The 118539-nt window shown below is 34.2% G+C and overlaps 8 protein-coding genes and 1 non-coding gene across 13 annotated transcripts; 3 read left to right on the top strand and 6 right to left on the bottom strand.

The window, feature by feature from the left end:
• The first annotated feature begins 2554 nt into the window (after positions 1-2554).
• Positions 2555-8313, top strand: LOC131164951 (eukaryotic initiation factor 4A-8). The gene is made up of 5 exons (XM_058122516.1): positions 2555-2837; positions 5309-5378; positions 5487-5593; positions 5967-6397; positions 7396-8313. The coding sequence occupies exons 2-5, from the start codon at positions 5311-5313 to the stop codon at positions 8029-8031; spliced, it is 1242 nt and encodes a 413-aa protein (XP_057978499.1). The 5' UTR covers positions 2555-2837; positions 5309-5310; the 3' UTR covers positions 8032-8313.
• A 6273-nt stretch (positions 8314-14586) lies between these two features.
• On the top strand, positions 14587-15409 carry LOC131164950 (uncharacterized). The gene has a single exon (XM_058122515.1). The coding sequence runs from the start codon at positions 14836-14838 to the stop codon at positions 15214-15216; it is 381 nt and encodes a 126-aa protein (XP_057978498.1). The 5' UTR covers positions 14587-14835; the 3' UTR covers positions 15217-15409.
• Positions 15410-22456: 7047 nt separating this feature from the next.
• Positions 22457-37003, bottom strand: LOC131164949 (casein kinase 1-like protein 2). The gene is made up of 14 exons (XM_058122514.1): positions 36548-37003; positions 36403-36443; positions 31853-31922; positions 31613-31761; positions 31425-31520; positions 31259-31329; positions 29078-29139; positions 28875-28938; positions 28709-28793; positions 28499-28625; positions 28245-28324; positions 28107-28164; positions 25587-25729; positions 22457-23330 (listed from the first exon to the last, which is right to left on the bottom strand). Exons 1-14 carry the CDS (start codon positions 36621-36623, stop codon positions 23037-23039), a joined length of 1416 nt encoding a protein of 471 aa, XP_057978497.1. The 5' UTR covers positions 36624-37003; the 3' UTR covers positions 22457-23036.
• LOC131165169 (small nucleolar RNA snoR135) lies at positions 29797-29943 on the bottom strand. Its single transcript, XR_009139489.1, has one exon. It is a non-coding gene; the product is annotated as a small nucleolar RNA snoR135 (small nucleolar RNA).
• Positions 37004-40313: 3310 nt separating the features above from the next.
• LOC131164948 (probable phospholipid-transporting ATPase 4) lies at positions 40314-48286 on the bottom strand. Of its 4 annotated transcripts, none has more exons than XM_058122510.1 (11): positions 47925-48286; positions 45215-47146; positions 44999-45109; positions 44429-44705; positions 44258-44346; positions 44044-44116; positions 43195-43431; positions 42906-43031; positions 41630-41728; positions 41301-41492; positions 40314-41212 (listed from the first exon to the last, which is right to left on the bottom strand). In XM_058122510.1, the coding sequence occupies exons 2-11, from the start codon at positions 47023-47025 to the stop codon at positions 40544-40546; spliced, it is 3684 nt and encodes a 1227-aa protein (XP_057978493.1). In that variant the 5' UTR covers positions 47026-47146; positions 47925-48286; the 3' UTR covers positions 40314-40543. The 4 variants fall into 4 exon arrangements, with proteins under 4 accessions (XP_057978493.1, XP_057978496.1, XP_057978494.1 ...); XM_058122513.1 differs by having other exon boundaries at positions 43195-43404; XM_058122511.1 differs by having other exon boundaries at positions 45215-47092; positions 47925-48232.
• Positions 48287-57441: 9155 nt separating this feature from the next.
• LOC131164947 (coatomer subunit zeta-2-like) lies at positions 57442-75439 on the bottom strand. The gene is made up of 6 exons (XM_058122509.1): positions 75299-75439; positions 74325-74484; positions 73219-73366; positions 73050-73127; positions 58274-58358; positions 57442-57697 (listed from the first exon to the last, which is right to left on the bottom strand). The coding sequence occupies exons 1-6, from the start codon at positions 75320-75322 to the stop codon at positions 57638-57640; spliced, it is 555 nt and encodes a 184-aa protein (XP_057978492.1). The 5' UTR covers positions 75323-75439; the 3' UTR covers positions 57442-57637.
• A 1541-nt stretch (positions 75440-76980) lies between these two features.
• LOC131164945 (mitochondrial carrier protein CoAc1-like) lies at positions 76981-85447 on the top strand. The gene is made up of 7 exons (XM_058122506.1): positions 76981-77813; positions 78412-78497; positions 78612-78819; positions 82090-82222; positions 82606-82790; positions 83710-83832; positions 84748-85447. The coding sequence occupies exons 1-7, from the start codon at positions 77622-77624 to the stop codon at positions 84829-84831; spliced, it is 1011 nt and encodes a 336-aa protein (XP_057978489.1). The 5' UTR covers positions 76981-77621; the 3' UTR covers positions 84832-85447.
• Positions 85448-86066: 619 nt separating this feature from the next.
• On the bottom strand, positions 86067-87694 carry LOC131164946 (EPIDERMAL PATTERNING FACTOR-like protein 5). The gene is made up of 4 exons (XM_058122507.1): positions 87107-87694; positions 86900-87021; positions 86562-86611; positions 86067-86444 (listed from the first exon to the last, which is right to left on the bottom strand). Exons 2-4 carry the CDS (start codon positions 87006-87008, stop codon positions 86190-86192), a joined length of 414 nt encoding a protein of 137 aa, XP_057978490.1. The 5' UTR covers positions 87009-87021; positions 87107-87694; the 3' UTR covers positions 86067-86189.
• A 12239-nt stretch (positions 87695-99933) lies between these two features.
• Positions 99934-101702, bottom strand: LOC131164942 (uncharacterized). Of its 2 annotated transcripts, none has more exons than XM_058122504.1 (2): positions 101352-101702; positions 99934-100363 (listed from the first exon to the last, which is right to left on the bottom strand). In XM_058122504.1, exons 1-2 carry the CDS (start codon positions 101386-101388, stop codon positions 100125-100127), a joined length of 276 nt encoding a protein of 91 aa, XP_057978487.1. In that variant the 5' UTR covers positions 101389-101702; the 3' UTR covers positions 99934-100124. The 2 variants fall into 2 exon arrangements, with proteins under 2 accessions (XP_057978487.1, XP_057978488.1); XM_058122505.1 differs by having other exon boundaries at positions 99934-100357; positions 101352-101677.
• Positions 101703-118539: the final 16837 nt, after the last annotated feature.

Genomic DNA, 118539 nt, shown 5'->3' with positions numbered 1-118539 from the left:
GCTAAAAAATTGTTTCGACTTCATCTTATAAATCCTTGGACCGACATTAGCTTGCAAACCTAACGGGTATAGAAGTCATGCTGATTAACTCTATCATTTTATCGTACCAAGACATATAATTATCAACCCTTCAATCATATCGAGCATGTGAACTCAAACATTGGGCAAAAAGAGTCCATTATCACTCACCTAATAGCGTTTAAATTAGGCTGCTTATGGATTTATATTGCAATAGTTATTAGATCATATTCAAGTTCAAATGTCATGTGAGAGTTCATTTATTTAGTTGTAAGTTTGAATTCAAGTAAAGAATCAAATTGTAATTGATTAAATAAATTAGAGAAATTCAAAATGGGTTGAAGATTTGATTGTAGGTGATTGAGGAAATACAAACTCCTTTAAAATAGGATCAAAAATCAAATAGGTCATGTCTATCATTAACCATTAATACTAAAAAACTATGTCTTTCCAATGCATGAATTAAATATGTTACAAGGACAATGTACAATCATTCTTTTGTTATCACTCCCCTCTCTCTCTCTCTCTCTCTCTCTCTCTCTCTCTCTCTCTCTCTCTCCTTCTAAGTCCTATCACCTTCTTATTATTCTCTCTTCTCATAGTCTTTCCACAATTTTACTCTTCCCATTTTATACTTGGTTTCTTACTCTCCTAAGGGTATTGATAGGATACTCAAAAACCTTTATTCCTTTTTTCTTAAAGAAAACAACCTTACTTTTTTTAAAAAAATTATAGAGGAATTATTTCCTTTTTGAAATCGAACAATTTATCATTTAAGTATTGGCTTATGATTTTATAGTGTTTGATTTTTGGGACCATTAACTTCAAATGACGCTTGACAAAATGTTTAAGTTAAATATTAACATCTCTCATGCAGATTTTATTATATTTCAAAATACACATAAGATGTCTACAAAACAATTCACTTAGTTGTTTTGTATTCAAAACTATAGTCATGCTTGCCATTCGTAAATAGTATTTTCAGAAATAAAATAATAAAACAAAAAAAATTGTAAACATCTTTCATAATTTCTAGTCTCTAAATTTTAATCTCTCTTCAATCTCTAATATTGTAAAGAGAAATTCATTGGTATCTTTTTTTTCACAATTATAAAAATTACCCTTATATAAACACAATTCTTTAATGGTCCATTTGGATCAAAGATTTTGATGGGCGAAAGAAAAGGAAAAGAAGTCAAATAATCTTATTTTCTATTATATTTTATCTTTAAACTAAATAATATTAAAATTGAAAATTTGTTCTAATATAATTAAAATCAAGAAAAATAAAATGTTGCATATGCATAAAATTAAAATTTTATTGAATGATTTGGTTTTTTTTGTTTTGTTTTCTTAATTTTCTTTCTCACTTTCCTTGATGATTAAACATGAAAAGTGGATTCCTTATTTTTCTTTCTTTTCCTCTATTCTTCAAGTTCCAAATGGGGCATAAAAATAGGAAATTTCAAATTCTAAATATCCACTTAACATTTGAGAAATTACACAGGAAATCTATCTCTCCACATGTTCGCATGTCTGTGATTTATACGTAAAACATGTAACAACAAGTCTCATATTTATTAATATTGGACATATACAAAGTGGGACCTATCAACCACGTGTTTTACATTTAAAAAAATATATACACAACAACATGGAGGGACGATCCCTTATATATTTTTCCTAAAATATTTTTAGCTACCTGTAATTAAAGTTATTTTAATTCATTATAACTATTTTTTAAAACAAATTTAAATATCTTTAAACTCTTACTTATTTTTTTCAAACACACACATAATGCATGTCCATGACTAATATATAACATAAATACAAATATTTTAAATAGACGGAGTTCAATAATTAATACTACATAATTCAAACAATTTTACAATTTTTTGTAGAAAAAATTTCTCTTTTTTTATTTTAATTTTTTTAGAAAATTACAAAAAATAGTCAAATTTTCATTTTTGCGACATTTGTATAAAATAAGTGAATAATAATAAAATTTTTGACACAATTTTATTTTTCATTTTCAAAATTTTTAAATAATTATAAAAATACTATGTTATTTTTAAAATAAATATAAAAATGTTAAAAAATATACTTCCATTATTTTTTTTATAAAAAATTTGAACTCTTTCTAACTGCATGGGGTATATAGAACTTGGTTATTAGATTGTAATATGTGTGATTATGTATAAAATTTCTTTTTAATTCACACAAATCTAACTTAAACCCCAAAATCATTAATTCTAATTAGTATCATATGTAAATTTTTAAAAATTTTAAAACAAGTTATTGATTATTTAAAAGTATATAAAAAAACTATTTTACACATTTAAACCACTCTTCATTTCGTACTTTTTTTTAAATGCAAATCTTAAAAAAATAAAAAATAAACTAAAAATTTTATAATGTTTTAAAATTGTTTTTTGCAAGTAAATGGCCTTATAATTTTTAAATAAATAATTTTTATTTTTTATTAATTTTTAAATTTAATCATTATAAACTGATAAAAAGAGAGAGAGGAAATCCCGGAGCTAGGTCTCGAATTTTTCGCAGCCAAACAAACTCAATGTGAAAAAGAAGAAAAATCAAGGGCAAATTGGGAAGAGAGGGCAGAAAAGCACGACACGACGCGAGAAAGGCTTTGATATAGAAACACCCCCACACGCCTCCACTCCTCTTCTTCCCAATCACCTCTCAGTAACTCCGCGGCGCAGATCCGAGGAGTTTGGGAAACCCTAGCTTCAAAGGCAGCGACGCTCAAATCCCTCTCGTTACTCATCTCCGATCATCACAGCTCTAGTCATTCGCAGGTTCTTCTTCTATTCACTCAATCTTCGTTCTCTGTAAATCATTTCATGTCTTATTGGTGTTTTTTTTCGCCGTCTCTCTGTGTCTGTATTGTTGTACTGTTCTCTGTTATCGCTAGGTTTGTATTGATCAAGGTTTGGAGTCAGTTTTACGTGTTTTTGGATTGGATCTGACGTTGATCTATTTGTCCGTGCATAAATTCGTGTTTTTATTATATATTGTCAGATAATTCTGTTTGAACTGCCTTTTGTTCGCTTAGACCAGGAAGGCTTGGATAATGAAAATAAAATAAAAAGCAATAATATTAATAATAATAATAATTATTCTTATTATGTTGGTTCGGTTTGCGCGCGCGCACACAGAGAAACGCTTACTTTGTTTCGGATTTGAGAAACAAAATTTAAGATCTAAAAGTTTGTTTCTTTTGTTTTCATTTTTTCTTACTTTCAGTAGCCTGAAGATGTGTGAAGGGACTTTCCCGTGGTATTTGTTTGGAAGCTGTTACCGTATTTGTTAAAAAATTTGTTTTGGAGGTTGATGCTCTCGGTTAATACTCAACTACATAAAATTTTAAAAATATGTTTTTTTGCAACCGAGACTGAAAATTTTAATTCTACTACAAAATGAGGCTGTTCTCCACTGAATCTTGATATGAAAGGCTGATTTTTGCCGGCACTGGCAGCTTTAATGGTGGGAGATGGAGTGGAAGAAATTGAAGTCATAATTTAGCCTTTATTTTTCTTTTTTTAATGCACAGTGACTCTTCAAGAACAATAGCTGCAGATATTTAAATCTTATTTATTTGGTGTGTCAGGACACCTAATCAGTTTGCTAGGCTGGTGCATTAAGACTCTTGTTGTCACGCTAACTGTGCTCCTTCAGATTGTTTCCTGATTCGCTGATACTGCTTTTTCCTACTTTCACAGAGATTTGCTTTATTTATTTTGTGTTTCTGCAGAAAAAAACTGCATAATAGCTTTGTTTTTTTTTTTTTTTTTTCTGGCCTGAGAGTTGGGGCGGGGTAGAATTAGAGAAAGTGCTTTCTCATTATGACTTTATTTTCTTGGCATGAATGAGCATGCTCAAATTAGTAATTCACCAATGCAAACTTGTATTGGCATGTATGCAAACTTGTATTGGCATGTTTTTACAGCACCATGTGGCTGTGCTGGAATGTGACATGGCACTGGATGCATTTTACGGTTATGAAAAATGGTTGGTAAGCGGTATTCTGGTCTTGTTTCAAGGTGTTACATTTCTGGTAAACTTTATAGAAAAAAAATATTTCTTTAATGCCTTATTATTATTGTTATTGTTATATTCATGTTTCTCCTGTCTAGCATTTAATTGGAGGGGAGGGTATAGTGAGGATTAAGTCCAAAATATATAATGGGCTCCTGTCTCTTAGCAGTTCTCCTCCAAATATTGAAACAGAAATCTAATGCTTGTTCTTCCTCCTTGCATGGTTTGCAAGCTTGGCTCTTCTGTGACATTTTTCATTGATAAGATGCATTTGGACCTCGTCTAAGCAGTGGTTTAGTTTGATCATTCTCAATGACATATACAAGTGTGAACTGTGTTCTTTATGCGTTCTTGCTTCTCCCATGCTGGTTTCTCTTTTTTTCTGTACTTCCACATTAATGGTTATGTTCAGTTTAGTAATTCACTGATGCAAACTTGTATTGTACCATTTTCACATCCCTTGTCTAGCTTCTTTTGAATTTCTTTTTTCATCAACATGTGGCTGCATAGAAATGTCACACATTACAGGATACACCTTATTAGTATTAATTATTTCTAAAAAAATGTTCAGTAAATGGTAATTTGGTCTTGTTTTAAGATGTTTTATTTCTGGTAATCTTTAGAGAAAGATAGTATTTACTCCATACCTTGTTTATTCATTTATTTTTCATATTTCTCCTATTTGTTTTGTATGTCATTGTGAACTTTGGAGGAGAGGGTATAGCGACTCATGGTGCTGGATTAAGTCCAACATTTCAGATGGGACGCTTACCTCTTAGCAATCCTCCAAATATTGAAACAGAAATCTAATGCTTGTTCATCCTCTTTGCATGGTTCCCAAGCTTGGCTCTTCTGTTATATCTTCATTAATAGAAATGCATTTGAGCCTTTGTTAAGCAGTTGATTTTTTTGATAATTCTAAATGGCAGTTTTATGAAAACCTTTCTGTGGTTGTTGCATTGTGAAGCATATCAGTGGTTGGGGAAATATAAAGTTTCACTGTCTTCATTTTTGGCACCTCTTTCCCATAGATAACATATTTGCCTTCTCTCTGTGTGCTGTGTGTGGAAGCTCAGGACTAATTTTGTTTGTAAATGTCCCCTAGCTAGTGTATTGCTTTGCACTTAAGATCAACATTTTTTTTTTCTCCCATTTTTCCTCCATCAACATATGAGTTTCCTGAAATTTTCTCTTCTTAGAGGATAATTATGGCTTTTTTTTTTTTTTACAGTTATGGCAGGTTTGGCACCAGAAGGATCACAATTTGATGCTCGCCAATATGATTCTAAAATGAATGAGTTGTAAGTCAATGGTTACATGCTATGCTTTTAACTAATGCTGGATTTTGTGGATGCCTTCTAAAGCTGATGTTATTCTTTTTGTTTCCTGGATTGATTTTATGACTGCAGACTGTCATCTGATGGACAGGATTTCTTCACATCATATGATGAAGTATATGACAGTTTTGACGCTATGGGTCTGCAAGAAAATCTTCTGAGGGGCATTTATGCATATGGTTAGTTTGAGTGTTACATAATGAAATGCCGAAAAATTGTGATGTTATTATCTTCAATTGGTGTGAAATATAATATGCTTAAGCCTTCAAAGGTTACATTATTTCCCTGATGGGGCATTTCTTTTTAAATTAACCGATTGTACAAGTTCCTTTCTAAATTGAGTGCAAACTTTGCTGATTTTTTAATCTTCGTATTATATCTAAATGTAACTGATGTGGTAGCAGTGATTTGATGGACAAACATTCATATAAAAATTGCATATTTTTGCAAAATCTGTAGCACGAATATGCTGTATACTTTCATTTGTGATCCCTTTTCCTATACATCTGGCTGAGGTATGCTAAATATTGTGTTGCAAATTTCTTTCAAAAGGTTTTGAGAAGCCTTCTGCAATTCAGCAAAGGGGTATTGTTCCATTCTGCAAGGGCCTTGATGTTATTCAGCAGGCTCAGTCTGGTACAGGGAAAACTGCGACTTTCTGTTCTGGAATATTGCAGCAGCTTGATTATGGATTGGTACAATGTCAAGCATTGGTTTTGGCTCCCACTAGAGAACTTGCACAACAGATTGAGAAGGTTATGCGAGCACTTGGTGACTACCTTGGTGTCAGGGTCCATGCCTGTGTGGGTGGGACCAGTGTTCGTGAGGATCAACGCATTCTTTCAAGTGGTGTCCATGTTGTTGTTGGCACTCCTGGTCGCGTTTTTGACATGTTGCGAAGGCAGTCTCTGCGGCCTGATTATATTAAGATGTTTGTGTTGGATGAGGCTGATGAAATGCTTTCACGAGGTTTCAAGGATCAGGTCCTCCACTTCCTTTGATCTCTATTCTTTTATTGTTTTATATAACGTTCTTCTGCTTACTGACCAAGCTTTTGGATGGTTTACGTGTTGCATGCATTTTTGTATATAATTTGCAATCTGCTATATATTTCTTTGACATGCAAGCTGTGGGAATGGATATAACTATATTTATTATAATTTGTAAATTAGTTTAATTTTAATGAGATTCTATGGATTCCTCATTTTTCAAATGAGCTGATGGGACTGCTGGTCACCCTGCAGGTTCATTTTTTTTTTTTTTTTTAAATCTTATCTTTTGATTGCATTCGACTTTGGAGCAGTTACTGAATGCCAATTGGGTTAAATGTGATTGAAAAAGGAAAAAAATTATGTTGAAGTAAACTTACAGTTACTGGACTGTTCCCAAGGATTTATTATTTTGTTCTTATCTGTTGGAGAATATGCTGTGGACATGAATTTTGGTATCCTATTTCATGGCTGGTTTGTGGATGGTTGTTTTAGGTCACATTTGTGTATTTTTTAAGTTACTTGACCAGTCTTAATAGATGCTGACTGCAATTTCCTATTGAAGTGTGGACAAGGTTTCACATTAATAATGATCGCGAGTGGAACAGGGATAGCAGATTAAGGGGACATATTATTGAACCATATGTGCATTTGATTGCTCTCTCCAAGATGTTTTGGCATAATCAGTTAAGGTGTAGATATTGATTTATAGATGGACAACTTGAGAGTGTCTGTTCTTTGCTAACATATGCTGATAAGCCTGTTGCATTATTATTTTAATTGTAGTGGATACTTAAACTGAAAAAAGACATCTTGCTTTGATTATCAAATATGCTGTGTTTCAGATTACCTTTTATCATTGTATTTTCTTCCTCTTGATTTATCACGCTCTAGTGCAGTTTTTGCAGTTTCTCTTGATCTGCGTTGATATTGAAGAGATTTGGGTGTTTTTCTATCGAGGGCTTTCTAATTTTGAAATTTTGTGGTGCCAGATCTATGACATTTTCCAGTTGCTGCCATCTAAAGTTCAGGTTGGGGTGTTCTCTGCAACTATGCCACCTGAAGCACTTGAGATTACAAGAAAGTTCATGAATAAGCCTGTGAGAATTTTGGTGAAGCGTGATGAGCTCACCCTTGAGGGTATCAAGCAATTTTATGTGAATGTTGAGAAGGAAGAATGGAAGCTTGAAACCCTGTGTGATCTTTACGAGACGTTGGCCATTACCCAGAGTGTTATTTTTGTCAACACAAGGCGGAAGGTTGACTGGCTCACAGACAAGATGCGAAGTCGTGATCACACGGTCTCAGCTACCCATGGAGACATGGATCAAAACACACGAGATATAATTATGCGTGAATTTCGCTCTGGTTCATCCCGAGTTCTCATCACCACTGACCTTTTGGCTCGTGGAATCGATGTCCAGCAGGTCTCCCTTGTGATTAACTATGATCTGCCCACACAACCAGAGAATTACCTACATCGTATAGGTCGTAGTGGGCGTTTCGGAAGAAAAGGTGTTGCCATTAACTTTGTGACCAGGGACGATGAGAGGATGCTCTTTGACATCCAGAAGTTCTACAATGTGGTTATTGAGGAGCTGCCATCAAATGTTGCTGATCTCCTCTGATGAGTTTTGGGTATGTTGAGGTGAAGGGTCTCTTTGTTTCGAAGACTGTTCGACGTGTTTTTTATTTTTTATTTTCTTCTTAAATATCTAGGTTTTTAATTTAATGTTGCCAAAGATGTCTGACCATTTTAATGATTTGGTCCTGCACCTTGCAGCAGGGTAATTATTAAGTTGCCCCGTTCAGCATGGTGGGCATATATTGTTGCCAATTCTCTTGCAGGTGGGATTTTGTATCGTATGTTTTCTGTTCTCTTCCCCTTTATTAGAATTTCTCAAAAACAATTGATATTGTCCTCTTTTTTTTTTTCCCCTTTAATTTTCCTCCAAAGCTTTAGAGAGACTGCTTATAAATACTTCGTCTTCTAAAGTTCCAATTATGAGGTATAATTTATAGAAAGATTGTATGGGATCTGGTGACTATGTCCAATTTTTGCCTCGGGTTTGTTCTGCTATAAAAATCCAGAAATAATTTGTTAGTGTTGCTGATTAGATCCACCCCGCCCTGTCTCCTTTTTATTGATGCTCTGCCCTTTCCCTGTTACTCGGACGTGCCAGTCGGCTCTTTGCAATGGGCATTGTCTTTTTGGCTTTTTCCTTTAATATTTTGAGTATTCTCTTTTATTGCAACTTGCAAGGCAAATGATTATAAGCTTTGGCTGTTACCCGATGCCCCGAGGGTATGCTATTATATCGTGGGCTCTAGTTTTTGTTTTTCACCTGAAGTCTTTCTGTAGTTGCATATTGCCTCACTCACACGGTGGAGTGCAAATAGGGTTTGCCTATTCGTCAAAATGGCAGTTGTATTTTTTTATGTTTAAACTTTTGAAATTTAAATATAATATTTAAACCATCTTTGTTTGACAATCATTATACCCTAAAACGAGGGAATTAAAGTTTTAGTGAAAAAAATACATGTCAAAGCCATTTTACGTTGTGCATCCAACAGTTGGTGCATGCTATACTTTGCATTTTTCCTGTTAAATCAATTTCTAGTTAAAATCAATCTGTCTTCAGTGGTTAATGGTTAGTTTGGTGGGTTAATAACTATTTGATTATGAAATTATTGTATATTATAAGTGTTTTAAAAAATAAAGTATATTTAACTTATATTTGGGAGCATGAAATTTTAATAAAATATATCTTGTTTTTTTAATTCACATAATTTTATATTCAAGTTTTGAGATGCATGCTTTTGTACGGTGTCTTAAATTGGGACCTTGAATTTTAGTCAGTTGAATCTGAACAGAAGTTTTTATAACATTACATTTAGCGCTCCCCAGATGTGTGTAAATTGAAATGAAAATTTCAAAGCTTACGTTGTTGGAATATAACCATAAAGAATAGAAATCATGTGTGGTAAAATCAATTTAAAACCAAAACAACATTCGTAGCTTGGAAGTTTAGAATGTAATGTTGGTACAATATAACGTTTAGAAAATTATAACATAGAGGGCCTTCAGTGACCTCCAACTTTACAACAGTACTTTAGGGTGCAACCTTTAGGTCCTCAACGACTCTAGGCATTTGCTATTTCACTGATGTTCACATTCTTCAATGTCCGCTCACACAGATAGGCTTGCTTTCGGCACACAACCTTCTTGGCTTCACAGTGCTTTGGGGAAGTGGAAATGTGGCTTGCCTTGCCCTCTGCTACACAAGATGAAAAGTTTATTTATTTATTTATTTATTTATTTTGAAGTAAATTATGTAAAACAGTAAAAGACTAAATGGAGATTTAAAAGGTCAAAAAGGCCCAACTCCAAAACTATGGTTACGGGGTCCAACTAAATTCAAGTTCTTAAATCATTTGCATATTTGGTTTAACAAGGAGCCTAACCTGGCTTTTGATTTGGGTCTTTAATAAGACAGTTGGGTTTAACACTGATTGAATGGCGCATATGTGAAAATGTATATATATATATATATAGCCAATATGATGTCTTCCAACTTACTATTTAAGGAGTAAAATCTTTTATCAATGAAAATGTCTTGTTAGGGTTGGCTAATGAACCAAATTCAAGTTTTATTGTATTTACATACTAAGAAAGGCTGATGTTATTTTTGAAACTTAAAGAAAATAAGTGTATTTTAATAAAATTTTATGGAAGAGTAGTATGTTTTGCACTTTTTTGAAGTTTAACTTATTTTTTTAATTGACAGAAAAATTGGGCAATCTTCAAAGTCCCAAATCGATTGGTGAAATAGTTTCTCTCTCCAAAAAAGCATGTTTTTTTTTTTACCGACATAGAAAGAAAATATTTTTTTGTGAATGAACAATATATTGAGAAATTGTCCATACGTAAAATCATAATTATTGTTACGGACCTTTTCCACATAAAAAGGGTATCTTTTGTTACAATAGAAGTAAAAGTGATGTGGATTATAAAAAGAAGATATTAATGAACTTCTATGAAATGGTTTCACCAGTACTTTGTTTGTTTTGTTTTGCTTTTATGACGTGGGAACTCCAGTCATTGACGAATCCTTCGGACCCCCCCAGTGCGGCACCAAACTCCCAGAGCAGCGTCCACCTCTCCCAAGTCTTGTTGCTCGGGTAAATTCTGGATGCGGTCACGATTTCGTCTGGTAATTGGACAGACGGTAAAGTGTGTTAGAACGAGATGGAAAGTGGGGTTGTTTCCTTAACCAAAAGGAAGACCCCACCAATCCCAAATGGTTGATGAGACAACACTGTTAGTTAAAAGAGGATTTGATAAAATTTTAAAAATAAACATGAAAATGGAAGTTTGCAATGACCCAAACATTATTCAAAAAATAAATAACCATGACAAGACAACATTACATTTCATGAAATCTTAAGTATGAAGAAAACCAACCTTGAGGAAAAAAGCAAACTTTTGTTTACAAAACTTTCAAGTAAATTTTACTTTTTGGGTATCAATTTCTAACATTTTAAAAAAATAAGTGTTTAAAATTTTTATTTTTACACAGTTGAATCAATAAATAGTGCTTGATTTATATTTAAATAAGAACTTATATTTTTTTATATAGTTTTTTTAAAAAAATAATAAATAATTTATATATTTTTAAAAATTATTTTTGTATAAGTAGTTTCACACTATCCTAAATAGAATTTTCATAACCCTCTATTTAGTATATGAATGATTGAATCAAGCTCATATCACATAAATCACATCCTTCACTGTTTAGAGAGAGAGAGAGAGAGAGAGAGAGGGGGGGGGGGGCTAAAAGATATTGTGTGGATCAGGAATTTTGGGAGAAAAATAATATATATATATAAATAAAAAATAAAAAATAAGTTCTCTATTATATGTTCTTTCTACCTTTAATATTATTAAAAATGAAAAAATAAAAATTAATTTCTATAATAATGCAAATTAAGAAAATTAAAGTTTAATATCATACTCAATTAAAAAGTTTATCATTTGATTTATTATATATATATACATACATATAATACTTTCTTTCTTATTTTTCTCCATAATTAAATACAAAAAATAATTAATTTTTCATATTTTTATCTTTTTCTCTTCATATTTTTAAGGTTTCTAACAAAATTTTAAGATAACGGAAATTATTGTTCATGTTTCTATAATCAAATAACGTATAATGAGATTCGAATCCATATGCATAAATTTTCTTACCATTCTACAAACCGTGATTAGGGTTGAAAATAAAAACTCAATAAAAACATATAAATGTCAAACATTCGGATGATTCTCTGTCAACTAATTCAAATTATTCGATATTTTAAATCTCTCTCATACTAATAAAATAAAACACTTGGAATACAATATATGGGGCATCCCATGATTCCCATGTTAACTCTAGTCTTTTTCAAATTGGGTGTATCTGTTGGATCTTGTTCTTAGAATTTTTGCCTACTTTTTGGTACTATACATATAATTCCAGCATTGCGGACAGTGAAAAAGGAAACAGGCCATGAGCATTGAGGTCCCATATAAAGTTTGGATAAAATATATTATCAAAACAAAATGATAAGATACGTGGATCACTTTGGTTGGATGAGAGATATGTCTGGGATCAATCAGAGCTGCTAGATCAAGAGTCGATCCGAGGGCTGGGATCAATTCATCAGAATGTATTGCCCACAGACCTGCTTTCCTCCATTTGGTCAACAATCACACCTAACATTACAATGGCCAGTTCAATTTTGCAAACCCCCCCCATGCCTCCATGCTTCCCTCTATTAAATGAGAACCACTGTGCCACAGTTTTGCATTGTTAGGTGTTTTTTTCAGGGAGATTTTGGTCATTGGATTGAGTTTTCATCTCTTTAAGATATTTATTTGAAGTAAAATTAAAAGTTTATTATGGTAAATTTAATAATATTTTATTATATTTGATGTGAGACTGTTCTATTCGATGTTAGAGTCACTTTTAAGGTACTCTCATTTTAGTGAATCTTTATAATGAGAGATGGTCAAAATCCACACAAAATGTGTACTGAGAAAATCTTGACCATAATTGATCGAATTTTTTATTTTTTTATACGTCTTTCTAAAAATAATTCAATATTTCATTATTAGAAGATTTATTCAATTGTATTTTTTATGAGAGTTTAATTGGGCAATTTTTTTAAATTAAATTGGTATAATTTAACCAAGTTTACTTTAATTTTGAGTTGGCATATCAAGGTCACCTTATGAGGCCCAAATTGGCTAGCACAATCTAAATCAAATTGAGTGTTCTCAATTTGGTTATGTTTAGTTGTAATATCAGGTTCTGAATAATTTGGTTTAGGTGTGCATGCAATTTTAATAGGTATTTATATATCGACTTTGATCTATAAGCTATTACCTCACAAAAGGATCAAACAAAATTGAATTAAACTTAAACTATATAGTTTTTGAAATTATTATTTGAATATGCCTTCTTGGTTTTGTTCTTCTGTTTCATAAAACACAAAATCCAAACTAAACCAAAACACTCAGTTTACTAATTTTTTAAATCGAACAGAACCACCTAACCTAAAAAGTTGGCTAGTTTTGGTTTAGTAAAAGTACGATTCAATCAGTTTTATTACACCCCCTATGTATGAACTGGCCAAAATTATGATATACCCAAAAAAGAAAGAGAAAAAAAAAAGGGTGAGAGGGGGGGGGGGGGAGGTTTGTAAGCAAGGTGTACATTTGTTTTATTGTTAGGTTATGATAGATTTAAATAGTCTCATATAGTTTCATGTTCGATGCGTCCAAATTAAAGAAATAAGAAATCGACTCCTTATATTGTGGTTGTGTTATAGAGGTGGTTGGTCCCCTTTACTAGCCGAAAAAGGGTAAAACATAGGCCATTGTACAAAGTTGACAAAATAGAAAATTATTAAAATGAAAAAACATAACATACCCTTCGTCGGAATGTTGCTTAGTTGCATGCGTGATATGGTTCTATACATTTTTGGCATTTTAACATTTAGGAAATCTTATCTTTCATTTCACCAAATGATATATAGTGTAAAATAGAAAGAAATTTATTTTTTTATTATTAATATAGATGAAAAGCCAAGCACAATAAGTGTCTATTGTAATTTTAGCTAGCCCAGTTAGTATTATAAAACCCAATTTGTGAAATAATTAAAATTTTGAATAAACCAAAAAAATTACACTGTCTATCGTTTCACCCTTCTCAAAACATGATGTAGACCTCATTGAAGTTTAGGATATTAAAAAGCTATTCGTTCTTGTCCTTCATTGCCTATTCATCCACTCAAAAAATGGGATGTAGGCTTACTAGATTCATATTTTGAGCATTCACACATCCTTTTCTTAAAGATATAAATAAAAAGTTATTGTGTGTACCAAAGCTCTTCTATCAATAGGCATGAAAATTTATCAATAGAGCTTGAGAATGAACACAAGTACTTGCAATAATTGAATAGGGATAAGGTGAAAAGCTGTCAACATTGCTCCTTGGATAATCAATTCAAGGTAAAAAATTTAAGTACTTTTTTCCTATTCATGAAGGTCAATAATTCTTAAAATTATATTTATATTATGAAACTGTTGTCATTAGTATAAAAAGGAAATTGAAAGTACTTTTTTCTTACCAATGTCAAATATTTCATAATGGTATGATTATGATATTGGTGTGATTGGTACCAAAGAAAAAAATGACATTGGTGTGACTAGCTGCAAAGAAAGATGGTTGCTTTAAATCACCCCACAGTTTGGTGACTGCCATACTCAAAAATTTCGAACCCCTCGGGTGCCCTCATAATCCAATGCAAAAATTGCAAGGGGGATAATATATTGGACCCATCCACATGAACTTGATAGGTTCTCCCAATCAATCTAAACTCTTGTGTATAATAGCTTACAATTTCGATCTTAAATTTGGATTCTCTTAAAATGTAAAGAATTTTTTCAAAAAAAAAAAAAAATTAAAATTTAGTTTTTCAAACACAACTTATGGATTAAAGCTGTAAAATGTCTACTATGCCCTCATCACAGATTCAACAGTGAGCCTTAGTCATTCCAGGTGGCAGATACCCATTTGAGACCCAGCAGCCTCAAAAATAAATAAGAAATTCAGAGAACATGAAAAATTTCACTAGGCCATAAAGCAAGTTGCACTAAATAAAGGAATGCCCATAAAAATAAAGAATAAAGGGACACTGTTTTGACTTGGATAGTACCCAATTCAAAAACAATCACAGCAATAGCCAAGAAGAATAAATATCAGTTACAAAGCCACATACAAATTAGAGCAAACCCAACAAGCTTTTTTCCCTCTTCCTCCTCCCTTCAGGCCTCTGCTCTGCCTCACCTTCCTCAAGCTTCTGAATCTGCCTCTGCCATTTTCATGGAGGGCTTCAGATCCAAGTCCTGCAGGGATGGGAGGATGCCGATGGAGAGCTACTATGGGGGCAGGCCGTCAAGCATGCAGGATCTGAGGTCTTACAGCACTTCTTATGCTTCTTCTGCGCAGCCCACAGTGACCCAGATGGGAAAAGAATTGAAGATCAAGAAAGTGAAGAGCAGTGTCATTAATGGGTCTTCTTCTTCTTCATCTTCTTCTTCATCTTCAAAGAGCTGGGGTTTCAATGATCCTGAGTTGCAGAGGAAGAAGAGGGTTGCTAGCTACAAGGTCTATGCTGTGGAGGGGAAGATGAAGGGTTCCTTGAGGAAGAGCTTCAGGTGGGTCAAGGACACTTATACCCAGATGGTTTATGGATGGTGGTGATCAAATCAATGATAAAAAAGTTATATATATAGTTGGGAATTGTTTCTGTGTTTATGTTTTCAAGTCTGAAATTTGAGTGTGTGTGTGTGTGGGTGGGTGTCTGAGAAGTCTTGAATTTCTCCATTCAATCAAAACCTAATCTTGTTATTTTCTCATCAATCAAAATCATGGACTGTCATGTTCTTAATTTTCTCTGCTCTTGAGATGCTTACTTGTTGTATGATGCTGGATCTGAGCATCTGGGTCCGAAATTCCTCAGCCAGTGTGATCAAATCTGATAACACCCTCATGGGTTTACAAAGAATCAGTTGTTACGGGTGTAGGTGTTTATGAAGTTCAAATCACAGATGCCACATAAATTTTTCTGCTTTCTAATTCCCCAATCTTCAAAATTGTAGATTTGATTTTTGCAGAGTTGACTTTGATCTTAAGGACTCTTACCAAACAAGTTTTATACAACCGCAAATAATTGAACTAAACCTGCAATTAATGATTTCCATTATTTCTTTTCCTTATTTTCCCCTCTTTTTTTTTTCTCCTAAAGAACCCTAATCCCAACCCATTTTCTCTTATGTTGATCTACTCTCAAGACTCAACAGTATCTATCTGATGAGTGTACTTGTTTATTGTTCCTTTATTTATTGTTTTGACATCATTGATTTGCACATCCCTTTTTAAGCTGCTATATGCTTACTTTGATTTCATTCTTTTTATGTATGTCAGTTTTTTACTCTCAACTTTATATAATTATAGGCAGTCAAATACTATTTATCTCACTAATCTTTAGTTACACTCATTTTTGAAACAACTGAACATACCTCCTTTCCCAATACTTATTACAAACACTGTTTAGTGATGAATACTTTTTAAATTTAACACTTTTTCTATTTCACTACTTATCATTAATCATTAAGTGATATTAAACCAAACCATTTAAATCAAGTTAAGCCCTTAAGGTGCGTTTGTTTGGCAACTTAGCGACTAGGTCTCCCGTAAAATTCGTTCATCGCACTGCATTGTACTAACAAACTAAATATGGGGTAAGATCATTATTATGATGAATTCAATCCCATATTATTTAGTCGAGTTAAATCTGACTCAAATTTTTTTAATTAATACGTTAAGTGAGTGCTTGTTCATTCTACTGCTAAAAGGTAAATGTCTCGGTATTTAGTTTTTCATGCTTAAAAGCGTTGCCTACAGCTTCATAATTGCTATAGAATCATAATTAAGTGCTATTTAAATCATAATAATTAAACCTCCAACAAAAGGAAATCTCACCTTCTTGTGCAGCTATGATATTTTCTTTAGGCCAAAGCATTTTCATAGTAAGTACCACATGAGCCACAGATAAAATATTTTCCCCTTTTTGGGCTTCCACATAACAAAGTGCAAGGCAAGTAGCAATAACCTAAGTTGGAATGAAGATCATTTGAACCAATCACCCAACTTAATTTTTTTTTTAAATTTAAATTTTCCTTTTTTAATTAAAAAATATTGCCCAATTCGCTTCATTATGCACTCCATGACATATTTAATCAACTATTAATTAGGGATTTGGCTCGGAAATTACATGCTAATGATTTCCTTTTGATGAAAATCTGGTTGATCACAAAAAAAAAAAAAAAAAAAAGAAGATAAAAACATTTTGTTGGGATAAAAATTTAAAAAAGAATTTCAATGCCCGTTAAATTTTCGAAATAAATTAACTAATCATGAACATTAAAATTTTTCAATTTATATATTCAAGAATATTTGGCAGATACACCAGAGTCTATTTGTTTTATTGCCTGGACAGATTCCCATGTGAGGATGCTCAATAAGCTCTTCGGATTTTCTCAAAAGAGAAAAGAAATTAAAAAACATCCAAACAGCTCAGTCAGCTATATTGTTCTTTACTTGTTCAGATCAAAACCCCCTCATGGATGCTTCTTAATTAGTACTAATTATTTTCAAGCACTTTTAACCAGAAAAAAATTATGCACAAAACACTTTTTCCATCTCATTGATTACCGGATTTTCAAGTGATTTTTTTTACATTTTTTAAATAAAATTACACGTACATCAATCAAAAAGTATATGCAATTTTTAAGAATGAAAAATAATACCTTAAATTAAGCACTAATTGACTCTAAAATTTCATGTGGGAAAAGTGTAGGCACATAATATTACGAAAACACTAACACTATACCTCAATTATTAGCGGCACATGATATTGAAAAAAAGTTCTTTGGGAAAATCATTTCGATAATGTCAAAGAAAGCATGTTTCACAACATTCATTTGTTTTGATGTTACTAAAAGCACTTCATGCTCAATTCTCTCCACTAGTTTAGTAGTTATTCTGAAACTTAGGATGCGTATGTTCATCAAATATTTATCACTAAGAATAGAATAATCATAATATATAGATTTGTTATCAATTTTCTCTGCTAATTTAGTAATTCTTATTGTATTTTAATCTTGTAAATAAATATTCTATAAACTAAATGAAATCTTAATCGCAGAAGATTCAAAATCAAAACTTATAACATGAAAGTCCAAATGCATGAATACTGAAACTCATCCCTTGAATGATTGGGACATAACTCAAAACTTCCAAAGCACAAGCCCTTTTAGAAACTTTGATGAACCCAAGATATTTTTTATCTCCACGATGAGTCCCAAGTGCAAAGGGGTAGCTAGCAATTTGTTCTTTTAAAAAAAAAGGGGCAATGAAATTATGAAAAGGTGGCCTGCCTCATATGTCCATCTCTATAGGGTACGAGGATTAATGCAAGTAGTCCAATGGATGATGTAGCTTCGATTTGCTGCATATGCATATGGGATTAATTAACTTCTGGCTTTCTTGAAGGAAGTGTAGACTGCACATTCAATTATTGTACAAACTATTATAATGTAATACACTAACACTGTTGAGCTCGCAGGTGCTAGCTTGTTTTCACACAGCTTAATTGTTCCTTCATGCGTGACTTGCAGAGGAGGCACAGACAAATAATTGGAGCTTAATTGGAATTGGGTGCTGGAGCATATATATATATATGTGTGTGTGTGTGTGTGTGTGTCATGGATGAATCCACATTAATGAACTATGTAGATTCAACAATTGAGGTTTCATTGATTAAACTTGGACCAAAAAAAAAAAAAATGATATTGTGAAATTTTCATGCAAGTACATTTGTATAAATAAGTAGGGTATGCCTATTGAGAGATTAATGATATATAGGTCTATTTTTGTTGAAATAAGGAGCTGAGAAAACACTATATAGAATCTTTTTAGCTACTACTCCTAGCAAGTGTATTGGTGGGCACTGGGTTAGAATACAAAAGAAAATTTTGAGATCAAGCGGCACCCACAAGGAACATGGAGCTTCCACACACGGAGCCCCATAGATTTATATGAAATATTATGTTACAAGCACATTTTGTTTGAGTAACAAGTTGAGATATGCATTTTCTATGTTCCTTAGATTAATATTATATGATAAGAACCATTATAATCACTATATATATGTCCCTTTTGTGTGACATAGAAAACCACTGTATAGCTTCAACTTATAGAAGTATATCAACACATAGTTATTTAAGAATTGTTCTATCATATGAATGCATAACACTTGAAAACTAGTGGACTCATTCACCAGCTCAAACTTAGTTGACGTGGCTACTCTCATGCTAATACCTAAATCAAGTGCTTTCCCAATGAAACTCTAGTCCAAACTAAAATTATTGCTAGCTGAAGTTTTGGAGTGCTTGTCATTTCATAGTTGCCACTAATTCTTGCATCCCCTCTTCCTAGTGGAGTGGGCTAATGCTGATGTTGGATTCAATTGATCGTAATTAGATAGGGAATTTTAATGACAATTTGATTAATAAGAATATAAGAGATGACATGATGTGAGGAATAGAAATGCCTACAACTAGTAGTTGAAGTAACGCCTTAAAAACTAATAGCTTAGGTTTTTAGGGAAAACACTAATAGTATATATATATGTATACAAACACACGCACGCACACACATATGTATATATTTAGGGTTCATTGGAGGTCCACTAAGCTTGGCCGAGATTTACATAATTGTAGGTTGCTTAAAATGTAGAATAGTTAGGATAGTTGACTCTCTAATTTTTTTAGTACATCTAATTGGCATAGCCCATTCTATCTATTTAGAGTGTTCAATTTATTTAACCTATCCTAAAGCTCTCCAAAGGACTACTTTATATATATTCTATCCAAAAGTAATACATTTTTTTTTTAGGATTAATGCTCATGATGAGCTTGTTACTATAACAACAATGTAGTTGGTCTTATACTAAGATTGTTATAGCAAATAAAATCCTCATAACTAGTAAAATTAATGATTTAATGGGCGAAAAGTGAAAAAACTATTATCTGCAGAGAAGCAATTGTCCAAGTGTTCTACTAAACTTGCTAACTATCCCATTGGGCCTAGGGCATCTCCCTTGAATAGAACTTTAATTACAGGTATCTCTATTTTAAGGAAGGACTCTAAAGAGGGTTCAAACCCTTATGACCCCCCGCCCCCCAACAATCTTATGTTAGGGAAACTTTTACTCTTTGAACACTCCCAAAAAGAAGTTTTCTAGGAACAACTCTCTTAATAAGACATTCTTTGATAGGAGATATTAACCCCAAAGAAGTATCCTCCATAATATCTCATTTAAAAGATACTCCACCTACTAAAATTTGGATTTTTTTGATAAAAAGTTTGTACTACACTAACTTTGTAATCGATTGCACCAGTTTGTATTAGCCAAAATTTTGATATTGTGCACCTAATTCCCACACTTTCATACATTAAGGGTATGTTTGGTATCGTTGTTATTTTTTATTTTTTATTTTTATTTCTCTACAGTGAAAAAATATATTATAAAATCACATTTACTTATATTATCAGTTTTCTATTTTTATTGCTAATTTTTAGCTGTTTGTGAAAAAAATTGAGAACCAGATTTTATGGTTTTCTATTGTTTTGGCAACCTGTTAGAAATTTTAATATCCAAAAATTGGTTTTTTGGATTGAATTATTCATTTTATATACTTTCAAATTAAAATCAAAATTAAATGATCATATGAATTTAAATAAAATTAAAATAAAAATATACATAGATTTCAAAAAAATAATAATGGGGCCAATTACAAAATACTTTCATTATTTTTCAATTGTCATGTCCAATAAAATTTTTTATTATAAAGTAAAATTTGAAAGTAGAACAATTAAGTAAAATTTGAAAGTAGAACAATTAAGTAAAATAATCATAATAGATTTTAGTTTTATTATAGTAATTTTTTTAATGTGTATAATTTGTAATTATATTATTTTAATCATATTTTTATAATATTATTTGATTTAAAATGAAAATGAGAATTTTTAATTAAGTTTTTAATTTGTATTTGTTTTATAAATGTTAACCAAAGTGGTTGTTGGTTTCTAGGTTTTAGTTTCTATTTTTGGTTTGTGGTTTTCATTTCTCTAATTTTTGATAGTGATACCAAACGATCCCAAAATTATGAGGTTAAGAATGAAACAATAAATTGAAATAATTGTGGTGAAGAGGGCTTAGAGACCCAAGATAGTTTAAAGAATGTAAAAAACCTGAAGGCTATAGAGGCTACAAGAAACTCAAAAGTTATGGGCACTTTCGAAGCTACGAGAAGCTTGAAAAGTATAGGGAGCCTATAGGCAATAGAAAACTCAAATGTTGTAAGAAATCCAAGATTGTTTAGTAGTTTTGTAGCTATAAGGGTTCAAGAAGCTAATTGTTTGGAAAGTTCAAAATTGTGAGTAGCTTGGAGGTTGTAGGAAGCATAAAGATCGTAAGTGGTTGAGAGGCTGCAGACCCATAGTTTGTAATTTGAGTTTTTTAGTCGGAAGATGAAGAGAGCATGTTTAAATAATCCACAGACTTGGACGTTGTTCAGAATAGGATATGTATGGATATTCCTTTTGAAACCCAAATGACTCAATTAGTGCACGTTCGACATCCACATGTTATTTGTTTGTTCACAATCATATTTTTGTCAAACACAAGAATTAGGATGTTTAGATATTCCATTTCATTTCGAAGACATTCGAGCAACTTCTTGTAAAACTTCTATCCATCCATAATAAATAAATGCATATATATATATATATATATATATATATATAAAATATTTAAAAATAGAAGTAGGATTTTCAGCATGAATAGCCACCACCAAAAGAGGATGGGGAGTCGGAGTCAATGGACCATGCCCCTTGTCCCTACCTCTGCCAATTGGAGCCAATGACTCATAAGATGGATTAATGTGCATTCTCACCCTACTCCTCTCTCTTAATCATCCCATCACTTCATATATCTTACATTACCCTTCTATCTCAATGTACATTGTGTGCCCTCAGTGGAAAACAATAAATAAATAAATAAATAAAATTGGAGAGCGTAGAGTGCAAGCTTTGACTTTAGTTTGAAAATTACAGTGGACCATTGTGATCCGTGGATCATGTCATTGTTTTTCGCCAACGTTCTTGCTACCCCAAACCCCAATGGATCCCACGCCCATTACCCACGAACAAGTCTTCGTTTATTTATTCCTAATGGACTGGTGTGGTCCATGCAACATGCCCACTGGCCACCCAAGCTTTGTTCAAACCTTTTGAATGAATGAACACCGCGCTGGTTTTCATTTGGACTCTTCGCAATCAAATATTTCGATGGCTATTTTTTTTATTATATATTTTATAAAAGCATAAAATGAGTGATACCATCCACGAATAGTCGACATGACTCCTATGTTTTTCATAAAAATTAATATATGCTAATCTGAACCGCAACTCAAAAAATGTGCAAGGGATTGCACCTCAGTGAGTTATCATCCACTTTAACCAACTGACCTCGAAATTTATCCTATAAAAAACTGTCATATAACTTGAATCAAAACCATCCCTACACATCCGATGTGTCATGATACATAATTACACACACACACACACACACATAAAGAAATCCCCAAATTACAACACACTCCACTTTGTTAGTGTAAAGAGACCTCAGCTTTTATGCAAAAGAAGCTGCTGATCGCCAAAAAACAACTTTACCAATAATTCAGGATTCTTTGATTAATAATAATAATAATAATAAACAATAAGACAATTTTCAAGGTCAAGGAGATTAAGGAGAGTGCAGAGCAACTGCTGACTGTATAAGAGGAATAACATATCGTTAGCTATGACAGAAGCATACCACAAGTCCCTCCTGTTCATTACAGAATGTTTCAGAATCTGTACCACTCAGTACAAGCAATTTCTAAGATCATCAGAGTCTGACCAGATTTTGCTAAATATTCAGATTTGAAGAAGGTACCTTGGAAACCAAACGAACCAAAAGAAAACTCAATACAGACCAACTTACACTTTTTAACAGAATTTTTTAAAAAATGGTTTAACTCACAACATAGCTTCTGATGTCGGTGACACCGTGACTGCTGAAGATGTAATGGCAGAGAAGAGCTAAAAAGAATAAAAAGAAAAAAGAAATGCAAACAGAACTCGACCATGCCAACACAACTTAAACTGTATCGACAAAGCCTTGCCGATGTTTCAGATGGGGTTGCGCTAACTGGCTGTTCCATTATCTCGTCTTTCACGCAGGACTGGAGCAAAAAATTCTCCAACCTTGTGTCTCACACACTAGATTTCAGCTTGCAGCCTTCCTTTCCCTCAAAAAACACAATACAGGAGACAACAAAGTCCACTCTGAGTGGATAATAAAAGTATAACAGTTCAAAGATTTACATTGGCAGAGGGATTGAGCAGCTGCGCTAATAATGCACCCTCTCGTCGTTATTGAAATGCAAGCCCTCAATCCCCTTGAGAGCTGATTCAAAGTTCTTAATGTTTGAGGTGTTTCTACCAGAAGCACGTTTGTGGTCTGACGATCCTATGGGTGAACTTCTTTGCCCACTCGAAATCTTGCGCAGCACTCCTGGGCTTGCATCTGCTGTGCGGGGCCGAGAAGGATCAGATTCACTCCCAATAATCACAACATCACGACTGCTGGAGACAGCAGCTCGCCTTGATGAACCACTTGACCGCAAAAAATTAGAGCTAGGTAACTACATAAATCAAAGCAAATGCATAAGCAAAAGCAGAAACCAAATTGTAACTAGAGCAAGTTAACTGCAGACGAGTTAAAGCAACAGCATAAATTATGTGTAATCATATAAGTTGGACAATTGTGTTTATAAGCTTTTCAGGACTAATTTAGAGCACTATATGTATGGATGGCAGGATATTAATCAACAATTGTCTTGATATTCAGCAAAAGCACCAAAGGTAAGGGGAGAACATTTCAACAAAACGCAATTCGTCGTGTAAGACCACCAAGTTCTGGGCCAAGTATTCAATTGACAGTGACTCTTCAACATTGTGCATAGAGGGGTTTGAAATAAAAGACACCATCTAGAATAGCATAATAGGGACCCATCATGCATCCTATAATGCATAGCACACATTTTTAGTTCGTAAAAAAAAATATAAATCATAAATCAAACCAATAGACACAGGCACCTATAAGCAGGGTGAAAAATTAAAATAACAAAAATTACCACAATAATTTGACATTTCATCAATTTTAACGACACAGACACCAAAGTATCAACCCTCAAAATATAGTAATTTTTCACTTTTTACAACAACCAAGCCTTAAGTCCGACTAGGTGGGATCCAATACATGAATCCTTTCTGCAAATCTACATAATCTTGGACACTATTCTAAGTATACTCCTTCCCTCCTCCCACTAACATTTCACTCCCCCTCACTAGTGCACCATTTGGCTTTGGTTGCAGGTCCTCTATCTTCAACAATTGTAGATGTTATGCCAGCCATACCTGTGCTCTTTTTTCTCTGTTTGATGCCTAATTTACCAGGAATGTGTTCTTAATTTGTTTTTAGAATTATACCGCTCATCCACATTTTTCAATAGAAAAAGAAGCCTTATTAAAAATAGCAAGGAGAAGAACATACAAACAGAGGAGATTCAAAAATAACAAAACAAAAGGAGAATGAAATACCACTCATCGACCTTAGCGTTCTTATTTTTGGCAACTTTCACTTTCTGAATTTGTTGATTTTTAGTTGCCCAACATTATGATCCATACAGCATAGCTACTCTTACATTCAATAAAACTTTCTTTTTAATTTTAAGAATATTTTTTGATCACATAGCACGCCCTAAGCACTTTCCCAACTTACCCAACATTTTCTAACTTCATGCATTAAATCATCGTCAATTTCACTTTCATCAAAGACAGTATCATTTGCAAACAGCATAAATTAGGGAACTTTATTTTAGTTACTCCTAGCAAGTCCATCCATCACTAACAAAAAAAAATTGAATACCTATTGTGGTTGGAAAATCCCTAGACTCTCCACCTGTAAAAAAAATTCTTTTTTACAAAACAATTATATGATCTTCTCAATAACCCTTTAAACTTTCTTTTTCCCAGTGAGCTCTTAGGTCAAAGAACTTCATAACTTCTGCTTATTTAAAAAAAATCATTAAAAAGCACAGCTTTTAAAAAGAAAGCTACCAAACAAGAAAATTAATCTAAGTAGAAGAATCCAAAATATGCTTCTCTCTCTCTCTCTCTCTCTCTCTCTCTCTCTCTCTCTCTCTCTCACACACACACACACACACACAAACACATGCTTCGTACTTATTTAGACACCATTCCTCGCTTCATACCTGTTGAACCTGATGTTTTCTAATGTGCATGAAAGATCATAATATCATCCTTTAAAATCAAGCAATACTCAATTACTTTCAATCCCATACAACCATACAAGTACTAAATTCATAAAATACAAACCTCCAGAGATTCAAATTTCGCATAAAATAAATTTAGAAACCTTGAATGTCTGGCTTTCAAAGCATATATATAGGAAAAAATATATGATGGGTGGATAAACATATAGTTAAAAGGGGGGCATTAAAAAGTTCACTATGCAACAGTGGCTACCATGTCATCCTAAAAACAAACCAAAGAAAAATGAGGCAAAAACTGTAACCAAGTTTTCTTCTTTCTGACTTGTCAACAGCTGGCAACAAAGCATTAAGAACCCCAGGTCCAGTAGGTAAGACCTGCAACTCGAAGGGGGAAACCCCCGCTCTGTTTAGCAGATCATGCCTCCTGTACACAAACAACTAAATACACATGCTCTATCGGAATCTATTCACAAAATATTTTTTAACATTTTTGTTCCCGAAACACTCATATCATTCGGCAACTGCAAGTCATAGAATAATTTATTCTTTATGATCTGTTGGGCAGGAAACTTCACAAATTTGGCTACAATCAAAATCACTTACCATTGAATCTTTAGTCACATGTGGATCAGTAGCAACTGGGCTCTTTTGTTTTGATAAACTTCCAGCAGTTAGAAGTGGTCCAGAGTTCCTCCTACGACTAGGATCTGCGGGTGACCAGCCAATAGGTCTTCCTTCTTCACCACCTGCAACAAAGTTACGGAATCAACCATAAAATACTGGTATAAAGTGAATTGAGGTCCTATCACACACCAAAATTAAACCAAATACTGCAAAAGATGAATAGTTAGACAATAAAGACCAAAGGACTTAACCAGGGTAAGGGAGTAAAAGTAAATTGAGTATGTCCATATAGTCTCTATAAGCATGTATCAATACTCTCTCATAAAAATTTAGTCATTGTTAGCCATGTGTCCTCATTCTACTATTGTTATCACAACACGCATTTCTTCCATTGGAAAGTGTGTCCTCTGCCCTATTTAAAATTTTATTTTTTTTTAACACAATACATTGGATTCTCTAATCAAACTCCAACCTCTTCGAATAGAAAGGAAAATGAGAACTAGAACCATGAGAAAATGATCAGAAAAATATTTGCACGACCCATGCATCCAAACTCCAAATCCAAACTCTACAATCAAAACGAGAAAGATAGAATCAATCACCCCTCAAGAGTCAGGCCAGCTCTGCTGCTTCCCTCTCACTCAAGTTCCTCCAGAAGAAGATGCTGCCTGTCTTGAGCTGTAAGCATACAGAACTGATAAATTGCCCAGAACATTTTCTCGGTCAACAAACAGTTCCTCTTCAAAGAAAAAGGGATTTGTGGTGCGTTATAGAGAAAATGAAATGTCATTTTTCTCTATCTTGTTTTCAGACAAGGAATGTCGATGGCCATTGAAGGAGCTGCAATCATTCCTCTTTGCAAAAACACTGAACCCATGTGTGAAGATTTTTAGAGCACACAACCGCTTTGTCTTGCTTCATTTGGGGGCAAATGCCTCCGGGCACTTTATTTTGATGGAGAAGATTCCAGTTAAGGTGACCATCCAAAGGATCCGCATACCAGATGGTGCAGATGCATTGCAATGGAAGAACTTTTTGGAAGCAATGCATAAGACAGAAGAAGGTGTTAATCCAACCAATCTCCACCTAAAGATGCAATGTTTTGAGTGCGGATCTATGAATGTGGGTAGAGCAGAGTCAATTTTCTCTAGACTCCAGGCTCTGCTGCTGACAATGGCAGAACTCTGAGGAGTCCAGTCGTGGAGGAAGAATTGCTGGGAAAGGAAAGTTTGACAGCAAGGGGAAATGTTATGGCAGGTCTTTACCTACTTTGGGTAAAATTTCAGATTCAAACTTTGCCCTTGGAAGGCTTGGCCCACAAAATTTTAGGTCCATTGTGAGAGTGATGTAGGACGGGCTGATCCCTATCAGAGGACACAGAAATAGAAACCTGCACTGTGGGTTGAGGGATTGGCTATAGGAAGGCATCAGAGAGGTACTGTAAGCAATGTATCAGAAGCCCAAAAGATAGGTCATCTTAGTTACATGGAGGTGCCTGTGCAGGGATTGCCACTGCCCAATACATCCATGTACCTAATTCAAATCCATCTTCATCAATAATGCACCTTGGAAATGAACCACCAGAGGCCCACAAGGTAAACCTCCTCTCTTATTAATAATGTTCTCCACAGTTGATGGTACTGCGTACGAACTTCCTGTCACCACCATGCCATAAGAAGTTAACTGTTAGGGGGTCTTCCAAAACTGTGGACCTTTAGAGGATGAGAGAGATAAACAAGATGCTCAGGAGCCTAGGGTAAGGAAAATCTAATAAATTAAGCAGAGTGCTCATTTCAAAGTTAGGAATAGCAACAGGCTTCGGTTCTAGGAGGATGTGTGCATGGGTGAGGGTTACCTTGGAGCTGATGGTACCTCGCCTCTGTTTATACTTTCGAACCTTCATAATGCACATATAAGCACTTTTTTCTTCTCCAAGGGGGGCAGCACCTTTTCTTGGCCACTTTTTGGGCCTATCCTTTGGGTTTTATCAGGGTGTTCCACTGCCTGACCTGGTTAAGGATTGGAAGGCAGTATTATTGTAACTCTCTGTTTGTTTTCTTGTGTCTGTTCTTTGGTGACTCATTGTTCTCCCCACCATTTTTCCCTTTTGGATAGCTGTTAATACATTTTTTTCTTATCCTAAAAACCTCCATTCTCTTTGTATTCCACTCAGGCACACCCACTCAAAATGTAATTTTCATCAATTTTTTTTTATGATATCATATTTATTACCAAAATAATACAATATATATTAATTATAATGTCATAATATCGATTAATATGTACATATTTATATATAAAATATATATGCATTAGTTACAATATTGACCAATATAGAAAAAATTCAACACAAAAAACTCGAGAGAAATCATTACAGCTGCATCATCCAAAACAAGAAACTAAAAGGTGTTAAATTTCCTCTTTAAAAAAAAAAAAATTCTCTCTTATCAATCTAGCTCATTGAATTCTGCATAAAGTAAAACAGTAAAATGCAGTCACCTGGTTGTCTATCAATATTAGCAATAGGCATCCCAGAGCTTGGTCCCACACCAGGGCCCTGCCATATAATAAGAATTGTTCATTAAATTTGTAGTCGATGGGTCAGCAGAAATAAATTAATTATGCTATATCACTTACAAGATTACGGGAAGGAGTGCCAATTTGGGATTGCTGATATTTCAAAATAGTCCAATCAAACACATAATCAAATTGAAAACCTAAAGCCAGAAGAAAATTACAGAAACAGCAATGAGAGGAGTCTAGATTTGCTAAGAAAATAACTACACAATTTGGAACAGAAAAATTTTGTGATAGCACCATGACAAGTAGAATATCTGTATAACATCTGAAAAATAAAACATTGTGCATAGAAAAAGCAAAAATTTTCAAACCTTCACGAATAAAAAGGTCGCGAAATATCCTTTTTAGATATGCATAATCTGGTTTATCATCAAAACGGAGGGAACGACAATAATGGAAGTATGATGCAAATTCTGTTGGATAACCCCGACACAAAGCCTACAGAAGGAGTAAGCAATCCAGTAAGTTACATGGAACTTGACATAGATAATGGGCAAAAAAATATCATAGGCAAAAGTTACCTCAATAGGAGTTGACACTTTCTTCTCACTGATCTTCTCATACTTCTGTTTCTTTGTTCCTGCTTTCAGTCCCTGCCAAGGAAGACTACAAAGATATGGGTTTAAACCAAATAACCTATGAAATAGAAAAAATATAAAGTAATGGAAGTGCATAGGACATGTTTACCTTCCTTTTAAAAAGTACATAAGAACATATCCAAGTGATTCTAAATCATCCCGACGACTTTGTTCTGTGCAGCACAAAAAGCAACATAGTCTAGAGTCAAAATATCCGTCACACAGATCACTGCTTAATTTATTAGAGGTTGTAAACGGAAACACAGAACTGAAAAAAAAAAAAAAATTAAAATGAAGCAGCAATAACCATACCAATGCCAAGGTGAGTATTCATGCTAGCATATCGAGCAGTTCCTGTCAAATTCTTATTTTCTCTGCAATTTATATGACAAGATAAGATTAAAAAGAACAACATAGAAAACAGTAGTTTATTAATTTATCTTCAAGTAGAAGGGCAAAGTCATCTATAGATGATCAATTAAAGTTTCTATACTTGGTGCCACCAAAAGGATATGGCTACCTAAGACAAATTGGACATGGACAAGAAACTGGTAAAGGTGACTTCTTGGCATCATTATATGCAGGACATGGACGTCAAACAAAAAAATACAAATAAACATACTAAAATGCAAGAAGTTAAAATAATATAGAAGAAATTTCACTGAATTAGGCTCACAAGTGATCATACAAGTAATCTACTAAACCTCCTTGAAACAAAATTTGAGAGGAGACCAACTCAATGGTGTTGTCCATTACCATGAAGAAACGATGAAATTATCCAAAAAAATTTAAAAAAAAAAAAAAAAACAACTCATGGGCATGCACTTCGGATAATCATGAATCGTATGTGTACATACAAAAATTAAGGAGAGTCATTGATGGTCATTTGTAATTATGCATTTCAATAGAAATTTGTAAAAAAACAGGACATTCGTGGAGGATTATAGGCAAAAAATTTAGACTGAAAAAACTGCCATGTCTTCCTTTTAATTAATAGTACAGAAAAGAAAAAAAAAAAGAATTAAAAAGAATAATTTGGGGAAGATGATTGTTGGATAACACAATGAATAGCCTGAAACCCAACTGCCCACCTTCTCCAAATCAACGTTGCAGGGAACTCTTTTGGCAAAAGGGTGTATTGAACATAGCACAACACAGATACACACAATCACTGCTTAATCCTCTCATGTTCACAAGTTGAACTACCTGTTTACTGCTCGTTGTCGACTTACAGCAACCTCCACTATCCAAACTCTGTGTCTAGGGGCTCACCACCCTAAAGACAAGCCAAATAATTAACCTTCTCCCAAGCCAGAAAACATGACAACTTCCCTAAAAAAATTCGCGCATTGCTCTCCATCCACAACCCCCCCAAAATACTGCAAAACAAGCACATTCCCAAAGTGCTGTTCTTTCCTTTTCTCTCCCAAAACCAACAAAAGAAACTGCCAAAAAGTCCTCCACTCCATCCAGAATGATACACCCAAAATTCACCTAAAAACCAGATAAATTATTCCATACCTTCCAAGCAAAATCACATTGTATAAAAGCGCAACCAATCAGATAAATGCCTTGAATTTAGAGTAGACTTTGCCTTTCCAGATGGATTTATGGAGAGTAAAAGAAGAATTAGAGCTAGTCAGAAATTCACAAGAAGATTTTCTAGAGTACACCCACGAAGGATCCAAAGACCAAGACTGACTATCCTCCTATGAAACTCAACAGTTATTCAACAAGACTAGCAAAGAAGATAGCTCAGCCACCCTATCATTCAATGACCTTTGAAAGTGAAAATCCCAAGAAGGTAAAGAACCACATGAATCAACAACAAAGGTAGAAATGGAGCCATTCTGCCCTAACCTCAGTTAAAAGAGGTGAGCAAAATAGGTGGACAAAACTACATTCCCCAGCCAAATATCTTTCCAGAAGCAGATATTACAACCTCTACCCAACAAGAATTTAGCATGGGGAATGAAAAGTGGATAAATTTGAGAGAGATTTTCAGACTTTCCAAAGAGCATCTACTCCATATTCACTCATTACAGTAACTTTTCAAGAGTCCTTTCTTAATATGCTCCATGAGATACACTCCATGTTCTAATAACAAAGCTTTTTTTTTTTTTTGGGGGGGGGTTTACCTAGGCACTTTTGTTTATCAAAGAATCAGGAACCATCTGTACACAATGAACATTGCTTGAACTAAGGAGTTTACAGCAGTTACTTGTAGGGGCCAAAGACAGCGAGCCATCAATGCCACCCCAGACAACAGCAGCCAGAGGGGAAAAAATAATCTCAGAAAAAAAATTATAAAAATGGTTTAACAAAAGGGCCACATATAACATGAGATAAGAATCATCTTATAAAGCAGCTAAAATATTTACCCTCCACCTCACACGTGCAAACACAGATATATATATCTTAAATTAAGCCATCATCAGCCTCTCTAAAATAAGCATCAAATAAACCTTTTCACTAAAGTAGAAAATGGCTCACCTATAAGGAATATGTTGATGGGTTGAGGTGTCTCTATACTTCTTAGCGAGACCAAAATCAATGATGTAGACCTACATGCAATTACAAGCAACTAATGCATCAAAATTCAAAGCAGGAGTGAAAGGCAACATTGGTAACAAAATCAATAAGAGTTTCAAATCAAAACCTGATTTGCACGCCTTCCTAAACCCATAAGGAAATTGTCTGGCTTGATATCTCGATGTAAAAATGATTTGGAATGCACAAATTCAACTCTATTGATCTGAAAAGGATATGAAGAATGCCAATGACCCAATGAAACTTAAAGCTACAAACCAGACTAGTAAAACATGCTTGGAATAAAGGAAATCCTACCATCTGATCAGCAAGCATGAGAACTGACTTCAGAGAGAGTTTCCTACTGCAAAAGTTGAATAAATCTTCAAGACTGGGTCCCAGCAAATCCATCACAAGGACATTATAGTCCCCTTCAACACCAAACCATCTCACATTTGGGATTCCAGCTGCCAAAGTCAGAAAAAGTAATCAAATGAAAAAAATATCAAACAGATGAACATATGAACAGCAACTAAGATAATTTTATATGTTCATTACTTCCTCCTTGCAGTATTTTATACAACTTCGATTCGTAGAGCAGTTGAGGATGCTTTGTCTTGACATTTTCCTGATAAGAAAAAAAAAAATAGAATTTCATGCTCTACAAATATTAACTATCGTAAATACAGAACTACATAAATCAACCAGAAAAAATTGAGAAGAAGAGATCAAAAAATTCAAATCCACAATTGAACATATTAATGGTCATTAAATAGAGTGCATGCTAAGCAAATTAGTAATTTCAACGATACTTGAACTATAGTTTAGCACCTTTCTTGCAGTGACAACTAGATGTCTAAAACAAACTGTCCAGTATTCTCCTTTTCCTTTAATAAATAACAGTGTAGCTGTGATACTTGCTTTTTTTTTTTTTGGATAAGAAAAAAATCATTCGTTAGAAAAGAAACAAGAATTCAAATTTCGGAGGATAAGATATCCCAAGTAAACAGCTAAAAAACAACTCTAAAAGTGTTGCTCGCCATTGCAGGTCAAAACCATCTAACAATGAAATCCCCAAAAAAAATTCCCAAAAAGTGAGCCCAAAAAGAAGCAAAAAAAAAAAAAGCTGCTCTATCCCATAACAAGTGTACAGATGTAGCTTTAGCATTGAAGATGCATACATTTCTTTCAGCTCACAAAGTCCAAAGAATAGCATAAACTGCACATCCATAAGAGATCTCCCTTTTTGCCCTTCCCAAGACCCCTAAACTGTATAAACAAGAACTCATCCACACTTGGCGAGTAGACCAAATCTGTTGAGCCACACAACAAGGTAGAAAGAGACGCGCATTGGTTCATTAGACTCCAAGCATTTCATAAAGATATCTAGGCTAATAACCTTAAACGGTCTCCATCACCATAAAAAGTCATTTGTATTAATCTGGTTAAGAGCCAAATTCCAAATAAATGCTCTGATCTTAAAAGAGATCTCAGCCTTCCAAATGACATTCCAAGGAAAAGAAGAATGAATTGAAGGTTCCAATGAATGTAGAAAGAAATACTTGGACGAAAATGAGCCCAAGAAATCCCCTGACCAAATCCTGGGGTCACTACCCGAATGAGGAACAAAAGAATCCAAACGTTCAACAAAGTGATGAGCTCATCAATCTGTCTTTCCCCAAGATTCCTTAAAAATTAAAAATCCCAAGTAAAAGTGTCTCCCACAAAGAATACAAAGAAAGCATCTGAGCATCATGAATGGAAAATATTCTAAAAAGACAAGGCACCAAGGCATCCAAGGTAACCTCCCCCACACAAAGATCTTCCCAAAACCGAATCAAATTACCATAAACCATAAACCATTTTGAAGTGAGAGAGAGGAGAGAAGGAAACATGGGAAACAAACCACCATGGGCTCGCATAAGAAGCAATAACAATCCCCTCTAGTATCCCACCCATTTTGAAAAACACCATACTTACTTTTAATGACCTTGGGCCAATGGGAATTCATCTCTAAAGGAGATCTCCATAATCATTCCCCAACTAAAAAAAACTTCTTACAAATCACATACCAATTACCCCTTCAAATTTAGGCCTCCTAACCACATCCCAACTAAAAAGGTAATTTTCTTCACATGCCTAAGCTGAAAATAAGCAATAATTCTAGCAGGCCTGGAAATGAGCCACACCATTCACAAACTAAATGGTGGCTCAATAATGTCTCATTCAAGCTCGTCCATGAAGATAAATGAGTCAAGATCGAGCTTAGATTTGAATCTTGAAAAGTGAACAAGCCAAGTTTGAGCTCAATTATCCTTGGCTCGCCAAGCTCAAGATCCAATTCATTTAACTAGCTTGCAAGCTGGCTCAATTACAAGCTCAATAATGCTCATGAGTTTAACTAATTACGTTCATGAATATAGGCTCAAATTTTAACTAATTTATTGCCTCATTAAGAGACTCATTTATAAACTCAGCTCAGAACTGATCTTAAATTGACATTATATACATATATATATATATATATGGATTTCAATAATATTACTCTCAAGTCATCTCTAATTACATATTTTTATTTACCTTCTAAGACTTTTTCATAATACAAGACAATTAAATGCAAATCAAAATTCTAGGCCTAGCGGTGCAATGAACCAAGTTGTTCTTCATCTAAATTAATGGGCAGTTTTAGGTTTAGTTTCAAAACTCATTAATAAAAAGATGAAAATTTAAACAAGATTAAACTTGGCTTGTTTAAGCTTGTCTAGGCTTGTTTATTAAATGAGATGAACAAGCTCGAGCTCAACTCATTAAGCTCATTTATTCAACAAACCAAGCCTGAACTTGTTAAAGCTCGGCTCGATTCTGGCCCTAAATTTTAAAAAGAAAATCAATCACAATTTTGGGAGGTGATGCTCACAACCATTGCAGTGCTGTAGAAATCAGATCCCATGAAAATCTTTGGGGTCAACAAAAAAGGAAATTTGAATATACAAAAATGACATTAAATAAGTACTTTGCAATCCACTGCAACTGTTAAATTTTGGTATCAGAATTAAAAACAAGAAAAAATCAAAAGATGGGTCTGAATCTAAGATCATAGCTTAGTGATAAATATCACAAGCCCAATCCTAGGATTTTTTTTTTTTGGACAAACATTCTTACATGTTGTTATAAAGGTTTTCTTAATCAAAGATACAGGGAAGCAAATTGGATTACAAATAGTTAAGAGGTAAAATATACAGCTGCATTTACTTTAAGAGGAACAGCAATATTTTAAGGTTCTAAGAAACAGCTAATTATATTTCAAAGTACTATGTAATCTAAGCTAATAACATTCGATACTACGGGTACCAAATCTGAATGGTTAAGAAATATATTTTTAGGTATTCCATACCATTTACCTGAATATCACGGGGAAGAGCAAAGTTACGGATGCCCTTGAAATATAATGTTTTAAAATGCACAATTGAGGCTTGCCTCAAGGCAAGCCATGCCCAAACACCTTGAGGCATGGTTTAAAATACCAAATCCCAAACAGTCAAATGAATTATATGCTGAATTTAGCACATTTGAACAAAGGGCATGTCTCTTGCACCTTCTTAGTTGAGGCTTATGCATTTGGGCATTTGACTCTCAAGTTACATTGGCTAAGAAAATTATAATCACAGTTCTATATGAAGGGATGGCCTAAAATGAGCTGATCTCCAAAATTCCTGAATCTTGACCTTTCCAAAATAATTGACAGGTGCACCTTGGATCATGAGGACAATTTGAACTTTGTATTGTTATAACTATCTCTCGCGATTTCCTTAACAAATTCAAATTTGTATTCTTAGAATGGTTGACAACTAGATTACAAATTATATCAATTTACATATTTTATTTGTAATTTTATTTTTTCTTCATCTTAAAAATATACACAATTTATTAGCATATCTCAATCTAAAAATAAAATTATCAAAAGGTTTACGCCTCATCACCTTAAGGCTTATGCTTGCCTCATAAGGTTTAGAACTTCGGATGCCTAGCCTTACCACTTATTATCCCAAATAAAGCCTATGGGGGTTGTGCTTCTGTTGATTAGAACTTCTCAACCTTGCAAAATTTTCCTCTGCACAAAACCCAATCTAGAATCCCTACAAGTTGAACAATATATACAATTCAAGAAATAAACCTGCATTGACTGGGATAGAACACGACACAAACGGGAACAAACATTGGGAAGAGAGAGAAATAGAGGGCTGGTCGGTAACCAATCCGCACAAATAAACAGACCAGGTGAACAAAATGTATATTTAATTCATGTCTCTTCCCTAAGTGACTACCATTTTAACCTTTAACTTCAGTCCATGCCAGTCACAAGAAAAATAGATGGATATTTTTAAATAATGAAAAACAGATGGGGGGAAAAATAGAGAGAAGAAATAGGGTGCTTGAAAGTTAAAAAACAGGGACCTCTCTTGCCTCAATTTGTCATTTTAAAATCTGAAGCAAAAAATCTTGCATCAAACACTGCAAATTAGAGCACAAGACTAAAACTTATTCTACACAGAATAGGTCACAACACAGACACAGAACAGCTTGCATTAAACATTGACTTAATGTATCCCCAATAACACACCTTTGCACAATAGTGTAAACAAAGCTAACAAATTATATGAATCCAAAAGGCTTTCAACACAATAATTAATTGCTTCAATGCCTAAATATACAATTTATAAAATAGGATCAGAGACGTATGAAATATTTTACTAGCCTCCCAATCCCCAAAACCTATTCTAAATTTTCAATATCAATAAAAATTACTAAACACACAATCAACATCAACAGTACCCACATCCATCATTTTATGACCTCCTTTCCATCCCAACCTTAAATTGGTGCTTACCCACGAATTTTCCCATACTTATATTATTATAAACTCACATGAAACAAAAGAGCTAGATAATGGACACGGATTGACCTCCTAAAACAATAACTATACAGAAATTAACGATTATTATATACAAAGAACAACAATATCATTCAAGTAAAACTTTAACAAATTACACAAAAGTTTACAAATATATTTATTTATTTTCAATCTCATCCATAGAATTATTACTCACAAGCTTAATGGCGACTTCTTCATTTGTCTGGATGTTAGTACCTGCAGAAAAAATACAAAAAGTAAACAACAACACTCAAAACTACTAATCCAAGAAAAAGCATCAAACAACAACAAACAGAAACGAGCACAATTGATAAACGAACCAAGATAGATCTCCCCAAACGAACCACTACCGATCTTCCGGCCAAGCCGAAACTTATTACCGACGCGAGGCTCCATCAAAATGATACCAAATCAACCATCAAACAAAGCCCTAGCACTATTATCAGACCATAACTCCGAGAAAATAATATATATTTCTTAAAATAAAATAAAGAACATAAAAAATCGTCGTCTCCGATGATCTGAAGTCAGGGGCAACTACAGCCGGAGGCCTCGCAGAAATGAAAGGAGATTGAACAGGTAGGACATGGACGGTCAAAAGAGAGAGCGAATGGAAGATCAATGGGAAAACTGGAGATGGAAATCCATGGTCGTGGGGCTGATTTCACTCCAAAGCTCAGATTAATGGAGGTTTTGGTTGCAGAGAGAGATTAGGAGAGAGAACGGAGAGACAGAGAGAGGCATCATGATACCCGTACTCCACGCGCTCTGATCCAATCCGAAGCGGACTTTTCAACATAAATAGGGTCTCGCACGGAGCTGACGCGACGTCGTTTTGGATCCGTAGTGAGAATCAAACAAGACGACGTAGTTTTAAATTATAAAAATATATATTTTTTATTAATTTGCTTCTTTCTTAAAAAAACATAAAATAAATTAGAGGAAAATTCGTTCACAACCTCAATTTTTTTACAAACACTACAATCCTTTTTATTTTAAAATACCTAAACACTTTATATTTTCATAAAGTCAATGAGGAAAAGCTCTTGTGTTCTTGTTGATCTTTAAATTTATGAATTTATTAATAAAATATCTTTTTTTTCTTCTTTTAATTCACATGCTGATAATAAACTTATAATTTTAATTTAAATTTTATATTTCATAGTTTATTTTATGGATAAACACGTAATGTCTCTATGTTATAAATGAGTAATAGGCAAGTCAGATTCAATTAAGATTGATTTAAATACTCTACGATATTTGAGCTTGATCAAACAATTATTTTACTAACTTGCCTATGAAAAATATTTAAAGTACCTAAATTGGTCAAAAGCGCAACTTAAATCCCACGAGAGCATAAAAAATAAAAATAAAAATAAAAGTAGTATAAAATTGGAGGTTAATTTTAACTAAGCTATACGAACTTATTGACTCTCATAATAACTTGGATAATCTTTCAAAATGTGAGAGTTCTCTACATATTGATCGTAATTCAATTAATAATTTTTTAACCGAAACAAATTGATTTTTCTAGAGATTTGATAATAAAAAATTTAAAAAACAAAAAAAGCAAAGGGACTTCCTTTAGGCCCGTTTAGAACTTGAAAAGTACAAGCAAAAAGGAAAGGAAAACAAAAAAAGGATCTAATCTCTCATCGTTGATATATATATATATTCAATGAACAAAAATTTGATTTTATATATCATTCACGTTTAATTTCCCTTAATTTTTTAATATATTATAACAAACTTTTATTTTTAGTAGTATTTGATATAAAGAGAAAAATATAACGAAAAATAAGTTTCCTATCCTTCCCTCATCAAAATTCCTTATCCGAATAGACCCTTAAGGTTTCGAAAATCCCACAAATCTGAAATCTCTCACATACCAGTTGAAAGTTAAAAAAAAAAAAAACGAAATTATAAGTTCAATGGCTAATTGACATATCAATCTAATTGTTACATATTTTGCTTATTTAAAACTCAAGGTCAAGTTTTTTCCAATAGAAAACTTTGATAGATAAACCTATGAGAAATTATAGCAATTCTATTGCGAGTGAGGATTTATAAATTAGATATTTTGTAAATTTAAGAGATCGAGGGAATGTTTAGGTGTGAAAAATAATTTTTAATTTTATTTTAATTTTTTAAAGAATTATAAAATTGTAAGCTAATTTTTCATTTTTCAAATAATAATAAAAAATATTCTGACACTATTTACTTGTGATCATATCTTGTTTTTGTATTTGAATCAAATAACAATTTAAAAATATCATTAAAACAATACAATTAAAAAAGACTACAAATTTAAAATATAATTATAAAAATAAAAAATTATTATAATTATTATACTTTAGAATTCACTTTACAAAAACAATTTATTGTGCATGACAATCAGAAAATAAGCAAAATATTTTTAAGCATATATTTTTATAATTTTAGAATTTAAAGAAATTTTATGATTATTTCATTTTAATTGAATTATAAATTTATATGATTATTTAATTTTAATTGTTGGATATGTGGCTCATATTTAAGCGGAATGCATGCGCTAAGGAAGCATAATGATGCGAAGAACAAGGAAGTTGGATGCATGTTTCAGTCTCGGGAGATAATCATCGACGGTTTTAACCTGCAGAGGATTCAACCCCGATATCTTCGGCGGTTTCGTTTGGCGCAAGTCACGGAATTTGAATCGAATATTAGCAGATTGAGAGATTTTGGAGAATTTTGCTCCGGACACTACAGAAGTGTTTTAGATGTAGTCTAAGTTCTTCTTTACGCATTGAGTTTGTTTGTACATACTATATTTTGTAATCCTTGATTTAAGTTCATATATTTATCGTTGAGTTGCTTGCATTACTTGTTCCGGTTTGATTTAAGTTTGCGAAATCTTCCGCTATGCACTCGCATCAACAATTGGTATTAGAGCGCCAATTTTTAACATTAATTTTAATTAAAAACTAGGTATAAAATGGATGATTTAATCCCTAAAGTTAATCCAAACATTAAAATATTTTTTTCGCATTATGTTGCCCAAAAAAAACCATAAATGGTTGTTTTTAATTATTCAAAAAAGCTTTAAATCATTAACACCAATTTAAAAAAATTGACAATATAAACAGACACATTTTCATAATAGAAAACATGAAGCTTACATAATTTTTTGGAATTATTTTTGTAATTATTTGCTTTACTATTAATGTTGTGGATATGTATTGCGTGCAGTGTATGGTTTTAATGCAGTTGCAAATTTTGAATGACATTTTCCCACCATCCTCTTGAACAAGCTCTTCCCTTCTTCTTTCATACACTTCTCTTTACTCTCTACAGTCCCAATTCAAAAAGAGGGAATGAATTTTGATTTCCATTCTTAAGTGCATTCTAATACTTTATCATACACAAATGAAGAGCTGGTAATCATAAATGGCAATACTCTGCATGAAGATTTAAAAATAGGGATTAAAAAAAAAACTTCTATAAAAGTTTTAGTTAGTCTAGTCTTCATTCAAAATGTCGTAAAAAATAAATATATTTTTTCTAAAAAAAAATACTTTTATAAGTGTTTGTGTCAAAGACTAGTGTTTGATTTACATTTAGATGAGTGTTAATTTCAAAAGCTACTTTTCCAAACTACTTTTAAAAAACATAAATAAACATTTTTTAAAAAATTATTTTTATGAAAAAATATTTATTTGAAGAAATTACTTATTATAAGTAATTTCAGACTACCTTTAAATAAGCACTTTTTTAGATAAGTATTTTTTTTTTTTTTAAAAAGTACTTTTCTATAAAAGGTTTCAATCGATCACGTAGATTTGTCTAGAATATTCAAATTTATGAGATTGTGTTGGGAGCATAAACTGCATACCTAGAATTTCAATTTGGACGAAGCAAAATACAATTTTGTATTGCATTTTGTAATCTACACAATGGCAAGCTCCAAACTGCAAGCATGGAGTGAGGTTAAAAAATTTTATAATCCCTTGTTATGTAGAGTTGTTCTCTTTCCTAATGGGCACAGAGAAATAATAGTGAAGCTGTAAAAATACAAGGGGCAAGAAGAAAACAAGCACATATAGCTAATAGGTTTAAACTATTTTTCACAAGCTATACTCATCAAACCTCATAAATATTGTACATACAACAGCTTCAGTGCTTTGGTTTAAAGAATGGACTCCCAACTGAACCCGCTAAACCAGACAAAAAATACCAAGAAATGAATTAACGAAGGACCACTACATAAAATTGCAGAAGGCCAGAAACCCGAAGGGGAAAAAAAAAACGAAACCAAAAAAGAAAGCACATTGTTATGGTTACGATTGGGATGCTGCTGTTTGTGCACAAGCGGAATGTTTCTTATGCAGCTTCCCTTTCAACTGCCTGATCTTTGCATCCACCCTTGCCGTGAAACCTATCTTTGTTTCCTGTCTTGCTTTGGACCGCTCTCTAGTCCACATGCGTTGATCCTCGACATCCTTCTTGTAGTACTTGATTTCTTGGATGATATGATGATCCATTGGATTAAACGATCGTTGGAAAGATATGTGGGCAAAATAAGGGAGAGTGCAAGCAACTGTTACTAAAAGGGTGGCACACCAGTAAATTGGTGCAGGCGCAAGAGCTTCTACGAGAATTTGAAAGGCATTCCCAGAAATGGTTGGTGAAAGCATGCCATAGAGTAAAAGAAACAAGTACCAAGTGGCAACACTGCCCCAGACAAAGAGATGTTGGATCCATGTGAAATGGCTCATTGTGAGTGCAATCTGGGAGTTGACAGCCCAAATGATGCAAGTGAACATGGTGGTGCCAACAGCAGCCATGTCAGCAGTCTGGCCTCCAGCACGGAAAGCCTGGTCGTAGAAGATGATAATGTTGAGGAAGAATATTATAAGGGAGGAATAGAGACCATTTCCCATCCACCCAAATATCCTATACCAGTCAAAGAACAAATTTCTTGGCCCTTGCTGATAAAGTGCAGGGAACTGTAGACAATAAGGTGTGTAAGCGTGGGTCAAAGAGTAGCCAATCAAAACATGAATTTAGTAACATAGGAGGTAATTCATAACTAACCTGTAGGCATACTTCAGATGACACATCTTGTTCAAAAACCCCAAGGGAAATGACAGGCAGAGAGGTAAGAATGACATTAAATAATATCATATACCAATCGTCATAAATGGATTGCCCAGAAAAGCTTGCAAATGCCTCGAAGTAGAAGAGGGTGAGGCCAAAAGCTATGTTTTTGTAGAAGAAATAGCAGATCTGAACAGAGAATATTGCGACTTGAAATGAGGTTAAATCAACAAGAAGCATGTAAATCGAGAACATGCATTTTGCAAGTATACAAACACATCAAAAGCAGGAAAAGGAAAAATCAAGTGGGACACTTCTATTATTACCATTTGAGCAATCCTCTTATAGCACCAGTGTCCATGAACAACCAGAAGTCTCTCTAGAAACCGGAACTGAGCAATAGAGAAGTCACTAGCCATCACAGCCTGCAAAAGAATGAAAATTTTTTAGCACTCCGTAATATACTAGCATCCAAGAGGAACAGTGGAAAAATCAGGTTCATCAATTTTCTAGTGGTCCAGACTAGACCCATATTTACGAACCACCATTATTTTTTCCTCCAAATGGGTACCAGGACTCAAAAAAAAACAAGACGAAGAAGAATACAAGTACAAATTTTAAGTGATAATAAGCACTTCTTTTAAGCGCTCCCAAACAGCAGCTAAACCTTTAAAACCTCACGTCCCAATAGGTGGGCTCAGCTAAATGAATCCTTTTCTACTGCTCCACTTGGTCTAGGGGGCAGGGGCAACATCTGGAAGTCCAAGTGCCATCAAATCCTTTCTTCCTACTTCAAATCAAATTATTCTATATCTTACTCGCCTCCCCCCACACCAACCTCAATATCCTACTGGTTTGCTATACAAACGGTCTATGTTGCAAGTCCTCAAGCAACATTAACCTACCCTCCTCATAAATTAAAAGAACGTGTAAAGAGATTTGTCATCTGATGATTATTTATTGTCCACAAGCGATGCTCTTTAGCTTACTGCATATATGTTCTATCCTTTAGATACCATTCAAACATTTTTTGTGGAAAGCACCATCATTTTCTCCTTCTTTAACAAACAAATGCTGCTATTTTTTTAGAGGGGAAGGGGTTGGGTTGGAAGTTTCAATGGTTCTATTAACTATAGCCTGCCATCAATATCAAATTCAATAATGTTGGCAGCCGGAACCAGGCTGAAAAAGTTGAAAGCCACTTCAACCTTCCAACTTCCTTCCTTCATGGAAAAATTGACTATTCTGGAACATTAGGTAAATGTATTGAACCATAGGCTCAAAATGGATTTGCATCCCATCAAGGTCTAGATACAGCAAAAAAGGCATCCTCATCAGGAATTCAATAAGTTGAGAACCTTTCCTGCCAAAGTTCCAGATGGACTCCAACATAGCAAACAAGCACAATGCCCTACTCCTTTTCCAATTCAAAATCCAGTCTTTTACTACCCTATTATATTAGTTATCGCCAACAATGAAGTAATATGAAAGGGATACAAAGAACACTGCCATCTGCATCAATAGCAGAAAGATATTTCTAACAGAAGAGAGTCTGAGAAATATGCACCAGGGAAAAATAAGCACGATTGGTATGTTACAAACCTGCATACCTTCAACCCCGCTGATGCCAACACCAATGTCTGCTTCCTGAATCATTCCAACATCATTTGCACCATCACCAATTGCTAAGGTGGTTTTTCCAGTTCCTTCTTTTACTAACCTTGTCACCTAATGCCAACAATAACAGACAAAAGTATAAACCTGACAGAAGTAAACACTTACCCCCCCGCCGCCCTCCTTTTTGATGAATATTATTTTGGGTACACAAAAAGTGGAATAGGCAAAGTTCAAATAACATGTTTCATCAGGATTTCGAGGAAAAAAAATGTACCAGTGCCTTCTGCTTAGGAGAGACACGACAGCATATGACAGATGCACAGTCAGCAGCTAAATCCAAGAATTGATGCTTCATATCATCCTCTAAAGCGTGAGTCAGAGTTTTCCCATCAATAATTAAAGCAAATGCAGCATGAGGATCTTTTTCCAGCTTGATCATTTGAGAGGCATTAGTGATTTGCATCAAAATGTTCTCTTTCACAGCCTGCTTAGTAACCAGCACCAACAAAGTCTGAAGTGGATGAGATCACTTTGATGAAATCAATAATTGTCAAAATGAGATCCGAATTGCGAACCAAAAGCTTAATTTTTGTGAATCAAGAATTGGAACTTGAATTGAATTGTAAATTCAGCCCTGATTCTAAAAAACAAGTGTGAATGGCATGAACATATGTAAAACAAACAAAATGTAAATATATTTGTGTATATATACACACACTGACTAATGATAACATGGCTAAATTATAAATGCATCTGAACACTGCTTAGAATAGTTCTAATGAGACATGTACATGGACTGCATTTAGTTCAACTCTCAAGGGTCAAGGCTGTTGGAAAAGGGTTCAAGGCCTTATGTATTTGAGTGAGCTTTGGGTTTTTAACAGTTGGGCTCCACTGGAATCCAATAGAATCTGTTGGGTTTAGGTTGCACCTGACTTCTTATAAAATGGCCTATCATAAGGATCAAATTGAAAATTGTACAAATCAGCTAAGAATTCACAATTCTTGCTTATTATGATTCAACTACTTGACAGGAATTGGTAGGCTAGTGAATTGAATCAAAATTTATAATTTTGACAATAGTGAAATCAATTAATGTAATCCTTCTGTATGCAATATGTACCTCCTTGGAATCAGAATTAATTGTTGTTATACAGATCTGTCTCATGCCCTGTCGTAGTAAACTACATGAAAATCTGCATCGCAAACACAAGAATTTAATTACAATGATCACATGGAGCATCTTTCAATGAAAAGTTTCGCCACAGAGCTACAGCTTCCAAAGAAAGTAATTACGCATCAATAGGGGCCCTTTATTAAATTAGTAAGACACAGACCCTATGTTGATTGCAGTTTCCATCTTATCCCCTGTCAGAACCCAGATCTTCAGACCAGCTTGTGCGAGTTTGTCAATACACTGAGGCACCTAGAGAGATGAAAAGGAAATTAGGTTTAATACAAACAAAAATGACAAATTTTCAGTTAGGCACTAAGCAGCACTGGAGTACCCCTTTCTGCAATTTGTCCTCTACAGCAGTTGCACCAACAAGGATCAAATCCTTTTCCACCATATCAGCTACCCGTTCAAGCATTGCCTCTCTGTCAACCCCAATAGAAGTCTTTGCTTTGTGAAACTCGCTGCTCCAAGAAGAATATTCAGACTCTTCAAGCCTTCTATAAGCAAGAGCCAATGTTCGCAAACCAGCTTCACCGTATTCATTCAGATGCCTCCTGGTAGCTTCCTCATACATCTTTCCATTCTTTGATAGCCGTTCAAAGATGATGCTGCATATGGCCCCAAAAGAAAAAAAAGAATAGTAAATAGCATTTTGAACTGGATTAAAAATCAGGCTAACATGGTTCACAGACCAAACAGCCAACACCACCCATTTTTCTAGCTAAAAACCTATTCATGCTACAGCAGTCTAGTGATAGAGGTGATAGTCACCTGTTTGCCTCAAGCAGACACTGACATTATTAATCTTCAGACATAATCCCAATACCATATGGAAGCTGAACCCCCCTCCCCAGTGCATTGAAGGAAATCAAAAATTTTGGAAGGATAACGTGAACCAAACCTGTCTGCACCTTTGCACAGGAGAAGAATCTGCCCATCCTCATCCCGCACAATTACAGACATTCTCTTTCTTTTGCTCGTGAAATCCAGCAAACCGAGAATTTTGAACTCCCTGAAAATTTTCCAGAAAACAGATACGATGCTACGATAACCAGAATTTAACAGGCTACCAAAACAATCCCAAATAACACAAAAAAAATTTCATTTATATCCTGACCTTTCAACTGGTTGTCCACTGGAAGGATCTCTTTCACGAATGATAATGCTTGACTGGGTTCTTTTACAGAACTCAAAACCAAATTCTCTCGCAGCAACAAGAAAAGCTCCTTCGTCTGGCGACTCAGCTTCATAGTTGAAACTACCAGTTTCTTCATTTGGCTCAGGGATCGCAGTGTGACAAAGTGCTAGTATTCTAAAAAATAACAAAACGACTTTTGCATTGGGATCATTAATCCAATTTCCACCCATGAGACGACTGTCCTCAAAACTAAACCCCTTTATAACAGGTTTCCGATCCCTTCCATCTTTGGAGGTAATGACAGTCTCCAGTTCGACCTCAGGTATCCTTAAACCAACTCTGCTACTGTTGTCATGCATAGAAACAGTAGAAATTTCAGAATCCTGTTCTTCAAGGTCAAAAGCCATCTGCTTGGCAGCAGCAAGTTCAACTTCACTAGAGCCCACACCATATGCCGTACCAGCAATGGAACACTTGAGAAAATCCATCTGATTGCAGGTTAAGGTGCCAGTTTTATCAGAGAGGATTGTGTCAACCTGGCCTAGCTCCTCATTCAAATTCGAGGTCCGTGCTTGAGCAGGATTTCCAGACTCTTCATCATACATGTGCACGTCCTGGTTAATGAAGGTAGCCTGTAGGACCTTCACAACCTCAATCGAAACATACAGTGAGATGGGAATTAAATATCCATACATGATAAGAGCAGTGATCAGATGGAAAATTCCTGACAGAGCAGCGTTATTGGGATCATAAAAGTCTGTAGTATTCTGGGGCATTAGGTACCACCAATCTGGCATCTGGAACTTTGTCTTCACAGAAAAGCCTATTGAGCTGATCAATGAAATCAATACAAGGAGGGTAAAGAGAAAGTAAATAATATGGTCCATTTTTCTTTCTATTCCGCTCCGCTTTGAGGGTGACTTTGTTCCATTTTGCATGACTTTGCTATCATGACCAGTAAAGATTACCACTCCATATATGAATGCTGTATTCCTAAGCTTTGAATCCCTGAGGAGGATCTGACCAGGATCGAGGGGATATACTTGACGATCATACTCAAAATTTCCCACAAAGGTGTAAAGATTGGGGTTTGGATCTTCACATCTGATAATTCCAGTGAAATCCTTGAAAGCTGCATCATTGTCCAAGGACAGGGTTACCTCTAGAGATCTCTTCACCTTCAAATTTGTCTCGCCATCTAAGTTCATAGTCTCCACATAACAAATCCCATCATCATAACTTGATGATAACAGAAGCAAATCTGCAGGAAAAAATTGATCTTTTTCCACTTTCACCACATCCCCTACCCTAATTTTTTGCCACGGTTTATAACCAAATACACCATTCCCTTTATGAACACTAGCTTTTCGTGCGTTAACCTTCATGTCCTGAATAAACCTACGCCAATCTTCCAAAGCTTCCTTTGCCATACTAAGCCCCACAACAAATGCTAAAGGTGCAATCATACTCACAGGAGTGAATGGTGAAATGGGTGTCAATGAAAGAATTGCAGCCAGAAGGAAGTACAGATTGGCAACCCGCCGGAACTGCTCAAAGATCGCCTTAGGAAGGAATGTAACGACATTGTACTTTGTGGTTGATATGTAATTCGAACAGTAATTCAGAGGTTTCTTCCTATGGATATAAGGTTGGTTGCAGTGCACAATTCGTGAGAACCCAGGGCCTTGGAAGGAATGTGGCCCTGCAATCTCAGTAGCACTTGGCCGAACACATGCAAATGTGTAAAGACTGCTCCGTTTCAGCCTCGCCCTTATTCTGCCCCGTGTCATCTTGAAGGGTTTCACCTCAAACCAATTATAACTGACACATATTCACCCAAAACAACTGGAGCCTTGCCTTCCCCCCAAACGTTAAAGAAAGCTTTAGGCCTTTTGTTAAAAAATACTCCAGCTAAAAAAGAATTGCAAAGAGATGAAGGAAATTAACTCACAACACATGGATTCGACAAGAGGCAGCAAAAAATAACTTGGGATAAATCAAACGCAATACGAAGGAAAAATAAACATAAAAATAAATCAAACCTGATGCAGTGACATCACAAGATTCTTAAAAGGGCTCTACATTGTTGTTTCCCAAAAACAAAGAAACAAAAACCGTAAAAAAAACAAATCTGCTTTCAAAAGGAGATTTGCATTCCCTAATTTGAAATTTTTTTTTTTAATATAAAACAACGAGATTTGAGGATTCTAGAAGAATGTTGAGCAAGCATGAAAACAAACATCATCCACAACAGCCATAAAGATTACAAAGATCCTCATATTAAACACACCCACATTTAACCAAACTTAATCTGTTGATTCAAGAAATCAACTACTAACAATAATAATAAATCAAACCATAATTACAATTAACTAAAACTCAAAATCATCCTTAAGAACTGAAAACACAACATCGAAACAAATGCGAGAGATACGGAGACAGCCGTAGCTTCTGGAGCTGGAACCGTTAAACAAGGTCAAACAATTTCCAGCCAAAAACAGAACACGGGGCTCAGATTCTTCACAATAAGAAAACCCATTACCCACATAATACAAACCCCCCAAAAACGAAAAATCGAATCGCTAATCATCCCAGCAAAAACGACATAAACCCCCACAAAATTAAAAAAATATAAAAGACGAATTGCGTTTGTTTTCTGGGAAAAGAGCACGAGACGAGAAAAGGGTACCTGCAATCCCAAGCATCCTCCATCCGCAAGATAAGTTAAAAACCCATCTCGCAATACACCAAGAGATCGAAAGACGGTCAAACTCCGAGACAGAAAATCCAAAGAGAGGCCTCAGATCACAGTGGGGAAAGATATATCGAGACAGAAGACAGGGTTTTAGGGTAAAGAAGACGATGCCCCCCCTCTCTCCCTCTATCTCTCTCTCTATTTCGTCGTCGTCCCTGTCTCTCTCCGGCCGGTGGGGAAGAGTTTAACCAGTGCCAGGACTTTCCGGGCCACCTCCCCTCCTCCTCTGCTATATTCAGTATATAAATTTAACGTTTATTTATATATATATATATATATATATATACACTATATTTTCTGATTTTTTTTCCCCCACTTAACTGATTTATAATTTTAGATTTCTAAAAATATTACGCGCATTTTTATTAATATTTGAAAAAAGAAATTCTTTAAACCCTCCGTTTCGAAAATAGAAAATGAGCTGTCCAAAGTTCATAAAAACAACAACTTTGTCTGGAGAGAGAGACTTTTTGGGACCCACTCCATTAACCGGTGCGGCTTACGTGGCAGGTTATGTGTAAGAAAGGTCGCATGCTGGAGCGGACAATATCAGCTGACAGGGTGGTGCACGGATTCAGTCTGTTGTCCCAATCACAACTCGACGCGTGGCCGCGATGATTAGTCGAGAATTCCCTTCAGTGAAGTCAAGAACCTTCTTGGTCTACGTGGCATCAATTAGAATGATGAATACTTTTTTTAATGACCAATGCGCCCCTCCGCTTCTTATATGGTAAGGTACGCGGGTGAGCAAAGATCTTCCATTTAAAATGAAAAATATTGCCACGAGATTTAATAATTAAATCTCATAAAAAATATTAATTAGTAGATTTTGTGGTAAAGTATTTATGATTTTAATATTTTATAATTTAAAGTAATGATATTTAATTGTGTAACTCTATCACCGACTTACATTATTGTTAAAATTTTTTTAAATAAAAAACTATATCATAACTGGAGCATAACATATATTAATTTAAGAATATTTATATGTTCTTTCGAGTTGCATTTTTCATAATATATATATATTTTTAAATATATAATTTTCACAAAAATAAAAATAAAAATAAATTATAACTAGTTTATTTACTATTATACACCAAAATGTATTTGGCAACATCAATTTCGGGTCTTGAATTTAAATTTTGATAGATTTAAACAAATTTTAATACAATTTTATATTACATTTTATCCAAATTTAATATAACTCTAAATTCAAAGTCTCTCCAAATACATAGTCAATATTTTTAGGATAGGTTGTGTGTATTTTTTATTTTCTTTTACTCAATAATAAAATTATGAACGAATAATTAAAACTGCACAAACATATGATAATTTAAAGAAAATCATTCACATAAATATATTATTATTATTTTTTAAAATCCAACATATAAAAATAGATACGAATAAATATTTACTACGTGAAATTTGAGAATAAGCTTTCGTTCCTTCATCAAAATATTTGTAATATCATTCATTTTAAAGAAGAAAAAAATTTAAACATACATGCATAACATGTCGATCATATAAAAACATAAAATTATAAATATGACATTACCCATAAATTTAAATAAATATATTAGCAATAAAGCTAAACCTAATAAAATAGCATGTACTATCATGTCCGATATTAGAATAATAAATATTAAAAAACTAAAATAAATATTAATTTAATTTATTATATCTCATTATAGGGTACCAAATATTAGGTATAAAATTAAAATATTCACGCGTACAAATATTTTTTTTTATATTTATAATTTTTTTTTATGCCGGTGTAGTTGTCCCCATAAAGAGAGTTGTGGAGTCCCACTACGGACGGAAAAAGCAAAAGCCAGAAAAAAAAAATAATTTTAAAATTTGAAGTCAGCAAGGCGCTTTTTTTTTTCTTCCTTCTATGAATAAATAATTAAGTATAATATATATAATACTTAGATTTTCTTTAGCACCAAAAAAAAAAAAAAACCTAGATATTCTTCATTGGTAGGTTGCTAAGAATTTTTTTATTTAATAAAAACAAGTGGGATATTGCAGGTGCTGTAGATGGACGTGCGGACTAGTCAATAATATTTGATCTGCTCTTTGCCCAATATAATAATAATAATAATAATACTTTTAATTTTCCAAAATATAACTACCTGCCTAAGTTTCTATATTATAACTTGGTAAATTTGGAACTTTTCTAGTTAAAAATTACGGTTCAAAGAACATTTTCCTGTCAGGTTTGCGGATGGAATGTGAGAACGAATGGAATAGGATAAAAATTTAAATAAGGAGTGCGAAATCATGTGATAAATTCGATTATATTCTTTTTAATTCCATTACGCTCCTATGAACCAAACTTATAGCTAGTTAGAGGTTTCAGTTTCAAGTCTTAAGAGTGTGAAATACATATGCGATGAGAGATGAACTACCTTCCGTCTTATATAACTCGGACGATGTGTGAACTATTAATTGAAATTTAAAAAAAAAAAAATTCGTTTTTGTAGTGTTTGGAAACATGATTTTTTGTATCTTGATTTAAATTTGTGTATATTTAAAAAAAAATTAATACATCTTTATATTTTTTTTATTACATAGGAACTCCAACCACCAACGAACCCTTCGAATCTCCTAGTACGGCACCAAATCTACGAATCAGTGTCCTTCACCCCCCCTCAGGTCTCGCTGGTTAGGGTAAAGTCCGGACACGGACACGACTTCCGTGCATCAGTTAAACGTTCGGCCAACTCGATCCTCGGGACACAACTTCATTATCATCTTTATATTGTGTCTTAGTCAAATTAAATATAAATTTTAAAAAGTTAATGTTCCCAAACATAACATTAGGGAATTTAAATCGCAATAATTATTTACCAAAATCTTTCTGTTCGCCAACCAAGTATAAATAATTAATTAAACTACATATTAATTAATTAATTAATTAATTACACTACTAAACGTGTTTACAAAATAAAATAATGGGGGAGGGAGGAATCCTCTTTCTTTTGGTCAGCCATCACCACATGTTCCCCACAAATAGACTTAACAAGTAGTCAAGTCAATTCTGCACACAAAAGGATTTATAATTTTTTAAATCTATTAATGAACAAAAATTATTAGATCTAAATGCAAAATTTATCGGAAGAGATAATACACATTTAGATTTGAGATTATGCAAAATGGAATACTAAATACTAATTTCAGTAATGTGATTTATCGGGTTCAACAATCGGTAATGAAAATTCGATGTGAAGTGAGACAGTTATTTTCCGTTCACGTATAAATTTGTTGAATGTGCACTTTGCGCGTGTGACGGTCAAAGACGAAAGGGGGTTTGAAATTTTAATGAGAAAGAAAATGGGGCGATCCAAATTCATTGTATGTTTAAATATAAAGATGTAAATTAATTCAATGCAAAATCAAATATGATTATTTAGGTTGAGATGGATGTGTTACTCAAAGGAGAATACAGTGCATTAAGTACAAAATATAGAGAAAGATATTTATTGCACTCGCTCCGTTGCATCAACACACGTTAAATATGCATATACATTATAGCATAAACTAAAAATCGAAGCACATTAAAATAAAGATATTTTTAAGGAGTCTACTTACAATGTCTAAGAAGAGCTAGCCTCTCTTAATAGTACCCAACTCATTGTTTATACATTAAATGAACATAGTTAAAGGCTATATGGAAACAGAAAATAGGCACAATGGCCCTAATCAAGTATCCTCCAAAGGGCGTGTTTGATATTGTAGTGGTAGTTGGTAATTATTTTTTTGGATTAACAACAGTATTCCAAACATTTTTTGTCCAGACTAATCTGTTGCCTATGTCAGTCGTGCCCATAGCCAACACACAAAAGGCAAATCACGGATGTACAACGCAAGCGGCAGGAATCGAATCCGGACCATTGGGGTTACTAGCATGGTCTAAGGCTCGCCCTTACCACCTGGTCATATGCCTCGAGATGATTATTGTCGTTATTGCAGTTGCAATTCATAATTACTATGGTCGTTACAGTTTACTATTGGAATTTGTGATAAAAGAAAATTAAAATTTCATAATTTTTACCAATATTTGATATTGTTATACAAATAAATGCACAGCGGAAACAAACAATCTTACAACGCAGCAACCAACTGTGAAATATACAAAAAAAAAAACACAATCACACATATTATATAAAAAGTAATAAAACAACGATACAAAGAATTATATAGTTTGGTAATGCTTACATTCATGGGAACAAACGGTAGTGATCTTTTACTATCTTCTGTCAAAAGATATGAATTACAATATAAAACATGTATATTTAACCCTCGCAGAGGTTTTTCCCCCGAAACCTAACCTATCAAACTTCCCAATTCAAAATTTGAAAACCAGCGCTAAGTAACTGAGCAAAACCATCGACGGTTTTAGACATACCGTCAACAGTTTAAAGTCAAAACCAAATAGTCGATGTAACACTGCAAATCCGTCGATTGTTTCTTCTACACTTGGACAAAACTGTTGACGATTTCAAGCGAACCGTCGCCGATTTCTTCCTACAAGTTAGCATCTCTGTTTTCCACCATGTTATCTTTATACCTGCATTTGACTCAAAATATAAATCACATATTACAACATATATTTTTTAATATTTTATTTGTTTTTTATGCCCACCTATGGTAAACGTTGGACTATTAGAGAATATTTATAAAAAGTTAAATGTAATATGTTAGGACCCTGTGAGCAATAAACAAGCACCAAAAAATTGAGAGGCACCAGAAATTACGTGGTTCGGTCTAGATTGACCTACACCCACAGAACATACCACAATTCACTATACAACTGGAAAAAATATAATCTCTCAGGCCTCTTTTTTCTTTTCCTCACTTCTCTAGATTCTCTCCTTCCTCTCTGTGTATTACCTCTCAACAGCTCTTTTATATTTATAGATAGCTGGAGTAAATTATAATAAATAAAATTGAGAAATTACAGTCATCTTCAATTAATAGCCGCGGATTACAACTATGCGGACGCGTCTACAGCTTGTGTCTCCTGGCTCCAGCTACACAACATAATATTCGTAAAGTACGAATCCCACATTTGGTTCTGGAAATGTCTATCCTAAAAATAAATTAGTTATATAAAAGATTGTGTTGATGTCATTAAAAAAAATGTAAAATTTTTTATGAATTCGTTATAAGGAATGGATAAGGAATAATTATTCTCAAATTTTCTTATGACAGTGTATACTCCTTTATAGCTTTCTTATTACTTGTGGAATGAAACAATAAAGAACATACAAGAAATAACAGTTTCTTATATCCTCAAAATTTTTACTATGTTCTATCTTGTAGTAAAAAATATTTTAACCCTATATTAGGAGATATTTTGAATTTAAATTTGTACTAAATTTGGATAAGATGTAATATGAAATTATATTAAAATTTATCAAAATTTATCTAAATTTAAATCCAAAGTCGGTCATACTTTCAAATATTAAATAAGTGCTAAATTAGTGATTGTGACAATGCCCTATTTGCATATTGGAAAGTGAAGTGGTGAGAGAGAGAGAGAGAGAGAGAGAGAGAGGGGGGGGGGGGTGGAGAAGAAGAAGAAGAAGAAGAAGAAGAAGAAGAAAAGGACTGAAAGAGAAGGAGAATGGGGAAGGCCACATTTGAATTTGTGAGATGAAGTTTCTTGGCAAGATCCTTCTCCCTTCTTTTCCACGCCCTTATCTCTGTGCACTAATTGACGCTTGTGGATTTCTGGCACTTGATTTTTGATTTTGCTTTTTCTTTAATGACAGGATAGATTTGTCATGACTAGAAGGCTAGGCTAGGCTAGGCTAGGCTAGGCTAGGCCTCACCCTCACAAAGTCTCTTTATTTTTTGAAAATAAGGACAATTATGGCATACCATAGCCTATCCATCCTTATAACCCTAAAACCTCCGGGACTCCCTCCCGAGATCCCATTTGGATAATGGGTTTTGCTGAGGTAAAAAGGAAAGGAAAAGAAAATAAGAAGAAAACTTATTCTCCATTACATTTTTTTCTCTACATCAAATGCTATTAAAAAGATATTTATTTTAATATGAAAAAAAAAAAAAGTAAATGCTAATAGTATATAAAATCAAATTTTTATCCATTAATTTGATTATATATTTTTAATTTTTTTTAAACTTTCCTTGATAACCAAACATAAGAAATTAGATTCCTTTAAGTTTTTTTTCCTTTTCATAATATTTTGTAAGTTCCAAATGAGGCCTAAAAGAGTTCGGAGGAATTTTCTCACAGGAGACTTGAATCATGAACTTCCCCACAAGGGGTTAGGATATGAATCACTAATCCAAAGTCCGAGTTCATTCCCATATGATCACAATGGTTAAATAATAAAAAGACTTAGTTGTCTTTTGTTATATATGTTCTTATTTAATAAAGATGTTTTCTTCTTTTTTAAGCATACATACGCTCACATAAAAAAAAATGTTTAAAATGCTTATTTACTTTAGTATAATAAATATGTGGTTGGATGGTTGGTCCTTCCCACAAGATAGTTGGGGCTAAATTTTATAAACAAAATTAAAAAAAAAAAATAACTAGTTAAAATAGATAAAAATATATTACTCACATTTATTGTGTCTATTTAATAACTTTAAGAAAACAGTCCATAGATAAATAAGAGAGAGCACTAATGGATCTATCGAAAGCGAAAAGTGGATGAGGGTGGGTTAGGTGGTCGCCTCGAAGTGACACACCGTGTCGGTGCTCGGGTACGGTGTCAAATATGCGAAGATTCCTACATCATTCTGGACGTGCGTAGGTAAAGAAGTTAGTTCAGGTAATTAAGATTAGATTAGCAACTTGGAATATAATGACACTTACAGGTAAAAACTTGCACGAAAGTTTAAAAAAAAAAATTGCTTTGTTATAAAATAATTTATCCCACATTTTAAAATTTTGATTGCTTAGGATCTTATGACACGTCCATGATGTGCAATTGTATTTGAAGCTTTTAAGTTTTTAATATTACGAAAAAAGTTAAAATACAAAGTGATTTCCTATTAATTAAAGATCTTAATTCTTGAATCGAGCATTAATTTTAAATCTTGTAATCTTTCAATAAATTTAGTAGGGATTCAGTTTATAAAGACTAGATTTAAAATTTCAAATGTGTTTGGATTAAATTAACTTGTATTAAGATTATTTTTATAATTTATTATGAAAGAGTTATCGAATCTGTGACGTTTCTTAATTTGGTATCATTTGAATAAGTTCGAGTAACCTTATCAATATATATATATATATATATGTGTGTGTGTGTGTGTGTGTGAAAAAAACCCTAGATTTGTTAGGCTTTGAATGAAGCATTAAAGAGCGCAGCCCCAAAATAAAAATATAAAAACTTATGGATGAGGACCTCAGTGTTACGTGGATCTCAAGATATTCTTGGAGTCATGTGGTTCAGAATGAGTGGACCCTGACTTTTTGAACATGCCATTCCAAAATTATTGCCTCGCCCCAAGGAAGGAACACATCAAGGATTCACCTATCTCCCAATATACTTTGAATGAACTAGTCTCTTTATGCCTTTCTTCTCATAAAAAAATTCTTATATTGAGGCTCAATTAGATTTCTTAGATGGTAAGAATGAAATGGGATTTTGATGATTCAACCATGTCAATTTGATTTCCTAATTTGATTAGTAGATTACTAAAAATGCATCTATCAACGAACTGTAATGTTTTCTTTTCTTTGATTCAATGTTGCTTAGATGGATTGAAAGACTTGTTAATTAGAGTTCCAAAACTTCTAGTTATTAAGAAAAAAGTTCTTATGTTGAGTTAAAATATTAAATATTTCCAAGCACAAAGATAAAGAATTTATATGGGAATCGGGAAAAGAGATTATTAAGTTAGACAATCAATTATATTTTAAAAATTTACATGATTTGAGAATGGTAAAATTTTTATTCAAAATCATTCAAAATCTCAAAATATGATTGGCTGCTTAAAATGTGACGTGTTTGTGTTGTCTAATCTAGTAACTTTTTTCATGAAGAAGTTTAATTATGGACATTGCGATCCGATCTCTTATTAGGAAATATTGAACACCAATTTCAATTAATTTGTGGATATCAGTGATTCATTAATGTACGATCCATAATATCAATTAGAGTTTGTGTCTGCAACTCACTTAAAGTCTTAAATCCAACATATCAAAAAGATGAAGAAATTATAGGATAAACTCGGTCAACCATATCATCATCCACGCGTAAACCACTCAAATGAAATAATTAACAACTCATATACTATATCACATAAACATATCATTAAAGGCAAAGAAATCCACCATCTGTCTTGATCTGCATAAAATGTATTTGTGCAGAATTCACTGTTTGAGACGTATTATTTTTGAAACATAAATTGTGTAATGTGTTCGATGACATTAAACTTGCTTCTTATTAGCAAGACCAAATAGGAAGAATTCTATAAATTTGGTCGTTTGAACAACTGGAGCAATGAGTTATATTCTATTCTTTGGATCAAATTTTTTTTTTGATTATTTGTGTAAATTTAGGAATAAATTAATTTTATACTTTGGCGTCTATTTAAAATTAAACTATTGTTATTTTTTGGTAAGTTGGGCGCAAATCAGATAAAATTTAAGAGTTATTATTTTTATAGTAAGGTAAATATATTTCATTAGTTATGAAAAAAACCAGTGATTTGTGTTATATTCAAAAAATATTCTTAAATCAATGATTTAATGCCATCCACACACACACACATACAGATATATATGAAAACAATATCCCTCAGAGGCACATTTGTCAATCACGTGAAACAAGAGTTCACTGAATTCTACACGAATACATCAATGCAGAACGAGCTTGGGAATGGATTTTTCCACCTTTTGTAAGGTCATTGTAATCTTTTTAGAGAGAGAGAGAGAGAGAGAGAGAGAGAGAGACATCTAACCATGGTTCAATATTAAGTACGATCTTCTTATGTAAGTAGTCACCATTTTGTTAGGGTTATACATGAATGACGCAATAAACTAAATCTGCTCCATACTTTTCTTAAAATTGAGTTAAAAAATGGGCTAATATCCAATTGGTTGCTGAAAAATTTTTCATTTTCAATGGCCTCTCCTATGCTCTTTTTCTATCAATTTAAACCTCCATATTAGGGTTTCTAGGCGTGCCTATACAAGTGTTCAAATGGCATATAACATTCATCGAATAATATTGAATCAACAAAGATGTCCCCCCACAGGTAGATGAGGTGATAAGCTCAAGTCTCCTAGTTAAATGATTAAGGTTTGAGCATTGAAAACTTCGACTTTTTATTTGAGATAATATCTTGATATTTAAGTGAAAAAGCATAAAGAGCTGGCTCATTATCTCGATGAATTAGTCGAGTATTCTTAGGGCCTCGAACATCATCGATTCAAATATATATATTGAATCAACACATGTGAACGGCAAAATCTCCAAGCAACTCAATTATTGAATGCACAAACGAGCCCATAAAAAAGCCCTAGTGCATGATTATCATCAACCAACAAGATAACAATGAATGAACAAATGTGGTCAATGCGATAAAAAATAATCAAGACCAAAGAAACTTGGGGGGAAAAGGCCAACGCGTTTCGTCTTGAGAACTAAGATGCATCAGCTCAGAAGAGATCTTGCAAACTGTACACGTGCAGTGGCCAATGCTTGAGTTATAGTCTGCAAAAATAGAAGAAAAATGCCAATGTTTGATTAGGACCAAAAATCACCAATCTGATTATGATCATCATCATCATCATCAACATCATCATCCAAGATGGCTAGCAAGTGGGTGAGCCAGGATTCATGACTTAATGCGTTGGGTGCATCTCTATCAAAAACAAAAGAACAGGGTTCTTAAAAAAGTTGAATCATTATGAGAAAAAAAAAGTCTAAGATTCAAAGGGGTTTAGAAAAGGCTACGAAAAGAAATTCATAGGGTATTAGGGCTTGAATTTGCTTAGGTGTTCTAAAGTTATACGATAGAACCAACTTTTAAACATTTCAATCAGACTCCCTCTCAAAAAGTTAATTATAATCATACAGGGGAAACAATGTAATAATAGTTGAATATGTTAATCCGTATCAGCAGTAAAGAATGGACTCTCGGCAGCTATGGAGCAAATGCCTAACAGTCTCTTCTAATTGCAAATTTTAAGCAGCATTATAATTATTTCATTCGATCATGCAAATATATTATGCCCTACAAAATTATACTGAAGGAAGAAGAAGCAGAAAAAGGGTGAGTTGCATCACCTGCTCAGACAACGGTGCAACAGCATCCAAGCTATGAATAGCTACTTTCCCTTCAATAACAAGGGGATCTGTTTCAAGAATCATCCTGCCAAGAACAAAATAAAATAAAAGCATGAACTTACTGAATGGAGCAGATCACATAACTTACTAACATAAATACGCAAGGATCTCTACAATGGGTGCAGAGGGGTTCATATGCCATACTTTAATTGGGAGAAAAAAATGCCAATTGTTTTACATAAAAGGATCAAGTGTACACTATTTTACACCATTCTTTGTTTGCCAGTTATATCCAACTAATCGATTTCATAATTTATCTTCCAAATACTCGAATAAAGAAATCCTAAATGTGATTTGTATGCATAACCTTACCACGCATTTAGGCACCATGTGAAATGATGTTACTCCATAGTTAATTAGCAACTCACCCCCACAATAATTGCATTTATTTAATTATTTCCACTAGTTCCTCATAAGCACTCATCACTTGGTGATTATGCAACCATTGATCAGTAAATGCCATAAATAGAATGAGCACGGGGTAAAAATTTTATATTGATCTGAACTAATCCATCTGCTTCCGGTTTTTAACAAGATTCCAGCCAGAAGCATACAAGTATTGTACTGTTATGCCCTCCCCCATGGGTATCAGGCAACCATGTATATGAGGTACAATCAGCAATTTGACAGCAGATTACCGACCAACATTTTTTTTTCCCAACATGCGACATAAGCTAAACCAAGCTTAAAAAACACCCCCTTTCTAGCTGGACTATGAAGAAACTACAGCCTGTACAATGCCTAATTCAACTGTAGCCTGTAGGGGTGCAGATTCCAAGAACTAATTTGCTAGATACATGGGCCTAGAAAAAATATTATGCTAGATACATGAGGCATGGATGGGGTGGTGAGACTTCAATACACCAATGGACAAGAAGATTGTCAAATGGGAGAAAAAGGTGGTTAGTTTCCATTGCTTGAATACAAGCTGCGGGCACGCTAGATCGAAAGTTGCTATTTTTAGGACATATAGAGGAAGTTTCTATTTTTTTTAGGAGAAAATGGGAGAGTTATGAATAGTACTTAAAAATTTTAAATTAAAATAATTGTCAAATTACTTACCTATCCATGGTTTTGTCAACAACAAAACCAAACCTAAAGTCCCACTAGGTGGGGTTAGTTATATGAATCCTTTTCCGCCAATTTATGTGATCATAGATAATTTCTTTTGACAAATTCAAGTCTATTAAATCCTTAATATCTCATTCCAAGTTATTTTAGGTCTATCCCTACCCCTTTTACTGCCTCCCACAGTAACTAACTCGCTTTTCCTCACTGGCGCATTATGTGGCCTATGTTGTAAGTGCCCAAACCATCTAAGTCGTCTCGCCCTTATCTTTATCATTTATAGGAGCTACACCTGACTAACCATCAATATGTCTATTCCTTAATTTATCTTTCAGTGTTATACCACTCATCAATTAATTAAGCATTCTCATCTCGGCAACTTTTACATTTTGGATATTCTGTTTCTTCTTCGCCCAACATTCTGATCCATATAGCATAGTTGGTTTTATAGCCATTCTATAAAACTTCCTTTTTAATTTTAAGGGTATTCTACGATCACAAAGCACACTTTAAGCACTTCTCCATTTTACCCCAATTGCTTTAACTTTTATGCATCACATCATTTTCAAATTTCTTCTTTAGTTTGCATAATAAATCTAAGGTATCAAAATCTACAACTGCTATTTATTTCTTTATCACCAAGTTTAACTTTGTCCCCAATATTCCTCCTACCATTACTGAAATTACATTTCAAATATTCTATCTTATTTCTACTCATCCTAAAGCTTCTAGATGCCAAAGCTTCTCTCCATAATTCTAGCTTAACGTCTACTCCGCCCTTAGTTTTATCAATAAATACAATATCATCTGCAAATAACATACACCATGGAACCTCATTTTGAATGCTCTTAGTTAGTTGATCCATCACTAAAGCAAAAAGAAAAGAGCTCAAAGCAGATTCTTGATGTACATCTATCGTGATCGGAAATTCTCTAGTTTCTCCATCTATAGTCCTTACACTAGTCATTACTCCATCGTATATATCCTTAATGACATTAGTATACCTACTATATACACATTTTTTTTTTTAAAACCCACCATAGAACTTCTCTAGGTACCTTATCATATGCTTTCTCTAAGTCAATAAATACTATATGCAAGTCTTTCTTCTTTTCCCTAAACTTTTCCATTAATCTTCTTAAAAGATATATAACTTCTGTGGTAAATCTCCCAAGCATAAAAGCAAATTGATTTTTTGAGACCTTCGTTTTTAGCCTTAATCTTTGTTCAACTACTTTTTTCTACAGTTTCATCATATGATTCATAAGTTTAATTCCACGATAGTTATTACAATTTTAAATATTTTTTTTATTTTTGTATATAGGTATCATGGTTTTAAATAACGGCCGTTACGTAGCGTAGCGGCCGATACGTAACGTAAATAAAGGGCTTTGAAACCGATATGGGCTGATACTGCAGTTTGGAAAAAATTCACAGCAGTAACGGCTGTTACCCCAACGTTACACTCTGTAACGGTCCGTTACGGACTGTTACATGCCGACAGCTTGAGAATCTCCTTTCTGCTGCGCAGCGCTCCTTTCCCCCTCTCCCGAGTCCCAACCACCCATCTGCCATTCAATCTAACTAAATCTAACATTCAAAGAGCAAAAAAACTTACCTTGAAATTTTGTTGGCCGAGCGGCCGAAGCAATAAGAAGGCTTCACGCCTTCACTTCTTCGAACCCTGAGCACTCATCTTTGCAGCCTTCGTCTAGCCGTCCTGAATCCTGATCCTAACTAAGTTCTTCGAAGCCTGAGAGTGGCCGAAGGCAGCTTCATCCGCCAATCGTCGCACTCGCCGCCAACAGCCAGCCCTTTGCCAGTCGTCGCACGGAGCTTGGAGTCATCAATAGCCCTTCGGCAGCCTCCGCCATTCGTCGCACTCGCCGCCACCCACTAGCCCTCCGCCAGTCGTCGCACGAAGCTTCGAGGCTTCGAGGCTCCTCTGAGTCCCCTCTCCTCTCTCGGTCTCACTCAGACTCTCTCACTCTCTGCGTATAAGATAAGCTTTAAAATTTCAGTCAACACACACATCTCAAACTTTTTATTATGTTTTTTTTTTATTATTATAATTTGTTGTAAATTATGTTTGTTAAATTGAATTAAAAAAAAAGAGTAATTTAATAGAGCAAAAAATTAGAAAACAATAATAATTATGTAAAATAAAATTTTCTTAATTTATAAATATTTTAATTGTCTTATATTTTTTGAAAAGTAATTAGGAAAATCTAGTTCCATCACATATTTCTTGTTTATAAATATTTTTTAAGTTTTAAAACATCATTTTGACCTTAAATTTAAAATTAGGTAAAATAAATCATTACTTTTGTTTTTAGTTATCAAATAAAGTAAAAATTGATAACTTAATAAAAAAAATTTTAACCTAATAGTTAATATATTAATAATTCAGATTTTTACTAATTACTAGTTTACTACTGGAATTTGTAGAAAAATTTTATTTTGATCCATATACTGAGAAAATGCTTAAAAAGTTAAATAGTCAATTTGTACTGTATGGATCTCTATTAGTGATGCTGTGATGTATATGAAAGTAAGGTAAAAGTCTTTTCCACCTTTAAAATTACAATGTTAATTTCTTATAGTTATAAATGAAAATAAAATCAAGTTATAAAAAATAATGAAAATATCTTTTTAAAGATAGAGGAATATATATTTTTGTAATAAAATATATAATATTTTATAATTTTGTTTATTTAAATATAAAAATAAATTAAACATTACTTATTATTTTTAATCAAATATTATATTTTATTTTTACGTAATAAGTATTTAAAATTAGAAGGACTATTTAGTACTTATTATTTAATATTTACTAAATTACAAATTATAATATTATTCTTCTCATTTTTTTAGAAAGGTTGTAACTTTGTATTTTCTCTATGTTTTGTGTAGAGATCATCAAATTAAGTCTATCAATATGTCACGTGATAGAGGAAATGAGAACTTACCTAGTGAGGATATTGGATGGCATTTTGATACTGCGGTGGACGGTAATAAACATGTTATTATGTGTAAGTTAAATGGGAAGATAATTAAAGGGGGCATTACACGCTTGAAACAACACTTGACACATAAAAAGGGTCAAGTAGCTAGATGCTTAAATATGACCACACAAGTCAGAGAACAAATGATGAAACATCTACAACAGTATGCTGAGAAGAAAAGAGATAAACAAAAAAGGCAAGAAGAAGCAGAAGCCCAAATTAGAGGAGATTTTGAGAATTTGAGCGATGAAGAAGACTTGGAAGAAGAAAGCATGAAATTTGCTCGACAAGAAAGCATACGATCACAGCAACAATGGGAAGAGAGAAAGATTTCGAGCAAGAACATCTAGAGGGGGTAATATTTATGAAGAGGGAGGTGGCTTTGATAGTAGTGCTACCAGTGGTTTCAATAGAGCAGAAGCTTGATCTTATAGTGGTCGAGAAGCTGGAGGTAGTGGACGACAATGGATCAATTCTGATGCCCCTGAAGCTAGACTAAAGGCAATGGATCCTATTTTAGAAAGAAGCAAGAGTGCGAAACAACCAAAAATCAACACTAAGTTACTGAAAGGTTTAAGAAGTAAATTAGGAAAAGCAGTTGGAAAATTCCTAATTTATAATCGGATTCCAACGAATGTAGTTGACTCTCCATTTATGCAGCCTATGCTTGATATTGCTGCAGAGGTTGGAAAGGCGGTGAAGGGTCCATCATCCTATGAGATATCTGAAATTTATGTGGAGCAAGAGTATCAAGAAATGAAAAATTATATAACTTCTTTTGCTGGAATTTGGAATGAGAGAGGTGTAACCCTTATGTGTGATGGTTGGTCAGGATCAACTAGAAAACATATTATAAACTTTTTAGTTTATTGCGATAAAGGCACCGTGTTTCATAAATCAGTTGATGCCTCTGATGTGGCAAGCAGAATAGCTGAATATTATTTCAGGTAATTTTCTAATTTTAATTGTATATGCAAATAGTATTATGAACTTGCATGTTTTTAATTAAATAGTAGTAATTATTGAATCTATAATTTCATTTCAGATTAATGGACGAGGTGGTTGAAGAAATTGGAGAGGAGAATGTTTTCTAAGTAGTGACTGCTAATGAAGCTGCAATAAAGGAAGGAGAAAAATTATTAATACAGAAGAAACCCAATCTCTATTGGACAGCATGTGCAGCTCATTGCATAGACCTTATTCTTGAAGATATTGGTAAGAAAAGTAATGTGAACAAGGTCTTAGAAGATGCAAGAACAATAACCTCATTTTTTTACAACCACACATGGACAGTGAATTTCATGAAGAAATTCACAAATAATAGAGAGTTACTTCGCCCTGCCATCACTCGATTTGCCACAAATTTCATTGCTTTGGAGACTATTGTTAGGCATAAACAAGCATTAAGGGAAATGTTTACATCTGATGCTTGGAAAAACTCAAGATTTGGGATGGCAAAATCAGGCCCAGCATATGATTCAAAAAAAATTATCTTAGGCAAAGAGTTTTGACAAAAGGCCTCTGATATAATAAAGTGCAAGAACCCTTAGTGAAAGTTCTTAAATTGGTTGATGGTGATGAAAAACCAACCATGGGCTTCATATACGAGGCAATTGATAGGGCGAAGTTGGCCATTCAAAAATATTGCCGGTTTTACAAAGACTATTGGAAAATTATTGACAACTAGTGGAGTTTTCAGTTGCACCAAGATTTGCACGCTGCTGGAATGTGTAAATCAAATACAATTTTTTATTATTTTAACTTTTAAATTATGCATAGTTGCATTACAAAACTATTGATTAATATGTTTCTAAATTTAATTGTAGGGTATTTTTTGAACCCACAATTTCTTTATGGTGCCCCACCCTCTCCTGAAGTTATTAGAGAAGTCATGGATGGAGTTAAAAAAGTGATAACCAAGTTGGTACCCGATATAGATACTCAAATTCGGGCTATTAATAAAGTAAGTATTGGTTCCATTAAATTGAATAATGAATTATTCTAGTATTCTGTAATACTTTCAAGAATAATTATTAATACATCTAATTAATTAATTATATTTCACAATCATCATTTTTTAGTTGTTGCTATATCGAGATAGGCAGGAGACTTTTGGAACCCCCGTTGGCTCAAAGGGCAGTGAAACAAACAAATCCTGGTAAATATGGCTATATAGCTAAATAATGGATGAATGACTCTATTTTCTCTCTTTATGTTCAAATTTGACTTTTGAAATATACGCTATACTAACATAAAACTCTTTTTAATTATTCATACAGCTGAATGGTGGATTCATTATGACTTGTGTGCTCCTGAGCTCCAAAGAATAGCAATCAGAGTTCTTAACAAAACCACATCAGCTTTGAATTGTGAGCGTAATTGGCACACCTTTAGCCTCATCCATACGAAAACAAGAAATAGATTAAAGTACATGAGACTACAAAAACTTGTTTTCGTACATTACAACATGAGATTAAAGTTAACAACATGAGATTAAAGTTAAGACGTACAATAAGAAGAAACCAACGAGAAATTGAAGAGGGTTTCAATCCAATCAATTTGGACTACATTTTCGAAGAAGATGATCCTTTAAGTCAATAGTTAGAGGAGAGAGAGACACCACTACTCGACGGTCAGGACAATTCAAATTGGTTAAATGAAAAAGTTGATGGTACTACAGAAAGAGGTGATCAACCACCAATAAACGCGCATGATGATTCAAGTTCAAGCCCTGAACGTACACAAAGTAATGACAATCTTGGTTTGAGCCCACCAAGTGATGATGATCGTAATAGTGGTGCTGGAGCTGGGGTTGGGGGGGGGGGTAGCAGTGGTGGTGGTGGAGGCGGCGGTGTAGAATATAATTATGAATATGACACAGGGACATCATTTGCAAGGGATATACATCCTTCTGATCATTATGGACTACATGACATACCTGGAAATTATGACTTGGGTATTCCTCCAGGGAACCAATCTTCACAACCCAGGAGAAAGAGTGCTCGTGGTGACCCTAGTGATTCTACTGAAGATTCATATAGTGTGGTTCGTAGTTTTGGCGACTTTGGTTTAGATGGTTCATCATCACAATCATATGGATCTCATCTAGCATATCCACATTATGCATCTCGTGACTCACATTTTTATCCTAGTGGATCAGGAATCTTAGGATCTAGTGAGTGTTCTTCTACACACTAACTAGAGCTAGCCCCTGCCCCAACTTATGGACATTATTCAGGAGGATTTTCACCACCAGTACATTTTCAAGAGCAACAACGAAATGACGCAAACTTGGGTTTATTCAACCATGTATTTCCACAAGGATGGGGAGATAATTTCCCATCCCAATCTCAAGATATAGATGCAAATTATGAAGACCCTCCACGTCATTCTTTTTGGTGGCGACATATGCTATGTTATAAATTTGTAATATTGTATTCATGTATTTTCAACTATTTATTGATATTTGATATTAATCACTTTTTAAATTCATGTATGTGTAATGTGTATATTGAGTATTGAGTCTATTGATTCATTTTTAGTAATTTTATGACTTTAATTAATTGATTCTTACATTTCTACATCTTTTAACTAATTAAAGTAATGTAAACTATAAAAAAATATGTTTTTTTTTTTATAAACAGCGCACTAAAATTAATATAAAAATCATAATGTCTATTAAAAAGCATTTGTAGGTTGAATGAAAGCCTTCAAAATTCATTAAAAATCATGTATTAATAGATTTCATGCTTATTTTTTATTTTGGCATGGTTGTGCATGCATGAAAAAAATTCACGACCGTTACGCTTGCTTCCCGTTACGTAAGACCCGCGTCTCCCGCGACCCGCGACACCCGCAACTGTTACGCGACGTTACCTGCGACCACAATTTCGAACCATGATAGGTATTAAAGTGTTTTCCTCCATTCACTGACATTTTCTTAGTTTTTATAATTGTGTTAAATAAATTAGCTAACCATATAATTCCGTTATCACCTAAGCATTTCCTAACTTCAATTGGGATGTTATCCGGTCCTATATTTTCCATTTTTCATCTTTTTTAGTACAAACTTAACTTCATTAACTCTAATTTTGCGAATAAATATCATATTTTAGTCTTTTCCTCATTTGTCAATTCTAAGTTTAAGTCTTCTATTTGATTTTCATTAAACAACTTACTAAAGTAACTTTGCCATCTATCTTTTATGTCTCATCCTTAACCAAGTCAATATCATCCTCACTTTTTATATATTTTACATTTCCTAAGTCCTTACTCTTCCTTTCTCTAACTTTAGCAAGTTTAAATATATCACTTTCCCCTTCTTTTATATCTAATCTATCATACAAACTATTAAATGATATGTGTTTAAGTTCATTAACAACCCTTTTTGCATCTTTTATTACCTCTTTATATTTTTTCAAAGTTATCTACGTTTCTACATTTTTGCCACGTTTTATACCAAATTCTTTTTGTCTTTACGACTTTTTTGGACATCTTTATCCCCACCAACTTTCTTTGTTATTTGAGAATCTTCCCCTTGATTCATCTAAAATCTCTTTTGCTATTTTTTAATAGAGCTAACTAATCTGCTCCAAAGATTATTTGTATCCATCCCATCCTCTATAGTCCAATCCCTATCTTTGATCATTTTATCTTTAAATTTTATTATATTTTCTCTCTTTAGGTTCCACTATCTAGTTCTCTTACACTGGTTTGTTTTATCTTTTTTCTTCCATTTTTAATACATATATCTAACACTAAGACTCTATATTGTGTGGTTAGGGTTTCACCTGAAATAACTTTACAATCTTTACATGATAAACGATCTACCCTCCTAGTTAAAAAAAAAATTCCATTTAACTTCTATTTTGTCCACTTTTAAAGGTTATTAAATGTTCTCCTCTTTTCTTAAAACAAGTATTCATTATAATAAAATCATATGACATAGCGAAGTTTAAGATCATCTCCCTAAACTCATTTTTGTCTCCATATCCATATCATCTATGTATCCTCTCATAACCTTTATTAGCCCTTCCAATGTGTCCATTTAGATCTCCTCCTATGAATATTTTCTTAATCCCTGATATGCCTTGTATACTATCCATATCTTCCCAAAATTCTCTTAAGATTTTCTGCTAAGTCTACTTGAGTAGCACAAGTACAAATAATATTTATTATCTCTTGGCCTAATACCATCTTGATTTTTATAATTCTATCTCCTATTATGTTTATATCAATAACGCTACCTTTTAACTTTTTGTCTACAATAATTCATACTCCATTCTTATGTTTTTCTTTTCCAGTGTACAAAAGTTTAACCCTGATTTATCAATTTCTCTAGCTTTCCCCCCCATCCACTTAGTTTCCTAAAGGCAAATTATATTAATTTTTCTTCTAATCATTGTGTCCACAGTTTCTATGCTTTTACCCGTAAGTATCCCCATATTCCAAGTTGCTAATTTAATGCTAGTTTCCTGAACTAACTTCATTACCTACCCACGTCCATAATGATTCAGGAACCCTCGCATATTTGACACCGTAATCGGGCGTAGACACGACACGACGACCTAGCCCACCTTCGTCCACTTTTATCGCTACACTCGGGTGGTACAAGTGCAACACATCGCCCCATGGTTTTGTAAATGTTTTAAAACATGACTAGTCTTGACAGGTTTTATGCAAAGATGATTGAGAAAATGATTGAAAAGTGCCTAGGTTCCCTTAAATAACAGTAGAGATTAGTCATCCATGAGGGTAGACTATGAAAATACGGAGCACATACAGGTGACTTCAGGGTGCCATTTGGGTGCGGGATCTAAGAGGCCCTCCTAGAATGACATTAAAGGGAATTCAATTCTCATCATGCTTGTCTCATGGGAATATTTTAGTTTGGTTCGCGTTATAGGATCCCTAAAAATATACACAAGATACCAATCTCTATGCTTTGTTCAAAATGGGAACCTTGTTGAACATTTAAATTAGATTAAAATACCCTTGACTTGCATATGCAATGATATATGGAGACTAGTCACATTCACATGACCTAAAAATATATTTGTAATCAATTATGTTATCGCATTCTAAAAAGGGCACTTCGGTGCACAAAGCTCCCATGTACGCGGGGGTCTGGGGAAGGGGCGGACCACAATGGATCTATAGTATAATAGTATGCAGTCTTACTTTACATTTTTGCAAGAGGTTGTTTCGACGCCTTGAACCCGTGACCTCCATGTCACACGGCGACAAACTTACCGTTGTGCCTGAGCTCCCCTTCAATTATGTTATCGTATTCTAAAATAATAATATTAAATTATTACAAAATAATATTATATTGACTTATATTTTCAATTTTTAGTTTTATAGTTGTAGATATCATAATAGTGCATGATAATAATATATTATAAGAAAGAATACATCATTATATCATTTTATGAATATAAATTATCATTAAAAAATGTAATTAATAATACAATACGTCATAATTTGATATTATATTCTAACTAGTAATATTACTTTCAATTTTTACTACTTTTAATTTTCAATTTTCTATAATAATTTATTATCATAAATATCATAATCTTGGGGCATTTATATCCAACCATCCAAAATAGTAAGGACAATTTGATCCTAGGACGCCTATGGGAACATGAGGTACCATGGATTCCCATGTTGGGCATCCTTCATTCCCAGAGAATGTGAATAACACTTTACTTTACAGGCCTAAAATGAATGTGGGAAATGGAGCATCCCATTTCTAGAAATCTTGAAAGATCCATAAACCAAATGCAGCCTCGATGTTACAGTCATTGTCACATACTGACAATAGCAAAACATAACAGTATGGAAAGAAATAGAAAACAAGAAACATGTATAATGCCACATTGATTACATACTAATGACAAGTATTGCCATAATATCACAATGCACACCAGAAAAAAAAACATTTTTTCCACTTTTCTACTTAAATAAATATAGTCTCTTTTTTTTTTTTTCCCACTTTTTATTCCTTCGTTACGTTTAGAAAGGGGCAAATTGTGAGGCCTAGACTCCAAAAAGCCACTTGAGCCACAATTGTGCACAAACAGTTTGAAAACCTCAACCAGACGATATGAGTTCAAATGGCTACCTGGCCAAAGAAGCTCGACTTTTTATGGTCTATTTCATATCAACTCTACTTTTGTTTATTTTTTTTATTTTTTATTTATTTTGGTTTCTATACATTGAAGAAACAAATTATGAGAATCCATTTGTTTACATTGCCAGATTTCTGATTTGTTTCCGGTTTTCAGCTGTTCTCGAAAAAACTAAAAACCAAATCTAATGGTTTTTAGTTGTTTTGGCAATTTGTTGCTACAATATTTTAGCATTCAAAATTAATTTTTGTGGATTAGATCATTCATTTTTTACATAATTTTTAACAAAAATAAAAAGTAAAATGACTATAAGAATTTTAAATATAATTAAAAAAAATCCATAATATTTATAAAAAATTTAAAAAATTATAAATCCATTTAAAAAATGTTTTTATAATTTCTCAACTGTTATGTACAATAAAAATGTTCTTGCAAAGTGAATTCTCAAATATTAAAGTTAAAGTAATTATAATAGTTAAGTTAATTTCAGGGGTCAGAAAGAATAAGAATGGCAGGGCTCTATGGCGTGCAGCTGTTTTTTTTTTTTTTTTAGTCCATCCTTTAGACTATGTGGATAGAAAGGGAAGCAAAGATTTTCAAAAATCGATCTACCTGCTCACAGCTTTTGTGGGATAGGCGACTTTCCTAGCCTTTTGTGGGTGCACTCTTTGGGTTTCTTGAGGGTCTTCCATTGTCTGACCTTACTAGAGATTGGAAGACAGCACTCTTGTGATGGAGTTATGGATTGTATTTTAATTTTACCTTGTTTGGTATTTTCTGCATTGTTCCTCTGGTTTTTCTCAGATTTTCTAGTCAGTTGAGGAGGACTCCTTGTACTCCAATCATGTGTAAAATTGTCTTCTTTTTCTATCAAAAATAAAATTAAACTAATTTTTATTTTTTTATAATATTTTTCACAAATAGATTTCTGGTTTTCAGTTTTTCAGTTTCTGTTTCTAGTTTTTAATTTTCATTTCTGGTTTCTGTTTTTATAAGTTTTGACAATGATAAAACAGCCTTTCACTGAACCAGGACCAACTTTGCTGACATGGCCTGAACTGCTGTAACTTGAAAAACCAGCAGGTTGGCTGAGTGGCTATCAAGTGTAAAATTTTTTCACATACGCAATGGTGTAGTTCGAACCAAGTGCCCAGACTTCAACTGACACAGGAATATCCAACTCAGCATCTGCTTGTAGTTTCAAAACAGAACGATATGAATATGATTTAACCTGCTTTACTATCCTCTGCTAAGGCCTAAAAATAATTTTGTTACATGAAGCATGTGTATTGCAGCTTTTTTTTTTTTTTTTTAAATAAGCAAAAAAGAATTTCTATAAAAAATTATAGAAGGATAAGACATAATGGCGCCCCTATGGTTTTCACTGGCACTTCTTGTTCTTGATATGCATTGAGTTGGCAACAGCCTCTGTGCACCACAAACACTTACAGTGGTCAACCTTATATTTTATGGCAGCAAGCACACACAGCAACCCCTTCACAGGGCCGTACATGCAGAGAGGAACACCTTCCTATGCTGCCATCATTGCCCCAAATCCTCATTGTTTCCATCTCACGTGGCAGCCACGAACTATTCCTCCATACAGCCATCAAATCCCTGAATCACCATAATCACATTGTATGTAACTATATAATGTATGGGCTCAACACAGTGTCGTAATTCCAATTACATTGGAATCATTGGATTGATTATATGACACCTTTTCACCATTATACTTTATTAATGACCCTCTATTCTATTAGATTCAAGTAACTTTATCACTACCTCAACCCAGCTCTTTACCTATAATGCATGCTTAAGCTTTTTATTTAGGCATACATGTAACACATCCTTACAAATCCAATTTTTTTTTTTTCTCTCGACAGAAAAAAGTAGGCTCCATCAAAGGCAGCAAAGGGGTCCCAACCAAGGAATAAAATTTCCATTTCGATGGAAATTTTACAGGTCTAAATTCATGGAAGTTTCTAAGGGAATATCAATTTCAATAGAAAATTCAATTTTGATTTAAAGAAACATCAAAAAATTATAGTAAATTATGGAAATTATGAATGAAACTGTGGGAAATATTAGAATATATGATTGTAAATAATTTAGGAACAAACTAAAAAACAACAAATTTTTCTTGTTTTTCTTCAGTTATAATTTAAATTTAAAAAAATTTGGCTGAAATTTTGCCAAAAATAAAGGACCATGGCACCACCCAAAGGCGATGATCATCAACAAAAACTATGGCAGCTTGATAATTTACAAAATACAGCCCATCAAACCCAAAAAGAAGTGTTTTAAGCCAGTTGTCTTTCACAGTAATTCAGGAGGTGTCGAGACCTCAAAAGCCCTATGATTTATTTCCTTCCACACTAACCAAAAAATAGTAAGAGGGATCAAGTCAATAATCCTTTTCCATTCCTCGTCAATCAAGATACCCCTCCATGCCCACAGTTATCTTGGAACAGATCCTCACACTTCCAGAAGATTCTCACCATGCCTAAAGTACAATTCAACAGATTTCTGATCTGACTGAAAAAGATAATGAGGTGATGCAGTGTCTCACTTTCTCCTTTACATAGACAACATCTACTTAAATGGACAATTCCCCTTTTCTGTAAGTTATGAGGTGTCAAAATCTTATTCCAGATGCCTCCCAAGCAAAGAAAGCAAACTCAATTAGGTCGCTGGTTTTCTATAGGGCCTTCCATTGTAATAAATTATTTCCAATCAATGATGTGACCAAAGATGCTACACAAGGATCTCACCTTAAACTTTGATGTGGTGGTCCTTAAAAGTTTCATTGGAGCCCCTCTACCAACAATCAGGGGGAAAAAAGAGCTTCTTGTCCCCCACAATGAAGGAGATATGTTCCGCCAAATTCTCTGAACTCCCTCTTATGTTCTTCGACAACCCAGCCTAATACAGTTCTCTCCATTCCTTAGTAATACACCCACTATTATCACTTCCATATTAGACCCGACAACCTCCCTCCACAACTCCTCTTTTTCCATGAAAAATCTCCATAACTATTTCCTCATTAAGGCCCTACTAAAGCTGGCCAAATCTTTATTTCCAGTCCTCCCTTCCAAAGAGGTTGTTTGATTGATCATTTCCCACTTCACCAAATGGTACATGAACACCTCCTTGCTGCTGCGGCAAAAAAATCTTCTTTGAATCCCTCCAAGCCTTCCAGTCACCGAGCTTGGTGCATGGAAATGAGACATAAAATACAACAGCAAGTTGGTATATAGTGCTTTTAATAAGGGCAATTCTTCTCACATCCACTTTATATAATCAACTTTCTTGTGTACATGTTAATACTCAATTTTCATTGATACTCAATTTCTTTTATAGAAATATTGATATTTAGTTTATATGCCTAGTTAAGGTTCTTTCAACTCTACATGGACATAGATCAATATTTTCTAGAAATTGCAAATGAAAGGGAAAGAAAAACTCAAATCAGCGCAGAAATATTTCAATAAGAAATTGATTACATACCCCCCATCAACAATCTCATCAAGGCATAAAAGAATGAGATCCAAGTTCTCCAGAGCCTCCCTTTTGTCAACATTATTCCTACAATAATAGCATAAATATTTTATGGCATAAAAGCATAAACTAAGAGGTCATCAAAATTGGAACAAGTAGAAATTTTGAGCAAAATTACCTGAGGAGGAGAGTAACAGCATCAGAGAATGCCTGAAGAACAGCTGCTAAGATTAGTTCATTTTCATCATCACCACCAGTCACAAAAAAGTGCAGGTCCTGGACAAACTTATAGACAACAATGCTGCTCTCAAACATTGCTATCTCCGCTGCAGAAAATAATCAAGGAACACATCAATGATGAACTAATGAAGTTTAAGCAAGCCATGCCAATATCTTTCAAATTCATACAGAAAGCTGTACATTATCCTGATATGCAATTTTGGAGCACCCTTCCAATTCAAAGGAAAAAAAAAACTGAAAATTTATTCACAATAGCTATTCATAAAGGTTTCATCTCTTTTGCTTTTCACATAGTACATAGCAACAGTTGAGAATGACGTCAATACTTGCCAAGTATTGATATCAATAATTTTACTCGGCAGGCATGACATTAGTTTTCTATTCCATAATGTCAATACTTCACCTTGCAATGAATAGTGAGAGACACTTTTAAAAAATAACAGCAGGAAACTTCATGAATTAGCATTCAGCATGCTGGCAGGATCAAGGCAAGAGCTTGACAACCAGAACTATTGCCCATGGTCCTGAAATTCAAGAGATTAAAGACACCCAGACAAAAATTTCATAATGATTTATCAGACTCTACTTTTAAAATTGCACATAGCCTGGATATCCAGCAATAGACCTCTCCCCAACCTTTCAATCAGTTGATTATAAAAGATTACTATAATAACAACTGAGATGTTTCTTTTACTTCAGTGACAAATCCACGTTTTGAACATTAAACCCACATGGACACAAGAAAATCTTTGTAAAACCATGATATGCCACCTTTTGGTTGACCACATAATAGCTTGAGTTGATTTTTGCTATTCATTATTTAAGCTTTGAGCTGAATCAACAACACAGAGAGAAACAGGGATCAAACAATCCCATAAAACCTTTTACTCTTCAAATTGTTAAATGAGAAACAGGAGCAAGCACATAAAAGTTAAGAAAAAATTTCCTATATAAATCAAATTTCTTAACACGACAAAAAAGAAAGAAAACGAGAAGAAGAAAAAGAACAAATTGAAATGGAATTGAAATACAACAATTAATTACCTTCATTCCGAGCATTTGTCTTTTGAGTTTTAGTGAAGATAGATTTTTCAAAAGCTAACTTCGCGCTGTTTGTTGGCCAATCATCGGAATAGTATTTGACGGCCACACGCTTACCCTCGGAATCCAAAAGAAGAAGGTTCTTTATTGAAGGGCATGACTCCTACATAAAAAAAACAATTAGATTATCTTCATGTACTCTAAATTGTCCAAAGTAGGAGTACTACATAACATGCCAATAACTATTATCATATCATTAATATGCATTACATATATTCCCCCTCCCAAACCCCTCCTTCATGTGCACAAACAAAACCAGAGTTCTGAAACAAGTGTCAAGTAATTCCAAGTATAAAAATTAACAAAAAGTGAATCAATAAATTTTATACAGATTTGAGAATAAATAAAATCATCATAGTTTTTGGTCTTTTTTGGCGCGTTCATAAGTTTTTTGTGCTGCAAAAGCAGATCGATTTGTATGAATATGAGGCCTGCCACTAAATCTACTCAACGCCATCAAACTTAATATCTCTCCGTAAGACCTCCTATTCATAAGGAACCAAAACAATCTCCATAACATGTAGATCTCAACACGAAACAAAAAGCGGTGGCAGATCAAATGCAACGATCGAGTTAAATAGTTACATTGGACGGCACAGTGGCAGATCTATGATTTCCATCTCTTTCATACATTTCAGCTCCAATTGATCGATCAAGTAATCCAGAAAAAAAAAAAAGCGAATCAAAATTTTCGCAACAACTGTTACACTGACATAAACTATAAGCCGGCATCATATCACGTTCGAATGCAGTCCCAAACACTGAGAGAACTAAAGTTCAAAATCTTAATTCCTTTAATTTTCTCACGTTTTCTCGCCAACCAAACACAAACTGATGGAAATAAATGAATTCCTAATTTTACTGCAACCAGTTAAATCAGAATACAATAAACTTCGAAGAGAGAGAGAGAAGCTTACTTGATGGATGGACAAATTCGCCATTGATGAAGAATTGTAGAACGAAGTTTACAGATTTGGTTTTAGGCTTCCAAAAGTGTCGGGCGGAGGACTAGCTTAGGGCCTCTCGGGAAAAAAGCGTGGCAACCGCTGGACCGTTAGGCCGCTAATAAGGAATATTAAATATAATATAATTTTATTTTTATTTTAAATCATAGTAATCGGTTACTTCTTTTGATAAATATTCTTTGTAGAAATTATTCATTGCACAAATATTCGTAAGTTTAATTTATAGATTCTTCAAATATTTTTATTTGTAAAAATCTTTATTGGAGAAAATATTTTTATATATTCATAAATATTTTATTTGTACAAATTTATTTTGAAAACACAAATACTTTACTGAGCAAATTTCATATTATCAGAGAGTATATTTTTAGAGTTTAAATGTGTACATTTCAACTTATATTTTCAGAAGCATTATTATGTACAAAAATATTTTTATTGTAACGGTTGGGTTCAACCCATTAATTGAACTGGAAAGTCTCCGCCTCATAAGAGAGACCGATTGGGTTCTACTCATAATTGAATTGGAGAGTCTCCGCTTCGTAGGAGAAACCAGTTCGGCTCAGTCTGGTAATTGAACTGAAATTTTCCTTACTCCGTAAGGAGAGGTTGTAAGGTTGAGATTAGCCCTATAATTTGACTTGGGGATTACCTTATCCTGTAAGAAAATATTGTAAACGACTTCTGTTCTACCCGTTTAAGTGAGTAGAAATAGTAAAATCATTAAAGGGTATACCCAAAGTGGGGACGTAGGTTGATTTGATCGAACATCGATAACAAATCTTTTGTCGTTCTCTCTTTATCTCATTTATATTTCTGCACTTAAATTTCTACATTTGTATGCTTTCATTTATCGTTATAATTATTTGCATGCACACCTCTATTTTAAATGAGATATGTTCTACGTGTATGTCTATATTTATCGTTTTATTAATTTATATACATACGTGAAAATGAAATATGATATGTGGTGAATCGACGTAAATATTTAATATAGTCGAAATAATTTTAAAACTCAATTCACCATTCTTTTGAGATTACACCAATTTTAACAATGTGTTTTTAATTTTTCACTTTTGAATGTGTTTTTTTTTTAAATGTATAAATATAAATACATAAAAAATGCAAAGGAAAAATTTCTCTCCTAAACAAAAAACGAAATTAGTACTTATTTTGGGAAGAAATAATTGATTAGGATTCACTGCATGTTTATTTAAAAAATTTCAACATTTAATTGGATTAGTCAATGTAGTTGACACGTGATCTATCTAATAATTTATCCTTAAAAAAGTAGTTTTTTGCAGTGTTAGGGTAAAAGTCTTTTCTTTTATATTTTTAAATTTTAGTAATTTTAAATATTATTTAAATAAATAATAATTATTTTAACATGATAAAAATAAAATTTAATTCTAACTTAATTCAATGTGAATTGCCCACTACAAAAATTTAACATAGAAAATATGCACAAAAAAAAATTTATGTTCAGACATATCCAGTATACTATTTTTAAATAATAAATTACAAAATTACTATATTAATAATGTAAAAAAATGACAAAAATATTTTAAGAGGTATGTACTTATGAAAAAAAAAAGAATTTTACGTTGATTTATATTATATTTTTTGTCGATTACTTTGGCTAGATAATCAAATGCGCTGACTCCCCGGCCAAATGCGAACGGCGACGTGAATCGTGATCGTCGTCGTTGCCCGGTCGACTTGGACTGTGGTCCTTAAATACTTCCTTCTGCTGTTATTTCTTTCTGATGCACGGAAAAAAATTAAACAAGGTTGTAAAACAGGCCGTGAAACCTCACATGCCCTTGTTGACGACAGCGTGCTTTTCGTCATATCCCTCAAAATTTTTTTTATCTATCCGCTCAAATTTTAACATGGGTAGCCTTGAAACGCTCTTGCATCCATGCGATCGATCGCCTTTTTGAATTTTTTTTTTTTGGATTTCGAATCGCTTAGCTCTGTCCCTGTCAATGTAAGAGCTATTTTTCTAAAACAATGATCCGTTCTGGAGAATGCCCGGCTCTGTTTTTGAGTGCTCTGATGCTATTCTGGTTTTTATATCGACGAAACAACTTCTATTTTTGCCTCCCGACAGTTAGATGGGACATGGAGTTCGCCAAATTGCATGCTGGCTAATGGGGTCTATTTTAGGTTTTCAAGTCTTTTCTGTTCGCCAAATCGATGGCTACCAAATTGGGAATATGTTAGGTTTATTAGGCCTTTTCTATGCAATTCCCGACTTGGGTTTTGCTGAATCAAAATGGGTCCTTCAGAGGAGTCGGCATTGCCCTCAAATAATGCTGGGCTTGTTGATGGCTCCTCTACCCATGGAAGTGTCCGCTTCATTGATTCTCTGCCCGTTCACGTCAAAGAGTTCATTGCAGGTGGCGCCGCCGGTGCCTTCGCAAATACCGCCGTCGCGCTGCTCGACCGGAGTAAGATACTTCTGCAGGTAACTTGATTGATTTTCTTAATTTGAGTGCTTTCACTTGTGTCCTCTCGAGTTGTCTGTGAGTTATTTATCATTATTGAATTGGTTGTGTTAGATTTTTTTTTTTTTTTTTGAGACATGCGGGGGTTTAACTTTATGGGGCTTGGGAATTTAGATATTTGTGGGAATTTGTGTTTCGTTGTAGGCCTTTTGAATGATTCTTCTTTTTGGTGCTCCGTTTAAATTTTAGAAAATGAGCTTCTTCATGACTGCTGCATTTAAATGGATCATGCCAATTTAATATTTCAGTATAATGACCAGAAGAAGCTCCTGCTTTCTAGTTTGTTCTGTCAATTTATCTTTTGCTCTTCAAATGTTGGAACTTAGTGGCTGAATTTTTATATTTTTATGAGTGTGTTTGGTGGTGGGGTGTGGAGGGCTCACTAGGGAAAAAAGGATTTTCTAATGGTGTTAAGAGGTTGTTTTATTTCCACTAATATGTTGATAGACTCTATATCATGATTTGTTTATACTTTCGACTTTCGAGTAATTTTCAGTTCGCTTGCTTTTGCTCTCCCCCCCTTTCTGTAACCTTCTGACTCCTTTTTGATTTTTATAGACAAGAATTGAAGGGTTTCATTCTCTACGGTTGTGCCCATCCCTGAAGAAGTTACTGAAGCATGAAGGTGTACAAGGGCCTTATAAGTAAGTCTAGTATTGGAATTATTATTATTATTATTATTATTATTATTATTTTGATGTTTGGAATATGTTTTCTTGCAATAAATGTAGTAACCTGAATTTCCATTTTCTTTTTAGAGGAAGTGGCGCCAATGTCCTCAGTATAGTTCCCTATGCAGCAATATATTACATGACGTTTGAGCGGTGTCGATATTGGGTTTTGAAAAACTACCCTTCCTTTGGATCGGGGCCTTGTTTGGATCTTTTAGCTGGCTCTGCAGCTGGAGGGGCAGCAGTTTTATGCACATACCCCCTGGATTTAGCTCGAACCAAGCTTGCTTATCAGGTAGTTATTTGAAATAAATATTATCAACATGGATAATCCTTTTCAAATGTCAGATGTCGGGCTAGTGATAGCACTAGCTCATTAATGTTTTCACTGATTGATAGCATCTCTATTTGAATGAATAACAGTGCTTAGTGTTTTAAATGTTTCTTTTATATGGTTGGTATATTGGTTCGTCATGTGTAACATAGGCTTAGTCGTGTTTTGTAAAAGAATGAGAGTCATCCATCTCACATTGTTTTGTGGATTCAACGAGTTAATGACTCAAATTGACATTGGCAAATCTTGTGCCTCCAGTTGTACTTGGGTGACTTAGGCATATGGCATCAATTGAAAAAATTGGATTAGGGGTTAAGTATAAGCTACTATGAGGAGATGCTTTGAAACTTGAGTTTTGTGGTAAACAAGACTGAATATAATACACTCTGAAACAGGCTCGATAGTGTAGAATACAACTTTGATGAAACTACAAAATACAAACAGAAACAAAACTAAAAGCCAAAAAATAAACAAAAAGCTGAATACTAAAAATATGTTGGCGACAGTTTCAAAACTGAAACAAATTGAAAAATTGATTGAACACTAGTTCATTTTTTTTTCCTTGGATCACATACCTATTGCTTATCATACCAACATACTGAAGAAATAGGAATTACTTAGTATTTATACTTTTAAACTCACTCTTTACTGCTCTAAAAACAATCTTATTCTATATGCAGGTGGAAAAATGAAAATCTTTTTTGGGTGGTTTTTCTTATTTTTTTTTCAAAATTGTAGAAAAATTATGGATATTTTTATTTCAATTTTTTCCAAATTCATATGGAAATTATATTTTTTCTTTTTTATTAAAAAAATTGTGTACACAACGATTTGATCTGCAAAACTGAATTCTGAAAGTTAAATACTGTCACAACAAGTGCAAACCAGAAGATTTTATTTTCCGGTTGTCAAAAAGATGAAAACTGATAACTAAAACTGGAAACTAACATCATAGACAAACCCGTTGCCTCCACCTGTTTGTTTGCTGTACTGCAACAAGAACAAAAATAGAAAAAAAAAGTGATACCAAGAACCATAAAGAGATGTTTTCAATACTCAAGTTTTATGATAAGCAAGACCCCATAGAACTATAAAAAATGTGAGATAGTGAACATTGTCAATATTTCTGGCTCTGTTCCAGAACTTGATAACTTGCAGTCCTTTGAGCACACAAGTTGCATGCTTTCACATGTCTTGAGAGTGCTGCATTATATCATCATGCCTAATTTTTATAATGCATATTAGCTTTTTTCTGTTTTCATTTTATGTTTTGTTTATTTTACTTTTTTTTTTTTAGTTCAAAGCTGAAAAAGAAGGCAGTTAGACTTTAGTTTAGATTTGAACTCAGGTCGCTAGAACACACAATATGACTTGATTAACTAGACATTTCTTGCTTGATATTGTTATATTTGCACCCAAGCTTCATTGCTCAATTTTTAATAGCCATGACTTAATTTTAATTTTTTTTTGTTTAAAGATAGAAAAAAAGTATCATTAACAGAAAAGTGATAGAACTACAAATAGGGGAGAAGAAGACATCCTCCTAAAGGTACCAAAGTAAATAGTTACAATAAAATCCCCCTACAAACCTGTTGGAGATCAGGTAACAACACTCCCCAAAAGAAAACAAAGATTGCGTCCAAAGAGAAGCGAGAAAAAACTGCTCTACCCACAGAATGGATAGATGTAATTTTCAGTGAAAGATTCTGGCATTCATCTGAATCCACAAAATCCAAAAAAGAGCAAAATAGAGCACACCTATGTTACACCATCCTTTCTCACACCTCCTAAAACTCCAAAATCTCATCATCAGAAAAGCCTCAAGTACATGGCAAAACTGCATTGTCTCCAAAATGGAAAGAAGGATTCACCCAAAGCTCCTTAGCCATGCAACAAGTTTCACCAGAATCTGAACACATAATGCCAATATCTGAACTGATTGCCTTATAAGGCTTCCTTACCTGTGGCAAGTCATTGGTATTAATCCTATTTAGAATCAATGTACACATGAAAGTCTGAATTTTAAGAGAGCCTTAGATTTCCAGATGAAGTAGCTGTCTTCTTTAAGATGAAAAAAATTCATTCATTAGAAAAAGAAACAGAAGTACAAGGCTCTGGTGGACAAACATCCTCCAAGGTGTACATTAAACATGACTTGTCATTACTATATATATATATATATATTGCTACCAACGTGATCATTAAAAAAGTTGCTCCAACTGTGATTAAGGCTTCACTCAACAGCAAATGCTTTTGATAAAATTCTATTTTTTAAGAGTTGTATTTAAAGTAAGTTTTTAGTATGAATCTTAATCATCATAAAATAATTTTAAACATGATGTATACATCAGCATTTTATAACACTTTAGTTTGTTTTGGATGACACTTTTTGTTTTATAAATTAAATACGTTTAGGTCCTTAATTGCATTAATCAAAAGTATGAGCAGGGCCGGCTCTTCCATTAGGCCACTGAGGTACTTGCCTAGGGCCTCAAAAATTTTGGGGCCCCTAAATATTTTTTTAATATAATAATATTAACATTATTTATGGAATTCATGTGTTTGGTGGGTGGAGTGCAGATACAGTGCAGTTAAAATTATTTGATATACTTAGAAAAATTAATTTTAAATAAAAATAAAAATTAAATAAAATATTAAGGACCCCTAATTAAATTATTCGCCTAGGGCCCCATATTGTGAAGAGCCGCTACTGAGTATGAGGACCAAAAAGGGGACTAACTTATGATTTCACTCCTTTCTTGTGTGTGTGCATGCATGCTTCATGTTGTACGTGCTAAAACCTATTGGAATATTCTATTTGCATGGTTGTAAAAAAAAGTGCAATGCACATCTGTGCGTGCGTGCATGCACATGTGTGCTCACAGTTATTATTGTTGGTATCTATTTCTAGCTCAGATCTCAAATTATTATTATTTCTTGCAAAATATCTGTGACTGGCATCTCCAGCTGCTTTGGTCAAACTCTTCAATTCCAGTGTGATTTGTTTGATTGGTTTTTTTACTGAATTGGATTTTTATTTTGTTTATTTTTTTAAAATGATGTTTTTTTGGGGGGCTGATCACCTATTAATTAGCTGAGCATACTTTTCAAGTCTATATATACAAACATGGTACATTTCTCTGCCTATCAAATGTTTATTTTGTTATTTGTTATTTATTATTTTTTTAATAAATTTTTATCATTTTTAATTATTAATTTTTTTATTTTTAGGCCATGGACAAGAGACAAAGTTTCAGGACTGGAACGAGTGCTATTCATTCCCATGCTGCATATTACTGTTTGCAAGATGTCCTTAAGAATGTCTACAAGGAAGGTGGAGTGCGGGCTCTGTATCAAGGCATAGGTCTGTTTGTGTCATGTGGAATTACTTATTTATTTGTTATATTTTTAAGGAGGACTATCATAATCCAGGGATGCCCTTTTTAAGTTGTCTTTTTTTCCTTCTTTCTTTCTTCTTCTCTTCTAGTAACGGCATCTTTTGTCCATATGCATACATATTTATACAATTACATATGAATTCTCTTGTGTTAAGCCTTGTATGTTTGGGAATAAAATTAGCAATATTATCCTCTTAATGAAGAAATCAGTAAGAATTATTGATGGGTTGATGATGCTATGATGTCATGATAATCGATTATTTACTAAGATAAATCTCTCGCTGCTTCAAGTGGCACAATGATGTCAAATTGTTATATTATGTTTTATTTTATTTTATTTTTTGAGTAGGTCCAACACTTGTGGGAGTGCTTCCTTATGCTGGCTTAAAGTTCTATGTATATGAAGAGCTTAAGAGACAGGTTCCTGAAGAACACCAAAAGTCCATCACAATGCAACTTTCTTGTGGAGCTGTGGCTGGGTTTCTTGGGCAGACCTTCACATACCCATTGGATGTTGTTCGGGAACAAATGCAGGTTCAACATTTCTTAACTGCCTTCTATTATATCAATTGTCCTGGTCATGAGTTCCTTTTCCTTTGGACTCCATGTTCTAGTGGGAAGTGGAAAGTAGCGCTGATGAGGTCATAAAAACTTGATTTAACTTCAAGGTTTGATTCAGCAATGTTTTATTACTGTTATCACAAAAATTTGGGTCTGGGTACAATGATGCATTTTTTAGTATCTTATCCACACCCATTATGCTCTTCCACTTGCGTGTCTGGTGCCTTTGCTATTCCAATCCAATCAATCTGCCTCAGTTGACTTTCTTTTGCATTGTTCCCATTTGATGTTGCAATTACACTACGATTTGTAATTGAGATATTGCAAGGTTTAATTCCTAATCTGTCTTCCCTGCAATTGTCTGGTCTTCAAAGAAACAGAATTCCTGACTGAATATGTATATATATAACATTTAAATGCCCAATGAAATTATTTAAAATATATATATATATATATATATATATATATATATTTTCATTATCATCTGCAAGAACTGCTCCTTTTTGATCAGTTAGTCACAGATTAGAGTCCAAGGAAGCAACCTTTCTGTATAAAAGCAAGAGTAAGACTACGTATAAGGTGGATGACCCTCCCCCTATCCTCGCAAAGCAGGGAGCCTTGTGGCCCAGAACACCCTTTATCTGCAAACTAATAATTGTCTAAAGTTCCTTCTATTGGATTTAGGGTTGTTTTTTCTTATGGTTGAGCTCATCTTGCATCTGACTTGATCCCAAAAGGCCAAAACCATGAAGATATTATCACATAATATTAAAGTCTTGCATCATGGCATAAACTGAATATATACCTCAGTTTCCATGTTAATTCAAGTATCAGTCTTGATGGAGTATTGGGGGCTTTGAGCTTTATGTTCTTTATGTTGTTGGCATTGTAGGTTGAGAGTCTACATGAGGGTGATGCCAGATACAAGAAGAACACAATGGAACGGTTGATCAATATTGTGCGTAATCCAGGATGTAGACAGTTGTTTGCAGGCCTGAAGATTAATTATATGAAGGTAACTTGGTGAAACTCTCTTGCTGCCATCTAATAAGATCTTAGAAGACTTTAATGTCAATTGTTGTAGGCATTTGTGATTTCAAATAGACCCCACATGCTGTGGGTTAGTTTGATCAGCTCTCCCCATTTCTCAATTCTGGTTCTCCTTTTGATGCAAGACTGAGAAATAACTAGTCAATTAGGTCATAGGGAAATGCTTTGCCACCAGGTTGTGTAGCTAAATTTTAATGCTAGAAATATTCGTGATTCCTCTTTTATTTGGAATGTGCATTGAATGCATTATTTGTCAGCATCCCAGATAATTTGATTTTAAAATCTGGTGGCATAGCATTACTGTGGGCCATAATATAACAATGGCTCAGTGAATGTATGCAATTGGAGATAGCTTCCCAGATTTGTTTAAGGTACAGTAGCTTGGTTTTTGGCTCTTCACCTCTCACTGGAAAAAAGAAATAAGAAAATGAACTAAGATATAAAATAGAATTGAGGTGTTAAATAGGACCATAAAGATTTCAACAAGCATTGACATGTAACTAAAATTTGCCAATGTATATCACCTAATTCCATGGATAGTGCTGGATAACATCAGTGGAAATAGCCCCAAGGAAATCATAATTGCCGCAGTGAATGGCATTTGTAAATTGTTATCGACCCTACTTGCAAACATCTAAATAGAGTTAGGAGTTATGTTGTTGAGCATTGCTGGTCCTGTTGGAGGCATATGATACAGTGATATTGGGATAATATCATGCTTTGAACACCTCTGTTGCAGAATACCAGTGCTGGCACTGGAGATGCCGTGTGAAATGAAGCATGGAACAATCTTATATTTTACCCCTCATTCTCTTGGCATTAGATACTGATCCAGTACTGAGAATGTCTCATCTAACAAAACTTGAACTTTATGTTGTAGGCTGTTCCCTCGGCAGCCATTGGTTTCACAGCATATGACATGATGAAGTCTTGGATGTGTGTTACATCTCAGCAAAAGTTTTGATGGGTATCTGCAGAGCATGAAATGGTCACCAGATTGCCTATGAACACAAGTTCACATCATCAATATATGAAGATTTTTCCACCACAGTTGATAGGCAATAGTTTCCTTTGCTCAGTGTCGCTGCTCACACAATTGGGTTGCAATGGTGAATCATGAATCAGTGATTTCTCTCATCAACTTGACTTTATTGGCCCCTCTGTTTTCATGGTTATGACTTTGGAGGCAGGCTGGAATGCTTACTGCTTTTAAGATCAATTATATGCCTTGTCCTGGATTTCAGCTAGGAAAAATTCATGCGAGAAATCTGCAGCTCGTAGCAGGTGGCAGCACTCCTGTTTATGCTGATTTAATTCTTGGGTAAGCTTGTTTGACAAGTTTAGAGGCATTTTTTTTCAATCAACAGAGAACAATTTAATCAACAAAGAGAAATTTTCAAACAATTATGTTTCAGTTTTGACAAGGTTTTGGTTCTGAAGGTGCCATTTTTGTGATGAACATACATGTGCAAAGGTAGTGAAGGAGATTAATTCATGTCAATTTCTTGCTGTAATGTGATATTTAGTCCAGATTTTCATTCATAGATTCCTAATGGTTTGATTGTGGGCATTCAAATGTCTATAGAGCGGTTACCGATTTGAATCACAAGGTTACCAGTTTTTTTTTTTAAATATTTTTTTGCAGGAATGTGACAATGGTGTTCAGCGCTTGTTTTCAGACATTAGTTTGGGCTTTCATATGTCTGTACATGGTTAAAATTTTGAATGGGAACATAAATGGTGGTTTGACAAGACTACTCTTGTTTCCTTTGCCACTTTTTATAGGTTAGAAAGAATAACATAAAGGATTTAGGGACAAGAAGAAAATTCATTATGTTTTCTTTGTATAATAATATAAGAATATAAATAATTATAAGCCCAAAATTACATAAATTTCTGGAATTGATACCATGTATTAATGTGCATCAGTGCGACCAAACAATGGAAAACACCAGTATCATTATACCTTGAGCCAAGCCATTTGACTACATCACCATTAGCTTCCCATAGGCTGGGGTAACCTGCATAATGGCCTTTATAACCTAAAATAAAGCTATATTATAATTTTATATATGTTGAGCAAATTATTTAATTAAGCAGAGTAATGAAAAATTGCATTTTTTTCTAGGATTTTATTATTTTATTATTTTTTATTTTGGAATGGTGGAAAAAGGGGAAGATGATCACAGGTGACTATACTTTGAAGGAAACACAAGCTTTATTATGTACTCTCATGAATGCTACAGTGGCTGCTGTCCAGCAAGAGGACCAGAGGATAAAAGAATTTTTAAAAGGAAAACAAAAGGCAGCAGCAGCAGGCAGTCAAGGGGTGTAAAAGGAGGGGCCACACTTGCACTTCCAACCCTCGGGTTCATAATTAGCATATTGGACTCCCACATGACCGCTGGCACTGGTGGTGGGCACTTGCACTGCTTCACATGGACTGCACCCGTAACACTTGTTCTCACAGTTTGGTGGCCTTGACCCTATTTTCTTCTCTCCTCCTCGTCCACTGTAATATGTTTCTGCTTCCTTCATCTTTCCCAATCCTTCCCCTCTTTCTCTACCCTTAAAAACCTATGTAGACACACACACACACACACACACCAACATTTTCTTCAGCTAATTATCCATGATGTCTGAATTCAAATGTGGATGTGAGAGAGAGAGAGAGAGAGAGAGAGAGAGAGATACCTGTTGAGAACTTGATGTAGTTTGTGTTGGCTGGCGGCTGTGGGTGGTGCCTGGTCAAGCATGTGAAGTTAGTGATCTGCCACACATTCCCATTCTAATTAAAACTCTACACCAGTCATATCAGATGTTCAACACCCAACTTCCCACATTCTAAAATATTTTCTAAGAAACTGGATTTTCTTGTTAGAAAACAAGTGATTGTTTGCAAGAACAAAAAGGGATGAACTTGAGTAAGATAAGCTGAAGAATATATGTAGATGTCATCATTGTAATAAACTGCGGACTTTCTTGGTCGTCTGGGTAGGGAGAAATGTGCAAGGGGACAGAAAGTTGCTAACCTTGTTGAGGAAGACTATGGCCATCATTTGAGGCAAAAGGCCTGCTGGCAGCAGAAACCCAACTCACCACTTGCAGAACCACCAAAAAACAATAGAGTCTTCTCTTCATTCCTTCTGAGGATCTAATGATGATGATGATGGTGATTATGACGGCAATGAAGGAGATAGAAAAAAAGGCTGAGAGAGAGAGAGAGATGTGCCACTTACAGTTTCAGCAGGTCATGAATGATTGTTAAATATATATAAGGGCCTGCCAATTAACAAACTCTCATCTCCAAAAAGCTCCTTGGGTTTCCCTCATAGCCTTTATCTTGCAATGTTGGTGGAGAGATCTTGCTTCACAAACAAGTGATCCTACGTCTTGCCCAACAGTAAGAAAAAAAAAAAAAAAAAAAACAGAATATATATTTGTATTTCCTCCTCACTTGACAACTCAACCATTTTATCTGTTTTCTCTGTCTACTCCCATCCAATAAACTTTGTTTTCTTACCCCAGCGAATCCTCCTCTCTACGTCTCTCTCTCTCGTCAATTAAAAAGACTATTGTATGGAGGTGGTCCAAGAGGCCACCATAGCAGCACCCTTTTCTGGGTCTGGATTCTGGAAGACCTGCACCGTCCGCCCATACATCTCTGGAATTTAGGAGAAATCTCAGCTACCTAGACTGCAGAGCCCCCCTTTATTTAATGGTTTCATTCCTATGAGAGGAAGAAAGATGTGCAGTGGCAGAAACCCATTTATTTGTTTACCACAATACTTTAAAAGAAAATCATTTTCACAGGTCACAGACATCCCTACGCCGCCCCCACCCCCCCCCCCCGCCCACACAATGCAGAGAAATTAATGAGTTAGTTAAATTGTGTAAAGATCACAAGAATGCACTCAAGTCAACTTCATATACAGGCTGGTGGGTGGGAAACACACAGGCTAGTGTACCTTCCTCCAATCTGGGCCGTCCATTTGGACTGTCAGTGACGCGGCAATTCAGGAAACTGTATGGTCCTGATTGCCTTTTGGGAATCCCCTGATCTGTACGTTTATCAAAAGAAGCAGCTCTTTCTTTCCATCAGGGTACTAATGGCTTCCATCGGGACCACCACTATTTGTCTTATTTTGCCCTCCAACACCCCCCTTCTGTTTTTTTATAATGTGAAAAACAATTAACATTTCAACCATCTGATGGATACTGAAGAACCCCATAAGCAGATATGCAAATACGCAATAGATAAGTGGAAAGAAGAAGCCAATTATTTGATATTTGCTTACTTAGGCATGCTTATTTATTTCGCAAGTAAAGATTTTTTTTTCTCAGGAAGTGTGTAAGTAAGAATAAAACACACTGAAAATGACATGTGTTGGTCTGTGGGATCAGTTATTAGTCCGATAAAATCTGCTCCCCTGTTGTCTGATTTAGGTGAAGAGGAGAGACGCAGTGCTCCTTGACAGACCCATGTCGGAGCATTACAAAATGGTATCAATTACTTAGTTAAAAGTATGATAAGATTCACATCGTCTAAGTTTGAAAATGTGGATTTGTAACGAGGATGTGACAGACCCATGTCGGAGCATTACAAAATGGTATCAATTACTTAGTTAAAAGTATGATAAGATTCACATCGTCTAAGTTTGAAAATGTGGATTTGCAACGAGGATGTTGTGTTCTGTAAGTGGGGGAGAATGTGATATTCCGTGGAATAAAGAATTAAAATGATTAAATGTTACTACCCATATCAACAATGTGTATCTTTCTTTTTAAGAGCTTTCCCATAAGAACTCCACTGTTCAGCATGCTTGACTTGGAGTAATCTTCAGATGGGTGACATTTTGAGAAGTTTTTTTCAGGAAGTGTGTGAGTGATGACAAAACACACTGAAAAGGGCATGTGTTGGTCTGTGGGGTCAATCATTAGTCTAATAAGGCCCGTCCCCTGTTGTCTGGGCCAGGTGGAGGAGGAGAGACGCAATGCTCTTTGACAGACCCAGGTTAGGGCATTACACTTTGTGTGCCCCATCTCCTATTTATTCGTTCATCTTCCTCCCCCACTTGCACTCATCCTTTCTTCTTGTTTCATTTTATCCTTCTTCCTTTATCCTCCAACCTCCTTCACCACCTTTCAGTATAACATGAACTTGTTGGAGATTTATTCTTAGAATTATTTTCTTGCAAGGGTCAGTAATGACAACGTTAGCTAATTCACGATTTAACTAATTTTCAATTTTTACGTTTATTTTGTACATTAATTTCATTTCTTATTGAGGTATTGAGGTATTAATATATTTTGTAAGATAATTGTTTATGTAAATGAAAATATATTTGTTCCATATTATCGTGATTTACTCAGAATATTTAGTATTGTGATGAAAATTTCTTTATGCTGCAGATAAACTCTATTTTCGAAAATTCAGAATAACGTTGAATTCATCAGCTAACAAAGTTACAGTCTTATTATATATTAACGGTGAAATTATACATGGATCAACCGGTATTGAGTACAGCACAGGACCAACGAAGGTCATTCAAGTTAGGAGGATGAAGTTAGAAAGTTTTAAACGGAAAATATATGAAGGATTAGATATTGATCAAAATAAGTACATGTTAGAATTGACATCGAGATATTTGTAACGAGGGGGTGGTGGAATTTTTTTGTATGTTGACATCCTAATAAAAGATGACGTAGATGTCCTAATTGTGTTGGACCCACAGAGTTCTTGTCCAAATGTGTATATAGTTGAGATTTTCGTTAAACGCATTTCTCGAAGCAGCAGTATGGGTGGAGCTCCAACTGTGTAGGGGGAAGCATTTCTCCATCCTCAACTATATAACAAACACGATATTGATAAGCATACTATTTGATCACCTTTCACAGGTGACAACGACTTTAGATTTGCATGACGTCCTCAGTACATTATTTCAGTCGGAATTCTTGTCAATAGAGCTTTGACGTGAGGAGGCTACTTTGTAAGGATTCAATGTGGGAAGCAATTATTATCACAAACTACAACCATCAACAGAGTATAGACATAACCAAAGTTCAACTGGAGCTGTGTCTATACCAAACTTTCAAATGAATCCATCTATTGTCATAAATAAGAGAAGAACATACACGATTTAGCCAATGCAACCTAATATGGACTGTGACAATGAATTAGATGAAGAAGAGGATTTACAAGAGGATTTTGAAGAGGCAGATGTAGGGGTAGATAAAGTTGGTTGACAGAATGATTATAGGGTTCAATATGAAGAAGTTGTCATGCATCCCCTAAACACACCTATAGGTCAGAGAAGGGTATGTGACATGCCGCCATTAGCGTACATGGTCAATGTCAAAACCGGTCATATTAGAATTGAATTTGAAAGTTCCTTTAAGGGCACTCGATGGGATGGTGTCTCAAAATTTGGGAAGGGTATGATTTTCAACATGAAGGATGATCTGGTCCACTCTGTGCCTGTTCACCATGCATAAACACACCACAACTTCAAGGTGGTGCAATCCACCCCAACCACATTAATGGGGATCAAAATGCCTTAACCATCTCTTTTGCAGATATGATGACACATGGACGGCCTCCCGATGTCCACCATTGTTCGTAACTTTTTTGTAGGTACACATGGACTACGTGAAGACTTTCGGTATGAGATGATCCCAGCTTATGTAGTTTTGAAGCAAATTTGAGTACAAGAGCCATGGGGGCCCCACACGGCTTCATGGGCCCTACACGGATTGGGTCTCCCTTGACATATGTTTCATATTTAATTTGTAACAAGACTAAGTCAACTAAGCAGCATGTGTGTGTTTAGTAAGTTGTGAGTGTTTATTACTTAATTTTCCCATGTGTACGTGTTTTCCTATGCCTTGTCCCCCCATGCTCGGGTAAGAAGTTAATATATTGTTTCCCCCAATGTTAGCTTATATCTTCTATCATTATAAGACTGAGCTCAGTGAAGTTGAATATTGAATAGAATCCTTTTGTTGAAGCTTGTTAGCTTTGTCCAATCTTGCTATTGTTTAATGTGAGGCTATGTCGTTCTCTTCAGAGATTAGGTGGTGAGAGACCACTATTTATCCATCGACTCCAACACCATCTCTTCCCTCTCACTCACATGGCCACCACCATTATTACACCCACATGACCAATTATATACACACAACGGTTCCCCTTCTATCATTGTGTTCAAAGCTTGTTCCAAGGATTTTATGGCGTGATCTGAGTTTGTGGTGAACAATATCAAGTCTTCCAATGATTTCCTTTGGCAAGATTGTTATTTTCCTTAACCCTTATCTGGTTGTGAACAATGATACCCCGTGGAAGAAAGACTTAAAAAAGGGATTTGATGTTACTACTCATATCAACAAGGTGCACCTTTCTTTTTAGGAGCCTTCCCATAAGAATATAACGTCTTTTACGTATCAGTGCTGAGGAAGTATGTGTTAGGTCCTACGTACGTGATCAGCTATAAACTATTAGAGATTGGGGATGTGTTGACTTACAAGGAGGTACCCGTTCTGATTCTGGATTAGAAGGTACATAAGCTGCGTACAAAAGAAATACCGTTAGTAAAGGTACTGTGGCGTAATCATGTGGTCGAGAAGGTTTCTTGAGAGTTAGAGGCAGAAATACGCCAAAAGTACCCACAACTTTTCAGTGATGATCAATGTTAGATAGACCGGTACGGTCGAACAGGTACGTGTTAGTTTTATATGCAGGTCAGGTAAGGTAAGTATGCTTAGTTGTCAATTGTTATAAGTTTATGTATGGATGGTCTCTGAGAGGATTATGTATGGTATTGTAAATTCCTGAGATATTGTGTGTGATCGCGGTATTCCTCCACCATAAGTAAGGGCAAGTAATAAAATTTGGACGGCGCTGCTGTGTTGGTGGCCACCGGCTCTTCCTAGAGTTGGAGCAGTAACATTTTAGATGATGTCATAGAAAATAGTTAGCAAATTTCGAGAATGAAATTTTTATAAGGAGGGGAGATTGTAGAGACTCGAACCCGAAAAAAATAAGGAAAATTAAATAAGAAAGGAAAATTTTGAAAGTAGAAAGCAAGCTTCATCGAGGAGGTCTAGGTTCTCATCCACGAAGGCCCTTATGTGGTTTGTTGCTGAAAGTCAAAGTCTTGTCGACGAAGAGATCCAGAACAGCCGAAAATATCAGGTTTAGGGTTCATCAACAAAGCCTTTCTTTCGTTGACGAACGACCTTCTGTAGTTTGTCGACGAAGGCGCCACTTCGTTTACGAATTTGATCGGGTCAAGAGTTTATAAATAGGATTTTTGTTTGTTTCTTCATTAAGAAAGCTAAATCTCTCTCTCTCTAGAACCACGAACCATACTTTTTCTCTCTTCGGTTTCTTTGCCTTTTGTCGCCCAAATCGACGATAAGAAGTTACCACGAGGATCAAGGAGCAAATATCTACAATCCTAGAGGAGTAGATTCTTGATTTCGAGAAAAAGTTAGGGTCCGATCCAAGCGTTTCAGATTATTTTTCAAAAATAGGTAAGGAGATTAAGTTAAGTCATTTTTATTTATTTATTTATGAAATTGAATCATTTGAAATGTTTATGAAGTAAGTATATTTACGTTTTCAGTTGAGATTTCCAAAACCGACCGTTCAAAGGATCCGTTTTCAAAACTAGGATATACGTTATGGTATTTTCAGTATAAAAGAACGGTGAGAAGCTCGGTTTTATGTTTTAAACTTTATATGCTATGTTTTCTTGGTTGCCTACGAGCTATATTCAAAGTACATGAAATTATGTGACAGACAAATGATATATATGTACTCTTTTGTAAATGATGAATGTTTGTGAAATACTGGAACTACTTATATAAATACAGGATTATGTTTACGGCTGCGAGGGCCAAGATGATGTTTACGGTCATGAGGGCTAGTGTAATGACTTAAAAAATTAAGACTATTAAAATAATTAGGAAGGATAATAAATGAAATGGATCAATGGATAATAAGGAAGAATGAAAGATTTTAGAGGAAGGAACAGCAGGCCTCGTTGACGAATGTTCTGTCTTCGTCGACTAGTGTCCTTCTAGAGATCGTGGATGAATCCCAGTCCCTCATCGACAAAGAAATCCCAAGAGAGTAATTTCAAACTCTGAATTTCGTTGACGAATGTATCTTCTCATCAACGAAGACCCTTCAGTGGTTCGTCAACGAACTCTGCCTTCTCATCGATGAATCCATGTAGCAATAACATGTATAAAAAGGGACGAGGAAGCTTCATTGTGAAGAAAATCAATTTTTCTTTGTTTCTCTTTCTAAAAATTGTTCTCTCTCCTTTCTCTCTAAGAATTCGGTTCGGATTCAGCCCAAATCGCTAAATGGAAGTCGCTACAGTGTTCTAGAGAAGATTCTCTACACATCTAGCGGATTAGTTTCTTAAACTGGGCTTTTTAGGAAATGCTCCAAAGTTGAGGTAAGGGTTTGGATTCTCAGTTTTGGATTTTTATAAGTTTATTTAAGGTTATTAAGTTGAGAAAATGTAGAAATAGTAGGTTATTTGGGGCTTATCTCATCTAACTAGGGTTTTTGAACCAAAGTCCATGTAAGTAGCACATGCGTTAGTTGGGATACCTATTGGTGAATTTCAAGGATTCGGGTAAGGGGGAAATTTATAAATTAAATCAGGTTTTCATGAATTAAATGAAATGGAAAATGTTGTATATATGTATATTAGTTTTCATGTGGGTATAAAATGCTAACCATGTAAATTATGTTTTTTGAACTTAGAGCTACTTATTTAGCTATGTATATGTGAAAATGAACTGATGAGAGTGGAAAATATTTTCAAGATAACTATATAAGAAATGAAAGGTATTTTCAGTATATAAGAATTAAATGTAGGTTGGCTTATTTTACAGACAATGTATGGATTTTACTGCTAAAATGTGTGGCATGAGTGGAAAGTAATGCTATTTGAACATATGTTATATGTATGAGATGCAAACTATGTAAGAAATGCATTGTTAATGAAATGTTATAAGGATTATGTTGCTTGTGTTTGATAATGCAACCATTTATACAATGACAACTAAAAGGAGCTGTAGACTAATTGGTGACAGCTAAAATGAGTTGTGTTAGCATATTCTAGTGCATATCTATGTGGACTAACTAATGTACAACTAAAAGGAGCTGTAGTACGAATGAAATAAAATGAAATGGAAATGTGAGTGAAATGGATATGAAACATGAAATGAGAACGATGTAAAATGTTAAAGGTTACGTAAAGTGAAATATCAAGAAATGCTAAAGTTATGAACACGAACAAATATGGATGAATGAATAACAATAGACAGAATAATGTATTATGGTATTATCAAGTATTTATGTTAGTAGAACATGTTACTTTAGGGTGGGACAAACTCTTCACTTGAAGGCTTGCTGAGAAAGGTGAGTACCTTGGTTGTATCAGATGTGGCACTAGGCTGTATAACGTTTTAGGGCAGAGGGAAACTACTTGTATGAACAGATAGATTTCCTTATTCTTAGGGGCCTTCACTGGTAAACTTTGTTTGAATTGTGTGAGTACGAGATTAATTTATCACTTGAGGGCTTACTGAGTAAGGTGAGTGCTTTGGTATGCTTCAATGGTGACCTTTGGGTTGCCTAATGTACCAGAGTAAAGGGGTGCTACTTGTATAGATGGGTAATCACCCCTGTCCTTGGGTAGTCTCGTGGGTAAATATTTTGCATATATTTGATTAGGAATAGGAAAATGATTTCAGAATATATGTTAATAGTTTTGCAAATGATATTAAATGTTGATTATATTCTCATGATGACCACACACTGTTTTAATATATATTATTTCTTTTCCTTACTGAGATGTGTCTCACCCGATTACAAATTTATCTTTTCAGGACCATCATGTAAACAAGCTTAGAGAAGCTCGAGGTTGATAACATTTTTGGGGTTCTAGATAAAGAAAAGGGTATAAACAATTTGATGATATTTTGGGATGGAAATAAGTTATGTTTTATGTTTTAAAAGTTTTTTGAGGTATGGATGATTGTGGAACGTTCTGGTGTTTGTGAATACTAAATATTTTTGGAGATATGTGGACATATAGGAATATAGGTGATGAATGGCTATTATGGATTACAGATAGAATTAGTAAACTCATGTATTTATTTTGTGGATGGAAGATCATACTTATGTTTTCCACAGCGTATGTATGTATTTATTTATGGAATATCAGGATTTTACCAGGTTTAACGCACCAGACCAGGTTTAAGGGTTCGGGGCATTACAACCAGGATTATGTTTAATAGTTGTGAACTGAGTTTTATATGACGATTGAGGGCTAGAGGTTTTAAATGACAGATTTTATATGAAATGAATACGAAATATGTTTTTACTACTTAAATTGCACGATATACTTTAGGAACCCTGAAAACCATTATGTTATGAGCACGGTATCGTTGCTAGGAATTATATATGTGGCCATGTGCACCCACACTATACTGCGAGAGTGGTATGGGTGACTTCAGCCGATTAGCCTCGATAGAGGGTGTACCTTACCTGGAAGCCCGAACTTTCAGGACATGGTAGGGCAATCGGAGCACGAAAGAAATTGCGGATGCCTGCATGGTCGGTGTTAGATGCGGCTGTATGTTTGACTTTGTTTGGGTTGATTACCCCAGGCTTAGTCCAGTCTTCGGGTAGCACAACCCTGACCATGAGGGTTTATACATGGCATTAGTCCCAGGAAGTGTCTTTTATGCATATATGTATATTTATGTAAATGATGTTATGTGATTAATGAACTGTTTATGTTAGGAAAAGGAAACGAGTATTTTCAACTGTATAAGTACGTATGATGTAAAGACAGTTATTTTCGGTTATATAAAGAATGAATGTTTTCTGTAAATACTAATGCGTGTTGCCCACACACTGATATTAACTTGATTTCCCTTACTGAGAAGTGCCTCACCCCAATATACAAATTATCTTTTCAGGAAATAACAGGTATCGTGTTTAGCAGCGTCAGGGGGAGCTGAAAGTTAGAATAGTCTTTTTGGGAAGATTTGTATGATCTCAGGTATATGTAAGTTATGTTGTAAGTTAATGGATATGTATTATGGTTGTTTGGACTAAACTAGCTGTCCAGTTTTGGGTCGGATTGTAATATGGATGTTTGGGAAACCTTTATGTATGAAAGAACTTAAAACTCTGGTAATGTATATATGGAGAATGTTTCATTACTTTCGTTGCTTGTTTATTGTTATGAGATGGTATCAGGTACACAGACATCACTAAAGTAGCACCCCGGGCCCATGAAGAGTTTGGGGCGTTACAGGGGGGTTGCATCCAAGTAGTCTAACACATAGCATGACCCAGTCTTGCTGTGTCGTGCCCATAACAACGTCGCCATCAACAGGTAATTCTGTAAGGATAATGACATCTTGCAACGTTATCGTCGCCTTGCCGTAGGGAAAATAAAATGTGTGTGTCTCAGGCCTTCAACGCTCCAGTAATGTGCTAATTAAGTGGTGGTTGAGGTGAATGTACCGTATTTGGTACAGTGAATAGAACCTTGCTCGTTGAATCCACAAAATTTTTTTGGGATCAGCATGCCACTGTGTTTCTAATGTGCGCAGTTTATTGATGCCCTTCAAAGGCATTAGAATGATCCTCCTCCCATGCCCTATAGGAAGGATGTAAGGTCCCCAATGTCAAGAAGGAAGAATCAATTAGACCAAACTCCATGTTTAAATATTAAATATAATGTAAATATAAAATGAATGTCAAAACTAAAATTTATGAATGTGGTGGGAAGCATGCTGGAGAAAAGTTTTAGATGAATAGATGAAGTTCTATGCAAAACATTTGCACTATATATAGGGGATTGGGAGGAGAGGAAGCATGCAAGGAGGGATTTTTGCCTTTCCAAAACCAGCTTTTCAAAAGTCGATTTTGCCTTTTCTGCTTTTTTTATATGTTTTGTTTTTTTCTACTCGAGTTCCCGTGCGTTGATGGCGCATTCTTGGTCAGCTATCGCCTACACTGCAAGTTTTAATTTTTTTTAAAACTAAATCAACTTTTGAAACGTCATTCTGTAATTTTTCCCCATTGTACACATTTGTGTGTGTGTGTGTTTTTTTTTTAATTTTGCTTAATATTTTCGTTAAAAAAAAAACTTCCAAATGTAAGCTAATAAAAAGGTAAACCTGGGAAGCAAATCTTACAAAATAAAAAAGAAAAGAAGAAAAAGAAAAGAAACGATAAAAAAACAAATTGGGGTGACATCATTGAATTGTCTGTGTAGGCACTAGGTGGTGCTGTACTGTGATATGTTAACCAAATTGGAAGTGCATGGGGATTTGGGAATTTATTTTTACCCGAAAGATGATCTTTTGTGGGCTCAGGGATGATGTAGCCAGGAAGGATTAGTCGCAAATCATCAATGGATGTGCCGATGCCATGGAATCCTACAGATGCATCCAAATTTTTTCCGTTTGGAAATTCCTCATTGATTTTTGTGTGTGAATGAGTGATTTGATTATTCACTGTGCTCTCACCAGTCTGCATTGTGAGAGAGAGAGAGAGAGAGAGAGAGTGAGAGAGAGAGAGAGCAGCTTTGGTTATCTTGGCACTCTTCTTCATTATTCACTGTGCTCTCACCAGTCTGTATTGAGAGAGAGAGAGAGAGAGAGAGAGAGAGAGAGAGAGAGAGCAGCTTTGGTTATCTTGGCACTCTTCTTCATGGGATGGGAGAGGTCATTCTTCTGAGCACATACGTAAGAGTCTGCCCCTGATTCAACACCACTTTGTCCATGGGGTATTAGAAGTCACTGTTTTAATTTTACATGGACAGAATCACCATTGGTGCATGAGTTTTAACATACCATAGTTTTAATTAGTAACAATTTCCTAGTTCTCTGTTTTTTTTTTTTTCAAAAAAAACTAGGCTTAGTTGAAGAATCAATGGCCAAAACAGACCAATCACAATGCAAATAATTCGTGAACTTGCAAATTAATCTTGGTCATGCAGCACCATCAAGTTCCTGTTTCTTACTAGACTAACTCATGATTGCTTCAAACTAGCCTGTGAACATTTTATCCAAGCCCCTTCAAAGAGCTTGTTTCTTCATACACCAAGCCATGTTTTTAACAGTGGACAACATAATTAAAATACTAATATAGAAATGATTTTGATTTCGATAAATCCACAGCTGAATTATTAGGATTAAGAACTGCTTTAAGATTTCAAATCCGAGGGTCTGATGACTGTTGAAAGTGAAACATAGTCAAGGCAAGTAAATGTTTTACATTAGCAATAGCTGTATATATAAAATTTCTATGACCTCTTGATGGCATCCCGTTAAGTGTTCAAGGGCCAACATATCCGCATTCTTTTCCAATGCTTTGGAGAGGGTGGTTTACCCTTAAATGAAGATGTACGTCAGCAAACACTTGAGACATAACAAGAAAGAAAAAAATATAAAAAAACTGAATCATGTTCTTTGCTGATTTCTGAGGAGGGCCTGTGCACCAAATACCAATTATCATACTTGTGGCAAATGTAATGGGATTCAGATAATTATTTAAAAGCCAAGGAGAACATAGTCCCTCCAGAAACAATGTTTGAACATGGCAGTCTCAAGATGATTCCATATTTCTGCAGTACTATGAGCAGCAAGATTGTTGCATTTTCAACTCAGAAGACAATATACTTGCACAATAACAGAATGGTGGCTTTTAAGGTGTGTTTAGGTCAAAATTCAAGGAAGAATTGCTTCTAATAATTTATTCTGCAATTACTTGGCGATGATAACCCCAACCGGTGACCTCGTTCAACCAGACAATACCATCAGCATAATTCTGCCTCGAGAGCATGAATTTTAGTCTTGAATTTGAATTTGGATGATTTTGAAACAAAATTTAATATAATTTTGTATTGTATTTTATCCAAGTCCATACAAATCCAAATCCCCGGCCAGTCCCAAACACATAGGGTAAGAAAGGTCAATTTCATAGGACTGCAAGGGACGAAATTACATTTTGAGGTTACAGTTCCACCTAAATTATCTCATACAGAAAAAATTGATAATGTTTTACACTAAAAAAGTCATTATGTAAGCTTGAAAGACTGACTCTGCCGAATATGAGCTGAACTAGCATGTTGTTTCATATATAATTTATATCCAAGTCATATACTGGTTGTGCAACTTGACAGTAATTCCATGACAATGACTCTGGTTGAAAATTTCCACTTGTGAATTTATCTCAAGTTGGAGAAGGGATTGTAGGAAGAGTGACTTATGTATATGGGTAGGCCCAAGACTTGGTGGCTTAACTTTTGGGTCAAGTTTTTGCTCGGCCATGTATCAAACTCGATTGTGAGGACTCCCTCGGTGCTAACCAAGTAATTACAGAGATCTTAGTCCTCACCAAGTGATATCAAATATCCAAATCGACAGTTCGAGTTGGGCTTTGAGTATTCATGCACATGAACATGTGGATGTAAACTTTGTGGAAGAGGAGTGGCAGATCCCATTTTTAACCCATGGCTTTCAGACTTTCTCATAGTTGAGTAATGGCTCCTTATTAGTTGCATCGTCACTTTTGAGAGGGAGGTGATTAAAACACACCAGTGGGAGGAAGATTATTAAGAAATTCCAGGCATGAGTTCATCTTGAATGAGAAAATTGGGTATAAAATGAGTGCTAATCCCAACATGAATGTACTCCCATGGTTTTCGGGCTTTCTCATGATTGAGTAATGGCTCTTGCTGCATGAATCGAGGATGACTTCCAATCAAGAGGGGAGTGATTGAAACTCACAAACAAGGGAGGATTACTAAGAAATTCTACTTATGGGTTTGTTTTACATTAAAAAATCGAGTAAAGGATGAGTGATTTGTACATGGATGAGGGCTCCTCCTGTACTAACAATGGCAAAGGAACCACAAAAACATTTTTCTACTAAGGATTCTACCAAATTATATTTTTGGCATGACAAGCAGCACATAGGGAACAAAATATTTTGTATTTTCAAGTGATTGATTGTATATAACTGAAAAACATTGCAATTCCATTTCATCTCAGAAATTAAATTTGGAATATAAGTACATACCAAAGGAATCCAAGTGGAAAATAAACTAAAAAAAGGGACTTTATTGTTATGCTGCCAATTAATCGTTATTGCTAAAGTGAGCACATTCGTTCACAAGCATTCTCACAGGAAAATCTCAACCAACCTTCTTAATTTGGGGATTTAGGTTCTTTCTTTGGATGAATTGCTTGAACAATGGCCTCAATCTCTTCCTTTGCTCGTTCAAATATATTTGGCCCTTTGACTTCATCTACTGGGGTGTCTTCATCAATGTCCTCACTTCTTCCATGGGTTTCCTTGTGATGGTGAGGTGATTTCTCACTATGAATCATTGCATCAATCTCTTCCTTGGCTCTTTCAATAATGTTTGGTGCTTTTACATCTTTTTCTTCCAGAAAATTAAGTAAAAAGAAAACACAAACACTATACATCAGTATCACTTTATGGCCTTAAGCATGCTCCAAAGCTTGGAAAATGTTAGGAAAAGAAAATGAAAATATGAAGGAATTTATTTTTTCATATTTGATTATCAAGTAAAACAATAATAAAATAAACAGCGATCAATGAGCAAACAATCTTTTTTACACGACATATATTTGAATAACCTTTCATTTTTCTTAATTTTTAAATTATATTTAAACAAATATTTATTCTTAATAGTATTTGATATAGAGAAAAATACAATAAAATTTAATTTTCTCTTCATCTTCTTTTTCTTTCCTTTTCCCAAACAAAATTATCGATCCATATGGAGCCTTTGAACTCCAAAATGATTTTAACAGAAAATGAATTCAGTAAGATTTTTAGCAACATTAATAATAAATATATTGTTCCATTAACCTTAACAGATATTCTACCATGTTAACTTGGAGCAGATTATTCAATTTTCTCCTACATGCATACAATATATGCAAACACTTGAATCAACATGAGAGGGTTTCGAAAGAAAAATCGGCAGGAAATGGTTTTTCTCGAAGAAGGATTGCTTTCAATGTAGAAGGTCATATAAAAAACCTAGTTTACAGAAAAGCCATCAACAATGCCCTGTTTGGTTGTCGAGAAACTACAGGAAAATAAAAATAATTCACCAAGTAAATATCAGGATTTCCGACCCCAGAAAGCAAAAAACCTCGAACCGAGGGTCAGTACAACTATTTGCCTAATTTAGGGCAGCGATTCAGAACGCCGGACAAATCCAAACAACATCGGTCATCAAACCAATGTTTCAACCAGTTCCTTTCTTCCTCACCATATTCAAACAGAAGGGCAATGCAAAATTTTCTTCAGAAATAAAACCATTTTCAAAAAACAAAAAGAGAAAAATGAAAACATTTTCAAAATGAACTGAACCCGCATAGGAATGAAAGAAATTGTACCTGCTGGAGAGTCCTGATCAGGTTTTGATTCCGCCATGGAAGCTCCTGATGGAAAATTTGTGGGCTTAGATCGAACGACTCTTCTCCTCTCCCGAGGATTGTTCTTTTGGAGGTTTGGTGATTGGAGATTCGGAGGTAAGCTGCAAAGTGGAAAGCAAACAAACCCAATAACAGTATTTTTTTTTTAAAAAAAATATGATTTTGATTAGAAATTTGTCCAATATCTTATCTTCTCTCCTAAAATAAATAATTAGACTCAAATATATATTTGAATTTGTTTTTTATGATAGATTAGAGAGGTTGCTTGACAAATTTCCAAAGGGCAAACTTATTTAAAACTTATTTTAAATCATTTGTGGATTAAAACTTAAAAGGTTTATATGAATGGAAAATTAATTGTATAAATTTGAATAAAATTTAATATTAATTTATAATAATAAATTTATATTAATTGTTTTAAAAAATTTTATACATTTAAAAATTTAAGGTTTCAATTTTATACTTAGAAATGGGGATAAATTTTTAAGCTTCAAGTTAAAAAATGACTGAAAAATTTTAGAATTTGAATGAAGTCGAAAAATAGATGAAAAATTTACAAGATTTTCTATAGTGTAGTTTTAATTTTAAAATGATAAGAAATATGATAATATATAAAACAGAAGTATCGTGTGTATAAGTTTTCAATTTTATTTCAGTAAAAAAGACATAAACATAAAAAAAAAAAATGTAAATGAAATATCCAAAATTATTACATGTTAATAGTATATGGAGTGATGTGCTAACTTATTTGTGTAGTCCAAATCTATCGGCCTTAATAAAGTAAAAAAATAAAAAGAATAGAATAGGTGCACAGGTGAGACCGACAAATCAAACTCTAATTAAGGACTTATAATGTTGTGTAAATCACGTTTGAAATGATTCTGTGATGACTAAATCACTAAGGCAACTTAGGAATCAACTAACTTAGGTCTTTGATTACAAATCCTTTCTTTGGGTTTTATTGCATTTTTTTTAGTTGCTTGGTTCATTCAAAGTAACCTTTACCATTATGAGAGCATGAAATTTGTTTGTTTATTACAATAAATGATTGACCTCTGAAATTCTTGACTTGTATCATAAGGGCTTATGATCATTTGGCAAATTGTGTTTTCAGATGTGGCACCAGTAAGCTTACTAAGATAGTTAGCACTAGGGCTGAATTAGTTGATGTGGCATTTGGTGGGCTGATTTAATTGTTGACTTTTCATCTTTGCTAGATTAAGATATGATATAAAAGAATAAAATAAAATTTTAATAAAGTCATGAAATTATAATATTTAAAGAATATTAAAGTTCCAATTTTGTGGGAGTAAAAGTTGACTTTTCAAAAAAAAAAAAATCTAGAACACAAAACAAAATTAAATTTAATGAAGACAGTAGATTTGAATTTTCTATTAAATAAATATTCCTGTGTTAAGCACAAGACTTTTTTAAAAATGTATACTTTTTATGATTCTTAGTGTGATTTTAAAAAAAAAATTAAAATTGTAAACGTAATAATATATATTTAGTTGCCCTCTTATTTTGTATTTTTTTTTTCATTTGCTTAAAATAGTTTGAATAAAGTATTTCTAAATAAATTACAAAAAAATAAATATTTATTACATTGTCAATGAACTCTTTGCCTCTTCCAGATCCATAGAATTATATATGAAAAGTAATATATATATATATATATATATATATTACATTCCTTAGTTTAATTAACTTGTAAATTTAAAATTTAAAATTCATATAACTCAATATCAACTTCCAATTCTCTCCCCTAGTCTATGATTACACGGAAACGTGTCTAGTCTTATAGAAGTGAATTAAAATTGAGATATATTGTTGTGCCGGACACCCCATTTTTACCAAACACTAATATTACAACTAATGCTATTGAAAATATAAAGAACTAAAACAAATGTAGAAACTAATAATACAAGATAGTAAAAAGAACAAGACAATAATTTAACGAGGTTCAGAAGAAAATTAATTACGTCATCGGACGCTAACGATCAATCCACTACTTCTTGACAAAGTACAACTTTGAGGTGTATTTTACAAATGAAAAGTTGAGGTCTTTATATAGGTTCAACTTTAAGTCCAAAAAACACATCTTACCCATGTGGAACAAAGAAAGAAAAAATTCAAAACAACTTTTTATACTGATGTGGAACTATTCTACCAATGTGGGACAAAAAATAAAAAATCTCCATCTTGACGATAAATTTATCAAAATTTTTAGTCACCAACATTTTCTGCAGTTCCACATCGTCGGCGCCTTTCAAAAATATTCAGCCTTGTAGGATATTGATCAAGTCCAAATAATGTTTGAACTTGATTGTTGTCACAATTTTGGTCAACATATCTGTGCAATTTTCAGCTGTAACATTCTTTTGAAGAAGTATCTTGCTTCCATCAATAATATCTCACATAAAATGAAACTGAACGTCGATGTGCTTCGTTCATGCATGATAGACTTGGTTTTTTGCCAAATGAATAGTACTCTAACTATCACAGAACACAACAATATGCTTTTAAACAACTCATAAATTTTCAAGTAAATCCTGCAACCAAATAGCTTCTTTAATAGGCTCTGAAGCTATCATGTACTCTGCTTTTGTTGTAGACAAGGCAATGGTAGACTGTAAGATAGACCTTCAACTCACTGGACCATTAGCAAATGTAAAGACATATTCAGTAGTTGATCGACGTTTATCCAGATCATCTGCAAAATCAGAATCCACATATCCAATTAATAGTATTATTTTTCTCAAATACTATACCAACATCAATCGTATTCATAATATATCTCAAAATCCATTTCACAGCTTGCGAATGTCTTTTACCCGGATTATGCATATACCTGCTCACCATACTAACAGCTTGTGAAATATAAGGTCTAGTACAAACCATTGTATACATTAGACTACCAACAACACTTGCATAAGGAACTTGTGACATATACTTACATTTCTCATCTGATTTAGGAAATAAAAGTGCACTAAGTTTGAAATGAGGAGCAAGAGGAGTGCTTATTGGTTTTGACTGCTCAGACATGCCAAAACTCTGTACTACCTTATTCAAATTCTGTTTCTGAGACAAACTAACTCTTCCTCTCATTTTATCTTTGTGAATCTCCATGCCAAGTATCTTCTTTGCTTCACCAAGATCTTTCATCTCAAATTATTAATTTAACTGACTTTTCAACTTGTTGATTTCTTCCTTATTCTTTGAAACTATCAACATATCATCAACATATAAGAGTAAATATAGAAAAGATCCATTTTGTAGTATGCGAAAATAAACACAATGATCATGTTTATTTCTGATGTACTTTTGACCTATCATAAACTAATGAAATCGTTTGTACCACTGTCTTGGAGATTGTTTTAAACCATACAACGATTTACCCAGTTTACTTACCCAATTTTATTTTCCAACAACTTGAAATCCATTTGACCAAGTCATATAAATTTTCTCTTCTAAATCACAATGTAAAAATGCAGTTTTTACATCGATTTGAACTAGTTCAAGATCAAATTATGTTATCAAAGCCAACAAAATTCAAATGGAAGAATGTTTAACAATCGAAGAAAATACCTCATTATAATCAATGCCTTCCTTTTGTGCGTAGCCCTTAGTTACCAATCTAACTTTGAAGCGAACATTATTTGCATCTAGAAATCCTTCTTTCTTTACATAAACTCATTTGCAACCAATTGCTTTCTTACCCTTGGGCAGTTAGGCTAGCTCCCAAGTTTGATTCTGACGAAGAGACTGCATTTCTTCATCCATCGCTCTTTTCCACTTGTCTAATTCAGAGTTCCCCATTGCTTTTTTGAAAGTGAAAGGAACAACTCCACAACTGGAACCACTTGTCTAATTCAGAGTTCCCCATTGCTTTTTTGAAAGTGAAAGGAACAACTCCACAACTGGAAGTACATAGGCGACTATATCAGTATACCAAGCAGGTTTTCAAATTTCTCGTCTTGGCCTCTAAGAAACAATTGATTCTTGTTGCTGTGAGGATTCTTGAATTGAAATCTCCTCTTTTTGTACACTATTCCCCACTGTAATTGGAGAGTTGCCTTGTGTAGTCTCATTTCTCACTGGATTTCCCAAAATTGTCTCAACCTCCACTTGTTGTTGAGTACCACTGGTATTCTCTTCAACTCGTGACTTCTTATGTATTGTTTTCTTCATCATCGCAAGTTCATCAAAAGTCACATCTCTGCTTAAAATCATTTGTTTCGTCTCAAGAAGCCAAAGACGAAAAATATCCTTTAACTCCTGGACTTATCCCCAAGAATATTTCTTTCTTGGCTTTTGGATCCAACTTAAATTCTTTAATATGATAATAAGTCATAGTACCAAATACATGTAAAGAATCATAATCACTAGCAGACTTTCCAAACCATACCTCATAGGGTGTTTTCCCCCTGATTACGTGTCAAAGATGCGTAATTAGGCATTTAAATTCATGCATTGATGATTATAATTTTAATTAAATGCCTAATTATGTCTAATATTTTAACGTCGAACTCATTTGATAATCTTGAGATAAATAACCTATTTTTGTCATAAATTTACAGTCATTCGTGTCCAATTATTGCATGACAATTTTTGGGCATTAAAGATGTATGTGGGTCGTGAGCATGAAGAGGTGTCGTGTACGTGAGGCGGAGTCCAAATCAAGACCGTGAACATCTAGGATTTTCATAGACATTTAAAGAATAATTTTTGGAAGCTAAGCCATGCACGCAAAGAGATGCTGTTTTCTACACTATTTCATAATCTGGGCGTAACAATCTCGTTCGAGTTCCGATCGAGATAATTAAAAATGCTGTGGAAAGCGGAGGAAATTATCTACAATTTTTGTGTTTTGAGCTTTGAGAGTTACGGGCTATAGGAAGGTCAAAATCGGGCTTGTGTGTTGTGAAACAAAAAAAAGAAAAAAAAGAAGAAACAAGAAAATAAAATAAAATAAAAAAATAAAATGGATCAGCCTTGATGTGACCTGGCCATGCAAATTAAGAAGGTAGCCCATGTGTTTTGGTTGGGCTTGAGGTGTGTAGGCGTCGGAAAAGGGAGGCAGTAAAGGGAGAATTGAAAAAGAAATTAAAGTGGAGGCAAGGCATTTAATTAAGGTGGGGGCATTGAAGGAAAGGAGTGAATAGGGTTTGCTAGGGGGCTAGTGTGGCGTGTGGGACATTTTGGGGCTTGGAGAGCTCTGTGCCGCAGCAAAGGAGAATACTGCTGCTATGTTGGACCTCATCTCACGGCCACTCTCCCTCCATTCTCTCTCCCTCTCTCTTTCTCTCTATCTCTCTCTTGAAATTAAATACTAGTTTGAGTTAATGTTATTGTTAATTTTAGTTTGCCCTTTTTTTTTTTTTTTCAATCCTAGTTTCATTGTTAAGTTAAGTTTATATTATTTTTGAAGAACCCTTTTTCTATTTGACTAATTTTTATTTGAAGTTCAATCTCTCTCTCTCTCTCTCTCTCTCTCTCTCTCTCTCTCTCTCTCTCTCTAGCTTCTTTTATTAATTGGTTTGTTTATTATTATTTGTTCCATTTTGTCATTTCAATACATGGTTAAATATTTAATTTCAGTTGATTATTATAGTGAATATTTTCATTTAGAGTTAATGTGAGATTTATTTATGTTTAAAAACATTGGCGGATTAATTTTAATTGCAGTTAAGTTAATGCTAAGTTTATGTGTTTTGAGTACCTTATTGTTAAGTTTACTTTACTTAATTTAAAGTTAATGTTGGGTTAAATTTATGTTTGTTTAAAGTATTACTGTTTGAATTTATTTTAATTGTTGAATGCTCACATTAGATTAATGGAATTTTCGTTTTGGTTCGTTATTTGAATATTTGAAGCTTGGGTCAGTTCTTGTCGTTTATTTGATGCGTGTTATGTTTGTCTAAAGTTCATTTTAATACATTGCCTTGAATACTTTGTTAGAATTGGTGTATTCCCAAGAGGAGGGGTGAATTGGAAATTTTAAACTTTTCTCCTAGATTAAGTCAGAAGTTAATATGATTTGGTAACCTAGGGTCTTTCTACACAATTTCAAATGTGCAAATAAATAAAATACGTGGAATTTAAATCATGCACATCATTCATACAATAACATATATGTGCGGTAAATATAAAGTGCTGAAATGTAAATAGACACACGATATGTTATCGGGGTTCGGCCAACTATGCCGATGTCCCCGCCTCTAACTCGCAAGCCAGAGGATTCCACTAGAAGCTCACTTAAGGGTGGAGCGGCACCGTTTATAACCAAGTCAAATTAACACAGGGCTGACCTCAACCTTAACCAGGTCAATTAGCGGGGCTGACCTCAACCTACACGCCTTAACAAGACGACGCACCTAACTTTCCTAACCGGGTCTAAGCCAATCCAGGACTATTCCAGGGCTAGTCTCCCTTTTCAGGCCCATGCTTGGATATACAAAAAATGTGTATATAATCAGGTGGTACAGTGATTGTACTTTCGTGTAAAGCAGATATGTACCCAGTTACGTTCAATCACATACACCACAATATGAAATAATATGTAAGCTCAATGTGGTCTAGATGGTTCAACTCTCAAAGTATTTTCTATCAGTGTAATGCGTACGTGAGAGTGTCAAACAAACAATCTTTGTATCACAAGATATTCAACAAATAAGTTCACACAAAGATGTTATATCTCCAGTATTTCAATCAGCAAGATATCTCAAGCAGGTTGGTATTAAAGGATGTATATGCTTGGTTTGCAAAATATGTGTAATCTTTGTATTCAGTAAATAATATATGAGTGAAAGACTATTGCAACAAAGATTACTATCACACAAACAAATATCTCTTCAAATATTTTGCAAGATAAAAGCGCAATAGATATTTGAAAGTGTTTGAAAATTTTTTGCAACCAAAAACAAATACACTCTTCTCAAGATCTTGCAATGAAGGTGCAAGCTTTAGAAGCTCTAACAAAGTCTTCTTAGGATAGACTTATCAACAAAGTCCCCTAAGAATCCTTAGGTTTTGCTTTCAAATAAAATCGTGCCAAGCAAAATAGAACAAGGAGAGCAAACCTTTCCAAACACACTCAATCCACTTACAAATGATGTAGGCAATGATAGAAGGCAAGTGTGAGTGATTTGAGTAAGAAAATGAGTAGTATAGGGTTTTTATTTTTTAGAGAATTTTTCCCTAATCAAAGTGGCTAATCACACCTAATTTTCTCAAATGATCTTATATATATAGACATGGGAGAAAATATGACCGTTGGGGACTTATTGGGTATTATTAGAAAAGTTTAATGATGTTTAAAGCATTTTAACCCTGTTTAAAAAATATTAACTGCGATAAAAAATCAGGGCAACCCGAGAGGTCTGGTCGACCAGAAATGTTTCAGTCGACCAAGTTTCAAATGGTTCGGTAGACCAGAGAAATATTGAACTAAGGGCACGGTCGACCAGGAGAGGGCGATTTCCCAATTTTTTGAGTTTCGGTCGACTAGGGCATTTTGAACTACCTGGTTCGGTCGACCAGATAGTTGGAAATTCTCCCGAGGACCCTCCGGTCGACCAGGTAGTTGGAGAACAAAGGTTCTCAGTCGACCAGATGGTCAAAATATTGACCAGGGAGGTTTTTAGTTGACCAGGGCCTTTTGAACTACTTGGTTCGGTCGATCATATGGTCAAACTTTGACCTAGGGAGGTTTCGGTCAACCAGGGCCTTTTGAACTACTTGGTTCGATTGACCAGATGGTCAAACTTTGACCCAGGGAGGTTTCGGTCGACCGGGCCAAAATGAACTGGCTGTGCTGGTCGACCGAAAGTGCACCATGTGTTCATTTTGGTCCAATTTTGAAGCATACAAACCCTAATGAAGTGCCCAACAGACATATGTGTAAATGTGTGTGTCCTAAGGTCACTTAGGGTCCAATTTGAAGACACCGAAAAAGTCTGGTGTCGGTCGATCGTACACCCTAAGGTCTTTCTAAGGTCCTTTCTCATTCATGATTTGTTTGAGCTTACGTAGTATATCATACATGTGATGTGTGTGAGCTTATTACAAACCAAATACCTACTTACTATTACAAACCAATATAAATATATTACAATGCTGAATTATAAATTGGTCTTCAAACTTTGCTTGCTTTGTGCACATCTTGATCTTAACACTCTTAGTTCCTACACAAAACCTCAAACACTCATTAGATATAATGAGTATTTGTCATAATCAAAACCGGGCGTGACCAATAAGGTCAACATACTTTACTAGTGGGTTGATTTTCTTGTGAGCTCATTTTTAATGTGGATTTAATTTGTTTAAGTATTTTGTTTAGTTTAAGACTCCATGTAGGTTAATTATTTCTATTTAGGATTTTGTTTGAGTTTAGTTCATTTGCTTGTTTCAATTTCACCACAATTTTTCCAAACCCCCAAGATTTCGAATCTGAACCATGTTTAGTAAAATTGTTTTCTTATTTTCTTTTCCTATTTCGCGCCAGTTTAAAACTAATTAGCATTTCCTGAGGAGACGATCTAGCTTGTTTGGGCTAATTATTACACGACGTAACTCTTGTACTTAGGATAGCTTCCGACCTACTCATTTTTAGAAGTGAGTCAAGTTTTTGGTACTGTTACCAGGGAATGTTAATTTTAGTTTCAAACTAGTGTTTTCCCGTTATTTTAATTTTTCTTATGAAAAGGGAAAAGAAAAAAAATAAAAAAAATAAAAAAAAAAGAGTTTTGAAGAAAATATGACTGCACCTGCACAACACAATCTTATGAATTTTTTGCAACTTACATACACCACTGTACCATCTTACACTGCTTTACCTAATAACACACTTAATTTCATGATTCAACGTGGGAGGACATCATTGATACCTCAATTCTACGGGATGGTATCCGAGTGTCTTTATCAGCATTTGACGGAGCTTGAGTTGACTTGCAATATTTTTTTTCCTAGAACTAGAACTGATAAATTTACTGGACATCATTTATTTACTTCTTCTTTGAAGGATAGAGCGTAGATGTGGTTTAATTCTTTAATGCCTCATTCTGTCTTTAATTGGGCTGATATGTAACGTAAATTTCTGCATTAGTTTTTTCCCTCATAGAGAATTCAATTTTTGCAAGAATAGATCATTCAGTTTATGCATAAGGGTGACGAGACTTTTCGGGCTTGCTGGGAGAGGTTCAAGGATCTGATAAATATTTGTCCACATCACGGGTTTGAATCATTGAGGTTAGTTAATTGTTTTTATACAGCTCATACCCTTAATTGCAAACAATTTGTCCAGACTATGTGTAATGGAGAACTCTTCAGCAAGGAACTAGATAAGGCGCTATCATTCTTTGATTACTTAATTGAAAGTGCCCATCAATGGAATATATGATTCGATCAAGCACTAATGACAGTACAACCTCTCAGCGCAATCAGTGGTGGAGGTAAATATGAGCCAACATATTATTCAGTCACTTCTCCGCATCAGAATCCGCCACAGCAGATCTATTAGAGCTCTGTACCTTTAGGATTTCAATCTACTGTAGCACCTGCTCTACCAGAGAAGTCTCTTGAGGATACACTTCAGCAATATACTTAGACCATAAATGAATTGCGGGGCACCATTAATGAGATGAGCACACAATTGAATATCTTAAAAAAATGGGAATTTTTAGTACAAACTCAGCCTAATCCTTAAGAATACCGACAACAACAACAACAAGTACATAATGTCACAAAGGATTCTCTTGAGACAATAGAGACTGTTATTACTTTGAGAAGTGAAAAAGAAGTTTCCCAACTTGAGATATTCATCAACAGACAAACAGTTGTCCCGACACCTAAAGTTACAACTGAAATAGATGAAGCCAAAGAAAAATTAAAGGAAGCGAGCCCAGAATTTAAGAAGTCAGTTAATATGGAGGCCGAGACTAATAAGGAGCACCAACCTATGGTGCCTTATTCTCATAGATTGGTAGTCGTGGAATCGTCTTTCTCTAGTGGAGTAAATGTTAAGGAGTGCAATGCTGAAGCAAATACCTAGAGTGGTAAGGTGATGGGTACACTAGATAAAGAGGGTAAGCAGAATGGTGAGAGCTTAAATTTCAAGAAACCAGCTAAAAATTCTAATGTTGATTTTTCTGAGGAACTGAAGGTAACTATTCCAACACTTTTTCCTCAGAGACTGGTTCTTAAAGAATTAAATTTCCTGGAAAATATATTGAATAAAGATCCTTTCTTGTTAAAACATGGAAGACAATTTGCATGTGTTTTGTCTAGTACCTTATAGAGCATTGATTTAATTGAGGCTAACTTTTATGCAGGTAACAAGATTGATTCATTGTGGCGACTCAAATTTGGAGACTCGCCAGTTCAATTTATAGACCTGCACCCATTAGATGAAATTCTTCCCGAGCCTCCACCAGACATATTGTGAGATTTTTATTTCCTTTGTTTCTCATTTTATTTTATTTTTTCTTATTTTAGTTTATTATCAGGTACATTTTCCTTTAATTTCAGTTTTTCTTTGCCCTTACTGCTCTACCCAGGCATTCTTCTACTTCTCTTATTATCATTCTTTTGCTTCTCTTTTCAAACATTGAGGACAATGCTATATTTTAGTTGAGGGAGAGAATTTGCACGTTGACTCACTCGAAAAATGAGCAGTTCGGAAGCTATCCCAAGTATAGGAGTTCTGTCGTGTAATATTAAGCCCAAGGGCTAGATCGTCTCCTCAGGGAATGCGTTTAATCTCAGATTTTACGTTCTTCCAATCGAAATTAAAAAGGTACTAAACTCAGTTCAGATTTGGGTTTTTCAAGAGTTGTTCAATTTTACGTTTGCCGAATTAAATGACACGTAATTTAAAAACCCTAAAACTAACATGCACTAAATAAAAGAAAACAAGAATAGAAACCCTACGTCTACTTAAGGAAACATTGGGACACGCACTAATTAAAACTGGAAACTACAAATAAAGAATTGAAACACGCTAGAATGGAAACTCTAATCTACCTAAGGAAACATTGACACACGCACTAATTAAAGATGGTAACCTAGAACATGGGATTAAAACACACACTATGGAAACTCAATCAACACATACGTGCGTAATAAAAATCGAATCTTTAACACGAATCAAGAATGCGAATTAAAATTAAAATATCAATCAACCTAAACAATAACATGACACAAGAAATAAAAACACAAACTTTGTATTTTATTTTAGTTTTCTATATATATATATATATATATATATTTTATCTTAGACTTCATTAATTAAACACATAAAATCAATAAACTTTAATACTAAAAAGAACTATAATTGAAAGGGCATCTAACTAAATGATAAAGGAAAAAAATAAAAATAAAAAAAACAAGTCTTTAATAAAATCCAATGAGTAAAGACAAAATAACAATTAACATAGAGTAAATAAATAAATAAAAACAAGAAGAAGAAGAAGAAGAAGATGAGAAAGAGAGAGAGAGTAAGAGAAAACAGAGCATGGCCGAGAGGAGTCCTGTGTTGCTGGAGTTGGCTGTGAAACAGAGGAATTCCGGCTGAGGAAGACTGCTATGGTGGTGGCTCTCGGTGGTGCTAGTGTTGGCCAAGAAGGCCTCTTCAATTCTGCAGCTTTCTGCTGTGTTACTGTGACTGTTGCTGCTGGTGTTACTCGGGTTGCAGCAGCTGGTCGGGGGTGGAGATGGACCTGCAGGCAGCAGGGACTGCTGCTAGCTGCTGGCGGTTTGCTGTGGAGGAGGAGAACTGTTGTGTTGCTGTTTTTGGACAGCAGAGAACTGCTGTGTTGCTGCGGCGGAGCTGGTGCACACTGTTTGGCCGAATGTTGCAAAGACACGAAGATTAATCGAGAGGGAGAGAGTGAGAATAAGCGGATGAGAGATTGGAGAGAGAAGAGGAGCAGGGATGAGTGGAACTGGGAATGAGAGAGGCTACAAGAAATTAAAGAAAACAAGGGAGGAAAGAAAGGGAAGCAAAGAAAGGCAAAGCGGCAATTGAAAGAGAAAAAAAAACAAAAACCAAAGAAGAAGAAGAAGAAGAAGAAGAAGAAGAACAGCAAGAAGAGAGGAGTGGAGAGGAGAGGAGAGCCCTAGAGGCTGCCTGCCGAACAGGGGGAAGAAAAGAAAGAAATTTAAAGGAGGAAATAAGCTGCCCTAGGACCCGGATCCAACCAACTTGACCCGGCAACTTGACCCGAATTGTTGTATTTTTTTGTTCTCTGTTCGTCGCAAATTCTGCTCTTCTGGAGCCTGTATCTCACAAAACTCAAAACATGAAAGTTGTAGATGATCCTTTCCTATTTCTCTAAAAATTTGAATCGTCTCAATCGGAGCTTGGACGCAAAAGTTATTCATGAAATACGAAGAGGTGTTGGTTTTAGTTCCCGGGAATTTTCCTGCGACAAAAAATTACCAAAACTTCATAAATTGTGCAATAAAGTTCAATAATGATGATTTTGGCACTTTATTAAAATATTGGATAATTTTTGACATTTAATTAAAAATATAAACCGTAAAGCCCGGGTTAAATGTCCAATTACGCAGTTTTGACACGTAATCACACGTGCAATTGTGTGCTTCCATATGATAGAGTCTCAATGTGAAAATTACATGTCATGTTTGCATGTTGGGTAGGTCCACCTTTTGGGAAATACTGGTATTGAGCTCAGAGCATGCTGAATTCTTTATTTGTGAACGTTACATGCCCAAATTTTTCTTCCTTTCTTTTTGAGGACATGGAACTTGTTATTATATAGTGCAAATCAGAGTTTAAATCAAAAGAGAGTTTTATCCATTTCATTTAGTTGTAACCAAGGGAAGGATGTTGAGAGTCTAGCTGCACAAACTACACAGGTTAGAAGACTTAGAAATACTACCTTAGATCATTTCTGGTTGATGTTCACTTCAGTTGTTTGGGACTCTAATGAACCATATCCTAATGGCTTAGAAAAAAAAGAAGAAAATTTTTTTTTGAAGCAAATGAAAACAAGAAACAAGCCAGGGATTGATTGCAAAAAGAAGAAAAAGATAGAAAAGAAAAAAAAATAAAAAATAAAAAAGAGGGGAACAATTATGTATTGGAAAGGGTTACCTATTATTAGGGGTCCTAACTAAACAAAAAGTGGGTACCTTTTAAAGTGTAGTAGCGTGACCTACTACCGGGGACCTAACTAATTAAAAAATTGGGTGCCTTTTAAAATATAATAGTGTGAAAGCCGCCAGTGCAGTGGTTTTGAATTAGAGTAAGACCATGCGGTTGTCTCAGATTAATTGGTGTGTTTGAAACTGAAAGTAGAATATGATTCCCGAGAGGGGGGGGGGGGTTGAATTGGTTTATTTAAAACTTTTAGGCTCTTTTAAAAACTTTTACTTGTTTTAGTGCAACAACAATAACGTAAGTAAATCAATCAAACCAAAACACACCACAAAATCCAATCAACCACAATATTGAAATCAATCAATCAAAATAAACAAGAACTCGATGCTTTCTAGATTGAAAGAATTCAGAGTAGGCACAAAATTTTCATGAGAAATTCACAACAAACCTCAGTAGAAAAATTCAGAGATTGATTGCACAAGAGAGCTTTGAGAGTTTTGAGAGTAAGAGAGCTTGAATGTTGTATTTGCTTGGTATGATTAAATACTTAGCCTTGGGGGGGGGTATTTATAGATGTTTAATCAAGAGTATTTTGTGTTCCCCAAGTAACTTGGAGTGTTTCCCAAGTTTTCATAACGTTAAGAATTCAAAAAATCAAATTTGGAAAGTTCTCACTATATTTAAAATTTGAAATCTCGAAGAGTCAGCCGATTGGGAAATATGAGTCAGTCACCTAGATCCATTAAAATACAAAGATGTTCAAAGATAGAAGGAGTCAGTCAACTGGGAAATCACTAGTCAGTTGCCTGGGTCTTCTCAGGTTGTTTCAAAAATAGTTAATTTATTTGTCAATCGCTTGGGTAGTTCTTTTCAATCACCTGGACAAACCAAAAACTGATTTTTCAATTTATTTCCAAATTCATTTTGCTTTTTTTCTTTCCCCAAAATAATTTAAGACTTTTGAAAAGCATTTTCTGAGATTTTTCAAAACATGGTCTCTAAGTCAATAAGATTCCTAATGAGTTTCAAATCCAATCAAATTATCATTTGAATGAAGTACTTACATAGAGACTCTCTTAGGACTTTAAACATATTTGAAGCTTGGAGTCATCATGCTTGTCATTTTGCTTAGTCAATCTTGTCTCTGAGCTTCAATTCTCTAAGCTTTCATCAAGTCCTCTTTGGTATTCATGCTCTCATATTCTTTAAATTTTCATATTCCTTTTAATGTAGTCTTGCAATGAGCTTTGTATATACTTGAACTTGAGCTTGAAAACCTGATTCTTGAAGTATCATCACTTACAACAAAACATGTTAAATGACCTTTGATTTGTTATCATCAAAACAAGATTAGTAAGCCATATTAGGCCAACATCTTTCACTTTCAAGTTCTTTACATTTTGAAGGTTGTTGAATAAGGAACTTTTATTTTGGGCATCTGTGTTTGAAAAGCTTTCTATTCTCACTTGTTATTATTTTTTGAAAACCTTTTTGAGAATGAGCTTATAGGTTTCTCCACATATTTTCTTGGCAAATATTTTTGGAGAAATACTTTCTGATTTGGAAACCCTTTTTGCACATAGACTTCAAACACTTGTATTTTGATTGTGTAAAATCATTTGAAAAGCAAAAACCCTAGATTCTCCTACACTCATTTGAAAAACATTTTTCGAGAAAAATATTTTATTAAGGTTAGATCTTTGAGTCATTATACATATATATATATATATACCTTACTCAAAGATTGTAAAAGTTATTTTTGAGAAAATTTCTTACATTCATATCATATGTGAGGGCATTGAGGTTATTGTTGTACACATATGCTTAGTATAGCTTAGTACAGAAGCATTCTTTATTGTAAAAAAAATATTTTATTCGATTATCTATTGTATTCCCGACGTGTGGTCGAAAGAGGGAGACTTGCCCTGTGAAAAGTCCCGAATTGCTCAGACTCAGTTAGGAGAGCACTGGACTGGTTCAGACTCAGTTAAGAGAACTAGATGCACCATCCTAGTAAGATGTTGTAAAGGTTGGGGTCAGCCCTGTTAATCTGACCTGGGGTATCCCTTGCCCAGTAAAGAGAGGGAGGTTGTAAACGGTGTTGCTCCACCTGCAAGTGAGCAAATTTAGTGAATCCTCTTGCTTGTGAGTTTGAGGCGGGGACGTAGACAATATTGGCCGAACCCAGATAATATATCGTGTGTGCACTTTATATTTTTGCAATTTATTTTTCGCACCTATATGTTATTATTTGATGCTCTGATTATTTTACATATGCACTTTGAATGGTTGTGAATTACTGAGAATAGCTCATTTGTTTTAATATCTGCTCAGTAATTTATTTGTTGAATTGGTATGTGTTTAGACAGACCCAAGGTTTGTGTAATACTATTTGTGAAATTTGAATTGACCTAGGAGAAAACTTTTATATATCCAATTCACCCCCCATCTTGGAAATACACCAATTCCAATAGACATTGCATGCTTGTATACAAATATTGCATGCTTGTATACACACTTGCATGCTTGAAGTAAGTAGGGTATATAGAAAGAAGAAGAGAGATAAAAAAAAAGAGAGATATCTAGTATACGGCTGAAGATATTTTGTACAAGACCGGTTCTAAATCATCTTGTACTTATTCCCAAAATAGTGAAGCTTTTTATCCCATTGGCCCATGGAGTAGGCATAGCTGAACCACGTAAATTTTTATCTCATCTATATTTATTTTACTACATCTTTTATAACACGTTATCAACTAGAGACTTTAACTATATGAGATATTTCTTTAAATATTATTTAATTTATTTCTTATAACTTTTACTCCACAAGAGTATAATATTCTCTAGAAAAGAATATGTCATTTAAAGTTTAAAGAATACCAATCTCCATAAGAGATGGTAAGATAGCCTTCCTGAAGAGGCTATATATTTAAATCTCTCTTCTATATATTTTATCTCCCGAAGAGATAGACCTCCTGAAGAGGTTATGTATCTAATCTCCAGAAGAAATGGTAAATATTTACCTTTTAAAGAGGGTATATTTTTAACCTCCTGAAGAGATTTTAAATTCGACCTCCTAAAGAGGTGAAATGTTTATCTTCCAGATGACGTAGTATATTTAACCTTTGGAAGTGGTGGTAAATTATTACCCAATTTAATATTATAAATTGGAATCATACTCCTAAAGAGTACAAATTGAGAAAAATAATATAATGTTCCTAAAAAAACATATTTAAATACCCCGGAAGGGTGGAAACAATATTACATTATTATCTCAATTTTATTTCAGTTTTTTTTTTTTTTTTACATTTTGTTTTTTAAATTGTCTTATTATTGTTAATTTATTCAAATGTTGAACCTAAGTAAAGTTGAATTTTTTCCCCTTGACATCAAAGGTAACAATTATTAATCATGAATTCTTGATGTTGATATCCATCTAAATGCAATGAATTCGTAAAACACTATTTTAGATGAAAATACCGCATCCTTGTAGGATTGCGAAAAAGTTATGATCTTCCCTTGTCATCATTTAGATGAAGAATCAAAGACTTAATACCTCATTATTAAAGACCCACTTATCCTATGGAAAAATTTAAAGGATAGATTTGACCACCAAAAGACTGTGATTTTACCAAAACCTCGATTTGAATGGTCGCACCAGAGGTTGCAAGACTTTAAAACAATTAGCGAATATATATTAACTCTGTATAAGTTTATGTCACGCCCCAAACTTGGTAATGGGACTCAGGGGTGAATTAGTAACCTAACCTGTCACTGTATCATACCAATACATCCATGATACACCAAAATGAATGAGGGTCTGAACCCGTGGGGTTCTAAGTCACCTTATACACATTCATACACACGGTAGATACATAGTAGAAAAGTCTTTATATATATATATATATATTCAGTACCATACCAAAGTTTATACAAAAGAACTAGGGTCTATAATACAAAATAGAACCCGGGTGTCAACCCAAAACCACAAAAGACCACCCAGTACAGTCCTAGTACTTACCCAAA

This window comes from Malania oleifera, chromosome 9 (genome assembly GCF_029873635.1).
Source record: "Malania oleifera isolate guangnan ecotype guangnan chromosome 9, ASM2987363v1, whole genome shotgun sequence".
Classification (NCBI taxonomy): Eukaryota; Viridiplantae; Streptophyta; class Magnoliopsida; order Santalales; family Ximeniaceae; genus Malania; species Malania oleifera.
The sequence above is the reverse complement of the archived record's forward strand: the minus strand, read 5'-3'. Positions and strand labels throughout refer to the sequence as shown.

Excerpts from the sequence above, each read along its gene's own strand:
- LOC131164949 (XM_058122514.1), bottom strand. The coding sequence starts at position 36,623 with ATGGAGCCTCGCGTCGGTAATAAGTTTCGGCTTGGCCGGAAGATCGGT. Across the intron at positions 28,939-29,077 it reads GAATACTCACCTTGGCATTG|AACAAAGTCGTCGGGATGAT; the intron begins GTATGGTTATTG and ends TGTGCTGCACAG. Across the intron at positions 23,331-25,586 it reads ATGTGACTAAAGATTCAATG|TTACCTAGCTCTAATTTTTT; the intron begins GTAAGTGATTTT and ends TGATTTATGTAG.
- LOC131164950 (XM_058122515.1), top strand. The coding sequence starts at position 14,836 with ATGGAGGGCTTCAGATCCAAGTCCTGCAGGGATGGGAGGATGCCGATG.
- LOC131164946 (XM_058122507.1), bottom strand. The coding sequence starts at position 87,008 with ATGAAGAGAAGACTCTATTGTTTTTTGGTGGTTCTGCAAGTGGTGAGT. Across the intron at positions 86,612-86,899 it reads CCATAGTCTTCCTCAACAAG|GCACCACCCACAGCCGCCAG; the intron begins GTTAGCAACTTT and ends ATGCTTGACCAG. Across the intron at positions 86,445-86,561 it reads CTACATCAAGTTCTCAACAG|GTTTTTAAGGGTAGAGAAAG; the intron begins GTATCTCTCTCT and ends GTGTCTACATAG.
- LOC131164948 (XM_058122510.1), bottom strand. The coding sequence starts at position 47,025 with ATGACACGGGGCAGAATAAGGGCGAGGCTGAAACGGAGCAGTCTTTAC. Across the intron at positions 43,432-44,043 it reads TTAATTCTGATTCCAAGGAG|ACTTTGTTGGTGCTGGTTAC; the intron begins GTACATATTGCA and ends CATCCACTTCAG. Across the intron at positions 41,213-41,300 it reads CATCTGAAGTATGCCTACAG|TTCCCTGCACTTTATCAGCA; the intron begins GTTAGTTATGAA and ends TATTGTCTACAG.
- LOC131164942 (XM_058122504.1), bottom strand. The coding sequence starts at position 101,388 with ATGGCGGAATCAAAACCTGATCAGGACTCTCCAGCAG. Across the intron at positions 100,364-101,351 it reads TGATCAGGACTCTCCAGCAG|AAAAAGATGTAAAAGCACCA; the intron begins GTACAATTTCTT and ends ATTTTCTGGAAG.
- LOC131164947 (XM_058122509.1), bottom strand. The coding sequence starts at position 75,322 with ATGGCGAATTTGTCCATCCATCAA. Across the intron at positions 73,367-74,324 it reads GACAAATGCTCGGAATGAAG|CGGAGATAGCAATGTTTGAG; the intron begins GTAATTAATTGT and ends TATTTTCTGCAG. Across the intron at positions 57,698-58,273 it reads TTGCACCGTTGTCTGAGCAG|ACTATAACTCAAGCATTGGC; the intron begins GTGATGCAACTC and ends CTATTTTTGCAG.
- LOC131164945 (XM_058122506.1), top strand. The coding sequence starts at position 77,622 with ATGGGTCCTTCAGAGGAGTCGGCATTGCCCTCAAATAATGCTGGGCTT. Across the intron at positions 82,791-83,709 it reads TTGTTCGGGAACAAATGCAG|GTTGAGAGTCTACATGAGGG; the intron begins GTTCAACATTTC and ends TTGGCATTGTAG. Across the intron at positions 83,833-84,747 it reads TGAAGATTAATTATATGAAG|GCTGTTCCCTCGGCAGCCAT; the intron begins GTAACTTGGTGA and ends TTTATGTTGTAG.
- LOC131164951 (XM_058122516.1), top strand. The coding sequence starts at position 5,311 with ATGGCAGGTTTGGCACCAGAAGGATCACAATTTGATGCTCGCCAATAT. Across the intron at positions 5,594-5,966 it reads GAGGGGCATTTATGCATATG|GTTTTGAGAAGCCTTCTGCA; the intron begins GTTAGTTTGAGT and ends TTCTTTCAAAAG. Across the intron at positions 6,398-7,395 it reads CACGAGGTTTCAAGGATCAG|ATCTATGACATTTTCCAGTT; the intron begins GTCCTCCACTTC and ends TTGTGGTGCCAG.